This window comes from Annulohypoxylon truncatum, assembly GCF_022578515.1.
Source record: "Annulohypoxylon truncatum strain CBS 140777 unplaced genomic scaffold F4807scaffold_50, whole genome shotgun sequence".
Taxonomy (NCBI): domain Eukaryota; kingdom Fungi; phylum Ascomycota; class Sordariomycetes; order Xylariales; family Hypoxylaceae; genus Annulohypoxylon; species Annulohypoxylon truncatum.
Window position 1 is genome coordinate 1 of NW_025953836.1, and position 107,365 is coordinate 107,365.

A 107,365-nucleotide genomic window follows, 5' to 3' on the forward strand; every position below is an offset into this window, starting at 1 on the left:
GGACCTGACCTGACCTAAAAGTCAGGGACCTGACCTGACCTAAAAGTCAGGGACCTGACCTGACCTAAAAGTCAGGGCTGTTGTATTATATAATCAGTCAACATTGATTCAATTGACTAATCAACCCCTGGCACCGCAGACAACTGGCTATACCAACTGCAGTTCAATTAAGCTGTAGGTTTAATCGCACTTCAATTAGATTATAGGTCAACAGTTGATCAACGGTTGTTTAGTCAGACTGCAGGTCTAACTGTAGAACAACCTTTGTTCAATCAGGTCAATTGACTTTAGCTGGTCAAAGGCCGTTCTTACGTAAGCATGCCCCTTAGAGCGTCTACCCCACTAAAAGGAGATGCACCCAATCAACGGTCGTATAAAGTGATTTGCCAAGAATTCGTTGAATTTGGCCCACTAAAAGGAGCGATGCACCCAATCAACGGTTATATAAGGTGACTTGCCAAGAATTTGTCGATTCAGGCCCACTAGTCCACCCCCTACAGCCAATCAACGCTTGTACGAAAGGATTTGCCAAGACTTTGTCAAATTAGGTCAGCTGACTTACCAAGATTTTGCCAAAATCTGGATTACATAAGCCGGATTTGGACCGGATATACCAAAAGTCCCACTAAATCAAAGGTTTGAGCCAATCAGACCTCTCCGATAAGCCGCTATCTCAAAACTGCTTATTTGAGTAATTTTTCGAACCACTTCCCAAAGGAAAGAAAAAAATCAACGCCACAATAACCCTTCGTAAACTCAGGGCAAAAAAAGCCCACACCCGTTCGCTCAAACGTTAAACAATACAATAATAATAATAATAATAACAATAACAAATAAGCCACTGCCTGCTTAATTGCTAATGGGAGGTACCAAAACTCATTCACGAGCTCATTTGCTTCTGATTCATCGTAACGCGATGACTTATGATCAAACAACTTGTCAAAGAACCTAACAGCTTCCTGCTGATCCATTTCTGTTATCTCAATTATATTTTTCTCTGCGCACGATTGAGCTACCTTTCGAAAACGTGTGGTAAATAGGGTAACGACGTTGTCGCTTCTTGGGAGGTATTGATTGATTCCCGCTGATTTGCCAGGAGAGCCGAAAAGCAGCCCGGTGTCGTCCGCGTTATCTATGATCAGAAGCCATTTGCTGGATTGGTCTGAGCTGAGATGATCTCGTACTGCATCTCTAATGTCTTCGTTGTCAGATGTCTTTTGAATGCCAAGCTTCTTCGCTATTTCTCCGTAAGCCTGTTCGAAGCTTGCATCGCTCACTGCGGGCACCCAGAGGACGGAATACTCTGGCTTTTTCTCCTTCACCCAATATGCGAATTGCAGGGCGAATTGTGTTTGGCCGATGCCGCTCAGTCCGACGAGGGCTACTTTCGAACATTGCTCCTTAAATAACTTCTGCTTTATCTCATCGAGTTTTGAGCTTCGTCCGGTGAACCGTTCATTCTTAGGAAAAGGGACATGGAAGCAGGCCCGAACTATGAAGGGTTAGATTGAGTATAAGAACAGCGATGATCTTGTTATACTAACTATGGTAGCCCTCAATGGACCCCGATGGCACCTCTGACTGACTTTCATGGCTGGTAACAATACCCTTAACACATCGATCGACCAACTGATGGTTGTTGTGCCGGCCAAGCCGAATAGGCTTGAAAAACGTCGTAGCAGCGGAGGTCGCGTGCCGAACTCTCAGAGCGAAGCGAGGTCTGATCCATGCAGAAATGCTAGGTATTGATCTTAAAGTAGTCGCAGTTTGTTGCATGCCGAGAGCCTGTAATATGCTCAAAGCCAGTCTGATATCGAAGGCTTGCGTAGCACGGACAGATTTAGAGGTGCTCTTGATACTATTAAATTCTGATATAGCGTGTTCAGCTTGGCTAGGATCGGATACATGGGGATATCGACTGATCGGTAATGACGTAGATGTCGAGAGAGCTTCCCAAAGATATCCTATGCGTTTCAGCGTATCCGGGTCCTTCTCAAGAGTTAGTAATACGGATATATACCGTCAACCACGTGCCTAGGAATGTCGTTCTACATACCACTTCTTGACTGATTGGCTCCATTTCTTGAAAGAATTCCCTCGAGGCCGCCAAGAATCTCATGAACTCATTAGAAGCTAACCAAGACGTAGGAAAGTAATTATGTCCAATTCTGGACTGAGATTGGTCCTTCGGGTCGTCTGGAAACGTTTTCGTTTCGATAGCTCTGAGAGTTTGCATATAATGGTCGGCCGATTTAGCCAGTAGTGGCATTGGTTCTGGAAGTGAAACCTCAAGTTCTGGGAAGAAATTTTCGATCTGCTTCAACGTGAGAGATAAGGGGCTGACGTATATTTCCCCTAGCGGATTTGAGCCGATGACATGCCCGTAGATGGCATATGTATGTGCATCGACAACTAAAGAACCAGAGTTGCCGCGTACTAGCCCTATGCAATTATGAGTCTGGGAATAAAAGATGAACTTTCATCTATACACTTACCCTTCGAGTTTTCCAAGATAAGGCTTCCCAAACGGGAAGGTCTATCATCATTGATGCCTCCTAGTACGGACCATGATGGTTGAAGAACACCGGAATGAATTGTTCGAGGCGATGAAATAAGCAATACTTCAGTTTCGTGGTCGGGAAATCTGGCCGCTTCCGGTGACATGAAAGTCGGCTTCCCCATATTCGAAGGATTGAGAAATGCATTAGGTCGCCGGTGTATTGGTCTATCCAGCGGAATGAGTGCCCAATCCAGATCTAGCTCCTCGTGGAGCGTATCACTCTGTTCGGATGAAGGGCATAGAGCAATTTTTTTAATACTATGTTCTCCTTCATCTTCCGTCTTTGTCTCTTGCGGCTCGACGCGAGGATCCTGAGTGAATATGGAGTCACTATCTTGATACCAATATTCATCCCCTTGATTATTGGTCAACTCTTCGTATACTACATCATCATCAAACTCCAGCAAGTCATCTTCTTCTAGCTCGTCAGCTCCAAGCGGGTTTGTACCAATCTCTAATGTGTAGAGCTTCTCGGCGCTATATGGGAGTGATATAGGCTTCTCGGTATCAGGCTGATTAGGTATTCTCTCCAGTCCGCTTTTCCCGGCACCAGCGATCCTTATAAAAGACTTATGGCGGTCTCGGATGCTGTGACACGCCGTCAAACCGTAGTAACGCAGTCCCACTTGGATCACGCAACCCATTGTCGACGTTTGGGACTCTCCTGGGGACTGGTAGATTGGGAAGCCGCTCATCGTTAGCCAAGAATCATCTGTGGGATTTCTGGGCCAATTGATAGGATTTCCTCTCCCAAAATGAATGTCAGCTTCCTCGACTCCTAGTAGAACTCTAGGTATCAGAGCACGCCAGAAGTATAACTTGAAGTATGGTCTATATGTGTCTTGTCTGGACTCATAACTTGTTTGTGATTGCCAAAAATGCTCTCGGGTCGACTTGCTAACGCAATATTGAACCTTGAGAAACTTTCGGCTGAGTAAATGTTGAAGAGGCTGGTATGCGTCCGGACGACAAAAGACTAAGATAGATGGACAAGCCTGTCTCTCTGATGGGCCACAGAATCTTAAGCTGTAGTCTATATCCCTTACATGCCGGCGTAGTCTTGGGTCATCTCGGGTGTTCTGGCGGAATAAAGTGACTATTTCACCAAATCTATCGTTATAGTCTCGCGGAATTCTCGAGGTACTGTGAGGATAAACCATTATTGGTGGCGAGACGTTTGGAACCGACAGGGGGTCACGGAACGGATCGTCGCTATTACCATAAGTCCCTCTAGTATTTCCAGCATCCACATTATTCGAGGCAGTGGAATTTGATGCAACATCAATATTCAATTCCTCTGTGTTGTTTGGACGCTCTAGGCTCTTTGTGACTTTGGTGACTGAGCATGATTCGTCGAATGCCGCATTACGTTCGGATATCTGATCGTATTTTTCTTGAGTTTCAGTATATTTCGAATTAACAGCGTGATGTTGGCTTTCGTGTATCAAATTCGTGGAATCATTGCTAGCTTGCAAGAGTGTTATCGACAGTACCGATGACATCCTTTTGAGGCAGGAGTCAGCAAGGCTAGCAACTGCGACTAAAATCTGATGGTGAATCTGGTTATGCATTCTGCGTTGAAGTAGCTGGGATAGTTTTACTATACCTACCTAGTTACCAACCTGAAGATAGGCAGGTAACTAGAACCTAGCTAGAAACATAAGAATAAGAACAATCCAAACTAAACGCAGTTTGAACTATTGCCATAGCCGCATTATCTAGTAAGTATATTTCGATGGACAAGCGGGGTTCTTCCAGGACATTGATGTAACGATGCATATTGCCATCCATGGTGGTGGCTGAGCTTGTAACTACCTAGGTACCTAGGTAAACAGCTCTCCACTCAAAGGCTTTCGCGACAGCCACATCGAGTCGTACTTTTGTCAAGCAAGGCTCTACACTTAAGGAACAAATTGCGTTTTTACTCCGCTCCTCAATATTTGCGAAGCAGATCAAGGCCTTACACTTCCAATCCCGCTTATCATGTACATATTCTAATGAACCACTACTCAGAGTAGTAATACGTGAGTAATCGACATTTTACAATATCAACATACATTTCTATTGATTTTAAATCCATATACTTACCTAGGTAGGCACAATGTATTATCCAACCGAAAATGAGAAGAACGAGATAGTAAAGCAGCTCCTAGCTGCTCCGTCGGATTCCCATGCAGCCTATCCTTCCTTCGAAGCATATCTTAATCATTACATATCGATAGTGTGCGGCGGTGTTAAAGTTGACTTTCCGTCTCTCCAAAGTCACGATGATGTGTTACAATGTGTCAAATCACTATATGAACAATATTCCTTATCACGAAACGACATTACAAGAAGTTGGTTCCCTGGTCGTGGAAGCGTTCCGGCGGAAAGGGAACACATATTAAGAATTGTTGTCAATGTTGCGTTTATGATTGATATCAATGAGAAAGACTACTACCCGGAGCTATTCAACAGCGAAGGCCCGCATCGGGCAAAATGGGAAAAGGACCAGGCCTTTGTGGACTTTCTCGAGAAGTCATTTCTTCCGCTTCAACGGGGCGCTGCCACGAACGTAAATCTAGGCAACAAAAAATCTCTCAAGGCATGGAAACTGACTAGAAGATATGGCATTACGATAATGGCCACCGATAATCTCCTTGAGCATCTCCTATATAATCCAAAGGAACATACTCTTAGGATCTTCCACCATATATCATATCTACGCTCACATTTGAAGCACTCAAAAGATATGGATTTGGAGCTAGACTTTTCGCAAAGTTTAGGCCTGTATGTTAACCTTTTCCAAACTCTGATCAGCAGAACTGAAATTATTTAGAAAGACTTTACCTCCACGGCTCCTATTCGAAACGTTGCTTTCTTTGCAAATGATACTGTTCCCCATTGCTGTTTCTAGTTACAAACCGTCCAAGGTGCTATTGAAGAAATGCATCAAAGAGCAAAGATTTGATAAGGAGTTGCTGTTTTTCGAAACAGTTCGTGAAATTCCTCCCGATTTCACCTTCAAGTACTGGGCAGAGAGAATAGAAAGGCTCCAAGAAATTACAGAACGACCACCTCCAAGGGGCGCAGTATTATCTTGGCTAGAGAGACATACTTCAGAGAGAAATGCCTTGACTATTGCTATCGTGGGGCTTTTCCTTTCTGCCTTTTTTGGCTTTCTTGGGGTCATCATAGGAGCACTCCAACTAGCCTTAGCGTGGCTTGCATGGAAATACCCTACTAGTTAATGTGAACCATCTATTCGAATACTATCCCATGTGCGTTTTATTAATAAATCTCGTTGAAGCGTAAAGTTGCATTTTACATATGGTTTACCCTCCTTTGTCCACACACTCTTTTCTGTCAATCCGCTTAATTATTCATCGGATTCTAATCCCTGTGTTGGCCAACCACCTTATGGTAAATATTCATATGGCAATTTCCCATACTTTCGGCGACGCATCATGTTCTCTCGATTCCGCCCATGAGACATTCTTGCAGAGCCACCGCTACCGCATTGCCACTCGTTTGAAGTTGTGATAATCTAGTCTATTAAGAATGTGATTATGTATTAGTAAGTAATGACCTAATTTATTCGTTTTACCTTTAATCCAGGAACATTTATCTCTTTAACTGGCAGTTGTTAACATGCATGGATTAGGAGATAAAATACACCACGGCACCCACAAAAGCTCGGTTTAGGAACTGTTGGTACAAAAGATATAAGACAAAATGGGTGCGAAACCATGTACCGTTTATATTCTACCCTGGGTCTGATCACGTGAAGCTGTGGTGTATTTTGTCTCCTAATCCATGCATGTTAATAACTGCCAGTTAAAGAAATAGTGTGGAGTACGGCCTTTAATTCCTACTACGCGACTTATTATATTAATCGCGGGATTGTTTTCAAAGGATTAAATTTATTAACAAGAATTTAACTGTTTATACCTAAAGATAAATTGTTCTTTAAATACATTCTTGTTTTAGAGTGAGTAACAAAATTTGACAGACCACCTGGGCTTGGATTACTAGATTTGGTTGTGGACACGTGACGACAAAGCTTCTTGTTCACTTATTTGACACAGCTTTACTCTCCAAGTAAATACTCAGAGTACAGACCTGGATTCAAGTAGCTTATTAAGCTGTTAAATCTGGGTCTATACGGTAGGATAATAATTAATAGGTCAAGTGCCACCTGTTTTATTAATTAAAACATTACCTAATGTGTGATAGAACGTAAGTAGTTAATTCGTTCCTCTATATACTTCACACACTGTTGGGATATCGATTATTTAAAGTAGTCACGTGGATGGATTGGCCATAAAGTGGCCAATTGTGTAGGTAGGTAGCTAGCTTATTCGTACACACTTAACAAGAACAACACCAAGAATCATCGCGTATCTTATTGTTTTACCTTTGCTGGGCAGCAACCCACCCATGGCCATACCAACACACACACCTAGATTGAGGAGGCTTGGGTTTGGATGCAAACATATGATGAAGAGTAATTGCTTTGAATGCAAGTCCTATTATTTATTATAACCGATGCTGCTACCAGAATGTGTAAATATTTGGTTTGAAGGGTTCGAGAATGTGAACTGTTTTGAATAAACTCAGATTAAATATAAGATAAAAAGGTATCGTACGAGAATGTAGAGAAAAAGGATGATCAGAGACAAAAAAAAAGTTTGGTCATCCCACCTCCAGTATGGAAGACATTCCAAACGAATTCTAAGGCCGAACTGCGGACCGGTGGTCAGACGCCATTAGCCTACATGTCGCGGTCCATAGGCAACTCCCAAGTCGCATATGGGCCCCCAGTTGTAGAAGAGGCGACCTTAGAAGTCGAGAGAAAAGCCCCCAAAGGGATTCGAACCCTTAGCATTTTCGATATCAAGTTGCCCTGAAACCGAACAGTCGGTGTTATGACCATTACACCAACAACCCTTGAAGTGACAGGTGCCTAATTCTGATATATATACTTGACAACTCAGCTCAATTTCGTCCATCTCCATGGTAACCAATGACTTACTATTCACCATCAAAGGAGTACGGGCCAGGTATCTTGACATAAATTCTACGATATCGCCTTACCCAATACCCTAGGTAGGTAGACCTACAGCTTTCCATCAGTACCTACCTCTACATACCACTACACTATCACTACCTGCAGAACTAGCAAAACACCCATAAAAGTATTTCCCGTCTCAAATGCCTTGGACGGTACATTTCTCTAACACACATCTTATTCATGATTCTTTTACCGCTTGTTTTATTACACCCATAAGCATTATTAGTCGACATTATTCTCCCGAACCATCAGACCTTCTCTACAACATCATGCCACGCAAGCAACTATCTCTCCAGAAACTTTTTCATAGGGGTTTCCACGGCGGTCTTCGTTGGCAGACACAGGCTAAGGATGTTTACGATGAACGGTTGGGACGCGAAGTAAAGAAGCACCGCTTCCTCCTTCATCATCCGCACTCCATCCATCTCGCCAAGGTATTGGCGAGGGAGCTCAAGACGACCAACCCGACCGTCGTCAGCCTGGCTCTTTCGCATGTTTACGAATTTGCCGCCGAAAAAGTCGAATTCTGCGCCGAGTTGGAGCCGCAGGAATTCTTCGCTCGGGCGAAGAATTCCTTTCCCTGGTCGAGCAAGATCAACGACCTAGCATTTTGGGCGTTCACCTACAAGGCGTTCCACGCCCGCGCCATCTTCCTGAACGTGATTCTGCGCCCAGACGAAGAGCCCCCCGTCGGGCAGCCCCTGTCCCAGGCCCTCGACCGATTCCTGGACGCGTTCTTGCTGCGATACCCCATCGACCAAGCCGATGTACTCGAAGAGGGCGACAAGATCTGCCAAGAGAATATCGAGCTAGCAGAGGAAGTGGTTAACGTCAACAAGCCCCTATACAACAAGTACTTCCCATACCACCTAACCCATCACGAGGGTCAGGGTGACGGGACAGACAAACTCGTACTCGATACCGAAGAGATCCGGAGAGACGCGTGGGAAACTGGCGCCGCCATCGCGGACCGCTTCAAAGAAATAGCCCTGTCAAAGGTCCCGGACGAAGAGCTCTTTTTCTACGACACGGAATGCCGAAACAGCCACCGTGACGCTTTTCTGGACGAGATCGTTCGCGAGCGAAGCGGACATTCGAATAGCCGGGACTCTACAGAGGGGATGGGAGTCGTGCGAAAGTATGACTCCTTCAAGGAATACAGAGAGCCGGCCCCTGAGGAAGGAGAGGAGGAAGGAGAGAAGGATGTTGCCCTACCTGAAGGACAGCAGGGTGACGAGGATAATGACGATGTGATGAGAGAGGCAGACATGGATGACGAGCTGCCTGAGTCCAAGAGGCTCAAGAAGCTGAAATTGGAGTAAGAGAACTGAGGAGAGGGGGATAATTGTACCGAATTTGGTTTCGATTGGTTCATGCTACCCCCTTTCTCCCTTTTCTCTTCGTTTACCTTTTTCTCGGCTACGTATGTTGTTTGTAGCTATGTCATGAATATTGAATACTATGAATGCACCCTAGTAAGAAGAGTAATTACCTACTTTCCTAAATCAATCCGCCTCCTTTACCGAGTCAAGTGCTACGAAAAGAAGCGATTATAATTGCATGGATTTGGAAACCGTACCTAAAGGGCTGGCAGCGATCGTCGAATGACACCAATCATTACCTACGTTGTTATGGATTTCCTATCTAACGGTAAACTTCTCCGAACCATCGACCCTCTCGGAACCTCCTCTGCCATAAGGTATCCTCCCGGATACGGATTCACCCAACCCCTATTTCCACCTGATGGGACCCACTTGGAACGAAAAGGGGTTAAAACTCAAGCGGAACAGCTGGTGCCACCCGACTGTATCTAGCACCAGCTGGCAAAGTATCGGTGACGCCCAGTGAACAACACATCGCACAAATTTTATTTCCGCTCGCAATTCTTCACTACAACTTCATTAAACGAATAAACGAAAAATCTGATATTTCCACCATCCGCAGCACATCCATAATTAGTCATGTCGTTCTCAAATGCCAAAGTTCTGTCTGTAGAACCGCTTGTGAGTGTCCTGTTCCCGCCTAACCGAATTGGGCGTGTACCTATGTGATCTTCTAACAATCGGGGTAGAAGAACAGCGACGCTGAGTGGGCCAAACTGGTGAAGTAGGCAGCGATGAAACGTTCGCTAGTGAGCTTCAGTTCATTATACTGACAGCGTGCCCCTAGGCTGACTTACACTGATTCGAAGAGTCAGACGCGTACTTGGGAGTCGGCTGAGCGTACTACGAGGCCGAAGAACTGCGACATCGACGGCGTGGGAATTGTAGCCATCTTAGAGAAGCCCACTGGTCCTGAGATTGTGCTTCAGAAACAGGTCAGTAATAGGCACCAATTTACCTTCCTAGGTAGTTATGTCAATCTGTGCCAGATTTGCTTTAGGGCAGCGCGGTACTAGGCTTGCAAATCCAACCCCTATTTCTCCTGCTTTTCTGCGGCCTGTGAATGCCGTCCGAGCTACAGATACTGAATGCTTAATATATATATATTAGTACCGTGCGCCTATCGATAAAGTCACCATCGAGGTCCCGGCAGGCCTCATTGATGAAGGCGAAACTGTTGAGGAAGCTGCCATTCGAGAGCTGAAGGAAGAAACTGGCTATGTAGCCAAGCCTTCTGAGACATCACCCATGATGTTCAATGGTAAATAGTTCCCTCTTATTCCTTTCACCTAATTCACCAAAGCTTCGGGTAGCTACGGGCAGTCGAGAGAAAAACCATTCAGTCATCCCAGAGGGGCCCCAACAAGACACAGAAAGATATCATGTTTAGGCCCCCTCGGATTTTTTATACTTCCTATTCTCATCCAAATTTCCATTGATCTTGCTGACTAAGTCATAGACCCGGGCTTCTGCAACACCAATCTGCGAATGGTCCACGTTACCGTTGACATGAGCCTGCCTGAGAATCAAAATCTCCAGCCAGAGTTAGAAGAGGACGAGTTCATCGAGGTCTTCCTCGTCCCGCTTACCAAGCTATACGAAGAATGCAAGAGGTTCGAAGCAGAGGGTTACGCAATAGACGCGCGAGTGGGCACATTTGCAGAAGGGATAGAATGTGCTAAGCAGTTCAAGCTATGGGTTTAGTAAATCCTTGATTTATAAGCCTTTAGGTGGACCCAGTGCCGAAGGCAGAGGTGTGACGTCGGAACGTTTAACCATTACCGTATTGTTCACATAGATTTCCTGCTGTTCAATACCCATTTCGTAGATTGTACTTATTCGAGGACTATACCTCTAGAGCTAGAAGATGCGGTATCCTGTTTTAGATAGATCTCTTATGTTCACGATCATTGCCGTGGCGAACTAGATAGATTGATAACTAGTCCAATGCATATACTTGAGCCTCAATTATGTTGAATATGACTAATCTACAGTATGTTGATATCTATCTGGGTATGTCAGTAGTGAAAGTTTAGATCAAGAAAGCTTTTCTGAGGTTACATACCTAGGTACTTAGATACTATTCGTTTCGAGAGTATTGATCACTAAACTAATAGATAAAAAATAAATGAGTTCATATACAAGTATCATCAGTAGCTCCCTAGACAGTTATGAAAATAATATTGAAGAAATAAAATGGGTCAGAAACTCAAACGTAAAATATTCACATGTAGGTAGCAATTACATGACAGATCAATGTCGAGAGGCATCTCCAATCTTATTTGCCGCAGTTGATTGTAGCTACTAGGTACAATGAAAATGTTTAGTGATCAAGAAGCTCACCGCTGTTATAATGGTAACCCACCTGAGTATAAGTAATCAATTATCGAGTTAGGGTATAAGCGAACTAATCCTTCTAGCGTCACTAGGTACATGAAGCTGCACGATAAACGAAACTGACAATCCCCTTACACGGTAATTGCTAAGTAACTTAACTAGCTTCATCAATAGTAAGCCTTGTGAAATCAATTTTCCATCGGACGTTGGGAGATGTAATTACTGATGGTGGTGGCACATTGATAGAATAATCAGAAAATACTCCTGAGGCCACATCACAATTCGACTCAATCTCGATATATTCCGTTAGTAATGCAGGTATCCCACGTATCAAGGCATGATAATTCTAATTGAATGACGGTCTAAAAGATATAAGAATAACGACGGGTCAAGAACTAAGAGAAGAAATGGAAGCACTAAACAACATCAACCAATTTAGATCACATAGTCTTATAGCAACATTACATCTACACATTACCAAATAACCATGTCTGCACCTCGCCTTATTGCAGTAGTCGGTGCCACCGGAGCGCAGGGTATCCCGGTCGTACGAGACCTCGTCCAATCCGGGTCCTACAGAGTTCGGGCGCTTACACGGGATGCCTCTAGCGCCCGGTTCCGGGAATTGCAATCCTTCGGGCCCGTGGAGCCCGTCGTCGGCACCTTCGCTTCGGAGGCGGACCTGCGCGCCACCTTCCGCGGCGCCTGGGGCGCGTTCGTTAACATCGACGGCTTCAACTCTGGCGAGAAGGCCGAGATCTTCTGGACCATCCGCGCGTACGAGCTAGCGATCGAGGAGGGCGTGAAGTTTTTCGTACTAGGGAATCTTGATTATATCTACAAGAAGAGCGGTTACAGGCCTGAATTTCAGTAAGCTTTCCTAGGCGCACGAGAGCAATGATCTCTTATGCAATTCCCCCTATTCCCACCTTCAAGCTTCAATCATGCCTTCTTCCCCTCTTTTTCAACTACTTTCAAACGCGCACTAATCACCTACCTAACTCAAAACAGCGCCGGCCACTACGACGGCAAAGGCCGCATCGGGGAATGGATCCTGCAGCAGAACCGGGACAACCAAGCGCGCATGCAAGCGGCGCTCCTCACGACGGGGCCGTACATGGAGATGGCGATCTCGGCGCACACGCCGATGGCGGTCTCGGTCGAAGACGGCGTCGCGGCGACGTGGCGGCTGCCGCTGGGGCACGGCGCCGTGCCCTTCGTCGCCCTCGACGACTGCGGGTACTACGTCAAGTGGCTGTTCGACCACCCGTCGCGGGCCAACGGGCTCGACCTCGAGGTCGCGATCGCGCACGTCTCGCGCGCGGAGCTCGCGCGCGCCTTCGAGCAGGTCACGGGGCACCCGGCGCGCGCCCTGGACGTCGGCTTCGACGAGTATTTCGGCGAGGTGTGGAGCCAGGAGCCCGAGCGCGCCGCGGCGTATAATGCGGATTTGAGCGACCCGGCTACGATGACGGTGCGGGAGAACTTCTCTGCGTTTTGGACTGCGTTCCAGCACTCGGGAGGGAATCAGGGGGTTATAAAGAGGGATTACGGGTTGCTGGATGAGATCCATCCTAACCGTATCAAGAGCGCGGAGGAGTTCTTCAGACGCGAGGAGGAGAAGGGGGTTAAGAAGGGGTTGGGGACGCTTTGGGAGAGGGTACAGCCTGAGAAGATTGGGCACATTTTGAAGATAACGGAGGATAACAGGACGGGGAGATTGTGAGGGTGAATCATGATTACGATGATGTGAACAGGATACTTGAGATTGTTTCGTTAGTTACTAGGTCGCCTTGGAACGAATAGAATTTCTTTTGTAGTTGGAAGTGCTTCTGTCTTTCGACGAATAGGGGTAATTTGTCCTAATCCCTTAAATTTTCGATATTTTATGGGGTTTCGAATCCTAGCGCTGGAACTTGGCGAGATAAGCATAAGTTTTATTCATCAACGGTTTGAATTGATTTTATGGAGTCGATATAAAGTTCGCTTTGTTAAAGTCGGCTTGACGCCGCCTTGAACGAACCCTTTACCGTCGAGACTAGGCGTACGCTAGGATATCCACCAGATAGTAATACATTTCAACTTATTTCAATCTGATGATATCATCTCTCAAGAACTGTGCCTGCTCATATATGTCATATCTGCGATTAGGTGGAATCGTTTGGTATAACGTTACTGGTAACTACCCCTATTTGGCGGGCTAATGAAGGCCGAGAACATCATGAATCATATCATGTGGATGTTAGGCACAGGCCTCCGATAAGTATTGGCTTAGGAGGTGTAGATAGAAATAAACATATATGACCATCTATGCTAATCAATTTTGATTTCACTCTTATAAACAATTTTACAGATTATCATGATGATGGACAACAGAAGGCGTTCTCAAGGAAGCCGAAACCCACTCGAAGACACCGAGCACTTACAACGTCTAAGAGCTCGCAGATTAAGCATACACAAAAGAGAAGAACCGAAGCCTCCCCCTCCTCCCTCTCCCCGAAGGGTTCCTTACACTGCCGCCGAGATTGCAGTGAACCGACATGCGAACTTGGGTCCGGGAAGAAGGCCGCCAACCGCGACTAGGGTAGACAACAATATCCAGAACAATTCTGTTCCAACAAGAACAAGTAGAAAGTCCTTGCCGGAGAACATATATTCGAATCAAAACACGCACGGAACTGGTCAATTTAGGACGAATATTTTGCCCTTGCCCGAGAAGTCGGAGAGGAGGCTGTCGCAACCCTTGGACTTGAGTCAAACCATTCCGGAGCCATTGCGAGACCAGCCAGAAAATGTGGTTATTGGAAATTGGGCAATAACAACTTATGAGCCGACGTACATCTTACGGAGAAATGCCGAGTATTTTGATGTTGACCAAGACGGCACCATATGGCCCGAGGATACATATATGGGTTGTAGAAAACTAGGTTCGTCCCAAATGACTACCTAGTAGCATGAAAATAAAAGCTGAACAATACCCTAGGATGGGGCATCATGTCCTCCTCTCTTACCATGTTCGCACTCCATTTAATACTCTCCTATCCAACCTGTTCGGGGCCCATACCTGATCTACACTCCCGAATCCACCACGACAATACGCAACACCGTAGAAACGGTAGCTTAAAGGTGCTGTACGACGAAAAGGGACGTCCGAGGCGTAACCGAGCGTGTGAGAGTATCCTGGCAAAGTACGATAAAAGCAATAAAGGCGGTCTCACTTTCCGAGATCTCCTGCACTTCTTCAATGAGCAGAGAGCTGAGTATAACGTTTATGGCTGGAATATCGCTGTCTTCGAATGTGAGTTGAACGTTGCCGTTATTGGATCCCTAGTACTTAACACATGATACTGACTCCGATCAAGGGCTGGTTTTGTACATATTCCTCTGGCCCCGTAACGGTATCATGCGGAGCGAAGATATCCGCGCGGCCTTCAATGGCACTATTCTTTACATGAAAGCAGAAGAGCACCATCACAAGGTTGAAATACATCGCAAGAAACCTGGCAATGGGGACGGTTTTAGAACTAGGAGGCGATTTAACCCCGTGAAACTTGCTGTGGCAATCATAACCGGAATCGTCATTACGATTTGGGCTTTGCGAAATAGAAACCCGAATACATCGGATTGGACGATGCGTTGGTGGAAGAAATACAATATCTTAAAGGGGGCGAGTGCGACGGATCCCGGCCTATTCGATAGCTGGTGAATTGCCCGTTCTATCAAGGCCAAGGCGTGGTTATATATCTAATGATTAATAGAGAAAATGGTGTGTACTAGGATCCTTGGGTGGCGGGTTGGCCCATTGAGATATGATGATGTGCCTTGGTGGCATTCGCACCTCACAGGTTACGAGAAATCTAGAGATTCCCATTCGAAGAGCGCAGACGCTTGTTCTGAATAGTTCATCGTCTCATATGCAATGTTATTCATGAGGTATCATGTGCCTATCTACCTAGAATGCGTCGTAGTGACTGTTAGCAAAAAATACGATTGCACAACACACTAACGATCCAAGGAGCTCAGGGTATCGACCCAATCTCCGTGGTGGAACTAGGCATATAGTGTAGGCGTATGGTGTGTCAGCGATAGCCGTGGATCACCATAGATACCTGGCCATCAACTTCCCAAACACTCCTTCAGAGCGCCAAAGTAATGAAGTTTTCCTCAAACTACCAATACTAGGCGAAATGACCCTTAGAACCACCCTTCTTGCCCTTAACACCTCTCTGGCGGCTACTTTCCGCAACAAACATGGGTGGCAATGTCGCATCATCCGTCTGTGCGTGGTCGGCAAGCTTATAACCATCACCGTCCTTAAACATGGTAGCGTACAATCCAGCTAAGGCTCCAGCCCAAGATTCCATAGCCTGCACACGCTCGGCGTCACCATCCGATTCGATCTCGAGTATGCCAGTTTGCTGGTCAATCTTGCCTTTGATCTTGCCATCGACGATTAGGAATCCTAGAATATCCTGCACCTCCGTCTCGGATATCTTCAGCTGGCGTGCAATCCATTCAAGCTTCATGCGCGTGTATGGTGCGATTAGCTTCACTATAGCCTTCGTACGCATGTTGCGCGTCACCTCGTCAATATTCTCCGCGATGAAGGGGTCGGCCAAGATGTCTTGGTTTTTCTGGAGCACACTGACGTAGGTGTGCATGTCGTCTCGCTGGTAAGCATCCACCAGTTCGGTCATCGCGGCAATGCGAGGATCATTACGATACGGCTTTGTCTCTTGAGAGTCGAACGGGTTGATATCCGACTTCATGAGCATCGTGGTAAGGAGAAGGTATTTGAGAACCTGGATTCGCTGTAGAGATCCCGCCTCGTCGTAGTTACGGAACGATTCGAAGAAGTCGCTTTGCGCATCTTTCCAGTTCTCTTCACTCATGTGCATCTTGCCTCCACACTCGCGAATGATACCCATGATCTTCGGGTGTGGTACAGCAGAGCGTACCTTCAGCGCTCTTTGATACAGGACCTTTAGCTGTTTGTTGTTGCGCGTCTCGGCGTACATCTGAATCTCCAAGGCGTAAATTTCTAGGGAATAGGTACCCTTGCTGGGGTCATCGGTGCCGTCTTCCTTTTGACATGCCTTCTGTAACTCTCGCAATTTCTTAGTGACCGATAGGTATTCCTTTCGATCAAGTAGAAGCTTGGCTAGCTTGATGTTCGTCTTAAGCCATAGACGCTCGTTGTTCGTACTCTGAAAGCAGTTCAGTGTCAATGAGTAGAACTGTTCCATAGCCTTACGGGCTCCCTCGTTTTCCGACTCCTTCTCGATGTAGTCTAACATATTGTTGATGGATTTCTCGGAGTAGTTACGAGTGACGGCGGATTTGACGTAGGTCAGGAGTTCGGTGTAATGTTCTACGGCCTTCATTGATAGTTAGCGATACGTTGGAACAAACGGTTCCTGGATCGACTGGAATCTAACCTGTTCCCATCTTCCAAGTCGAAACTCCAACTTTATTGCTTGTTTTAATCCTTTGAATCCCCAATCTCCCTTCTCTTGTTCGAGGGCTGGAATTCCCAGGAACTCGTCTATGGCTTCTTCTGGGTCGCTAGACTTCATCTGCTTGGCATTATAATATTTGTTCTCGATATCGACATCACCAGAATCGTCGCCATCGTCATCTTCGTATTCGAAGTCATATCTGATAGAAATTAGTAACTAGAATGCCGTGAGAAAGTAGGGTTTGGATCATACTGCTCGTCATCCGACTCTTGCATGAAATCGTCGTCAGACATCTTGACGATATTCCGGGGAACTGATAGTGTGTCTGCGAAGTAGAATATGAAGTTGATGAAGGGTGGTAGGATGTGGTTAGAAAGAATGATAACGTGAGAAATGTGAGAAACGCGGAATATGTGAAAATTCAAATGGAATTATCACTTTCCTCTGCACTTCACGTGGTATTTGACCAGAAAGTTGTAGCTTCCGTCGTTTGTCGTAACGAGAGTTAAATATTACAAGGCTACGACTGCACCAGTGGGATGCAGCATTGTCGCGGCAGGTACCTGTATCCTTATCTTATCGGAGCTTTACTAGGTGAATTGATCGTGGGGCTGTACGGGTCTAAGAGGTACGTACCTTTTAAGCTCCCCGCAAGCGTGCCTACCGTGCATCCATACCCCTGCAATTTAGATGTGGCTGGTAATCCGGTGGCAACTAAAATATTTGGGTCTAAACATCCAACTAGAAGTTATCACATTTATCCATTTCAACTTCTCTATCCACAATTCCCATCAACCATACCTGCGACAATCCTTCGTCAATCAAGTCGCCAACATGTTACAACTGAAGAAGTCCTACCATCCCGCGCTGCTGAAGAATCAGCGGCGTGTTTACGAAGAGGAACAAAAGGCGTTGGAAGAGCGCAAGAAGACCGAGGCTCGCATCCAAGAAATCAAGGAAGAACGCGCCAAGGAAGAACTTCAAAAGCAACTTGCCATCTCCGGAGGCCGCAAAGTCGTTGACCGTGTCGAATGGATGTACCAGGGTCCCAGCGATGGCCAGACCGGCACCACAGAAGAGCTCGAGGGTTACTTACTGGGAAAGCGGCGTATCGATAATATTTTGACCAAAGGACCTGAGCAAGATAATCTCAAGAAGTCGGCCGGGCAAGAGAGTTTCATGGCCCTACAGAATGCCAACACGGAGAGAGATACGGCGATGAAGATTCGAGAAGACCCCCTTCTGGCTATCAAGAAGCAAGAGCAAGCCGCCTACGAAGCAATGATGAATGACCCTATCAAGAGAAGACAACTCCTTGCATCGATGGGCCAAGAAGACGATAAATCTTCGCGAAAGAGGGAGGAAAGACACTCGAGACGTCATAGACACAGGTCACAATCAAGAGAACACCGTCATCGCCGACATCGTCGAACCGATTCTAGGGAGAGAGATGGGTCAAGAGAACGTCGATACAGGCACCGCCGATCTGATTCGAGAGAGAGGTCTGAAAGCGCGGAACGGTATAGCTCTAGAAAGGAGCGTCGCTCCGAGCGCTCCGAGCGAAAACGTTCGATATCTAGAGATGACCCTAGAGACAACAATAGACTGCGCAGAGATCGATCGCAGAGTCCACGTCGTAACGATGCAAGAGACGAGGGATATCGTCAACGTCGTGATTATTCCAAAGAACCTCCACGAGGACGACGACGTTACCCAGATGACCAGGACGACAGACGAGATTATCGCGATCGACGCTCATACAAAGACAGGCCTAGTAACGGCCGTGACAACAAGGCTAGCGGTTCTGGCGATTCTGCCGAATCAGCCGCCGATGAGCGAGCGAGAAAACTCGCAGCTATGCAAGAGGCGGCCTCCGAACTCGACCAAGACCGAGAAAAGCGATTGGCCGCAATAGCCGAAAAGGAACGTGCGGAACGAGAGGCGGATGAGAAGGCTCGAGAGCGTTCAGGCAAGTACGGTGACCGGGAATTCGTGAATGGGTTAAGGAGGAAAGTCATTGGTTGAGAGTGAGAGTGAGTTACTGATGGAAGGAACGGCATCTTGAGACGGCACCCACAAATCATGTACTTAGGAGATTCTCGGGGCTTATGGTCCATCTATGGTCGTTAATGACTGGAACATTCTATTACGAAATCTTTCCGAATCGAACACAGAGCTGGGGACACGAGAGTCTATTATTGGTAAGAGTTGCTTGGTTATTAGCATGGGAATGCATGCTAATGAGGAAGGCGTTCGCAATACGTTGATCATAGGCTGGCGAGGGTTGAGCACAACGCTCTTTAAGCCGCCACGGAGTTCTGGCACAGGCATCTGATCAACGCATAAAATAGAACGATGGGTAACCCCAATAAAAGAAGCATTTACCTGCGATTTTTGGTATGATTTTCAGCCAGTTTCACTAGCTTTGTATACGTAAATGTCTCAAACACTAAGAAGCCCTTGGCCTAAACTAAGATAGATACCTATATGTAAAAGTCAGAATGTGATTCTATATCTAGCCTATCTATGAGTTCTATATTAGATGTCATTGGAGATTCAAAACTGGATAAAGACAACCGTATAGAAATATGTCAATCGACCGCTAGGACAACCTTAAGTTTATATCCATGGATGATTTCCGTTACAAACCTAATATCGCCGGTGACCCCCCTAACCTCTAATGTTGCGCGTATATACCGTCTATAGTATGGATATTCGTCCATCCCATTCTAATCCCAAATCAGGACTCCGCGTCGCGTTATCTTTACAGCCTACTCTTACTTAAGATCGCGGGGTCCAACGCCTAAATGCTCTACCCTCACCGAGCGTGAAACGCTTCACCGAAAGTCTTCCTCGGTCTAGCGAACACGCAACTAACCAACGTCGTCCACTCCAGCGAAACCTCGCATTTCGTCCGATCGACCTCGAGCCCAATCGCGCGCGCCCCTTTCCCCCGCGCCCTGCGCCCACCACTATCACCTCTCCCATCACTCCCCCACTCATCCGCGTCCTCGTCCTCGAACGTGATATTCCGGCTCTCCACGACGAACCCGTCGCTGCCGATGACATGGTGCTTCCAATGCGTCCACGCGCAATCCGGGCCGATGGTCAGCCGTAGCCGGCCCTCCGTCGGGCCGGCGCCGGGGGGCGGGACGCCGCGCGCGGAGCGCAGCCACTCGGCGACGACGGTGTTGTCGCTGCACTCGGCGAAGCGCGGGCTGATCTTGAGGGAGGGGTCGTTGCGGTGCAGCAGCGAGACGAAGTAGGCGCGGCGCCGGTCCGGCGAGAAGCGCGAGAGCACGAGCTGCAGCGGCACGATGCGCTTCGCTGTGCCCGCGCCCGCTTGGCTGCTGTTCCACGGCCGCCGCGCGTCCGTCTGCGGGTCCCCGACGTACAGCCACCCGCGCAGCCGCGTCAGGTGCTCGTCCACGAACGCCGTCTCGAGCGCCGCCTTGAGCGTGTGCGATAGGAGGCGCAGACCCATCCAGAGCTCGGGAAGGTCCTCGCTGTGCACGAGCGTTCGCATGATCTGCGTCCAGATCTCGAGGGGTAGCGGCGGGCACCGCGAGGGCGTCGTCGTCGTCGTCGCGCGAGGAGCCGCGGGGACGGCGGCGGCGGCGACGGGGATCGGGCGCCGCGGCGCGTTCATGCGCTTCAGCATGGTGGTGGTGGTGGCGAGGCTTCGTTTGCTTTGCTTCGGATGTTTAAATTAAAAAGCCCGGTGCTGGGTGCTACGTAAGGCCTGTTTGCGAAAACTGGTCTTGCTTGTCTGGCACGCACGCGATCACGGGTTTTGGGGCTGGGCGTTACCGACAGATAGGACAAAGACGTCAGGTTCCGGATTCCCCGAATTGGTTCAGCTGAGCTGAGGAGCTCGTTCGGGATGGCCCCTCTTTAATTGGGCTTTTTTTCTCTTTGATAATAATGGAATACCCTGTTTGCGATTTATTAGGGTTTGGTCGTGTATACTTCACATACGCATGGAGGTGAGCTTATGACGAGTGTATGATATGCGAGATCCGGCCGGCCGACGTGCTGTGAGCTGTGAGCTACTTTCCGGGAGCTTATCGCGCAATCAAGCAGTGCTAGGTATGATATCTATCTATGAGCTCCCTATCAATTCGAGAGTAACTTGGAAGTGGGGAGGATCCGTCCCGACTTTGCTTACATTATACCTACCTGCGTATGGACATATCGTATGTCCGAAACTTGGTGCTATGCGGAGAATCTCGCATGTAGTTCCAGTGGGATTCGACAGATGAACTGTGGCTTGCCTTGTCGAGTTCCAAGGTTCTAGACAGAACTACGCTGCTCCGTATCTTGAACAATGATGAATATCATATACATAAGTGTATGCCTAGGTGTTCATGCTGTACTTTTGCGACAATGCCACAATGACACAGCTGATGAATGAAATACGTGTCCTCGGCTATTCTCTTCAAAGCCTATTAAGACTTTCAGTGTTGTAGCTGACTGTGCTGGCGCAAGAATAGCTGACGATCCAATGAGGCATTAGTGGTGTCGTACCTAGTGGAGGATCTGCTCTGCAGACGTTCTAGCGGCTGCTTGCATGCGTTCAGTACCCCAGGTCCGTCATTTTCATTGGAGTGGATTCACAAACTTCCAAGTTTTCAGAAGTTATCGGTCTCCGAGTCTTAGATGACGCTTCATCTAAAGACTCCAGACGCATAGCGGTCAAGTAGTGTTCAGCCACAGTTTTTATTCGACAAGTTGTAAAGGAGTGAGGCGAGTTGACAGGTAATTAATTGAAATCTTAGGGGATGTAACTATAGACCCAGTTAGCCGCGAGCTTCTGTTGCGTTGCAGCCAATTAGCAGAAGTGCCGGGTGCCTTATGAAGATCCTCATGACAATCCGATTCCTCAGCTATCGCCACAAATTGGCCCGCGACCTCGGGGCTGCGCTGTAAAGGAGTTTCGCGACATGGGTCTCTGTTGTTAAGGCATAATAGAGCGATATGTTCGTTCGACAATGAATTTGCAAAGAATTATCCCATTGTTGAACTAGATTTGAAGCAATTAAGGTATTTCGAATTGGGCGACAAATACCCATTAGTGGAGTATCCCTCAGCCCTTAAGGTTAATTGCAGGCAGTTCCCTGTTAGAAGGACTGTGCTACCTTGTACGTAACACGTATGTAGTCAAGTACCTACTCATACCTCGGCCATGCCTTTAAAGCAATCCATACATTGTCGACCTTAAATAACAATAAACACTTTATGGAGTAAGAATATAAAGATCATAAAGCAGCTATGTAAGAATAAGACATTCATAAATACATCTTACGCGTTTATCAAACATGTGATTAACTCTTATGTAAGTCCATACCAAGGCGCGTTGTCCAAGTAGGCATTCAAGTTACACATACACAAAGTACACCTAAGTATCTACGTAGGTATCATGGGTATAAATCTCTAAATATAGCGCTAATATGGCGCCGAGGGACCTCTGGGTGGTCCGTGACCTCGGCTAATCCACAGACGCCACAGACTCTTATGGACCCATCGATTACCGCTAAACCCCCTTCGACAGTTGGTGAGGCTTGTGATTACTTGTAGATTAGGTAGTTACAATTGCTAGTTGCGATCATTGCCCTTTTCACGTTTCCTCTTCCGCATTCCATCTCCAAATACGCCATCTTAGACATAATACATTCTTCAACTTCAACCTACGAGGCCGTTTTGGCCTTTTTTTTACTTCTTTCGAGTTTCGTCGCTCCCCAATTAGTCTTTTCAGCGGGATTGAGCCGGCCCTCGAATCGACCGATATCACCCCTTGCCTGCACTGCAACGTTCCAGTCGCATCGCCGAGCCCATCTATTCGATCAGCCTTTGAATCCGCCCCCTTAGTGTTTGCCTAAAGTCTACAATTTTCCCCCACGCCTATACTCTGTTGACAGTCTAGCGGCGAAGAAAAAATGCCGTCGCTCTGTGGATTGGGAGGGTCCAAGACCGTTCAACGAAAGCTAGTACTTCTGTAAGTGCTACCAATTTCACGCTCAGTTGTCGCGTGTTGATTCGCGCCTAAATCATGTTACCATGCTAATCTGAGGCCATTGTGCAGAGGAGATGGTGCTTGCGGAAAGACATCGTTACTGAACGTCTTCACGAGAGGATACTTCCCGACAGTTTATGAGCCTACGGTCTTCGAAAACTACGTTCACGGTATGTACCAAGTTTGAGAGAATACGCGGTGATCAACGATGGATTTGACCTCACCTATGTGATACGATGGTGGAATCGAGATAACTTAATCGTGGATTTGAAACTTACTAGGTTTTAGATATCTTTGTGGACAGTGTGCACATCGAGCTGTCATTATGGGATACTGCAGGTCAAGAAGAGTTTGACCGTTTGCGAAGTCTTTCCTACGATAATACCGACGTCGTCGTACTCTGCTTCAGCGTAGACAGCAAAGATTCGCTAGAGAATGTGGAAAGCAAGTGGGTTGGTGAGATCCAGGAGAATTGCCCCGGCGTCAAGTTAGTTTTGGTGGCCCTGAAGTGCGATCTGCGGGAGAACGGTGAAGAAGATGAAGAAGGGGGTGCTAGCGGAACGGACGGTCCTCAACGAGAAAAGAAGCCGATGATCGACTACAACCAAGGCTTGGATGTCGCGCGACGTATCAAAGCAATGAGGTACCTCGAGTGTTCGGCGATGAGAAATCGCGGCGTGAACGAAGCCTTTACTGAAGCTGCCCGAGTAGCTCTCAGCGTCAAACCAAGCGGCGAGGGTGATTCCAAATGTATTGTCATGTAATATCGAGACGGATCCATACCCGCAAACTCGACACGAATTTCCTTCTTTACCGGCCGTGGACAAGCGCAGGAGTCTGGGACCATGAGAATATTCCCCCTTTCTTTTTTCAGCCGTACTCAAACACAGTATGCCAGATTGCGTTTGACGAATCCTATTTTGTACCATCTGAGGAGCCCCCTTTTTCATGTACATATATTTATTCCCTTCGCTTCTGCGCACATAAGTCGGTATTTGGACTTGTTATCTGTTTTTATAATTACAAGGGACGGTATACTGCTGATGAGAGAATAGGACTCGGACAAGAGCCTGTTTGTTATTTCACTAGTATGGGTAGACGAGTGAAGCTACAACGAGAATGGCCTTGCGATGGCGGTAGTTAAGCCGCTCCGTCGGCTCTCGTTTTTCCTTTGTCATGGACCGGGGAACGACCGGTCGAGTTGGTACGGACTAAGAGGAGTCAGAGACATAGTCAAAAAGAACTAATTGAATTCATTTTGTTCAGTTCAGGTGCTCCGGGTTTGACCGTTGCGTTAACCCCTTTTCGCCACGCATGACATAATACATCAGTACAGTACCTCTACCTACAGATAATGATTCAGACAGCACCTTATATCCACCAGGCATATCCCAAAAATTGTGACTTCATCCGTCATCGAACTCCACTGTCTTTTCCCCATTTTATATTTGACTATATCTTAGCGTTCCTTGCTAAATAGTCAGATCTTTCTCATCTATAACAGTCTAACCTTGGTTTTTAGTATTTAACGCACATTAACCCCTGCAGATCCTGGTGTCTAGCCTAGTCTTCGAATAAGTACCTCCTTGAGTCAGTAGTGTGATGAAACTACCAGATACCTAGTCGGTCAGGAGAAAGTTCGCAGGCGGTAATTCTCCACCCTATTCCAACTTGGCTCTTAGTCCCGGATGAAGATTATGAGGCTATCAATATACGTATCTATCTTTACATGTGCTTGGTCAAGAGTTTAACAACGGCCAAATAAAGATATCGGAGAAAGATTATGTAATCGAGAGAAAAGGGGTAAAAGATGAAGATACCTTGGATACTTCATGAAGAGAAATGGTACATATGTACCTCTTGACGTATAATTATACTCTACGATATATTCCACTCATGATTAATCGCGTCAAAATCAAACCTTAACTTCCAAGAATCGAGATCGAGCCCATCCATATCGTCAAAATTCATAGTTTCAAGACTCGCAGATCCAGGGGTACGAGTACCATTTACTACAGTTGGTTGGGTCGGTGTCGAATTCGGGCTCTCATTCGGACCCGATGCCCCATCTAGAGGCATCGCTGGAACCGGCACTACGGACCCTTCCAAGACTAGACCAAGCTTATGTGAAATACCTAATCTTCGCAGTTTGAATACAAAATTCTTATGTGGTTTCTGTCAGGGGATAATGTGACCCACTCCCGATTAGGTATAGTGTGGACCAGGATAGCTTATATATAGGGCGCGAAGCGCCTTCGAAGGTACTTCGAGGGGCAAGCGTTATTAGTTCTCTACTACAATACTACCTAGCATTCACTCTATGCGTGACTACCCCTAGGAGCACTATCCTCTCTGACAGTTTCCTTGGGACTAGCTATGCTATTGAGCTAAGATACCAACACTGAAAGATGTTGTATGAGACGAGAACGATTTACTTCAGGTGGTAAGCTAATTAGTGGACATCGATTTTATCCTGTAGCGCTGTAATAAGTACCATGGCGCTGGGCAAACCATAAGAAAGCACCTTATAACTAGTCGTCAGTAGAAGGGCCCAGAATAAGAATAGGCCGGGTTCCTACCTACCAATATGGGAAGATCCCAAGGAAAGAAATGGCCTTACTACGAGCTTTGGCCATCCGTATAAGTGTCTCGAGCATACTTGCGGAGATTTAAACCAGATCTGGTTGAGGAATTATGTCTCCCTGTCCGAGTAGCCGGTAAATCTGGAACTGGATGTGAAGTTACGAAAGATATATTCTCCTGAATATATGGCAAATTGCTGACGAAAGATTTGAGATCCAGCAATTCAGATCCTATCGAAGACGACGGGGAAGCGCCTTCCAAGCTCGCGGGATCTGGTCAATGAATACCTGGGGCATGTTTTTATACGCGTCTTACAGGTACCAAGAAGAGCAGTCTTACTTTAGCTCTTTAGGATCAATAGACTGCACTGATTGAAATGGATACTCGATGGCTTCTTCTCGAAACTCGACCAAGATATAGCGTGTTCGTGCCCATGTCGTGGTTCTGTAACCCCCATCTATACCTTAATCATCCGGTGATAGCTTATTTCGCGCCAGCTCTAGTATCTTAGGTGATGTTACGAAGAGATCACTTTCGGATAGGCCGAGAGGCAGTTTGCAGTCTACATATCAAGCTGGATTTTGCAAGGCTCAATTTAAGATGACTTCTCGTGATATGCTGTAGTAAGTGTTTAGTAAGTTGCAACTTATCGTGAGCTAGCCATATAATAAAGTCAGTCGTCTGTGCCAGAAGAACGCGAGCGAATTGTAAACTTGAGTTACTACACTGTGTCATATCCCGAATAAAGAATTCGCGTTTCCTTTCATCTTAGATCATGCCGCGTAGATAGGAGCGCGCAGCACAGGAGACCTAGTGTTTTGACACCAGATTCTATCCGGGGAACAATGCGCAGAGACCGTCGGCATCTAACGAAAACGTAATGACAACTTCGGATGAAGAGGAGCATACTACGTTCTTGGCAAGTTGCGAAGGAGTATGAACACCTTCTACCACCTCTTCGGGACTGTGACCCAGTTCAGGAGGCTATTACGAATCGTCCTTGATGAGCCTTCTCGTTGAGAGATTCGTATACCAGAATACGCGGTGCTGTGCCGTTAGAATGGTCCAAGGCGGTAGGCCACGTTAGGAAATTTGAGAGTGGCGTGGCTGTGTCATTCTCTATGATATCGTAGTCAATCTCACGCTGATCAATGCTCTTAGCTTGAGTGGGAGTTGATGGGGTTGGTTTCCGGGATCTTGCTGTTTGGTGAGGGGTGCTAGATGATACCAGCATTGAGACTCAAGACCCCGGCGCCGACACGGGCCACAAATAGGCTTTGAGTGATCTAGCGGATCATCACTTTCCGACAGCGTTCGCAAGAAACTTGAGAACCGTTATGGCGACGACTTGTAGTTGATATACCTGGATCAGTTGACGTAGCATAGTTTCGATAGATACATATGAAATGTAGAAAAGAACTCCGTCTGTCCAGCGTAGTCTGACATGATATGATGTTGGCGTCGAACAAGCCGGACTAATCGAACTGCTAAATTTATGTCTCAACGGAAGTACCATTACGGAGTTTTAACCCCACCTCCATGCAAGCCAAATTAATATAATGAGAACCTGTGTCATGATATTAGAAATTGGGAAGTGGTCCGCATATTTGGCGTCATCTATCTCAGGAAGCGAATGGTGTTCTAACTTGAAGTCATTGTGGGCTAACTGTCCTTGATACCTAGTGTAAATGGCTATCCAGTAATACGAAATGACGACCTTTTCATTTTTCCTATGGAAACAAGTTTGCATTCAAATATGTGTACTACAGCTATATACATATCGGCGAGACCTCCCAAATAGATCTTATCACAGGCAGGTGCACCCGAGACCCCGGAGCGGCTCAAGGTGGCAGGCCAATCAACGTAGACCAATCCTCCCAAAAGGGAAACCCCACTGAATTTTGCTAACGATAGAAACTTCGGAGAAGGCTCAACTGATCTTAGGTATGAACCTCCTTATCTAATCCAGTTTAAGTATAGACCTAGGTATTATGGCGATAATTTTAACCAAAACATTTTCAGTATAACGTTTATTCCGTGCGTAAAATAAGGCTCACGCTGAAGAAGTAGAAGGACGTTCTTGCCACGGGCTTCCGGTATTTAGTACATAGTATATATCAAGGCTCCGGCTGGAAAACGTCGTTCCTATACAAACATCTTATAGTAATACCCAGGCTATTAAAAATACGTAATAAGTTATTACTTGTTGGCTCTGCTTCTTATTATAGTTTTATGTAAAGTTGTCTCCAAAGGTCTTAGCCAGAAATTCGTTCGCGGGCGGAAACCGTGTCCTTTGTAACATCCGTGCACTGTGAGATCCTTTTTCCAGTGGCTAAGCGCCCTCAGCTACAGCGGCTATCAACCAGACATTAGCGGGGCAATCACTGCGAGCTTTAAGCTTTAGCTCAAGGCTAAATACAGTGTTCATGCGTGTCAATTTATTGACAGAACCTTCGTAAATAACCCCTTATATTAGACACTTTCAACAACAATATAATGGCGATAAGCTATCAATATGCATTACATAATCCTTCAGGTTACCCTCTTTTATGGTTACAGTTTCCTAAAGACGAGCACCGTCAAGGTATATGCGAATTGATAGTCTAAACTAGGTACCTTTGTGACAAACCAGAAATCGCGCGAATTTCTGTGAGAGGTATGATAACCCCTGAAATAATGCTTTCTTGACTTACGATGCGTATCGGATAATCATAAGATGCCTTTTCGACTTGGTGTGTACATCTCCACATCCTCAAGAGTCAGATGGTGTCCATTGGAACTTTGCGTGTGGAATTCGTGGAAATCAGCACCCGACCCACGCTTAGTTGTGCAAGATAATGCTATCATAATAGTTAGCCAACGCTTCTCCTTGTTCGGGAATCTTCTTTATATCAATGGGTAAGATGAAGGAATTTGTGAGAAACACAAGGTGTGCTCCGGAACAAAGACATATGAGATTTTTATTTACTACCAATATAAAAGAGTGCGGGTAGAGGACAAGAAATAAACTCTTATCATACGAGAGACAAATTGCCTTTACAATCTACATATTCTTATTGTAGACTTGTACTATTCTCCAGAGACAAGCTTCCAAGATGCCAGCTTTTGGGTGCGGCCACGAGCTGCGAAAATCACGCATCGGGGTGAATCTCTCTTATCTCCCTCAGGTAAACACCAGACGCTGTCCAGAATGCCAAACTAAAACAGCGGAAGGCATACTTGGACTACTTAAAAGTATGCAGAAATCTCATGATGCAGGCGAATCACGGGATCCCGGGATTAACCAACATCTCATAACCTACCTTTTCGACCGATTCACTACACAGCGAAAAGGTGCAGGTTTCCAGTTGGTTTTCAAAGAATTCTTCTGTGTATTTGGTGAAGTGTCTTACCACGTGCTTGACCGAAAGCAACTTTCAAGTTTCTTTACCACGGTGCGAGGTCGATGGGGTAGTGACATTGCCAAACAAGCCTTACGTGCTCTAGCTACAGCGGCACTGAGGTCTAACGGTATCTATGAACTTGTCGAGCCAGCGAGCGCTGACATTTTGAGTGCATTGAACCGTATGATTATCCTATCTAGGGAAAGAGCCGCAGCCGTCGAAACGTTCCAGCAACTTCAAATCATTTTAGATAGTACTGGAACATTGCGAATGTTACGAGACGACGTCACATTCGCGGTAACGCAACTAGATGAAGGTTATGCCAAGTGGGATATCTCTGCCCGTAAGTAGTTCGTCTCAATACCTGCTTCATACCTGACTTACTTTGATTTAGATATTTAATTAGGAATATTTTATATACCTAGACAGGGATAAAATTACAGAACGAAATTCTTTTCCATATTATAATTAGATATTGATGATATGTAAATTCAATGGTTTATTTTGTGCGAGTATGCTTCTTTTGAAACCTTTGATGGTCGGTCACCCAGGCATTTAAAACATGGGTATCCTCCTTGTTTGATATTGCCATACACAGAAGTGTTGCCAGACCTTTGTCTGTGGGTAGAGGTTAGGCCTTTGATGAGAATGTTTACACGAGATCATAAATATTGATAATCTAGTCAAAAAGTTTGATAAGGAAATTATGTACGAGTTATTTTGGTCTTTTCCATGTTTGCCCAATTAAACAGAATTCTACATGTGCCTAATCTAGAATTAAGTAAGGTGGATAGGCATTATCACGTACATGCTAAACTTAAGTGGGGTTTCGAATATTCGTATCTGGACATTACTTTCAATCCACTAGTGTGTAACAGTAATTCTTACTGTATCACCACAATAAGAGTATTAAGCGGTGAACTTTCGACTATCGCATGAGCATCTGCTTTATGTTAATAGCTTGTGTAACATATAGTTGGTAAGATACTGTGATACTCATGGTGTTAATAAATGTCTGATAAAATCTTTTATAATATACGTAAGTACCATTTGTGCCCTCAAGTTAAGCCCTAACGCTATATTTATAGGTATGTAAGGATTTAAAGTGATTATAGGAGCATCAGCGCTACAATACATAAAACTGGAACACAATTTAGGGGATTGGTTGCCTCGTACTACTCTATTAAGAGCTGTAAGAGACAGCATGCACTTATTCTTCCTAAGTACCTGCTTGTAAGAATTTAACGATTCTTCAATAATTAGGTATGTACTTAGGTACAATGAGATTTTATTTATCTTTAAATGTCGTATCATAGCCCATGTTTCCAAGTTATATCATTGCTTAAGTAGATATGGATGCCGGCTTACGACGACTCATTGTCCTTTCAACATTCCGTTGTGATTCAAAACGGGAATAATAGTACTTTGTGCCACATAATTATTCCTAGATAAACGTAAATAAATTTGACTTAAACATAGGTATATAATGTTAAAACTAGATTATTATTATTATTTCAACCAGTACTGTGCTGGTTAACATCTTGACGATTGTATCTTGATAGTATTTACCGTCCCAGCCCTTAGTCAAAGTATAGTACCGAAGGCACTAAAAGTCGTTACAAGTCAGCCATAACACCCTTGTGAAATGTAGAGGACCATCGAGGATCTGAATCCTCCCAATGAAGGAACGTTCTATTACTCTACAAGTAGACTTTTGTACAAATCATATTTTAGGGCTTGCATGATTAGAACTTGGAAGTGTTGGAGTGGAAACAAGTACGTGTGATGCTAAAGCAACATGGATATTCCTAGGGATTTACATTCCTAGATTGCACAAGATACGCTCATATTATGACGTGAGTGGCAGGGAGGGCAGGGATGCCTCCCACATGAGACCCGAGTATCCTCTTGTGTGAATATTTATATTTAAGAGCGTGGGATATCTTGGCTATTTTCCTGGGTGCTTCACGACAACTTCATGTTAATATCCTTTCGTCTGTCATTATGGATCCTAAATTCAAGGCTATCATCTTCGACCTTGGTGGTGTTCTGCTTGATTGGGACCGTCAAGCTGTCACCAATCTGCCAAGGAGCCAGATGCAAACGATGATGAATTCGACTCTCTGGTTTGACTTAGAAAGAGGGAGACTTACACTGCAAGAGGCATCTGAGGTAAATAGGAGTCCAATAACTTTTATTCCTTGAATCACCGCTGATTAAGTCAAGCATTTTGGCAAGACTATGGGTATTGATGCTCGAACTATTCAACATAGTTTTGAGGAAGCCCAGCAGTCCCTCAAAGTCAATACCCAACTGTCACAGGTAGTGAAGGAACTAAAAGCATCGGACGAAGACCTACAACTTATTGTCATGTCGAACATATCTCAGGTGTGTCACTATGGAAACATGCTATATTATAGTACAGAGCTTACAGATTGATAGGAACATTTTCGATCTATACAACGTTTGGATCTGCCTTGGTCACTATTTGACTTCACCTTTGCATCAGGAGCTGTTGGGATGAGGAAACCCGATCTGTGCTTCTTTCGACATGTAATCGATACCATTGGCATCCCTCCCAGCCAAGTAGTTATGGTCGATGATCGGGTCGAAAACATTTGTGCCGCTCGATCGGTCGGCATTCATGGCGTTTTGACTGGCGGTGGCTCCTCTATTGAAGTCGGCCAGATTCTCAGGAATATGTTTTTCGATCCCATATCTCGGGCTGACGTGTACATGAAGAAGAACGCCGGTAACCACCTTAGCGCCGTCGAAGGCAAAGACATTGTTATCAGGGAGAATTTCTCGCAACTCCTTATCTGGGAGCTGACCGGTGATGCTGAGATCATCTACCTAAAATGGCCGTCTGGAAAGGCCCACGCTGCTGACACTAACATGCGTATCCATCTCAACGGCAACGTTGAAGATGGCCTCTGGAATTTTTGGTATGATGAGCCAGTTCTCACAACTTCAGAATTCCCCCCTGATGCGGATACGACGTCCACGGCTTATCTGTCCATTCCCGCGAGTCATTTCTCTAAAATGGCTGACGTTCAACTAGTCATTGAAAAAATGGCTACAAACATTGACTCTGATGGGATCATGCAGACTTATTTTCAAAAGGACAGGCCAAGGACGAGCCTAGAAGTCTGTTGTAATATCCTACGGGTCTTCTACCGCTTCGGTCATGGGCAGGATTCTGATCCACGCATAACGCAGACCCAGGAATGGGTAGTCCAATGCCTAAGAAACAAATCATACGTCTATGGGACTAGGTATTATTCTGTACCCGAAGCCTTCCTCTATTTTGCGACCCGGCTCTACGTTGAGTGCAATCACGAGGCTCTCAAGAGAGAGTTGGGATCTATCAAGGAGGCATTGCTTGAGCGGATCAATGTCCCGACAAATGCATTGGCGCTAGCTCTACGTATTTCATCTTGCCAATTGCTTAGAATTGGCCGGCATTGTTATAAGAATGACCTTGACGTCCTTAGGTCCTTGCAGCAAGAAGATGGCGGTTGGCCGACAGGGCATATTTACCGCTATGGAAAAATAGGGGCCTATATCGGAAACCGAGGATTGGCTACGGTTTTAGCTGCTAAGGTCATCCGCTATGAAATTGAGCTAGACTCCAAGTAGTTAATCTACGACAGGCGATTAACTACTATAAGTCTACTACGCTCTTGCCTTCCGAATTTGGCCCTGACTAAGTATGATCGACAGATAGCACGTTTAAACAAGGTTATTCGAATTTTTCAAGCAAGCTTGCAGGGCTTGGTACCTACCTATTATTTGCGTACTTCCCCATTGGCTTGATTCCTACGAGATGAAGATTCCTTGAGGCGGATCCCTGTGCAAAATACCAATTTAGTGCGTGATAGCTTGGTGAGCAGAAAAATGCTACAAATCATGCATCTTATTATCTGCTTCCTAGGTAGTCTTGAGATTCATTCTCTTTCTACGAAATTTCGTATTAAGAGTTTTATGGAGTCCCTTGCCTAATGCGTGATTATACCTCAAGTGTGGAAGTCTTCCAGATGGAGTCAAAAAAGTGTCCCATATGCTAATGCTACTACTGTATTGTGCTATAACTTAAACTATCCTTTACTTTTCTAATATGAGTTACTTATGCATGTTATAATACCTAGGAAGCTTGTGATCAGTGCCGATTATGTAACCCAGGGGATAGATTGAGCTATAGTGTAATACAGTAGATCTGTCCACCAATTTTAGTGGATAACCGCTATGGTTTAGGGGGCTCGGTTGCTAAGGAAATGCGCCACATGGTGCTAGCATATGGATATGGACCAGGTCACGATTTTTTAGGAGGTACGTGGTCTTGACTTATGAGCAAATCAATCTCTGGCAGATAACCTAGTGCTTTATGTAATCAGCGTCTGGATCGGCCTGGATCCACTAGCATTTTGCTGGTTGGGTCACAGCTTGCTAAGTCATCCACTGTTTCCCTTTGACTTGCCCATATGACCCACTTTCCTAATTCCGTAATAACTATTTTTTTCAACCTTACTGGCTGAAACCTCTTGGATTATCTTATAGAAGTAATTAACCTATCCTGGGTCTATTCTGATTGGACCTCTCGTATTTTAGCACAGTTTATATACGAGCATAGCAGCATAGTAAACACCTCCTTTGCGGGATGAACGTCGGATTTTCGGACTTTACCTACGTACAAACTGCATCAGATGGAAATAGCTCTAATCTCCAGCAACGCATCTGGCACGTATTGAATAATGGAAAGCTGTACTATTGTTGCCGTGAAACAGGAATTGATGAATGCTACAAGCGTCATATCGGGAAAGATCGAAATACTTCTTTGGCCTTAGCTGTACCCTTTCGCTTCCAATAGACTCGTGACGATGAATATAAAACCAGGAGTGAGTCCCTTTGCTCCAGGAGACAAAATATGCCAGTAAAATACAACTTTCTTCCACATCAGCGGCCTCGATAAAAATGGATGCCTCAAACTCAAAGCCGTACAATCTTCCGTCAGATGCAGTGTGGTTCAGTAAGTACCCGTCTCATTTATAAATCAGTATAGGTGCTAAGTGCATATCTAGTCACTGGCTGTTCATCCGGCATTGGCAAATCATTGGCGGGGCTCATTGCGCAGTCTTCGAACCGTATCGTAGCTACAGCTCGAAACCCAGCGTCTCTGTCATATATCCCAGATGGACCCGGCACTCTCAAGCTTGCACTAGATGTTACATCGAAGCCAGCTATCGAGTCAGCCATCAGTAAGGCGCTCACCAAGTTCGGTCGTATCGATGTACTAGTGAATAATGCTGGATATGAGCTCTTTGGTGATACAGAAGCATCCACAGATGAAGAAGCCCATTTAGAAATGGACACCAATTTCTGGGGTACTATTAACGCCGCCAAGGCGGTATTGGGCATCATGAGGGACGAAAACCCTAAGAACGGTGGGCAGCAAGGTGGCGTTATCATCAATGTCACTTCTATGGGAGGTTTTATGGGCTTTCCCGGGGGCGCTTTTTACCACGCCAGCAAATTTGCGGTCGAAGGTTGGACGGAATCAGTAGCGAAGGAACTCCCTGTGGAGTGGAACAGTGAGTCTCGCTTTTCAATACCTTATTCCCTCTTCAATCATTAACTCCGTGTATTGACGGCTTGCTAATTTTGATAACCATTGGCACAGTCCATCTTTGCATCCTCGAACCTGGTGGTACGGAAACGAACTTTGCGACATCATCTCTGAGGGAGATATCGAAGAAACATCCAGCCTATGCTAATCCGAGCTATCCAACCAATGCCTTGCTTGCATTTATACGAAATGCGGAGAACCGTAAGCTTTGGGCCAGCCCTGATGCTATAGCAGCTGCTGCATATAAGCTTGTAAGCGGCGGAAAGCGGATTCCAATTCGAGTCCCCTTGGGCGCCGATGCATTTGGTATGGCGACACAGGAGTTGGAGAATATTAAGAAAGATATGGAGGAGTTCAAGGAGATAAGTCTCGGCGTGGGAGATCCGAAGCAGTTCGAATCAATCACATTCTTGAAGAAAGCATAGGCATCTACCAAGTAACCTTATCGTGTACTACCTATTATTAGTGTTCGGAAAAATTAGTATAATGTAGTAGCACTACTATCCCTTTGATTGGCACAAGACTATGGATTCTACACAAGCAGTAACTGTACATTGGCGAAGTAAGCATTGAGGCTCTTACAGCAATCTTCGAAGGAGTTTAACCAACCAGAAGTAAGCTTTCGTGGGTTCCAGTGGAGCCTAGGGAGCTGCTGGCTTAACTCTATACGGTTACGACGTGACTGTGTAGAGCTGTAGTCTTATGCCAGTTAAAGGGATACCTTATAGTTGCATTATCCCTTTAGTAAATGGCAGCTGGTTACAACCAGTGTTAAAAGAGAAGATATACCTAGTATCTACGCAAGCTAATTTCGGGTTCAGGGCGCTGTTAATACAAATGCCTGGGTTTTTTTTTCTAATTTTTACTCAGGCTGTCAGGTTTCAGTCAGTGACTATGCCTACCTAGGTAGGTATTTAAGGCTAGTCGCTCTTGGTGTGCTTCACGGTTTGTGCTTCCTTTCGTCACGACAACTTCAATATCACTCATTCTACTTGAAGTTCTAGGCGGCATACTGGGGCCGGAGGATCTCCAGTTCGGCCAAACTCAGGGTTATTGTACCACCAAGAGAGGCCTCCAGTATTCATTTAAGGTCCCAAAACTATAGCAATTACCGTGCGTCATCCCTATGACGTCCTCCCTGGCTATATTGCACTTCCCAGATATTCTCAACCTTTATAGAATTCGGAACTTGTGTTCTAACAGCTTCCAAGTTTGATAAAGGAATACCTACAAGTTTCCCGGCTTGCTGTAACTCCCGTGTGGAACCCTGACGAGAGGACTCTTCTATACAGACATTCATGGTTGAGAATGGACGGGTGTCTTCCTCATCTGTTCCGGATTTGAGGATAGATGTTCCCCACAGGTGTCGTATCCGCTTCTGCGGCTGACTTCTAATGATGGCTTGGCCCGATGATGGCTTTGATGTTATATCAATGAAGCGCTTCTGTCGGACGACTAGCCAGACAGGTCTCATGGTTGGAAGGCATGCTATGAATGGTAAGTATATCACTTTGTATATTAGAACGGTTTGGTGGTAGGTATTGTGAAGTCATACCGGAAATAATAGCAAAGTAGGCTTCAACACTAGCCCATATACTTTGGTTGATGATATTCCATGTTATATCCTCGTTAGACGGCTGAGTTACAACCGCAACGAGTCGCATAATTGAAGCAATACAAACGCTATATGGTCAGCACACTATATCTTGATGACACGCAAGGTTTAGGTAAAATTCATACAATCCACCCAAAAGAAAGAGTGAAATAATGATTCTTTTCTGACTCCGGGAGAGATTAAGTTTGGTCACATATGGAATGGGTAGTGCAAGAAGCGTGATATCGATGGCAATGTTTGGAATGGAGATAGCGAAGAGAAACTTTGCACTATCTACATCGCAAGATGCTTCTATAGACTTGTCCCAAAAGCCGCGAGTTGGGATGCATTGCAAAAGAGTTAAGAAAAACTGTTAATATCAGCATGAGTCTGCAGGCTATATCTTGGGATCTTACAACCGCAGTACCCCACATCAGAACTGCTGAGGCTATGATGCCAATAGGGACTTTTATGCTAGTATTTTGGAAGAGCCGCCAGTACAAGGCGAGAACCGAAAATTTGACAAAAATGATAGTACCAGTATAAGTCAATTCGGCTATGAATAGTCCGATATAGAAATATTCGACGACATTGGGACCAAAGGACCACACGTGTCTTCCGAGGCCACGGGGCATCCCTATCTCCTCTAAGTATTTAAACAATACTCTTACATCGTCATGAGTTGTCTTACACCATAATTCGTTGACCATCAAACCAAAACTGCAGCCCTATAATAGCAACTGGTTAGCTTAGAAGTATACATTAGAGGTCGATACGTACAAGGGCGACGAGAATAAGCCAGTCATCGAGCCAAAGGCCCGACCCCTTAACTCGGCGGCACCAGAACCGAAGCATCACGCAGACAAGTGCAAAGAAGAAACAAATAGTGATAGAAGCATAAATGTTAGGCTGACGGCTCTCTGAGAGATCCACCGAACGCAACAAAATTAATTCCATCTCCCTCCTGAAAAAAGGCACGACGATAAAAATGGTTGGACCAAAATTTTTGGAGGTCTGGAAGATCTGACAAGTGAATTATGGAGGTTAGATTGGGAAAAGTAGAAGGCAAGGAACTCTCGATCTCTCTACTCTCGCAAAGAGGAAATATTCTACGATGAGTCGGAATATCATTTTAATAATGTCCATCATAGATATTAAATTAGTAGTATGTATCGGTACATGGCAGTCGGGACCGCCTCTGTCTCATGCTGGTCCAAGTTTGACCAATTCAATGGATTAATCTGCAGGCAGAGCTATAGGAACTCCAAGTTCCGCAGAGACTGGTGAGACAATGCCGTCAAATATAAATTACTAGGATTCAGCCACCAGACTTTTGGGAGTGCTGATGGTTGAACAAAGATGGTTTACATGTGAGAAGCCATCGACAGAAAACGGGTTGACCGATTGCTGATCACAGCCTCGACATCCTCCTAGGACTAATACCCCGCTCCATGCGGGCGCCATCGCCAACATTCAAGTAAGAAGGCATACGTAAGTTACACGGGCTCTTTAGACGTTACCGATAGGTGATACATGTAGGCTGAGGCCAACGTCACCGAGCAAATAAGCAATTAATTAATCTGCCAGGGCCTTATTCCAACTCCGGGAAGAGTTCTATTTAAAAGTGTGCTCGTGAAGCCCTATAGTCCGCATGTTGTATTCATCTTATTCCGCCATCCGAAGATTTTCATTTTCTCGGCATGTCCTCTGCCAATTCACCAGTGATTGTCTTAGTTCCCGGGGCGTTCGGTACTCCCGCGGGTTTCGACAAACTTCTACCGTACCTGAAAGCAGCCGGCCTTTCAACCCACCCAGGACCATACCCTAGCTGTAATCCTTCTGATCCAACTACAGCCACCTGTTCGAATGACATCGTCGCACTTCGTGATGACGTCCTTCTCCCTCTCTTAAGACAAGGAAAAGATGTCATCATCCTCGCGCACTCATATGGTGGTGTCGTGGCTGGCGGTGCGGCCAAGGACCTTGACAAACAGACCCGAGGAGCCCAGGGCCAGACAAGTAGCGTCATTGGCCTTATTTACGTTGCTGGCAACATCACGCTGGAAAACGAGTCTCTGTTCGAAGCAGTGGGTGGATCGTATCCTCCGTTTATAAAAGTTGATAAGGTACGCATACTCCAATTCTAGCTCTTTGCAATATACCGTTGCTGAGTGATTGCTTCAGCCAAGCAAGGGCTTTGCCCTAATTGAGCCTGCAATGGATGTTCTATACAATGACTGCGATCGTGCACTTGCTCCGGAACTAGAGAAACATATGAATCCCCATGCGCTCATGGCCTTCGAGACCAAGGCTGGTGCGCCCGCTTGGGCGGACGCAGGCTTTGACGGAAGGAGGGCGTATGTGCGTACCATAGTCGACTGCTGCAATCCAGTAGGGATTCAGGATTCGTGGATTGGGAAAAGTAAGGTGAAGTGGGATGTTGTAGACTTCAAAACGGGACATATGCCGTTCATTAGCCAGCCTCAGACCCTAGCTACGCAGATTGTGAAATTTGTTGACAGCTTCACAGCAATTTAGTGTACTTAAATCACATTGACTTACCTAGGTAGCTAGTGGGCTTAGAAGAATCTACTTTATTTGTCGATTTGAAGATGGAACGGTTCAATTGACACGATTCTAGATCGAGTTGATGTGCTATGTTAGCTTTTAGGTATGCTTGTGATAACTAGGTAGACTACATAGCTGCATCACTACGTTGATCCAACAACCAAAGCCTCCCGTGTCTGACGCGTCGTATTGACGCAAAAGCTAACAGGATTAACTAGGAGATCGGGATATAAAAACTTGCAATACGTAAAATAGGTATGAAAATACCTAGTCAAGCCAACCGCCTACTCTTTCCTTGTAACCCACACCAATTTGGGCGTCATAATTGCTGCCCCGTTTCTTGCTTCCTCCATTCCTTTACGCTCTAGGTCTTCCGACATTCGAGGCGTCTTAAGAACATTGTTCGCAAACTCTTTCCATGTGCTGACGTAACTGTTGCGTGTTAACCACTTTCTGGAGTGCATGAAGATGCCATAAAACGGAAACGCGTAGGGTGGTAGGTATGCTCACATGTCATTCCAGAGCCGTGCCAGACCATGTCCATACTCGTATGTGTACAACAGCGATCCAGTAAACCCATTCTCGTCCAGGATTTCCGTTAGGCGATATTTCCAGCTAAAGTGGCAGTCAGTAGTATGTACTCTGGACTTTTCGATTAGAGTAACCCACGTATCATCCCGCGTATTATTCCCCTTGAGCTGAGAATAGAGTTTATTGAGACTGCTTCCTGATACACCCGGGACAGTCTTAATTGAGCTACTGATGGTATCTACCTCATCCCATTGGAGATATCCACCGGGCTCTGTGATAATAAGAGTTAGCTCTCTACTGGAACAAAAGTACAAGGCACTATGTAATTACTCAATAGCTTTGCCAGATTAGCAAGCACGGGCTGGGGGTCATTGTTCTTGACTACAACGGTGATGAGTCGGACATGAACAATGTCGAAGTATCCTATGAACTGTGGAGGCGGCTCATCGAAAATGTTCCAGATGTGCATCCGTATGTTCGCCGGCAACCAGGCCTTAGGTCCAACCTGGTCCAAGCTGATATCGAAACCATGGAGCTCCGCCGACGTTGACTTACTACGAGAGACATCGTGGAGCCAAATGCTGTAGATAGTCAATCAACCTGCTATCTCGGGAGGTCTCGACCACTATACCCATTGCCTGTAGCAACGTCGGCGATTTTCAAATCGTCAAATCCAGTGGGAATGTCAGGGTGGATAAGGTATCCAAGTAAGTCTTTCCAAAGGTAGTGCTGAGCTGTTAGTCTGCAGGGATGACATTAGGTATTATCCAAAATAATTCCAGAGTAGAACTCACCGAGTGCTCGCATTGCAATCTCGCATCAGTACGTAAGAATCTTTTTTGCTCGTGAGCTCAACGCTCCGACCATTCACGTCGTCTTCGTTCAGACGTAGTTCAACAGATTCGATTTTATCACCAGTAGCGTGTGTGTTCGCACACTTATCTTCTGGAACTATTCCAGTTGTACCTTTCATATCATCCATGGTGAAAGATTTGCGAAGAGTAGAAACAGGTTTCGTTAGGTACCTGGTAGTCATGTAACTCCTGACAAAATATCACTCGTTTTAAAAATGGCTGGGTTGGAATCCTGGATAAGTATATATATAATAGCACAACGCCAATTGTAAGAAGAGCATAGGTACTTGAAGCAGATACCCGGATTTCCATGGCTGCTAATGAAGACAGGACTATTACTATAAATAGGTGCCGTAACAGATTGACATGGGGTACTTGAATTATACCATCCATACGTAGGTATGTACGTAAGCCTTGGGCGAGACTGAAGTCGTTGAATGGTTCAGATACAGAAAATTGTCTGCACCAGCGGTTGCTTGCCGATGCGTACTGATGGTTGAAGCCCCATTCGCTATACGATATTTCTTGGCTGCATAACTGTTGCAGTATCTAGGTAGGTTACCTTAGACATTTCTCGTACCTTGTAGATATACTTCTCTACAGAGATAAATGATCCACATCTGAGCAAAGCAGGTTGACTTATTTCTTTACTCCTTTTTATTATATTGAACCACTGCACAATGTCCCGTGTCTTTTATTCCCACATATACCAGCACTGGCTTGTAACGCCTCCCCATGCCTTCGGCACCACGCTTTAATGAGGGAAACGAGCAGCAATTAAGACATACCGATGGTTAGCCAATATAATGATTTTTAATGGAATATTTATCTTTTGAAGATTATTACTTTTTTTTAGGTATACTTATCAAGGAGATACGTAGTAATATATGAGGTTTTTTTTACATAAAAGAAGTATTGTCTTAATCCCTGCTCGTTTCCCTAATTAAAGCGCAGTTCCGAAGGCACTCGGAGGCGTCACAAGCCAGTGCCAGTATTATTACCTAGGTAGGTATCTATAACTCATGTTGATTTCTTCGCAACACAACCAACTTTCCTGACTTTTGATCTCGTTGATCAAAGTCAGATATCCTTTCGCTTATATCCCAGACATCGGTTTTCAAAACCATCAAGATCCTCAGCTGGTTTGTTGCCCCTTTCACTATGGCAAACATCTCCTTTACAAGTAACCACATATCACCGCGGTTCCCGCGCCGACAGGTCTCCGGTCGGTCAATTATAATGTAAACTGGAGAGTGGCACCGATTGACCACTGTCAACAGAGCTTTAGCAGCCCCTTTGATCAGACCATGACCAACATTCTCTTTGATGTTCTGCACGTCACTTCCCCTGCGAAGAATTTGTCGGTCTAGATCAGTAATTTCCGAGATGATATCCTTCAGGACGTCTTCTAGAGTGAGTTCTGGGACACACTTCGGATATGCGACTATGTAGCCATTGCCTGACGCCCGAAGATGGTCAACCAGGTCGAGAGCACAGGGTGAAAGCCATGATTGTGAGTATTTCTGCTCAAGGCCGACCCCGTTTCGGCCGTGAAGAATAAACAAAGAAGATTCAGTTTGCTGCCATAGCTGATACTTCACCGTCTGCATGATATCCTGGAGGGTCATCGTCGAGAAGTCCTCTTTCACCTCGTCAAATAGGTTGGAGAGGAAGTTGCGGTTGTTGATTAGGCGAGTTGCGCGAACACTTTTACTGTCAGAGACTTCTCGCCCTAGAAACCTGTTCAATGCTTTCGCTGAATCATCATCCTTTCTCGCATGGAGGCCTATATAGTATGAGAATTAGAAGACGAAAAGGCAAGAGGAAAAGACCTTACGAGGTTACTTACCTTGGATCTCTACCTTTGCCTCCTTTAGCTCGCTTTTCACCTCGTTCAACTCATTGAGGAGATCTATCCTGTATCAGCGCTATCCTGAGAAAACCACCGGCTCAGTTGGTTTACCAGCATTCGTTTCGGCCAGAGAAGCTACTCGCTGTGCCAGTAGAGTATCACACTTGACTCTAATTCTCCTAAAGTTTACCAACATCTGATCTTGCAGTCCCTGGAATCTTAGAGGTTTGGCTAAACTAACAATAACTCTCACTACAAAGTAGTTCAGAATAGTTAGCAAGTCAGTTAATTTAAGGACTTAGGGGACACTCACTAGCTCCGTGAGATTGTAAATAGATAGTCGCTTCTCGAGCGAATACAATGACATCCGTAAATGCGGTGGCAAGCATGACTGCCAGCTCGTTGTCGGCGTAGATTCGTTGGTATATATTGAAATCGGGAAGGCGGTCTGCAATTTGCCCCATGGCAGATTGGATGGATTGATCATTCGCGGATTTCAGTTTTGCAGTCTAGGCATAGGTTAATATCAAGGCTCGACCCGTGTTCTCTATGGAAACATACTGCAAACAGTATCGTCAGTGCCGCGGTAGCAGCGCCCCCATAAACATTGTCTGCTAATTGCGCAACTTCCACCACCCCAGAATACCCCTTCAGAAACCTCTCGAAGGTCTCCGCAAAAGACTGAAACTCGGTAGTGATACGTTTCAAGCCTTTCCGCCTCTTTTCCTTCCATGCTGCCTCTTCTTGTTCGAGATTTGCTTTCTCCTGGGCGACATATGCTTGAAGTTCTGTTAAGCTCAACTGTTCCAATCCTTGGCGAAGCTCTTTCTCGTTCGCAGCGATATTGCACTTAGTTATGCGAATTAGTTCCCGAGTGACATCTTTGTCAACAACGGGAATATCAATTTGCTCGCTTTCTTTAAATTTTCTTTTTGCTTCTTGAGATGAGTCACCCTTGAACCACTCATCCCAGTCGTGCCATCCAACTTTCGTAACACCCAATACAGCCATAATGAAAAGAGACGAGAGTTCACTGGTCCTCCAGTGCGAGTATTTGAGAGTCGCCTATCAGGTTAAATATGGATGAGTTACGACCCAGATCTTTCATATACTTGGGTACCTAGGTAGGCAAAGTACCTTCCCAGGCAAGTTTCAAATGTAATATAATAGGGTCTATTCATGGGAAATTCTATTCACACAATACCTAGAGACACATGTAATTTCGGCCCCCAAGGCCGACCCTTGCCACGCCGCTTTTAAGGGGTGTCATATTTGGCCCCCAAACCAGAAATATATCTGCTCACAATTATCTTCACCCTTGAACTTACAAGCAGGCATCTAACCAATCATAGTCCATGTTAACGATATGGGAATATTGTCACCTTGAAAATGGCGTGAATATTCTTCTGACAGCCTGCATGTTCGAGCTGAACTGAACCTTTTAGGTTTCAGCTGATAATTATTGAGCTTACGCATGGATTTGTCACAGGGGGGTCTCCTCGGAATGTAGTAATATTGTCATGCACCTTGAATGCTTATAGCAGCGATGAGAAGCGGTCACATTGCTATCTGTGGTGCCCCAGAGCCTCATCGCACATATGATTTAGAGGGATTTTATCTAAATAATGTGAAACCCGGACTTTTATACATACTATGAATATTTTCCATCCTCAAGTTCTACGCATACTTCGTCAAACTTGCTGAATACTATAATAGAAGTCTCAGGCACTTCTCCCAGTCGTAAAATTCAACATCCATAATTCATGCCATTATGGCACCAGATGTGAAACTCCCATTCAAACGACGAAAGAATAACTGGCTGATAATGTAATAGAAAGACTTACAGGCGCAGCTTTCGTCTCTCGAGAGAAAGTATGTTCAGCTACTCGAGCGGCGTGTTGCTGAACTAGAAGGCCGGAGTGTTTCCTCTGTATCTCCTGATCTAAAGTCCCAAATAAAGGTATCTCCCCTCCGAGACCTACTAGCTTCCTATAACCGGTCAACATAGGTCAATAACTAAAGTGCTGAAGGCATCTACCGACGACACAGAAACAGAAAAGAATGCAAATGTCTGTAAGATACTAAATCCTGAGTAGACGCCTTTGAGTTAGTTCCTTTGGGGTATATGCTAAATGAAGTATTGTGAGAAAAGGATAAGAAATCACCTACGAAGGCTCCCGAGGATGATGATTCCAAGGAATCAGCCGAAGGAGACGGCGACGAAAAGACGCGATACCGAGTTGTTCTTAACCAGCTCAATCCCGAGACCGGAGAGTACGAAGACAAACCTAGTATAATCACGCCGAAGAGCCAGACCGATAACTCGGAGAAGACCCGTGCATTTACATTTCGGAAATTCCTGAAAGACCAGACGGTTAGGGGCGATACCGTTATGAAGGCGAAGGGATCTGAGATCGACATCGACTTCCAGCCACTACAGTCTCTCGTGGGGGAGATAACTTTCAAGTTTTGGGGAAGTAAGAAAGTCACAACCATGGGGTCTCCCTACTCTGCCCTGATCCACTGTTGGACAAAAGCAGAGGAGGAAGCAGAGAAATATGCGAATGACAGTGACCCTACAAAGAAGCAGACTGGAGAAGATCTGAAAGAGATTCTCAGACTGCTCTCAAGCGGATCTGGTGATGAAACCTTGGATCGGTATTTCAAATCAAGAGATAAGCTCAAGGAGGGCGAGATGATAACATTTGATTGTCTATGGGTGCTCTTCCCAAAGGGAACTGAGATACTTGCCAAGCCCTTCCTCAACGAACACCAAATATTCTTCATCCAATCTGTTACTATGCCTGACCTCGATGATGCCGAGCCGGTATTTTCCGTGGTCGCGTACAGCTACGACTGGGATGGCTCGCGCTTCAATAGGGTGCCATATTCAATGGAGATCCCTTACTTCCAGGACATGAAGAAGATCAGTGAGCTCACATTTTATCCTCTGAAATATCATGTCGACACTGAGCCCAATGGTCGGAATGGTACGAAAAGCCTGAGAGAAAGGCTAATCGCAAGAGGGAAGCGATACTTCGAGTATTGCACGGCGACCCAGGGCAAGCAGACATTCCAGTACGACGGTTATGCGTACTACCACCGGAACAGTGGTCTTTTCCGCTCATCTGACAAAGTCGACGATGAATCAGACTCGTTCACGACTGATATTTATTCGAGTAAAGAGTCAGCGAACGGAAACTCGCCTTCTAAGTCACACGTAAGACCCACAACTTGGACTCTCGCTATCCCATCGTTACTAACGTGTAATATAGATCAAAGGTGTCGTTGTGGTTGATTTTAAATCGTACTTCCAATACCAGTCTCCCTCTGCAGCCACGTTAGGTGACCTCTCTCGAGGGGTACAGCTCGAATGTTCATGCAGCGAGTGCAAGAAGAAGTACGAAGAAATTTATCGATATTCTTGGGATAAACGCGAACCTAAGAAAGAACTTTTCAAGGACGAGCACTACATGCTTTTCCCTCCTAGGGTGCTTGGATATTCATTAGACCAGAAGCAATGGGTGCAAGTGCAGGTCAACAGTCTCCGATCTCCTGGAAAAGCTAATCAGGTGAACTTCCATGAGAAGCTCCAGCTCAAACAGGAATATAAGGACATCATATCTAAATCGGTCATCGCCCACGGCGAAAACAATATCATGGATCACATCCCCGGCAAGGGGAAGGGCCTGGTCATTTTACTGTGGGGCGTTCCTGGAGTTGGCAAGACGCTCACGGCTGAGAGTGTAGCCTCATTGGCCGGGAAACCTTTGTTCAGCGTGGGAGTGTCGGACATTGGCCTGGAGGGCAGTAAAGTCGAAACTAATCTCCAAAAGGTCTTTGACCTGGCTGGATTATGGAAGGCTGTACTTCTCTTGTGTGTTTCTCCCAAGTTTATTGCCGAGTGGGCTATTCTAATATTGGGAATTATAGCGACGAAGCCGATGTGTTCCTAGAAGCTCGAGATACCCACCGCGCTGACATCCAACGCAATACCATCGTTTCGGGTAGGGCTAGCAAGACTTCTTCTTGTAGCTATTGCTAATCATGAATTCCAGTTCTCCTTAGATCCCTCGAGTACTATGACGGGATCTTGATCCTGACGACTAATCGCCTAAAGTCGTTTGACTTGGCCGTCCAAAGTCGCATCCGTAAGTTTCTATACACCTAACTCGACAGTCAAAACCCGATAGCAAGCCTAACCAGACAACTATAGATATCGCTGTCGAGTATAACGACCTTAACCAGGATCAGAAACAACAAATATTCATGGAGTTCCTAAATCAGCTCAAAGTCAAGGATTTGATCGATCCAACTAAGTGGGACAGCATCCAGACTTGGGTTGAGGAAGAAGGTCGCAGTAAGGCGTTTAACGGTAGACAGATTCGCAACATTGTGTCTACAGCCATGGGCCTTGCGCACGCGGATGGGAGAAAATTGGAAAGAAAATACCTCTCCTTGGTTGCTATGAACACGTCGGCGTTCAAAGACGCGCTGGCGGCGCAGGAAGCGGTGTACAGGAACAACCAGATCAGAACCTACAACAATTAGATATTTCCGAGTCATAGTGAAGAAGTCATCTGCGCAGCAGCCCATTCACCTGAAAGCCCCTCCATTTCAGGATCGGCTACCCCTGAAGGTGGAGAAACAGGGATTTTTAGGCAGATGGATTTAGCGCTGAAAAGGCCGATTTAAGGAGATTAGACATTTCCCTTTAGGGCATATCAGCCCCTGTTAAGTCCGAGGCTTTGCTTATTTGCGGGATGGCGCACTGAAAGGCAGTTATCTGATCCTTATATATTCTCGCGATTAAGTATTCTATTCCGGACGCGAAGATGGGATTCTCCCCCATGATTCAAGTTATCAGATCCAAGATCTGTCCAATACTACCTAGGTGTGTAAGCATCCAGGTTAAAATGAGGTGGCCGAACCATGTTCGAACATCCGTCTGCTGGAGCTCGCCTTCGTACTTGTCTTAATTCCGTTACCATGACGTATCGGTTCTTAGAATTTGTTAGCCTATACTTTGATCGCTCTCACTTAGGGTTGCATCGTATACCGAGGTGAATAATCATGGAATAATGCTGCTTCCTCGATTGGCGGTTGCGATGCTGGTGAATAGTAGGAAAGGGACCTGAGTGAAGAGATATATATGTCGCGACTGCCCCGGATCCCATGTCAGACAATCACAACAGCACATATCTCGTCTTCTCTAATCACTTGACGGACCATGCCTTCTACTACTGTTCTGATTAGCGGTGCCAACAGGGGCCTGGGTAAAGGACTCCTCGAACGCTATGCTGCCAAAGAGAACCATACCATCATCGCCGCCAACCGTGATCCAAAACACCCAACATCTAAATGCCTTCATAACATATCAACCGGTCCGGGAAGTCGTATTATCGTCGTCAAGCTTGATGCGTCGATTGAGTCAGATGCCGACGCAGCTGTTGAGGAACTCTCTTCTACCCACGGGATCGATCACCTAGACCTCGTTATTGCCAATGCCGGAATTGCCAACGTATATCCCACTGTCTCGCAGCTCAAGGCTTCTGACTTACTAAGCCACATGACCACAAATGTGTTGGGGCTCGTTTGGCTGTTCCAGGCTACCACGCCATTGTTGCGAAAATCTACGAACCCTAAGTGGGTGACTATGGGTTCCGGCGCGGCATTGCTCGAGGTAAGTTGTCGGTATACCATTTATAATTCAGCTCTAACTAACTTCGCCTTCCTAGTAAGGAGACTCCTACCCCTAATGCTGCCATGGAGCCATGAAACACCCTACAGCGACACTAACACCTTTCACAGGAACATGGTTCCCATTTCGAACGCTGCGTACGCGCCGACTAAAACCATGGCACATTGGATGACCAAAAAGATAGATCAAGAAGAGGAATGGCTGTTGGCATTGATCGCCCTTCCCGGGTGAGTATTCCCTCTTGTCATTTCCGACGCCGTCTTGTCTAACTTTCGAGCGTAGCTGGGTGCAGACCGACTTGGGCAACGCCAGCGCCCGCTTCCAAGGCATTGACCAGGCTCCCGTCACAGTCGACCAGTCCTGCGATGGTGTCGTACAGGTGATCGACATTGCCACAAAGAAGACTCATGGAGGGAGGATGTGGAACTATGATGGAAAGCAGCAGTCTTGGTAGGAGCGTTGAGGCCATCGTGTTCCCATGGCTTCCACTCTGTGTATCATTAGTTATGCCCCTTTTGCTGACTCCACCCCAGCACCAAAGTATATGGAAGTAAATACAATGAAGGACATTCATTATGCTGACGCCAACCGTCTGCAAGTCCGATTCGTTCAGTGGGGGCTGCGCCACCCCCTTTCTGACCCAACGCCACTTTTTATGCAATATGTGAACGAAACAAATGAACAGTCCATCCTCCATGTATCCGACATTAGACGTAACCAACCCATTCCTAATCCGATTATCATTCCGTGGAGCTGTAGATAACGCCAATTCCTCATTATTATGTACCTAGAAATCTCCCCTTCCTCTTTTCATTCTCTCCACTGGGTAGGTAGGTACGCTAGCCCACCTCACAAACCACTATCGATCTGATCTAGCGCGACGTTCTTCGTGAACCTAGCCCAGTCCTTGCACGTCTCGCGGACGTCGTGCGGGATATTGAACGCCGGCTTCTGCAAGAGGTCGGGCCGGAACAACATCTGCGAGAAGAAGCCGGCGGAGGCGTGCCAAGTAACGTGGCAGTGGAAGGGCCAGGCGCCCGGGTTGCGCGACGCGTCGAGCTGCACGACGATGAAGCCGTTGGCGACGACCATCTGGACGTCGCGCCGCATGGGGTTGTGCGTGTTGAGGACGGTCGTCTCGGCCGAGTAGTTGCCGGTCCCGGCGGCGAGGACGAACATGTTCATGCCGTGGATGTGCATGGGGTGGGGTCTGTAGATGGGTGGTTAGTGGAATGACTCGATTAAACGTTCGACGTGATACCGAGAGAAAACTTACGAAGGCCCGGGGTTGTTGACTATGATCCGGATGGACGAGTTGGTGCCGTAGTTGACCACATTATACTTCGGATCGAATTGGGCGTGGGCTTTGCCGGCTCGCAGGAGAGGGGGGTCGTTGTAATCGACGTGTGCGGCGACGCCCTATGGTTTATTTTGTGAGAATACTGTATTATACGTGTAGATCCATCGGGTTTTACTTACACCGAACTCCCAGAGAAAATTACCGCTGGCATTGGTCGTGGTGCTAATGTCCATATGTTGAGTAAATGATGGTTCGGGAAGCGCCATGGAATAGTACGGCTTAGTGAGAGATAGGTCGTCATTTGCACAATTACCTGGATCCGGCACATCCCACGGCGTACTCGCCGGCATGGAATTTTCGTCGGCACCATCGTAATAAATCGCAGCAAGGGCTAACGGCTGGTTGGTGTTAGAGCAAGACGTCATATTAGCACGCAGCCAAAAAGCAGATCCTGATTCGGCATGGGCGTGGACGAGGACGTCGACTCGTTGGCCTACACCAAGGGTGAGGACTTGAGTGTCATAGGGTTCGATGGTGACGAAGTCGTTTGCGATGATCGTCATGTTGTGCTGGTCAATGGAGATACGTTGTGTGCCTTCCGCGCCTGAGTTGATGAAGCGGAGACGATGAGTCTTGCCCGCCTGAAAGTTGAACTTAGACAGGCCGGCATCGTTCGTGCACGGAGTTTCATCACCTGCTTTGACAGTTGAGCAGTCAAAGTTCATCTTCCCATTGATTAGGTTGTTGTCCGAGAGGGTCTGGTCGTTACTTCCAGGGGTCATGACTTGCTTCACAACGGCGTAATAGTCAGTATGCCACCAGTCTATAACAGTATTAGCTAACAATCTATACCATTCGTATAGTTAATGCATACCACCGACCATTATCGGGCCAAGATCGACGTCGTAGTCCACGTTTCTCGGGCCATGTACGACGATGGGGCCTTGAAGACCACCAGCATACTGGGCCGAGTAGTGAGAGTGATACCACGACGATCCATACAGCTCCGCTCGAAACCTATACGTAAAGCTGCTCCCCGGGGGAATTGGACATTGGGATACTCCGGGCACACCGTCCATCCATGGGTTCCCAGTCTGCAAAAAACCGTGCCAGTGGATCGCGGTACCTTCCGGTGGATCGTCACTAATCGAGTTGGTGACTTTCACTTCGATCCAATCACCCCAGTTGGCTTCTATCAGCGGCCCGGGGAACTGGTCGTTAACGAGAAGCACCCGCTTTTCATATCCATCCGGTGCAATAACACCTCGACTAACGTTGAAGTCATATCTTCGGGTTATTCCCGTCTGGGGTGCATCAGTGTAAGGGTTGTTCGTCTTGGCCATCTTGCTGCCCCACGGGCAATCCTTATGTCCATCACCTCGGCCGCCATTGTTGAGTATCCACAGTGGGAGTGTTGGAGCTAAGAAAGTGCCCCAGAATGACTTTCTGGAGATAGTTGGTTAGATACAGTTACGGAACTTGGGCATGAACGCCGGCTGGATGGGAGCTTGTCTTACCCGTTCTGCGCGCTTGACGAGAGCTCTCCGGCTAGGCTACAACAAGACTTGAGGAACCCCATTAGAAAATTAACGATCGGACGGCTTCAAAGAAGCCAAGAGTATTAGGGGGCAGTACAAGGCTGAACGAAAGGGTTACATCAAACAACAGGAGACTATATGAGCAGGTTCCTGCAAGATGAGAGGAGATCTATACCATTATATGATCTGAAGTGAGCCAAGAATCAGTCGTTTTGCAATGGCATGCCGTTCCGGGGGCGCTCATACGGAAGGTTGAGACACAGGCGCAATACCACAGGATGTATCCCTGACTAATGTTTACAACGTCTCTTAGCCCTTGGAGCATCGTGTTCATGTAGTCGTCATCATTATCCCAGATACCATCTACGCGGTGTACGTGAATTCCATCCTAGACATGTCAACGAAGGCTTCCGAGCGTCTAAAATGAAGGATACCTACATACATGGTGGTTATTATTAGCCAAATTCTACTGGAGAAAATGAATCCGCTAATCGAATGTCGAGCGACTGACAATGCAAGGTGGACCGATGCTGTACATTGCAGCTTGGCCGAGTACTTGATGGTCATTGGCCAATCTTGAAAAGCCATCGGCCGCCCCCCGCGAGCTGGATGAGGACTGGTAATTGCCATGCCAGAGGCTGCCGATTACCTTGACGGTGATTTTTCGTAAACTATCGGGAAATTTTATCGATAGTCGCTCAGGGATGTCTTGGGCCTCGGTCCGTAATACATTTTAGACAGACTGTGTTTGAGACACACGCGCAGGTACACTGCATGTCGTTCCCCCAAGACTCGTGTTCATTTATTAAGGCGTGTTTCTAGGCCGTGATAATATAAATATTTTCAAGTAAACAGACCTGGCTTCAGGCCAAACAATATATATTCGGGCAACTTACTCGTCAGGTGAGGCCGAAATATTTGTAGAACCATGCAGGCTTGAGGTTGACTACATAAGCCACTCGTGCCATGAAGTAAACAGAGGACTATAATAAAGACAAGTGGGAGGAATAAAAAAAGCGGTAATCTGCGTAGAGGTTGAATAGGAGAGCTGCAGGGCTGTCTGTTCCTGATCATCTAGCCCTTCGAGAAGCCCCTTAACTTAATTCAGCTTCAAAGGTCTCACGCGTCCCTGACTAAACCTGAACGGGTGGCTCGATGTGGCGGCCCTTCGGAGATTCGATGGGGTAGACCATACTCAATTCATGATGAATGTCGCACCAAAGAAAAAACAAATTCGGTGAAATAGGGGAACATAAGGGGAGGGCGTTAATCGTGAGCCGCTTTCAGTACGATTTCCAGAAAAACGGTCGCCTTCTTAATACGACTCAGTTCCCTTGGTTCCCCTTGATAAGCCGATCGAAATTTCTATCCTCCTGAACTTCGATCAAGACCTCAACGCAGCGCCTAATTGCCGGTTCATCCTCAGGTTAAGTTGACACTTCACGTTGTCAGAATTGATTTATGATTCTCTTTTTTTATTTCTTTCTGAATATGCGGTGTAGTTGACAGCTGTGTGCTTCGGCGCCGCAGTGATTAGCTCATGTACAGATGGTCAGTATAGTACAACCTCCTAGTCAGTACAACACGTGTCGGCTGGTGCTGGATGCCCGATATAAGACAAGACCCATAGCACGCTCATCGAATCTGCCGTTGCTAACGGCGGAGATTCCCCATACGATATGTTAGCTGAATCTCAGCTACGAACGTCTGTCCAACGGACCATGAGGCACGATAAAAAGTTGAGATGGTCTCGATCATTGGTTACTTTCGTCTTCAATCCAATTCACCGCCTTTAAGGGGTGGGGAGATAGAAATTTATTGATTCCGTGATCGATAGGTGTACGGCCTTGGGGGCATAATGAAAGGCCGCCGTTGAGCTCGCGCAAACGCTTCAACGGCTATAGGCGATGCGTCTGTTCTTATAACGCTTCCGATGGACATGAAAAAGCTGTCCAGAATGATCAGCTCAAATATAGGTTAATAGTGACACTGCCATAGAACAACACATACCCGAATGTAGCGCCAGATCCTAGCATATACTGACCAAGGGTTCGGAATATACCATTCGGACCAGGGCCGTATCTGAAGATGTTGACAGTCCCTACCAACCAATCGTCAGTCACGATATCATGAAGAACACTAGATGAGGATAAAACCAACCGAAGATGAAGCCAATAATAACACCAACGGCTACAGTGAGGATCAGTAAGGATATGTCCCCAAAGTTGCTAGAATCACATACTGCCGCCCATCATGGCTCCCATCTTTACTGTTGTAATAACAATGTTAGAGACATCCACCCTTAGACCATCCAAGATATGGGGAAGACGAACGCTTGTCGACGGTAGAGGGGCCCTGGGGACCACGGTTCGCTGGCATAGGCGGCATCTTGCGCTGGCTTGAATCTTTCGACGCTGCAACCGAAGTTTCTGAAGTTGCGTAGTAGCCTCGTAGCCTCGTAGCCTTGAATACCTGGACTGGAGGTATAGTGTCGCAACGAGTTGAGAAGAGAAATTCCGACCGGATAGTGGGACCACTCTGCTTCTAGATTTTTGCGATAGTCGTCTGGTCTGGCCTGGTATCGTCTCGTCTTGTTCCGAGGCTTTCTAAGAAATGATTTCATAAATCAGCCGTTGTAAAGCCGGGATCTATGGATGTTTACCTAAGAGTGGGGTATCAGAAATTGTTTTATCGATAACAAAAAGAATACGTAGCTTGAATGTGACATCCATGATCTTAGGAAGAAACTAGGGAGGTCCGAGCGTTTAAGCGTCCTGTTGGTTTGAAGATCAATCACGTGATATGGGGTAGTACTGTAACTTCACCCTCGTTGAAAGTACATCGCGTCGCATGTGCATTCCTCTGCAGCAAAAGTACCTACCTATTTGGGTACAAAATGAACCCTCAGTAATCCAGTGGTGTCGGTATGTACTTGCCTAGCCTTGAAGTAGATACCTTACTAGGCATGTAGGTATGTAAGCGTTGTCAACGGAACCATCCAATGATGTAGAAAAAAATAAAGATGGATAAAGTTGGATCTCCAGGATAATGTATATATATGTATGTACGATGAGTTTATGTATTACTATAATACGATATCTTATATCAAGGAAGGTGCGAAATAAGAAATAACATTAGGTTGCGGCTGGCGGCTCTCTTCGGTGTTCTACCTAGTAGTAGTACCTTAGTAGGCCTTCAATACGTTCATTGTTGCCACATTAAAAATCTGAACTAAGGACGTAAAGCGCTTAGCGAAGTAACTTTGTAGTCGTACATACCTGTAACGTTAGCCAGCACAACGACCCGTCCTAACCTCGAACCTCCAAATCTTTACCTTTCCTCATATCGCCCAAAAGTCCAAAAGGATTCACCGTTATTTTCCACCACACGTCGACGTTGTTGTTGCCGGATGCTTCTTCTTACGTTTTGATGAATCGCATGGTATGTTGTCCAAATTTCTTTTTCTTTTATCGCGCACAAATCAGATTTCGACTCAGCTTTTCGCCCCGGTGTACCCGTAAAAACATCAATCAGCAATCAGCTTTACCCGTCTCGTCTTCCTTCAGCTTTGCCATCCCCTTAAACTAACCAATTTTTATTCTTATCTGGGCCACAGACAACAATATCAATCTATCCCTTCCTTTCGCCAGTACGTCTGAATATTTTCGATCGCTTTTTTCCGACCGTGGGCATATTCTGTACGTGAGGTGATTCGAGTCGCGTGCATGATCAACAGAAGGGGTCCGCTAAACCCCCCGACTCGACTCCTTCACCCTCCGCTTCCTCATCCACACACTTCTATTCCATCTCGCAATCTTCTGCCATAGTCTTCCTCATGACGGCTGTCGCGAGCCCGCCAACTTTTACTCAGCATAATCGGCCGGCATGGAGTATTAACGGCGGACACGCCGGTCAGATCAATCCCATGAATCCCGACGAGTTGAATCGAATGTTTATGCCCCGAAAGAATTTGCAGCGGAATAATTCGTCATCCTCTATTTCCTCCACATCATCAGTCTCTTCGACCTCGACTCTCGCCACCACCGGCTCCCAAACTAATGGAAACTCGTTGCCAACTTCAGGTGATATGGGCGCATGGAGTAATGGTGCCGGAACTCGAAAACGCCCCCAACCAAAGGCCCCTTGGCCGTCTCCTAAACCAGACGCCCAGTCAGATTTTGTGAGGATGTCCGCCGGGCGTCCGCAGTTAGTTGCTGGCATTAACGGTTCAGCACCCATGCATTCGCCTTCGCCGGTATTACCCTCTCAGGGCCTTATCGGAGCGCAACAGGCCATGCCGAGACCTATCACCGATTCCATGCCCGCTGGGAACCAGCCCGTACTTTATCTTTTGTCGCTAAACGGAACCTTCGAGCGCAAGACAATTTCTGTGCCCTTCTCCCCTGAGACCCTTAGGATCGGTCGTCAGACGAATGCCAAAACAGTTCCCACGCCGGTGAATGGCTTTTTCGATTCCAAGGTTCTCTCGCGTCAACATGCGGAAATTTGGGCTGATCGCCAGGGAAAGATCTGGATTCGCGATGTCAAGTCCTCAAACGGTACTTTTGTCAATGGCACGCGACTATCGCAGGAGAATCGGGAATCCGAACCGCACGAGTTGCAGACTTCGGACCATTTAGAGTTGGGTATCGATATTGTGAGCGAGGATCAAAAGACGGTCGTTCACCACAAGGTGGCAGCAAAGGTTGAGCATGCGGGTTTCCTAAACCCTTCGAATAGTCTGCTTGATATGAACTTTGGCGATCTTGATCCTGCTAATGGCTCGATGATGATGATGGGACAGCAAGGCGGTGTTCCTGTTCGACCACGAAATGGGAGTCAAGCGTCTATGGCGAGCAATGGACGGATTGTTCAGAACGGGGGCATGATGGGATCACAGACAAACGTCATGAGTCATCAGCGAGGTCTCTTCTTTTCGCCGATCAGCACCGAGCAGATCGTAAAGCGACTTCAGGTAAGTCACGAGCGCTCTATCCGTAGGAGCCATATCTGACCTCTCTTCTAGCATGAAATGCGAACACAGCGGCTTCAGTCGCAAGACCTAGGCCGAACAAACCAATTTCTCCAGGGGCTCCTAAGTAAAGACGACATTAAAGATAGCGAAAAACCTGAATCGATTGAGCAACCAAAATCTCAAATAATTAATGGCAATGGGATCAATGGTAACGGAATATCGTTCAGATCGGACAACAAAACTAGGTTCTCTGATCCGCCTGCACCTCCGCCACAGCAGCCATTACCTGAAAAGCCAGATGTTCCGTCCCTAAAACGGGGCATCACCGAACGCCCTAAACAATCTAACAACCAGAATATGTCACCAATCCGCCAAGACGGCAACACAAGCCAAATCCTACAGTTGACGGAGGCTTTAAACAGTGCGAAGCGAGAGATAGAATCTCAGAGTTCCCGTATGCGGGACCTCGAGGAAACTCTACAGAAAGAACGCCAGGCTCGGGAACTTGCCGAAGAGTTGGCCAGGAGACTAGAGGAATCTGCCGCAGCGAAAACGAACGGTGTTCCCATAAAGCCAGAAACCCAGGAGACTGCTCTTGAAGCAGCTTTTGAGCCACCTGTAGATGAAACATCGACACCGACTACCAACGGCACGACAGGCGAAAATATGAAGGCAGCACCTCAGGCAGAGGCTATTGAAGCTTCCGCAACACACCTACATGCTCAGATCGAATCGATGGTGTTGGAAATGAAAGATCTACGACATCAGCTAGAAACCTTCAAACAGCGAGCGGAGACGGCTGAAGCAGAGAGAGATGCGGACCGCAAGAGCCTTGCTGAAATGGCGTTGCAAATCAGAAGAGACGCTGAAGCCAGAGAAACCGTCGCAAGAGAGAAGGCTCTAATAGATTCCCGAGCTATCGAGGATTCCGAGAAACCGAATACGACGTCGAAGAAATCGCCCACCGCAGTTAGAAAGTCCTCTACGGACTCGGCGCCGGACCAAGCAAGCCCTGGTGAACTTACTGACCAGCCAACGCTTTCGAGAGCCAATACAATAACACCACAATCAGCGGCACCTGGCCTTCTATCACAGAACCAGGCACTGACAGACAGCATACCTTATGCGTCCATGATGGGGGTGGTCATTATCGGTATGGGCTTGATGGCCTATATTAATGGCTGGCAACCACAACCAAGACTTGAACGATAGGCCGACTATGCGCCATGGATCCGTAGAGAACTGCACCTTAGTGTCACTATCAGGATTGGCAAGATAATACGACTCACCCTCTACACCTCAACGAATCCCAATTCCCTTTGTACCTACTCTATAATAAGTTCTTTTGACGACATATCTTTAGATATTCGTCCTCTTGTAACATGGCATTGGTTTCGGAACAGGCGTTGGGGTAGCGGCAAGCGGTTACGTCAAGAAAGTCAAGAGTCTATGGGATCTTGCTTCTGATTTTTCTTCTTCTTTCTTTCCTGTGTCTACGGTACAAAGCATCAGGCGATTATTACGTGGTCGACCCCTTGGCCTCCCAAAGTTTTTAAGGGTTCATTTGTGATAGGATAGGGGGGAAAACGAAATATGTCTATTCGAGATTGCCCTATTACAACATAGCGGCTAGCAAAAAATGCAGTCTTTGCGCATTTCGAAACTGTAAACTTGTTTCTACTATTAGGTAACCGGGTCCAGTGAAAGTAAAGAAACGGGAGGTAATGGGGGGGCATATCATCACCATAAAACCCCCCCTTTAGAGGTAGCATATGCGGCTTGTATATTGTATGGACAATGAAATACTTTTTTTATCCCAGGACACGTCTTTAATGTGATACGTGAGACGATGTGCGGTCCATTTATTGAGAATTGCATCTAGGATGGTTCTTCAATCCATTTATCACTATACATGCTACTTGGAGAACTTAAAGTGGGGAAAGGGGTGAGAAACAATGCACGTCATGATCACTGAAAGAATAAAGCTCCGTCTTAGCAGGAATTCAGTGGAGCATTGCTTATGAAGTCTACCTAGAGTGTGGCCTAGAGTCTTGCTCCTGCCTTCGGCATTTTTGCAAATGACCCCTGTTCCTTCCCGCCGTTAATTAGGCCTGCTGCCATTTCCACCGCCCCTTCCTGGTCGAGAACATCCACGAATTGGGAAGTTCTTGCCTCCCATCCTCGGGCAGGAGCACCGTTCCTCACCTGGAAAGAACTGTCTCCTTATCCTTTAAAGCAACGTCTCCCGTCTCCCGCCTCCGTCCATGGAAACCGCAATCTTGTTCTTATAACATACACAGTCGGCGATAGCTTAGATAACCACCGACCTAGGGTCAAATATCTCATATGTGAGCTCTCGTGATATTTTCCTTCATAGCTACGTTTTAATTCCGCCGATGCGCAACTATTGCGACTCTCGTGTGAATAAATCTTTGATGACTCGGGTCCTTGATGACTGACTATCGCCGACAGTTAGCATCTGATGTGAATCGTAAAGAGGTCCATGTTCTTTGATTAGAACGGCGGTGGTGAAGTACTTACCTCAGAGAGTCCGGCGTCATCTTCATGACTCGTACATATCAAGTAGGCCCGTCCTGTGGAGCAGAAGCGCGTCTAGCCTCTTCCGTTAAAAACTTCTTTAGGAACGTTGCTGTATGCTTGAGCTGCTCGCCAATGGGCGATAACTTGGCACCGCCGTCCTCCGAGTCATCCTTCTTTTTAGCCTTACGACTGGCCATGTCGTAGAAAATTGAGGCCGCATGATTCTCGAGTACTATCATAAGGGCCATTTCGGCAGGAACAAAGGACTTCCGTGGTGTGTCAGAGTCGGATACCTCATAGTCAATCCCTAGATGGGCAATAAGCTCTAGTCTTAACGATGCCAGAAGTCGGTTGCAGGTACGCGTGAGGTTAAGATAGTCGAATTGAATGTCGGGAAGTACGGCGTCAAGATAATCTTCGACGCGTTGTAGAGCCTTTGTCAACGTTACTTGCCGTTGGTCCTTTTTTGTGGAGCCTGGTGTCGGCGATGACCCTTGTGATGCTCGGCTAGATTGTTTGTGGCCCTTACTCGCTTCATATTCAGCGGCCTTCTCCTGGAGTTGATGGACCATCCTTGGAAGAGTACTTTTGCCATTGAAATACTCTCGTAGTATGGCTGATGTAGGTGTAGGCTGTAGGTTCCACGGTCGAGGTCCAGATCCTAGTAGGGTGCGATGGATTTTCTTCAGAGCGGACAGCCCTGTTCGGTACAGAAACCGTCTTGACACCTCTTTTGATGTCGTTGGGATGTCGTTCGCGAAAATAGAATCCTTCTGGAGTTCTATTACTCGGTCCATCTCAGGCCAGGATATATCCAGCCCAGCAAGTTGTCTAGCGGCATTGTAGATATGGGCCACAGAGAAGATAGAAAAGTTGTAGTCTGCGATTCTAATTTCAGCCATCTCTGATATTGTGATCATGTCCAATACCGCAGTCCCGCCATACAACACATTTCTGTCCAGTAGAAACGTGCTAGAACTGTGAAGCCAGACCCCATAACGAACTTCTGCGCACTCCTTATCGCACTCTGCCATTTCTTGCCGTTTTGACATCAAACTTTCTCCCATTTTTCGTCGTGCTAATAGCCAGAGGGCATTGCCGTTCAAATCGTGGTCTATTCTCCTACGGACTTGAGTCACAAGGATCCGAACCTCTTCCTCATCAGGTATCTCGAGATCCCGTACCCACAAGTCCACAGCAACACCGGCCTTTTTAGGAAACCCATATCTGTCTGCATAAATTGTGACATCCTTCGGTGGTGTGTATGAATTATGTAGCGATGTGTCACAAATCTCGTGCATGTCAAGCATCACCCTGGCGGCGAAGGCGGCTTCGAAGCTGACCGTACCATGTTTCCATGTTGAGCGAAGGACGCTGTGGAAAAGGTCATAGAAGGGCAGGGCCGATTTTCTCATCCTTCTTTGAGATTCAGGCTTATCGAGGTCGCCATGGATAAAACCGTCGAAGAGACCTTCCTTAAGATCCTCTATGAATCTCATCTCGTAATAGAAGTGTTTGAGAAGACGATCTTCCGCTACGCCTCTTTGGATCCGACTATCATTAAGCATCTCCGGTACATCCTTATAGAACGTAGATATGGACATGAAAGGGTGGAAAAGGTCTGATAATCCTGCTGCAAGGGCTTCCGAACGCTCATTCATCTCTCTCAATGTCGCCCCAAGCGGCAGAAGAATGAATTCTTCATACGCGCTCCAAGATTCTAACGGAGCCGTTATCTCGCCCTCTTTTTGAAACAGCCGATCGTTTGTCAATTTGGCAGAAAAGGCAGGATAAGCGCCGCGCGAGAACCATCTTTCCTTGAACTCGGAAAACTCGTTGGACAGACCCATATCGACCAATTTCAGGGCTTCTTCCTCGGCTTTTCTAATCATGTCGAATGCCACAGCGATAGATAATGTTGCGTTCACAAGACTAATATTACCATCCATAAGTCTGTGGAATATGCGCTGCGCCTCTGCCCGCATACGATGTACGTCTTCGAAGAGTGAGAAGATGGCAAAGTCGAGTTCAGCATCCAGAGGTTCAATATCGAAAATATCGAGTTTCACTGATTCATCTGCTCCGGAAGATTCTGGCGAAACATCTCCATCTTCTAGAATATCTGGTTCATCCGGTTCAGATACGTCCTCTAGTTCAAGACACTCGAATATATTTCTATATCAAGTTAGTCATAAATAGTCATGAAAACAGAATCCCCAGTGTTACTCACGTGAACGTATCTTTCTGACTCATCTCGCTGGGTTGAGGCTTTTGCGGTTGGTTAAAACCATATTCTCCTTGGAATAAACACGTCGCTTTCTTCAAGATATTGATGAAATGATCGTGAGATTCTAGTTTGCTGCTAGAACAGGAGTTGGAGCTTTTGTACCAGCGAGCGAACCGCTCTCTTGCCTTGATGCAACGCTGGAGGGCCCTCCGTACACTGAACGGCATTGGTTCTGCCGTTCTTCTCGTGACTGCGCGACTAAGAATCTCGATCTGTTCAACGAGTTCGACCGTTGACACTGTACTCTTGGAAGAAACCTGTTCAAGGGTATCCGATGATTTCTTGGCCTCAGCTGCTGCTTCTGCTTGCTTCGCCTTTTTCCGTTCCTTGCCTTTGAGTCGTGGGGCCGGCTTCACAGTGGTCTTAATTCCAGGTATGATCTCTTTCTGTGCTCGTCGTGGTTTCCAGCCACACTTTTGAGACGATTGGTTCATCCAAGAGAGGAATACATTCGTATCGTGTTTGTACGCGAGGTACGCAGTTGCTGAAATATCGGCCATGTTTATGTTGTATCGTGAGCGGTAGGAAAAGGTAAGACGTGGTATATGATGTTGAGTAGAAAGTATTGATCAATAGATAAGGACTTTAGTTATTATCTGATGATTCTTTGAATTTCTGTAGTTGAGGAGATGATAAAAATGTTTCTAGAGAAGAGAAGGTGTGAGAGGGGAGTCCTATGGATATAAATACCATTACGGAACGAAATCGAGATATCCGTCACTGTATGACTGATCCTGCACCTACACATTCTGCGGACCAATCGCAAGTATTGCACTGTGATACTGTGATGACTAAAGAGACAGTATGTGGCTTAAGCTTTGAAGGTTTTTATCGAATTAAATTTTATATAGTCCTATTCGTGGAAGGAGCGCTTCTCTCGAAGCAACCTTCCATCTCAACTTAAAGTCACACAAGTATTATATAAGCAATATAGTTTAGTATAACCCCCTTTTATTAGTTTTCACTGTGGAACGATCACCTAGGTATCTTCCTAAAACGATGTGTACTGTATTACACTGTCTTATAGATAAAATCCCGAACAATGGCAAGTAATGATATTATCCTTCGTTTCTAAATTTCGGATGATTTATCAAGCATTATAAGGGTTGTTGGTTTCTGCGGTTCATATGGCATTGCTATAGGGAAACAGTCTTCATAGCATATCAAACTTACCTAGGTATATAATCGGGTTCGTAATGTCCTTCTTTCTTCGTCTCATTCACGAACAATTTCCTTGTAGAGGTATGAAGAGCAAGTAGCCATCATGATATGCTTGAGTGTATTCATCCGCAGTTTAAACTAGGTACCTAAGAATTTTACATAGTAGAAAACCAGTCGGATATGTATTCCGCGAATGGAAATATTTACTGGGCTTTCTGGGGTTAGTAAGGATGTGGATGGTACTCTACGGATATGGATTTGCTACTTGTGCTAAAATACCTAGGCACGCAAGGATAGAAAACTTGTACTTTACATTTCGCAATCATATGCACATCGTATTGGTTATACCTAATCTTGCACAAGTAGATCAGTAAATAATCTTGTTTCCCCAGTGAGCCATCCATGGTATGCTATTCCTATCAGTAACTCTTCAAGGAATGGGGGTGGTCGGTACTGTAAACCCCCACTTATTCGCGATTACACCGATATAAATCTTGCAAGATTCTCTACTCCCAGATATCTCATCCCGGCAGCAACTGATAAAGACTGACTAAACACTGTATTTAACTTGTGCCGTCCCGTCGCCGTATGCTAGGCTCACTTTCTGGTGCGAAAATTCGTACATTGAGTCACAGTCAGACACCTGTCGATACTTGCCGAAACACTGTGCGCGGATGTAAACGGTCATTTATCGTCCAAAGCTTCCCTTAACACTTTGTTCAATCATAAGACTAGAAATATCTCATTTTCCAAAATGAGGTCCTCCGCGTTGTTGACTGGCCTAGCCGTGGTCTCGGGAGCACTGGGTGGCAAGAAACGGCTCATTATCGACACGGACATGTTAAATTTTGACGATGACCCACTGGCAATCGGACTAGCGAATATACTGCAAAACTGGGGTGAAGTAGAGTTAATCGGTGTTATGTCAAGTGTGCAAATTCGGCAACCGCAACATTTCCATAATCGCTAACAGTATTATGAAGGTATTAATAGTCGTTACGCTTGTCCGGGCTTTGATGCTATAAACACCTACTTTGGGCATCCAGGTACCCTAACCCTCATCCATACTCAGTGACAATGGTTGAGCATGAGCTAAATGTGTGAAGATGTGCCAACAGCAATCCAGAAGCCTGTTGACAACTTAGTATGTTCTATGCGACATTGGATTCAGAACATGTGACCAGATTATGCTCATCGTACATCGCAGACACAATGGCCAGAATACCCTGAGTATGGAGACTACCTTACCGGTTTGACATACAATTTCACCGAAGACATCCGAGACGGGAGTAAAACCCCGGATCCGGGTATGTTGTTTTTATTTTCTTGCGAATTATTAATATTGTTTGGTGCTAGATAAGCGTTCAATCTAATATTCGGCTTCGCCGTTTTAGTGTCCTCATATCGATATCTCCTCTCAACATCGGCTGACAACTCCATCACGATCGCTGTGATCGGATTCTTCGACAATATGTTCCATCTCATGAACTCCGGCCCTGACCAAATATCACCATATACCGGCGCGGAGCTGCTCACCTCCAAGGTTCGCGAACTAGTCGTGCAAGCCAACGATGCAGGGTATTCATACAACACGGATACCCATAATGCGACGTTCGCCGAAGCTGTGCTGAACTGGTGGCCGGGAAAGTTAACATTCGCCTCGGACGACGTCGGTGAAAATACTATCATCGGCACCCGCATCACCACTGAATTAGACGTGACGAAGAATCCTATCGGCTACGCCTTGCGGACCAACATTGGGTACGGTCAGAAGCACTACGTCTGGGACGCCGTGGCTGTGTACTATGCGGTTTGCGGCCTGGACGATGTATTCAAATGGAAGTATCAGTCCGGACGAGTGAGTTTGAATGCCTCGGCCTACGCGACGTGGGAGGCCAATGCGACAAGCCAGCAAAATTCTATCGAGTTTAAGATATCCAACGCAACATTCGGAGCAAGGTTAGAGGACATATTATTATGGGAGCCAAACCACCCTGTGCCACGGAGGACGTATTGTAAAAATTAATCGCTGTTGACCTGAGTCTCATTATTACCTAGACAATGAACTGTTTTGAGACTTGAAGTTATTTTAGCGTATTGCGGGGTCCGTATTCTCGATCGATGAGGGGAATTATGCTGCTTTTCAAAGTAGGTCTTTTATCTATCAAGTTGTGTTGAGATACATACCTAGGTAGGTATATAACTAGAATGTTTCATTCATAGATCTCCAAGTAAGCCGATGAACTCAGCTACTAGCTGTTGTTGAGCTTGGGGGCCATATTTACGGCAGTGGTTCCATATCAGCTCCAGATACAGCGGGGCCCCGCTCTCTCTTGGCCTTCAATTTCTTTCGTATTGCTTTCGTTAATCCAAGACAGCCCAACTGGCTCAGCACATTTTCGATGAGCAAGTCGAGCGGTTGGGAGGCTTGGGAACAAGCACTCAAGGTGAAAGGGTGCCCTCCGTCTTGTTGGGTCCGGAACCTCTCGATACCCGATGAACCAGGGCATATCTTGCCCAATATTCAGGGAACCTTACCTTCAGTCGAGGAGAGGGTTCGAGAGGCGGCCGCTGCAAAGTTATACCGAAATATCAGACCATGGCAAACTCGAATTCTTCGTATCGATCCCGCGACTCATTTTGATGCGCCGGTCCTCTGCACCCTCTTAGTTGCAGATGTCATCGCCTATGAGGGTTTAGGCATAGTCGAGGAAGACGGCCCTAACGAGATTCCATATGAAGCACTTTCGTACACGTGGGGTGCGCCGGTTTTTTCGCTTCCGATTCAAATAAATGGTATCGAGTTCTTCATTACTGAAAATCTCGACTCTGCTCTGCGTCACCTACGTTTACCTGACTCTAGACGTTATCTGTGGGTCGATGCGCTATGTATCAATCAGTTTGACAATAGGGAGAAATCTGTACAAGTTGGACGGATGTTTTCAATCTACAAAAAGGCTGGAAGGGTAGTTGCATGGAATTCTGGATGGTCAGCAAATAAGAGTACCGTCTTGTCTACGGTTCTCGCAAACTTGTCGCACAGCCAAAAGCACAGCGACGACTGCCTCGCCCGTTTTAAGAGATTATATCTGTTCCTCTCTAAGGCGTGCGAGCCTCCTTTATTCAAGCGAACCTGGGTGAGACAGGAGGCCTTCGCCGCTAGAAATATCGTGATGCAATTTAGCGGTCTCCAGATATCGTGGGGAGATTATGAACGCATCAGGGACTTCATTGCGCTACTTAAACAGACGGCGGGCGTGAAACCTGAATCTTCCTTCCTGGATTTCACCGATGCCATCTATTTGAAATCCCCTTTCAACGCGATTATGACGTTGGTTCAACCAGACTACGAGAACGATCGCAAACAACGCAAGGAACATTACCGAGCTGCGGTGAATGCTCCCGTCTCACTTCTGGACGCGTTGGTATTTTCGTCGTCTTTCGGTGTGACCGACCCCCGTGATTTGGTCTATGGCATACTCGGTTTCACAACGGTCCCTGTATCGCACATAGGTATGGATATGAATCAACCCACACTAGAGGTTGACTATAACCGTTCTGTGTCCGAGGTATATCAAGACGTTGCCAAATATGAGATCACCCGAACGGAGTCATTGGACATCCTTGACTTCTCGGCGTCCCGTCCGGCTCCAACCGATATCCCTTCCTGGACTCCTGATTGGAGGGTCTATGATCCTAAACTTGCGCAGCATCGTGTATTGAATAAGACGAACTCCTGGAAGTACGGATTTATCGACGTTGATAGAATTGGTGCATCATGGAAACCAATACAACAGCCACCTGATGCTAATGGGATCTTATCGACGAAAGGCATTGTTCTCGGCATACTCCACGAGAACATTGACGAAGCTACAGCTTGGAAGCCATATATATCCCCAAGTTTTGATTCTGGATTTAAGGAGAGATTTGGAGGTAGAAGCTTCGACGACACGACACTCTTCCCAGGAGTAAGCCGAGATTATAAGGCAACGTTTGACGAAATGTTCAAAGATGGGAATCTACCCCTTTATGAAGGGAAAGTCGCTGGAGTGAGCATGACCAAAGCCGGGAAACGGCTTATGACTCTGGTTCAAAATGCAATGCTCGACAAAATCGAACATGACCTTCGAGATAGAGTGATCACGCCACCGGAACCTATTCGAGGGAACCATACTATAGGGTGTGCGTCATCAGATATCTCTCTAGCACCCAAGGGGTTTCAAGGAAACGACATCGTCGTCCTATTCCAGGGATCTCAGTGTCCCTTTGTCTTGAGGCGGTCCAGCCAGGGGAGACACACCTTAATAGGAAGAGCAATATTTCCTTTTTGGTTTGAGCATAAGTCGTCGTCTTTTGATGATCTTCGTTTTGAGGAATTGGCCTGGAGTAGCCCCAAGGACATCTTTACACAGACGTCTAACATATTGAAAAGCAGACTCAAATGGCCGGAGAAGATGAGTTCCGTTTGGAAACCCGTGCTGCAAGATGCCAAGTTCCTCAATTCGCTGGAGGACTTCCAGTTAGTTTGAACCTAGAATAACCGAGACTTCTTGACGGACACCTATTGGCTCCAGCGGGATAAGTCGAAGGCTAAGTGAATTGCATTAGTGTCAAGAGAAGTAACTAGTCCGGTATCGGTAATGTTTTGCTTCCAAGACTTTGGAGATCGGAGATCCTGCTGCGCTATTGCATAAAGAAGCGATAATAGGGAAGCTCGGGACTCGTCTCCACATTGATACGTAGCATACCTACGATATCACAACTGACTCAGACAACAGCGTACCTTCGCCTCTATCGGGAAACGAAGCCTAGAAATTGCTTAGTACGTCATGTTTAATTCAATGTAACTTCGGCTTCGGGCTCAGTTATTCAACACATGAAACTGTAGCCTTCATCGATTGATCCAGGAGACTCACATGCTGATATAGTTCGTTTTCCTAGCTAACAAAGCTAGATAATCTAGCAGCTGTCCATATCCACATATTGTAATATATCGGGTTCCTATTTCATCTCAGTATGGGTGCCTTCTTCGAAACTATCCCAACGTATGTAATATACCGAGAGTTCTTCTGTTTCCTTGGCTTTTGAAGGGGTCGGAACTTCTCAATTGAACGGGTGGAAAAACCACCACTCCTGTGACATAAATCACTAACTCCAATTGCTAGCTCTCTCATCAAGTGGATTCTTGATCAGAAGATCTTCTGGGTATCAACAGCACCGTTATCGGGGAAAGGTCACGTTAATGTCTCGCCAAAGGGCGGACAAGCCTTCGGTGTCCCCGACGAGAAGACGTTTTGGTATCTCGATATGACGGGCTCCGGAAACGAGACTATCTCGCATCTTCTGGAGCCGGGCAACGGCCGCGTCACTATTCTCTTTAACGCCTTCGAGGGCCCGCCGCGCATATTGAGGCTCTGGGGTAAAGGGCGGGTACTGGAAAGCGGGTCTCCCGAATTCGACGACATCGTGCAGCGGGAGGACATCGAGATAATCCCGGGCATACGCTCCGTCATCGTGGTCGATATCCACCAGGTTGGTACCTCCTGCGGATATAGCGTGCCCCTGTACGACTTCAAGGAGTTCCGCACGACGCTCTACGACTTCTTTAGGCGCAAGGAGGAGAAATATCTCGCCGGAAACGAGAAGGAGAGCATGGACCGTTACTGGGCCCAGAAGAACGCGTGGAGCATGGATGGCCTGCCGGGCATGCAGAGAGGGCTCGAAGCCGGGCGTCTTTACGCCATTAAACCGGTGAAGAAGATGGTTGGACCGCTAGCCCCTAAGAATGGGGCTAATTTAAGCCTTTGGCGGAGCGGCTTTCATGTGGAACATTTCGTTATCATCGTTCTAGCTCTCTTGCTTGCTATCGCGCTGGCTACACATCCTGCTCTTCAGCATCAGGCTCAGACACGAATATTCAAGGCGGTGCCAGGAGCACTTCCAAGTTCTGTCCGATTCCGAGATTGATACTGCTCACAGGTCTATCCCCCCATCGTTAGTAAGAATACTTGAGGGTTTATAGCGCAAGACAAGTGGCTTGTGTGATACCAGATTGGCCGCATAGACATATTCTAGGAATTCTGTTGGTCATTGAGATATTGGTATTGGTTGCGGTGAAGCTGATGCCCTATGACAGTCTTCAAAATGAGTCATTGGTTGTCTTACCTCTGAAGTACAGTCTAGTTAGTGGAAGAAATCCGATCAGCAGAGTATTGGTTAGGTACATCTCCCTATTCGTTTACCGACAATTCGGAAACTAAACATTCATTATTTCATGCTTTCTCATCAGGCTAGCTCAGGATATTTTGAAAAGACTAGGGTTTCTAATAAAAAGAAAAGTTTTATCATGATACGATATAATACGCAGTAACCGTAACCACACCTCAAAAATTCCGTAGAGACACCTCAAAATCCCATTTAGGTTTAGTGGATTATTGGTTTTTAAATTAGCTCAACACCACTTTGGACCAATTAGCTTACAAGCTTCAAACAGCTTTCTTGCAATATCAAAAGTTTTATATTTGAAAAATAAAGTATATACCATTAGATAGAGATTAGCGAGAGGATTCGATTGATCCAGGTTGCACTTGTATCAGACATATAATGGCAGAGATATCATGAAGAATCCAGTGGATGAGTAAGCAAGTGCGCTGGGGTTGAGGGGTGTCACGTGCCACCTAAATGTACCGCTCACTTACTTTAAAGAATATTGACACATGACAGAGGTGATGCAACTGAGTAAAATATATATCATTGGACTCCTTGAATTGAGGGCTTTGAAATGATATATTATTTATTCCTTGAGACCCTTTGAAGCAAGACCCAGTTCAGTTTCATTAAAATGTCAGTGACTTAGGCGCGGGGCGGTTATCTAGCTTATGTAATTTTGCTTAGGTAATTCGGGATTTGCGTTTTTCAGCCAATGAATGGTGAGTTAATGATGGGATAGCCAATAAAATCAATGTCATAGCTTTAAGCTAGTCTAAAAATGGATTTCTCTGTTTGTGGGATAAAAGCACTGTTAAATTAGTGTAGGTGGTGGAGTGGCGCTAAGCCCAATTAGGATTTTGAGGTGTCTCTACGGAATTTTTGAGGTGTGGTTACGGTTACTGATAATACGCGTATTATATGCGCAGAAAAGATAATGACTTACAATAGCTAGTTTTTCATGATAACTGTCCGTGCACACAGATATCGCTACCCCTATTAGTAGTACATAGGTACTGCGCTTATCGTAAGTTAGGGAGTCGGTTTGAATGAGATTCGACCAGACGAGGAGCAAATCCTTTGGAAGAGACCGATTAATAGTCAGATAATTTTTCAATTTGTCTTGAACTTAACCGAGCCTGCGTGAGTAAGACTTCAAGATGACAAGACCTTGTGTTCACATAACGGAGCCAAGAAAAAGACACGGACCCTTTTAATCACCTAACCCACTATTCTATCGGGCATGATCCGCAAAAACGTGGCGTCTCAATAATGACAAGATTGGTCAATGAAAAGGGAGTACGGCATCGTCAATGGCGCTTCTCGTGCGACTGCAACGGCGTCGAACTTTTCCCCGAGAGTAGGTTCCTAGTAAACATAATAATTTTGCTGTTCATGTTTGCTGAGAGGCATTTTACTGCGACCTCATGATGTTACAAACCTGCATGCTCGACACTATGCGGACATGTGTAGTGCAGCCGGAATCTATGCTAGGAAATTATTCCCGAAACCCGGCCTCTAGCTAGCCCCTAGCCGTAGATCCTCTACTAACTGCGCACCTCGTAAGGCCGTGCCTCGGTATTGAATCGCTTTGTCACTTCAGCTCCGGACTATTAGAACTTTTATAAACCGAGCAGTAGAAGAAATGTGTTGTACTTAACAACTTTTTAAACATCAACAAAGCCATGAGAGCAGGTATCAATGATAAATAAACCGCATTTCTAGCGCTAGATGGGCTATACTATGATTTAGTAAACTCCACCGAAGCTTGAAACATAGGTACCTGATAGGAGGATCGCATCCCATTCCCGAAATGGCATGTAAGTGGCGTATTTCCTTCATTTCATTCGCCCGCAGGGGAAACGCTGACCGAAAACCTCAGTAACGATAGCGGGAGCCGCCGCAGGCAGCGCCGCGCTTGCGGCATACCTGGACGCCCGGTTCCACATCCGCAACGACATCAAGGCGGGCAGCAACAAGCGGCGAGCGGCGCGGTGGCAAGCCGACATCGCGCGGCAGATCCGCGACGGCAAGACGCACGTCTACCACATCCTCGAGGAGCAGGCGCGGCGGGACCCGGGCCTCGTCTTCATCGTCTTCGAGGGCCGCGAGTACACGTACGCCGAGTTCTTCCAGGCCATCCAGCCCGTCGGCAACTGGCTCATGAAGGACCTGGGTATCAAGAAGGGCGAGATGGTCGCCCTGGACGGCGGCAACAGCCCCGAGTACGTGATGCTCTGGTTCGCGCTCGAGGCCATCGGCGCCTCCATCGCCTTCATAAACTGCAACCTGACGGCGCACCCGCTCGTGCACTCCGTCAAGGTCGCCGGCGCGCGGTACCTGCTCGCCGACTCCGACGTGCGGCACCTCGTGTCCCCCGTCGAGGAAGAGCTCAGTTCGGGCGGCACGCAGACGCTGTACTACGACCCAGCCTCGCTCGGCGCGCACGCGGACGCGGAGCCGCTGCCGGACGAGCGCCGTGCCGGCGCCAAGCCCACGGACGTCGCGTCGCTAATCTACACGTCGGGAACGACGGGCAAGCCTAAAGGCACGATCGTGACGCGCGCGCGCACGATGCTTTTGCGGGCGTCGAGCAACAAGATCGGCCTGCGGCGCGACGACAAGATGTACACGTGCCTACCGCTGTACCACGCCTCGGCGCAAGGGGTCTGCTGCCTGCCGATCCTCGCCACAGGCGCAACCATGGTTCTCGGGCGGAAATTCTCGCACCAGACCTTCTGGCCGGAGATCCACCGATCCGGAGCGACCATCATCCAATACGTCGGCGAGCTATGCCGGTACGTGCTGAACGCGCCCGCGTCGCCGCTAGACCGGGGCCACAAGGTGCGCATGGCGTGGGGCAACGGGATGCGGGCGGACGTGTGGGAGGCGTTCCGGCAGCGCTTCGGGATCGACGAGATCTACGAGTTCTACAGCAGCACGGACGGGATGGGCATCATCGCGAACGTGAACCGGGGGGACTTCTCGCGGGGCGCGATCGCCGTGCGCGGGCCCATCTGGCACCTGCTCAACGGCGCCGCCGAGGCCCGCGTCCGCGTCGACCCGGATACCGAGGACATGGTGCGCGGGCGCGACGGGTTCGCCGTGCGGTGCGGCGCCGACGAGCCGGGGGAGCTGGTGTACCGGCTCGACCCCAAAAGCACGCTCGGCGTGCCGAGGTACTACGGCGACGCCGCGGCGTCGGAGAAGCGGATGGTGCGCGACGTGTTCGCGAAGGGGGATTTGTGGCTGAGGATCGGGGACGTGATGAGGCTGGATAAGGACGGGCGGCTGTTCTTCGTGGATCGGCTGGGCGACACGTTCCGCTGGCACTCGGAGAACGTGTCGACGACGGAGGTGGGCGATGTGGTGGGTTTGCACCCGCAGATCGCGGAGGCGAACGTGTACGGTGTTGCGGTGCCTAATTCCGAGGGTCGGGCTGGATGCGCTGCTGTAGTTGCCGCGGAAGGGATTTCTAGTAATCCTGAAGACATAGCGAATGGGCGAGGTCTGGACCTAAAGGGGTTGGCGGAGCATTGTCTAGCAGAACTGCCACGATACGCAGTGCCCATATTCATCAGAGTTGTTAAGCAGCTCGAACACACGGGGACGATGAAGCTACAAAAGGGACCGTTGAGAGCTGAAGGAATCGACTTGGACGCTATCGAGAAGGCGGCGAAGGAAAAGGGGGGAGATCCAGATGCGATATACTGGCTGCCCCCCGGTGAGAAGAGATATGTTCCTTTTTCGAAAAAGGATCTCCAAGAACTTAAAGGGGGCAGGGTCCGTCTTTAATAATACGTGTGCATACATACCTGGGTCCTTAAATAACCACCTATTATATTGTAATGAAACCATACAATTCGGTTACCGTATTTTCCATACTATTTATCTTTCATGTATACCTATGTAGTCGGTCCTATAAAAACCCAAGTCGTTGACTTAATATTGCGGATTCAATATTCCCCTTGGAGAGGCTAGACTACCATCTACACTCGGTAGTGCACGTATTGGCCTAATAACATCTCTAATTATGATTCATCAACCATCTCAATTGGGTATAAAATCGCAAAGGATGAATTCGTTATACTAGGTATCCGTTGTGAACCGCAGAGGCTGCGGATGCCGACGAACGACTCTTTAAAAAGACCTACAACCGTACGCTGAGGCCTCCCACCATACGTACTCAGTAGACGCAATTAGAACGCCCAGTAAACCTTGACCTCAACCTTTTGGACGTTGTTCGTCCATCCTGGAAATCTGGCATGCCCCCAGACAGTAATCATGTCGCCAAGCTTCAAGTTCTTAAGGAATGCACCATTTCCAGTACCTGTGCCTCGACCAGCATCTTCCAACGTTTGCGCTGCTGCCGATTCTGGTTCTACATCGTCGTCCCAAGACCACTCGACATGATAATGCTGAAAGTTTCCTTCGGCGTGCTTGTTCAGTTGTATCAGGCGACCTTGGTTGGGTAATAATTCATGATGGTATCGCATAAGAGCACCACCAGCGTCGACTTCTTCTAGTGGAGGCCAAATTGGACGGATTGCACAAGTTGGAATGCTTGGAGTTTTCTCTGCGTCTTCCGACCCTAAATGATCTGGACATTCTGATACGCCTAAAGCACGGTCAGTACATCAACTATTCATAGGGATTCGCGTCGGGCTTCTTACAGTCGTTTTCTTGGTCGAAACGCTCCAACCCGACGTCAAACCAAGTCCACGAACCGGTGTACCGTCCGTGGTTTTCCCTATCGCCGCTCCAGCCTTGGTCGCAACTCACGATGTCAAAAACCACCTTGCGGAATGGATGCTCTAGCGAGGAGAAAGAACCATCTACGAGCTCTTGCAAGTCAGACTCTGCATATTCTTTCTTGAGCCGTTTAGGCGCAGACTCGACTCTCCAGAGATCTCGGTTAGACCGTGACCATTTGGTCAGTCCCAGAGGTTCAGTACGAAGCTATCGATTAATGTAAGTAATGTTGAAAGTATAGAACTAGATTTAAAACGAAGTTCTACTAACCAAGAATTGATCCTCAGCTGGGTATGCCCCAAGAATTGTGATCTTCCGTTGAGGATTGTTGCTGTAGTCGATGACGGTGGCAGCACAAGCCCAATACTCAGCGCGATCGAGTATCATATCGACCAGCTCCGGAGGCATGTTGCTAACTTTGGACAAAATGTCCTTCACCTCAATGATATCTTCAGGTCTAGGTTCGTAGAGGCTGCTAGGGGTAGACGGCTCTTGTTCGTCGTGTCGGCCCGGAGCCGGGGCTATAGGACCCCGTCTACGGGGGATGGTGACTCCTCCTCTGCGGTTGATCATGATGGGAATAGTTGAAGTGTTTGTAGTTCTCTCGTTAGTGCTAAAAATTCGAGGTATAAGTATTATTGCGACCAGAAAGAATAGGGCGATGTCGAAGAGATCGATCATGTTTTGGCGAAAGGTAAGTGGAACTACAGTCAGTTGATTAATTAGTTGGTGACTTTAATAGGCCAAGGTTAGGAGAAAATGTGTAGGCAGGCAAGGAATGTGCAGGATATGCGGGGGCAATTATGATGCTCTGGAAACTGTAAACATGGAAGTTACACAATTACTGGAGAATACCCAGATAGTACCTACTTCGTACGTCAGTTATTCTCAATGGGACGTTTCAGAGGCCAATAAACGCGGCTAAAGATGGCTGTGTCACCTATCAACGTCAGCTCCTCGTTTCCGCCTGCCGGCAACTACGTATGTAAAGGTGTGGCTAAGATGGCGGGATTGGCATAACCAGACGCCGATATATTATGCCGTTGGTCGTTTTTCAAATTCGGATGACTTTCTGCGCCGTACACGTCGAGCATTTTAGTTGTGACATCATCTGTTACCTTGGCAGCTTGGAACTTTGTACATTGGCACCAAACAAGTACCTACGTAGCTTGTTATCGATTGCATTTATGAACTGGCCCGGGATTTTGGGAACCGACAGCTTAAAATGCGGATCATATGGGGCGAAAAGGGTAGGTGGGGCGCTAGTGGGGTTATTCTCACTGGGAGCTAAAGAGCTAGCACGTGAGGTCGCACCATGCAAATCGCGCAAGTTCGCCTCTGTGCTACCCAGCTAAGTTAGAACCTTTCAAGGTTTAGTCTCACTAAATTTCTATCATGGGAATTACAAATCCAATATATCGAGGTTGGCATAGCTGTCCATTGAGGACTCCTACACCATCCAGCCAAAGAAAGTGTCACGATGAAGGTTAGGGGATATAGCGCAGCCGCTCTGCGACGCGTTTCTGCTTCTTTACAGCCAACTCACAATGCGCCGTCACCTACTTCACGACTCCGAACCCGGCCTGTAACATCCTCTCTGAAAACTCCTAATCAGCAATATGGAGTTCGACTGTTCCAATCCCAGCCTTCCAAGTGTAGCAGCGCCAGTCAAGGAGAGGCGTCAAACCCTGCTATGGCATTTCCCTGCCTCGATGCGATAGAAACCCGGTCCGCGAAGCTTGAAGCAAAGTCATTATCTACGGGACCCGAGCCCGCATATACCACCGGCGCCACAGAGACCTTTCGTTGTAAAGATCCTCTCTCGTTAGATTGGGGTGGCGTGCTACCAGAATTCGACATCGCGTACGAAACGTGGGGCAAGATGAACTCGGACAAATCCAATGTGATACTGTTGTATACGGGTCTTTCTGCTTCGTCACATGCCCATTCGACGGAGAGTAACCCGCAACCTGGATGGTGGGAGAAGTTTATCGGTCCAGGGGCCTGTCTGGACACTGACAAATATTTTGTGATATGTACAAACGTCATCGGGGGTTGCTTTGGATCGACTGGACCGAGCAGCATTGATCCGGCCGATGGTCAGAGATATGCCACCCGATTCCCAATACTTACGATGGAGGATATGGTACGAGCGCAATTCCGGCTTTTGGACCATCTAGGTGTTGAGAAAATCTATGCAAGCGTTGGGTCTAGTATGGGAGGAATGCAATCTCTGGCAGCTGGTGTGCTATTTCCTTCGAGGGTTGGTCGCATAGTGTCCATCAGTGGCTGCGCTCGCAGTCACCCCTACAGTGTCGCAATGCGACACACGCAACGGCAAGTGCTTATGATGGACCCCAATTGGAACCGTGGGTTCTACTATGGCAAAGTGCCACCGCATGCTGGAATGAAGCTTGCAAGAGAAATCGCCACGGTAACGTATCGATCCGGGCCCGAGTGGGAGCAACGATTTGGCCGTAGGAGGGCGGATCCGACGAAACCCCCCGCTTTATGTCCTGACTTTCTCATTGAAACATATCTAGACCACGCGGGCGAGAAGTTTTGTTTAACATATGACCCAAACAGTCTCTTATACGTTAGCAAAGCTATGGACCTTTTTGATCTAGGTCTTGAAAATCAACAAGCAGCTGCGCAGCGACGAGCTGAGCGGGAGAAGCGAATCCAGTCTGGGTCCCCTCCGACGCCAAATGATCCGTCCTGCAGTCTAACATTACCGGAGTCGCCATATTCTGAACAGCCTGGAATCAGTGTCGATGATTCAAGCCCATCTGGACATGGGGATCTTGGTCCTCCCAAAGATTTGATTGCGGGGTTGTCATCTTTGAGGGATATCCCCACTCTTGTCATGGGCGTTGCGAGTGACATCTTGTTTCCTGCTTGGCAACAGCGAGAGGTCGCCAACGCAATACGACTCACAGGGAACAAAAATGTGACTCATGTTGAGTTGAGCGAAGAACAGAGCATGTTTGGCCATGACACATTCTTATTAGACCTGAAAAATGTTGGGGGAAATGTTAAGAACTTCCTAGGATAGGCCTTCAAACCTCTTCAACGACAATCATATTTATATTTGGCATTCATGGATGAACTGGTGTTGGGATCAGTCCCAGGCATATCATACGGAGGCGTATAGGTTTCCAAAACAATAGGATCAGTTCAACAATTAAAATTTTACTATTATATGTTGCGCGATGTCTTCTAGGACGTGTCTTTCACTTGAAGCTATCATAATGTGTAGGTATATATACATATATAAACTAAGATACCATTCCACACCATAATTTCAATGTTTTCATGGAAAGCTGAGAAGTCCTGCCTACCTGCCAACCTGCCAATACATATCGAAAGAGTCGCCCGGTGACCTATACTTGAGCAAGGAAACTTGAACTAAGAGGTGCCTAGTTCAGTCAGATAAAAAGCACCAACACTTAACGATTATTGGCTTGCTCACTCATATTAACCAGGTTAAGAAGGCACGAGCTCAGCACGTTCACACGCCGATTCCATCTATATGAGCATGTTACCACGCTCCTTCGATTTCCTTTCTCAAACTACGTCACTTTTATGAGTTTATATCGAAAATTTCAACTTTCGTAAACGTCTAATACCAAACTAGCAGTCGCGATGAACAGACATGGCAGCTCATTGGTTTCTATCGTCTCATGTTGACTATCGTTCCTACCTACTTGCCCACTCACCTACCTGTCTACATCTCAAGTTACTTATTCTAAAATAAGACTTACTTATCTCATAATCAACTCACCCTGCTTGCTCTGGAGACGCTTTTGTACTTTACCACCTACCTCTATTTCAACTCGAATAAACGATACCCTTAGTCGAACAAATCTTAACAAGTTCAACTTATGAAAACATTTACTCCGAAGCTTGAAGAGTAGGAAGATAATTATACTGCCAAGGCATATATCATTTGAAGGTAGTACTAGGCATTTATTCAGTGCTGAAAGATTCATCATGTCTCCGCAGTTTGAACTGAATGCAGACATTCGGCGAATGACTAGTATGCCCTTCGTTTTACACTGGAGATCTCAGCAAGTCCCCAATGCTCCTGGTGCAATTGAGCCATTAATGAATGGCTATGAAGGTGAGTTAGATGACCGAGGAACCAATAATATCACCGACGGAGCTAACACCCACGAAGCCAATGCTGATGAAGCTGTCGCCGATGCGACTGTCGCTAATGTCAGAAATCTACCAGAGGCAGTGGTAGATTCTACGTCCAACGAGGTACCAGTTGCTCAGGATGAGGCCATCTCGCCCATATTTAGAGAGGGCGGAATCCTGCATGGGATTATGGTCCTCCGTGGCGCCACAGGGCGCAAAACTTACCGCTTGGACCCTAACGTCCCTAAGAAACCATCAAAAATACATGGGCACAACAACATCGCAGTGGGCACCTGGTTCGCCAATAGACTGGTTGCACTTCAACGTGGCGCTCACGGATCAAGTATGGCGGGCATATGCGGCAACGTTGGTGCCGGTGCCTATTCTATCGTGGTCTCAGACAACTATGCAGACCTCGATGAGGATCAAGGAGACGTCCTCTTCTATTCCGGCTCAAATAGCCATAGCAACCTGGATCCAACGCGACCAGCACCATCCACCGCAAACACCAAAGCTCTGAAGGCATCGCTGAACACAAGACGTCCTGTGCGTGTGTTACGATCAGGTAAAGCGCGCTCGGGAAATCATTGGGCACCCGAGTGTGGTCTCCGGTATGATGGATTATACCGAATTGTCGCGTTGAGAGAACGCGTCAATAGTAAAGGTGAGTACCCCCTTTATCTACCGAAACCTTCCACATAAGAGACCTAGTCTTTAACGTAGTTATATATTGCGAAAGCAATATAACAGTTATGTTCCAATACTAATCCTTTGTATAGGTGGATTGTACGAACAGTTCGTCCTTCATCGAGAGCCGAATCAGACTCCCTTAGAGACACTACGCCGTACTTCACCAACGGCACAAGAGAAGCGGGACCTAGCGGAGTTCCAACGAGGATAGTGAAGTGAAGATGGGTCAATCGACTTTGTAGCGGAATTGTCGAGGCCGTCTATTTGTGAGAGCATGTCGCACGCGCTGCACACGTCGAGCTGAGGGCTAAATTCGCAAAAGCTTCAGGGTCAGAAAGGTCATACCTATATACCTACATTCATCTGAGAGAGGGCTTCCTGCGATGTATTAGCTCACTTCTAACCTGGGCCACTACAGATTTGTCAATGTAACAGATAGCTGTTAGTGTAGCATTCAAGGTCGCCGCAACGGCGGACCAAATTCATGATTAATAACCCAACCCGTTGATTTCCAATGCACTGTGCCACATTGGTAGTTCGAGTTTAGACCGGAATGCGAATCATACATCACCATAAAAGCTCAAAAAGGCAACTCCAGACCTCATCCCGGTTCTTATCACCGTTTCCGACAAGGCCCGTTAAGCCCGCCAACTCCGCGATCAGTGAAACCTTGATTATACTAAGAACACCACTATATCCAGGGTCTAGCCCGCGGGGTCGGGTGAACAGTATTGCACCTTCTAGTCACTGGTCGAAGACTTGCTCCAGTGAAGCACATAGTTCGTTTATTCCCTGCTGAATAATCATGTTTTGAGACTGTTGCTGCGTGATATGACAGAAAATTCGACCGTGTTGGAGGAGTTATCCGGACTTTGACGGGCAGAACAACTTTAAGCTTACATGAGATTTTGTGATGCATCTTGAGCTTAATCACATTGTTGTAGTTGGAGGGGAGGGGAGGAAACACGACCGTGTCTGGTGGCGGTAGATAGATAGAGCGCCTATCGGCAAGACGACATTAACGAGTGAACAGTGTCTTAGACAAGTCGATACTCACTGAAAACTCAATATCTTAGAAAATCCAAACTAAGTATTCCTATACTTACCAAAGCAACCACATTAACACCACTACGATGGCCAAGTTCAACAAGCTCGCTGGCAAGCACGTGCTCGTCATCGGAGGTTCGCAGGGCATCGGTCGCGGGGTCGCTGAAGGCGCGATCGAGTCTCAAGCCGTCGTGACCATCGTCGGTTCTTGTAAGTACTTACCTCTCAAGAATCCACCATACTCACCTACATACTCATACCTACTGTAAATCACGTAATAACCAATTCCAAACAGACAGACCCAACCTCCCACCCAAAATGCAAAGCGCCGACAAAACCGTCGCGCAGCTCAAAGCCTTGTACCCCTCCGCCTCCGTCATCGGTCTATCGTGCAACCTCGCCACGGACAACGTAGAAGCAGACCTCGACAACATCTTCACGCAAGCGAAAGCAGCGCACGGCAAGGCCGTCGACCACGTCGTGCTGACGGCAGGCGACCCGGTGCTCGCGCTCGCGCCTCAAGACATCACGCTCGAGAAGATCCGACACGCGGCGCGCATGCGGCTCGAGCTGCCCGCGCTCCTGGGGAAGGTGGCGCAGCGGCACCTGGCGCGGACGACGGCGTCGAGCGTGACGCTGAGCACGGGCGGGGTGGCGGAGAAGCCGAACCCGGGGTGGAGCGTGACGGCGTTCATGGCGGCGGGCCTCAATGGGCTCGCGCGAAACCTCGCCCTTGACCTCAAGCCCATCCGCGTTAATTCCGTCGAGCCGGGGCCTGTGGACACCGGGTTCTGGGAGACGGGCGGCATGACGGCGGAGCAGAAGGCTGCTGCTTTTAAGGCGTGGGATGAGAAGCTGCCGACGGGTGCGGTGGGAGCCGTGGAGGATGTTGCGGAGGCGTATTTGTACTTGATGCGGGACCGCAATGCGACGGGAGAGGTGGTGAAGACTAGGAGTGGTGCGAATTTGCTTTGAGGGGGCTATGCAGTGCTACGTACCTACGTATATGTTCTTGAAGGTTGGGAATAAATAGTGAGATAGGGGATGATAGGAATGATTATCTTGTCAAAAAAGTAACTATCACGAAAGGGGTTTTCCGACGTATAGGAATTGTTCAAATGCGTACCTGTAATACGCGCATATTTCTAGATAGTCCTTACATGTAGAGTCTTGAATAAGGGGTAGTTCAGAGTAGGAAGTTTGAGAACGAAATGGCAAGAGCTCTCAAGTAAAAGAACGAAACCTTAACTTGAAATTGTCAAAATAACAGAACTAAATCAGAGAAAAAGAGTAATACAATGAGAGGAAACCGTTAGATGGGCCAAAAAATGCAAAAGATAACTCCGATACGGGGAATCGAACCCCGAGCTCCTCGGTGAAAACGAGGTATGTTAGCCGTTACACTATATCGGATCACTGATGTATTTTGACTCGGAAATATGTCTTATATAGTGGGTTTGTGGCAGAGTAAACGGGCCAAGAAAAATCAATCCCTTGGTTGGCTTATTTAGGAAGCTTACACGCGTGTTGACCTCGGATTAGGTAATGAAGGGATAGCTAAGTCGGCGAAATTACGGTAGAATTCGGGAAGAATTTAGTACGTGATCATTCCTTTGGATTGAAGTCTTTTAGGCAAAGATGAATCCTCATTGACGTAACAAACTCCAGATTATCAGCGCCAGAGAAAAGGAAAGAAGATTGCCGATTTCCATTGAAACCCCGTATGTATTAAGAAGTAGAAGATGCACATGAGTTTTTTTTCTCTTCCGTGCATGTACGTTAGTAGATCTAGCATAATCATTTGAGTGCTGGGAGAATACGCTGAGAATATATCCAAAACAAACGTCGTTGCACTTATAAGTATGGGAGATGTTATTTTCAAGGTTGCTATTTTGGGTCTCTAGATGTCTTATTAGACACGTAAAGATACACAGATTGTTCAATTCGTAATCTCATTTCTTAGCAAGAAAGAGGGCGCGCTGCGAAGTGTCTTGCTACGCTAGCGCTGTAGGTAGACCGAGACTTGGCTATGAGGAATATATTACCAGTAGTTCCAGGAGTAACCTCGGGGACCCATTTAATTCCTTAAGTGTTATACTTTAGAAGTTGGAATTGAAACCAACAGAGATTTTGAGGATACGCAGTAGCAGAATCGAATTATCTGTATTTCTCGTACTTCGCAGTATCTTTAAGCAGCTCCTCGACCTTCTCTACTGTAGCCAAGTCGTACACTTCTTCTGGTGTCTTGTCTCCTCGGAGTATCTCTTTATCATGTCGTATAGCCTCTTCCTTGGTTATACAGACGAGATCCGAAAGTCTAATGTTAGACGACTTCTGCTCATCGGAGCCCTCTCCGATCCTTACTAGAATGGAACTCGTCGGCTTCCGCCATCTTACCAGAGTCAATCGCGTGGTGAGTCCGGTGATGGCGCTGCGACCTTTGAAGATATCTTCGACAAGGAATGCAGTATCCGCACTCGTGATAGGCACTTTCAGACCCAGTGTAACGCTTGCGTCGCCACCTGTCATGTGTCGGAGTACCTTCTCCTCTCCTCCCTGAACCGCGGCGAGGAGGCTTTCATACATCTTCTCCCGGCCCTTCGCCGGGAGGTAGTCGTGAGGATATCCTATATTAGAATTAGTCAATAGCTAAAAATACGGAAGTAAAAGGGGCCTCTACCAGTGACAGAGAGTATGACGTGGTTTGCTACGGTATATCCAAATACTGCCGGCATTGTTCCCAAGACCGGTAGTATCCGCACTCGGAAATCTGGCAGGACTCCTAGATCACCCACTTTACCCTTCTGGAATTCGTCCTCTGGAAGTGGAAGCAATTCGGCTTTGCCCTCGCCGGTCTTCTCCGTCGAGTATACGGTCGGTATTCCCTTGGTAACTCCCAGAAGCTTCAGACGTCGACGAGTAGATCTTGACAGTCCATCATCGGTACTAGATCCTATGTCGCCGACCATAATTCGAGTAGGATCACTCTTACATCCTGCGCCCATGGATGATATTACCGGCAAGTTGTGGTCGTGGCAGTATTTCAGCAACGCGACTTTAGTGTCGATATTGTCGATAGCGTCCACGACGTAATCAGGTCTCTGTCCGTTCTCGCCCCACGACTCTAATAGCCTACCCGCTGCTTGGTCCCAAAACTTCTCCTGTCGCAGATCAAAACGTACCCATGGAGTGATAGCCAACAACCGTCGCTGAAGGCATTGCACCTTCGGACTACCCACATCGGCCAACGTAGCGACTGCATGTCGATTGAGGGAGCTCAGCGTGACCTGGTCAAAGTCTATCAAGCGGATTTTGGAGACTCCCGATCGTGCTAATGCGGCCGTGCAATGCGATCCCACGCCTCCACATCCGACGACGATCACGAACGCATTGCGCAATTTGTCGAGTCCGTCCGGTGTCAGAAAGACGCGGTTACGTGCGAGCTGTTCGAGTATCAATTCGTCATCGTAATCGCCAGCCTGCGCGCGCCGTGCCAGTAACTCGTTTCGGAGGTCTTCCTTATCGGCCTTTGCACCACCAAAGCTGTTAAGCTGCCTCTAATCAGCAATTGTTCCAGAGACCAATCGAGTAGTAGTATACCATAAGGTTACTCACCCTTCGTATAGCTTCGCCTTCGTCTAGTAATGAAGGTATCGAGCCTTTCAGCTGATTGGCCCGCTCTTCCCTCTGCAGGCGTTGGTATCCTAAAATTGCGCCTGCGACGACAGCGCCGGATGCGAGAGCAGTAGCGGCAAGCTGTATTTTTGAGTTCGATAATGAAGCCATTGCTATGCGTATCCTAGCATTATATAGCTATTTGGAAAGGTTAAGAGAAAGAAATACCTGGTTTATATATGGGCAGACAGGTGCCTCCCTAGGAAACTAAGAAACACCTGCCGGCAGTCTACACAATAATCTACAATTTTTAACAAGAACAGCACGTCATATGCAAATTATTTTGCCAGGCACGATGGGAATCCCCCCTCGCTAACGAAATTTTAGTGGGGTATACGCCGCACTAATCGCAATTATGGTTCAATAGTGGACCTCAGTGTGCACAGGCTCGAGCTGAGAAGCAGCCAAGCGCTACCAAGACAGTTTATCCGCAGAATATCGAGGCAAGATATCTTGGTTTGAGCTTAACATAACATCAAATCAACTTACCGGTAACATTATCTCTCATCTCGTTCCGTTTCTCTTAGAGAAGGAGGAATCCATTTTCATATTTATGAACCATACGAAAATACTTATTAAAATACAAGAATAGTTATCCAAACCAAGGAAGATGACTAGCATTCTCCGTCTCTTCTCATCTCTCATTCAATTAAATTCCTCATATTCCCATATGCGCATATTTCGGAACCAACAGCGCTATTAATGGGAAGGGAAGCTTATCTAACATGCGTGGGCTTCAAACTGAGAGACTCTTAAGTAGAGACCAGTCCAAGTCCAGTTCACGTCTCGGTTGTCTAGTCTCAGTCTCAGTTTCGCCGGACCTAATGGTAGTTGACAACGTCTGCTTTATTGGGTTCTCGTACGTCGTGCCACCCGTCGTCTATGTGCAGCGGTAGTATTTGCTGCTTGCCCTGTTGCTGGAGCTCCTGCAGCCGCTCCGCTAAAGGCGAGTGCAAGGACGTTCTCGTCACCAAGGGCGTTTTGAGGGAAACGAGAGTTAAACCCAATGACATCTCGCGCCGCCTGGAATGTAGCTCGGGATAACATAAGCTTTTCGGTTGACACAGACCATGCGACACCCTCAGAGCAGGGAGGTGTCGTGAGAGAGCCGGCGTATCTCTGAAAGCTTCCCGTCTTCAATGTATCGACCAATTCTGACATAACCAATGGCTTGGTCGTTGTGCTAGTACCGGGAGTGGCGATTTCCCCAACGGAACCAAAAATCGTTTCGAGTAAGGTCGACGGCGTTTGTCGACGTGTTAGGCGGGCCTCAGACACATTCTGGGGGCTGTCTACCAAATCAACATAGACGCCGATGACCGCTATGTTGCCGGTTTCCGAGCTGAATACTAGATGCATTTCCACTAAGCATGTTAGCGGTGGCGTGGATGAAACAAGACAACGTTCACTTACTCGGAAGGCTGACGCCATTGTCGATGTGCTCGCTAGGGTGATGGACTATATCATCTGGAGTTAGCATTTTCTCCTATTGATACGTCCGGCGAATACTTAGGGGCTTGAGCTTGGATCTTGAGAGTTAAACTCTTTTCGACCAAAGATAAGGCTTTCGATGACACTCACAGTGAAATTGTTGCAACGTGAAGTTATTATTTTCCAAAACGAAAGTCCCACCCAAGCCTTTCATAACTACCTCGACTGTGGAACCGAGATTTTCGAACGTGGCGCCCTCAGGAACATCTGGAATAGTCAACTCGGTGTCAGATGCCGGGATAAGTTGGAATTGCCCCTCCACCATGTCAATAGGCGATTGGTTGGAGCCGGTGGAGCAAAGCCCATTGGCGGTGGTGTTTAACTGAGTCCATAGAACGGGACCTATTGCGCCAGTATAACCAAACGTGGAGATCGGTACCTCTTCTCCTTCAGCTCTTGGAAAGAGGTGCGTTAATGAACCGCAAGATGCCATCGCCGACGTCACAGACGTGGCTAGGAGAAAGAGGCGAGAAAAGGCCGAAGACATCTTTACTAAACACAACAGATAGAGACATCAACAAGCACGCAAATGTCGAGAACGTGAAGCGAAGGAGAAAATGAAAGAATTTAAATATAGCGATGGGGTAGCCGGCTCCCAGGAGCGTACGACGAGGATCTATACCAAAGAAACGAAAGAAAACAAGTATTATAAAGAGCACCAAGACACAAATTCCTAGCTCAGCCACTTGTCTAAGACAGATGATGAGCAGCGCCGGCATTATATACGATTCCTGTGCCAGATGTCGTGGAACCAAGATTGCGTAGCTCTTCTTGGCCAAAACTTCAAGCCTCGAAGGGGTAAGCAGTATTGGCATTGCGACCTCATAAGCTACGGGCGCAAAATAACACACGTGGGCATCGAAGTCACGGAGATCTATCCAATCTCCTAGTTTAAGGCGCTTTGGGGTTACCTACCACGTGAAGTTAGGTTTCTTCAGGCCAAGGAAAACACTATCAAGATCCCAGTAGGAAAAAACGAGGTTTCTTGGTGATATCGACCCTAGAGTACTCGCCTGCATCAACGACGACATGAAGTAGCCAAGTAGGCCAATGTGTCAATGAAGGATTAGGCGGTTTTACTTCAGCAAATCTGTCACACGGGTAATAAGGAGATGTCGCCAAGTGAAGCTTCTCGATACTTATTCCTCTTGGAGAGGAGAAGCGAAAGTGATGGTTGGTGCCCGTCTCTCTTGGCCGATGTTTCGATACAGGTTATCGAATGACTGCAGAGCAAGAGATACGTACATTGACACAGGCAAATTCTTCGGGGGTCCCAGTCACGTAAGCACTGGCGCATGAAGGTCCTCGGATGCGTACCTGGCTAAATTTGAAGGGAACACCCGGTATTAGGTACCTACTGCTAAAAATTAGCGTCGAAAAAGTCCGTTTCCTGGGAGTGCCTAGCAAAGAGGCTATCGGGGCATTAAATCTTAGAATGCTCGGAGCATCCCGGAATTGTGACTGGAACACATCGAGCAGAAAGAGCAGTAGCCGTTGCTCCCCGTATTTTCTCTATTGGAAGAGTTAGAGCCAACTGCAACAGATAGCTACGCTCGAATTATCAATCCAACATTAGCATTGTCCTCATTCCAAATAAGAAGGGTCAGATGCATTGTCCGACGCTTGACTACTACTACCATATAGTAAGTTGCAGCCGAACAGGAAGCTTGATTCGCAATACCTTTTCTGGCAGACTTGTCAGCCCATTCTGCCCCCTTGGAGATGCTTGGTGTTCTTGGCTCATTAGTACGTCGTTTAGTTGGAGCATTAACGTCCAGGTATTTAGGTAAGTTAGGTGCCTGTATGTATATACATACCTACCTAAGTAAATTCCATCAAACAAAATGTATACAATATGGATCTCCGAAATTTCCCATAAAGCCGGAACATTTGAAGACTATGTCGAACTAACGCACTTATCACCAGCATCAATATCGACGACGGCTTTCTTTTCTTTCGTCTTTCATCATCAAATACCCATCAAAGTGGTTCGGCAGCACCCGTCCTTGGGAGCCAATGAAATATCCGCATTCTCTCCAGATTCGAGAAGCTGCCTGGTTCTAGACCCTTACAAGAACCCTCCCCCGGAGTGCTACAGGGATGCCCTAAGCAGGGTATCATTTGTTTAGCACGATCCAGGGCGCTTTTTTCGTCTCAACTCACGAACATCAAACGAACCGATAATTTTTACAGCATCTACACAACCCAGTATCAATCCAACTGACAATCCTTAAATTGAGGGATCAACGGCGGGATCAACGTTGGTAAACTCCAGCGCATTCGTCTGATGTATCAGTTTTGAACTCCGGCGGGCTCCATCAAAAAACTGCTAGATCGATGTTCTAGTAAACGTTACGACTCGTTAGCGAGATCTCGATGATCTGATCGATATTTATTACCTTCTTACTTACTGAGCTCGATATCATACGGACTTGCTTATCAAAATCGGCATGGCAGACTACCTAGTAGGTAAAGATCAATTCTGTATTCTGTGACTTAATCTTTCTTCTTTTCGTTTAGTTGTTCCTTCTTTCGTGTAGATTCATAACGGGGCCTTGGTACGTCCCCCCTTGACTCGATTCTATCACCGAAACGTCGGGACTAATTTAGATTGCCCATGTGTTGATCTTCGACTTCATCGTATTGCATACTCCCTTCTATTAGCGCCTATTCACACCGATACTAAGCCTTCTTATTGCTCAGCCTCGCTGTCAGCCAGCCAAGACCTTCGGCTTCAACTTAGCAGCTTAGCCTTAGGGGCTTTGAAGGATCACCAAGACCGTCACCGATGAATTCCAATGTGAAAATATATATTACACATTGTAATGTCAAGGTTTCTCCAACTCCGTATCACTATCTCGCTACCATAAGCAAGGAGCGTACCGATTGCATGGTATCTCAAGTGCAATACTGACACCGCGAAACTTCGATATGCTGCCCGGTTGTCATCGGAAAATCCCGTTTAGGAGTTTGCATCTCTTGGACTTATCTCGTTATAATAACAGATAAGGTGCGGCAACGTCGGGGTAGAAACCTATTGACCCATGACACTGGAATTTGCTCATGACAAGACAGACCGTTATCCACACCATTCGGCCGAGACAGTGCTAACGGACCCGCAAATACGGAGTTCTCCAACAGGCACGGAGTGACAGATACAGAGGCAGTCAGCCCGCCCAACTCGTTATTCTACGGAACTGTTCCAGTTTCAACTCTGTCGCTCGCTACCTAGGCCAATGGCAGATTGCAATCTAAGGTTATCCAGGTACATAGGTTCCTATGTTCTAAACTTGAAGTCAGCATACCATGTACCACGAAGAGCTCGTTGATTGTAAAGGGACTCGGCTAACCCGAGCAGTGAAACACGCTTCGCGTGAGGCCCCAGGGACATTCATTATCACACTATGGCTCTGAGATATTGTTGATACATGAACTCCGCTATTATACTAACGATGCCTCTTATTTCAACTTTTAAATCTGCAAGCAGGCATCCCTCCGATTCCCAGCGGCAAAAGTTCAACGCAACAGCCTAACGGCTCCAACAGCGGTTACTTCTTCAACCGCACCCAATCAATACCCTCTCGCAATCGATAATCACGCTCTCGGGTGGTTCTTGTTAAAGGTAATCATCGTTCCATTCGCCGTGGCTGCGATATCTCGATCAGCCAAAAACACGCAGTACTTTGCGACGTCTTTGAGTTGGACGGCTTGTCTCTCGGGCTCGAAGTTGGCCGAGATGCTCAGTGCGTATGCCTCCGTATTGAATCCGCCTAGCACCTTGAACCCGTCCTGTATGTTGGTGTCGATCATAGCACCGATACTAAGCCCTATGGAGTAGATGCCCTTTCCCTCGTAGAATCCTGCTGTGTTTTTTACGAGGGCGGCTACGCCATGCTTGCTAGCCTGGAAGATAGCTGTTGGTAACATGACTCGCTGGTTTCAAGGGTGAGGAGTATAACAACTCACTGTGTATGCTGCTCCTGCTGCCGTTCCGTGCCAACTGGCCGTCGACCCGATCTGGATAATGGTACCTCCGGACGGCGATTGTTTCTGCATGGCGTTCACGGCAGCCTTAAAGATCAGAAACGAACCCGTCAAGTTGAGATTGATAATCCTGTCCCAGTGTTCCTTGCTCAACGAACCCACGGGGTCGAATTTATCCGTCATGCCAGCATTGCTGACGACAATATCCAGGCGACCGAACTTAGTTACGGTGGTATCCACGAGTTTATTTACTGCAAATTCGTCCGTGATATCAGTGTTCACGGCAAGGAAGCGTCCTATCGATTCCAACTCCCCCCGAACCTGTTGCAATCTCTCTTCGTTGATATCACAGACGACTACGTTGGCGCCCTCGTTTAAATAAGCTAGCACCACGTAAGCCCTGTATTTTACGGCGCTTATGGTGCGTCCAGCACATACCTGTCGCTATCACCTTACCCAAACCGCCCGCTCCGCCGGTGACGAGGACGGTTGTTCCTTGCAGTTTGTCTGCCATGTTTCGTTCGAGCGTCTGGGTAAAGGCTGTAAGCTCACGTACAGTTTTTCGTGCTCGAGATAAGAATTAATAGTCGCCCCACAAACACTCGCTCAATTTTGAACTTGCAGATACTAAGAGACGAGATATAGGTAAGCTCTTCGACAGACTTTATATGCTAGTTATGTAGGTTGGGACGTTCGAGGCCAATTACGTATTCGTATTGCAATCCCTAGTTTTTTACCCACCCTTCCACCAACTCCTCCCTAGAATCGCATAACAAGCCCCAATACACTTTCGTATTCGTATTGAAACTGCGAGAGCTGCAATTGACCGCATACGCGTCCCATCACATCCCGACCCAGAGACCTGGTAACAAGGAAACGAAAGCAAGTTTCTAGACTCTTTGTTGCATCGCGAAACGTCACTGACGTTGGACTTCCACCAATTGTCGGTGACTCTGTAGAGTGAAGTTAACGGACAGATATATTGTCTACCTATATTCATGTTAGCAGATCATAGTCACCCTTGTCTAGAGCGATGCGGGCTAACAACACCTCTTTACCTGCGTGTCAATGATCATCATATTCGGCTCGGTCCGCATGAGGACTACGCTAAGCTTCCCTGAGAAGTTAACTGTGACAAGAGCTCTCGGGGTTTCGGGTTCACGTTCCCACTCGAATCAAGCCTCGACTTCGAAAGTGACGGACTGAATATGTGGTGATAGAGTCGGAAAAGTGAGACATTCGGATGACAGAGAGATATGGTCATACTCCACAATAGACATCATATATCACGGCAGCTTGAGAGTCCAGTAGGTCCTTCCACCATGGAACAATTATCATATTCCGTAGTTACGGCTCGTAACGTTCATCGTCATTGCCGAATCAGGTGTCTACTTACTTACCTACCTACCTACTCCATCACCTACTTCCAATCTCATTTGTATACAAAGCTAAGGGTCTTTGATAGGGGTTATGTCATGGATGAAAGCAATGACAAGCCTCCACACCAAATGGAACAAGCGAACGAGGTGGAACTGAGTCGGCCAGGCGTCCGGATGAGAGAGGATATCTCACGGGTCACCCAACTGTGAATCCAGTGACTCCTTCTCACCTTGAAGGGGAAAAGAGTTATCACAGTCCTTTATGTCCCATGACAGACATCGTCGCTGCTGATTCAAGTCTCTCGTACTGACCGCCTTTCGTCTTCCATCCCATACATAAGCCGAGATGATGCCTTCGTGATAGGAAGCATGTCATGGAAGTAGCGAGGGGGAATAAGTCGCACTATGAGATAGAAAATCGAGTCAGGAGTGAATCGATTCATCACGACAGTAAGATGTAGAAGGACAAAGAGCCGACTATGTCCGACCGCCATCGCAAATAGTCATGGTTTGGAGCTGTATACGGCAATGGTAAGGATTCCAAGCAAATGACACGCAAACCACATCCCGACATAACCACATATACATGACGATAGGTCGGTATGGAATCAGTGACTCTTCCTCTTCAGATCTTCTCTAGGAATTATTATAACACTGGAGGGCTGGAGGCCTCAATCTTTTTCCTTTTCTTCTTCTATCCTACAAACCACAAATGTGATAATTTCACTTTCAATTCTATTCAGAGGAACACATTCTACTTTATAAATTACACTATTTTTATTGATATATTTAAACTGAACATGAGATTCTCAGTCCTTATTTTAGGTCTATTACCTCTGCTGGCCTTTGCCGCAGATGATGGCGATGGCAAGGCACCTAGCAAGCCTGACACGCTGCCAGCGATTCAGCCTCCTTTCGATTTCAATGGTATCATCGAGAAGGGGTTGATGGATAACCTTCATCCTACCCCAAGTCATATAAAATATTTAACTGGGAACAAGATGCCTACAGATTGCATGGCTCATGCAAAAGAGAAAAATCACGGACCAGACGAATTTGAGGTCTTTGAGGTCTATTACGAAGATTGCCATGTTCCGTGGGTGATGTGCCGTCTCAAAGACACACATGTCAACGCTACCACCATGGCCGACGTAAGTAACCTATGCTCCTTTACATATCCAGAAATATGTAGCGACTGATGACACTCATAACACAGACATTCGGAAGGATGCCGCTTGGAATGCGAGAATTCGTCAAGCATGTAATTCTCTTCAAGCCAAAAGACCTTCCAGGAGCAGCTGCCTGGGACGCCGGAGACGTCATCGCGATCAGTGAAGATTCCTTTCGTCTTTACGTCCTCGCCCATGAGATGTCTCATTCGATAGACGCGCATATTGAAGTACCCGGAGTCACGCCCTCCGGAAAAGGCGGCCTTAGCTCGAGCAAGAGATGGGCGGAGCAATACGCTCTCGACAACGCGACGGTCAGCGACTATGCGCGGACCCTATGGGCGGAGAACTTGGCAGAGACGGGTATCATCGCCCTCTACAACATCGTCGTTCCTAACGGCGTGGCCAACCTCCAGCATAACTCACCTCGCCAAGTAAGTACCCAGCGAAGTGTTTCCCCTATCGACATACCATATACCATAACGCCATTACTAACGTCTTACCTCTTCTTACTCAACAGGTCTTCCACCAGTACGCCACATATACGACGTACTACCGCGATATCATCACCCCGGGAAAGAATCAAACCTGCAAACAGAGGGTGCCAGATTCCAAGATGGTGTACTGGCCTGATATCGCGTCGGACGGCGTACCGACGGAAACTCGCACGAAGAAGGTGGGCATCACACTGATGGAGCCAGGTGCATTCGACGAGAACGTGACGTTCGTACAGCCACCCGCACGTTGATATGCTTTAGAGGGTTCCTTATAGCCAATGAGGCCTACGACGGGTAGAGCTCAGGCAGAGATAAGTTGTTCGGGTACTGAGGAGGCTAGATGTGCTGAGTATCTGTCCCGTGGTGATTCACGGAGTATGGTCTACTCTAGAACCGACGCATTATGGGGAAATGATGTTATCTCTATTTGAGAAGTGGCCTGACTCCTAATTGTTCTTTTATTATGCATGAATCTACGGACCATACACTATGGTGGAGAGCTCCTGGAGAGCCGAAGTTACCTACTAGGGATATATTACGGGGTCTTGTCTGGTACATAGGATGCTACGTAAACGGGAGTGGGGGATATATTCTCTAAGTCAAGCGATACCCTACTTTGTTTCATTACCTGCGGGTACTCTATTCTACATATATGTAGGTATGAGATACAAAGTTAACACATTCATCATCTACATAGGTGCGTAGAAATGGTTTGGCTTAGTCATCAAGGCAGCCCCTGAAATAGGAATAACATCCTTTTCAACTACGAGTCAGTAAGCTTCCATGGAACTTCGAGATGTTCGATGTACTTAATAAAAGTAAATTTCATGTCTATCCAGTTAGTAACTGCTGGATATAAACTCATTATACTTCGAGTTTCCACTTTCTATTTCGGGAAAACGGTTATCCAGCAGTATAATGTTTGTCTCTTAAATTATAGGTGCGTCCCTGATGTGATTGGGGCAACTAATCGTTGCTTTGATGGAGGCCTTACAGTTGTCAGAATAACTGAAGAAGATATCGGGGAATAGGAGGCTTTCAGCAAGAGCAGTAATAGTAACCCCTTATAGCACCTCGGCCCCCTTTTTAGTCAAAAAATAGCATTCTACTCAACCATCCCTATATGCCTCCAATGAATTACCCGAGGTAGGCGTAGATAGGTAATTACAAAGCCCCTGTTCAATTAATTCAATATGGCTGATGTCATGCGGTTTAGGTAGGTAGGTAGCTGCAACGGAGTTTACTCGGAACAACTCCATCCATCACGACCCTCTCTAGCGGCATGTAGAGATCCACAAACCCAATTCATGTCAGGATTTGAAGTGAGCAACACACGTTATCCACAAGAAACGGCCCCGTAGCTTCAGAGTCAGGCACTTCGCAGATCAATTGTGGAATTAAGAAGAATTCCACTTCATTCACATCTCTTAGCAAGTAGGTACATTGCCCCGCATACAAATTTAGCTGCATACGAATGTACCACTCATGTGCGTACACATATTATACGCATCTTATACGCATGGGGTTTTCTACATTCCGGATCTCTTGGTAATATCTTGCGATCATATCTCCTAAAGCCTAAATGAATCCATTTGAGGGTGGGCTAGTAGCTACGGAGGGGCTCTGATGCTTGGCAGGTGGCATGTTCGTAGATATCGTAGATGTTGTCTTGAATAAGAGAACTCTGCGTATCATACCTATACAACATGTTTACCTAGGTTATTGATGTTAATGCCATTAATGGGGATTAGTCGCCATCGTGCCTCGAACTTCGCTTTGAGGGAATAGACTACAATCCATGTAGACTGGCCATCTACCGCCTTTTTTTGAAAATTTGAGATATTGTTGGGCCCATTTTTATTCCAAGCTAAGCCCATTATGGCACGCCTTACCGCTTATAGTTTAAGGCTCTACTATTCTAGTATCAAAATGATTTTTGAAATTATCCCTTACTTTACTTCTTTAAGTAACTTCCACATATTATAGCTAAAATTATAGAACACAAGGGATAACTCTGCCAGCAAAACAATATAATAACATTTATATATAAACTTTCTAAAAAGTTAATAATAGTTGTTTAAAAGTTATTATTAATATATTAAAGTTACAATTAAATAAATATTTTTTTAGATTTATTTTAAGTAAAGTTTAAGGAATTATCGTGGAAAATATCCTTAATATAGATCTTCTAAAATGGTTTAGCTTGGGAAAAAGTGGACCCAACAATATCTCAAATTTTCAAAAAAGGCGGTAGTTGTAAAACAGGGATGATACTAGAGCAAGGGTCTCATTCACACCAGGCTCGATACTACGAAAACAGGCTAGGTTTATGGTAGGCAGCATATTCACAGATCACGAGTACTATTAGAAACAAAAACAATAAAATTGCGAACACAACACCGTACGTGGGCATTCAAAAGGCTATGCTAAAACTCCTATGTACAAGAAACATATCACCAATCAGCTTAGCGCGCTCAAACATCCCCGGAGTATTGGGCACCGCGCAAACATGCAACGGACTCCTCCCCGCAAATTTTCCTTGTAAGTCGGTTTTTTCCCTAGCGTCTCCGACTCGTGCGAAGAGGAATCCCTTGATATGCTATGCGTTGCTCTCGTCTTGGAGACCCGAGTATCCCACGTGATGAGGTGGTGACTGCTTAGTTGGTAGGGTAGCCGCCGGTAGCGGGGGTAGAGCTGCCAGGGGTGGAGCTACCGGGGGTAGAGCCGTGAGGGCTGGAGCCACCGTTGTTGGGGCCGGCAGGGCTGGCAGGCGCAGCCGGGGCGGACGGGTAGCCACCAGCAGCGGGCTGAGTAGGGCCAGCAGGGGCCGGGTGAGACTCAACCGGGGCGGCAGGAGCCTGAGGGGTAACGGCGGGCACGCCGACTGAGGGAGCTGAGGGAGCAGATCCGCCAGGGGCAGTGGGGAAGGGGTGCGCCGACGAGGAGGCGGAAGGCGCAGAGCCACCGTTGTGGGGGACGGCAGGGACGGTCACATCACCACCGGTGGGGTAGCCACCAGCCGGCTGGGGAGCAGGCTTGGGGGTGGTCTCGGGGAGGGAGACGGAAGTCGTAACGGGAGACGGAGCAACCGGCTTAGAGATATGGGTCTCAACCGAGGGCTTAGACGGGGCGGTAGCTGAAGGGCTAGTCGCGTAGCCAGTCGGCACGACAGTCGGCCCGCCAGCCGGTGCGGTGCCTGCGTTTCCTGGAGTGCCCGGAGAGTTGTTGCCAGGGGCGCCGGGAGCGCTGCCTGGGCCAGCTGGGGAGCCCGGGACGCTGGCACCTGGGTAAGAGCCAGGAGCGGGAGCATTGCCACCGGGGCCGCTGGGGGAGCTGCCAGAGTTGCCAGGAGTGCCAGGGGCCGCACTGGGAACAGAGGGGACGGGCGAGAAGTTGGCAGTGCCGTAGTCCCTACGGTTCATGAAGGGGACCGCAGAGGCGGTAGTAGCAATGGTGAGGACTGCGAGGAAATGCATGTTGACGTTGTCTTGAGATTTGTATTAAACGAGTGAAATTTGTGCGATAGAACCTCAATGGTATAGAGCGACCGGACCGACTGGCAAGGAGTGACTTAAGTGAGAGTTAAACGATAGTGGTTGTGTTTGTGTTGGTATTTTTTCTCTCTCTGAAAGGGCGAGATGTCGATGTCTAATATAGTCTTCGAAGCACCCCTAATCCCCCTTGCCACGTGTTTCCCGCCTCGAATATTGCAGAAGCCTTTACCGCCATCGAAGCAATAATGTTGCTATTCTGGGCAATTTCGCATGCGTGTCGATCAACTACCGGAAGGTTGGAAGTTGATATGGGACCCTGGTCCCACCCTAGATTTAGTCCCTTGCCCCAAAATGCAGATCGACGTTAGTCCTGCTTAAGAGTTGAGGCTCACCAGGTTCTAGTAAATTGACTGCCGAACATGTGACGTCGTGCATTTATCCCTTAATCTTTAATGCTCGTATGAAATTTACAATTATCAGGAGTTCTCCTATGACTCCCTCGCTGCCCAGGTGGTTTGCCAATGATCGCATAGCGATGGCAAAATGGAAGGCGTTTAGTGATCGACGCGGAAATACACCAACAGAGCCTCTCCGCAGTAGAGAAGAAGACCTGCTATGCAGGAATGTTGGAACGAGCCCGGATTAAGGGCGAATTACTGTAAGCATAAACTCCACTGGGTTGGGGACGAACCGAGTTACAATTTTGGCTTTCTTGTTTAATAGGATATAAAGGCCAATCTAATTGCCTAAAGATTCTAGAAAAGGACGGGTTCGTCGGGTGCGCCACTGAGGATACGCGACTAGGAAGAGAGCCGGTGTGTTGGCTGGACCATCTCCATGAATTCCATGGTACCATAGAGGTTTGACGGGGCCACCCGTGCCAAGGCAAAACGGAGCCGGACCCCTTATTGGGGCTCAAAAAGAACTTGACCGCTGTCCACTGTAGACTTGACTTCAAGAACAATACTCTCGATGCATTTCAAAGCTACCTAGCTAGCTGTTGAAATACTGAGTCTCTAGCCGGTCTTTGATTTATTACCTGAGCGACCGGAAGTTAGACTCGAACTTGCTCGTTCCTCGCGGGACAGTTATGGTTTGGAAGGGCACACAAACAAGCGTGAGTAATCTTCAAGAACTTTGAGATCCCGTTATGAACGGGGATTTTCCATAATATTACCATTAGATTAGGTTCGTAATTTTAAGTAGCCAAGATGCTTAGATCAATCTCGGCGAATGGAGCCGCAAACATTTCTAAAGAGTTATGTGAGTAAAGACGGAGTGGAATTCTAGAGATCTCAACTCGTTCCACTCCATGTGAAACGGAGACTGTTTTGCAGATGGATGTACGCGAAGTAGGGGGCATGGAGATGTTTTCGTTCGTAGTTGTCGATGCATCAATCCAGGCGTCAGGGTTAGATTCCCGAGTCGAGGTCTTGATGGACAACTATCTCTTCCTAGACTGTCGACATCGAGAACGTTGTGTTTGTCGTTGGAAGTTGGAGCCATGTGATAGCTGTAGTCCAATAGAATTTACTCGCACTTCCCCGCCGGGATTAACGCGGGGATTGAGATGGGTATGTATCTGTACAGTAGGCAAGTGTTGGTTGCCAAATGCCTCCTGAGTCACTCGCCGCTACCCTTTTCCAAGGTTGCACAAAGTGGATTATGTAAGGTGCTTATATAAGCATTGCATCCTGATCAGTAGGTAGGTACCTATGTACCTACCTATATTCACCATGAGTTATGAGTTTTCATACCTATCGTAAATACATCAACTCGAATGCAAACACCATGAAGCCGGTTGAATCTGTCGACAATGCTCTGGGTCTCCAGACGCTTCCCAGGGAGATCTTATTGATGCTTCCCAAATTTCTAGATAACCTTGAGGACTACGTGAATTTATCCTCCACCAGGTGAGTTTCGACTCTAGCATATAGAATCTGTTCATTAATAAGTAATCCCCTATAGTCGCCTCCTTAGGTGCTGTATGGCCGCGGCAGATCCGCACACAATCCTGCACCTCGCCTGGGCATCAAGCCGAATTTTCTTCCGTCCCTCGCCGTTCTTCCTCTGCAGTGCCGTAGCGGCACAAATAGGTGTTTGGGCCCGGGAATCCGACGCCAATGAAGTAGAACTCGTGGCCGGGATGCCGCGTGGCCTAGATCACTTAATGGACTTGGCCCTGCGTCATAGACAGATCGGCCTGACTATGGAACGTATCCGTGAGCTGTATGCAATGCGATTCTCCGTGATAAACCCAATATCAGATCTCATCGACAAATGCGTCGGTAAGCAATGGTACAGTATCCCCAATTTCTGGTCTGGCGGCGCTTCCGATGCGGCCACGATCAGAACTAACGAAGAAATATTAATCTACGTCCTGGCCGCCTACGGGGAGCTGTTCGGGCCCGATTTTGAGCCCTTGTTTGATCCTGCTCTTTCCTCCAGGAAAAGGCTGAGAATCGAGACACGACTGGAGTTTGTCAAGTATTGCATTCCTGATATCCATACGGAGAGGTACCAACATGATCTCCAGCTCCCCGACGGATCCTACGATCCGCGTCGAACCATAGTCGTCGTCGAAGGCGGCCCCTATGACGATGGTAAAGACCAACCCCAGTACTATGCCGACGATCATGCTGTAGCATTACTCTGGGTAATGAGAAGTTCACGTTGGAGGCCGCATTGGATAAAGGCACGCCAAGATGCCGGGGCAAAGCCCGACTTTGCGAATAAGCTCGAGGAGCGTGACAACCCGGACAGAGATTGGAGGCAGGACTTGCTAGAAAATGTGATGCAGTGTCAGGGGATGGAAGCCTTGGGGATGATCAGGCCCGGTACCGAGATTGCGGAACGGTATAAACCGAAGATTAGGGAGTGGAGGGAGAAGATCGAACGTCTCGAGGTAGAACCTCCAAAGATCGAAGTATCTGGCTATGAGACGCACGAATATCCGGATCTCTATGGAGATTTGTCAGTATGCACTAGCGATTGGTGGTAATCTTAAAGATACAACGCCTACACAGACCTAAATTATCTTTGCGACCTATTGCTACTGAAGTCTCCTATCGTCAGCATTGCTGTCCGCTCCTCCTTTGACGGCCTTTCTCGACTTAGTTTTTGCTGGTGCCGTAAAAGGGTACACCACTTGTTTAAGGCTCTTTCCCTACATGCATAATAGCAATTTTAGTAGCTTCAACAGCATTCGGAAGGTTGCGAATAGCCTTATTTATCTAATGCCTGGGTACATAGCTATTCAATCCACTTAAGGTGACTGCCACATATTATGATATGGGATCTCTTTCTTTTGAATTCGTTGAAAGGTGGTCCCGACTAATTAGAAGCTACATACGTGATTGAATATGAATGGTCGATTCATCAGGTTCCCGGTTTTATGATTAAGGCAAGCCTTGAAGAAGACCGATGCTATATTTGAAGATGAAATATCTCAGCCAAGGATGGAAACCTGCTTGCCGAAGTGTGACATTAATACTTCCAACTACTCCGCGTGGAGACCAACACGCCTCACATCCCTAAATAGGGAGCTCGGTGATAGCTTCTTTGGCTACATTTCAGGCGTTACTACTACAACTAAGGTTAGCATAAGGGTATAAGAGCTCGTCTGAAAGTCTGTGACCTCTATGTCAACCTAGGTCGCTAAAATTGCTTTACCAGTACTAAAGACATGAGGCCTGCCGCCTCTAGTTTTTATACATACAGCCGCAACATCCACCAAGGAGACCTAACATAATCTCACAAATACGTTCGTAAGAGTATTCCTAGATAAACTACGTAAGACATCTAGGTTACCGAGTGCTGATATACTCTAAAAGGTACCTACCTACCTATTAAGCGTAATTCAGCCACCATCAGTTACGACCTCAACACTCGAGAGATCTTTACAAGTCTCCTATCCCCTATTTAACCCACCATCGATTCGTCTTTACATCTACATCTACGCCTACGCTCACGACTACCTCAACTTCTCGATTAGTTTTTACTTTGTCTTTATTTATTCTTTTTTTCATGCTTACTTCCGTTACCGTCTATTTGTGGGGTATGCCTGTCTTCGTTTGAGTCTTTGAGTACCTTACCCCTGGGACATAAATGAAAATTCCTCTGCCTTGCTCACTCGCCCGCAATCACTTGATTGGGCGGTTTTTGATCTGTAGATGTCCCCTAATCCCTAGCCTATTTCCATGTCTTTTCTGGATATCGAGGCGCCCCCACACACCTTGCAATGCTCTAGTATATATGACCTAGACTCCCATTGTTGACCCTTTGCTATCCGGCCCCTCCTGTGCAAATGTACAACCGAAGGAAATTGGTCCCAGAACTAGACTCCAGTCAATTCACTCCCTTTGTTCTACCCTACCGATGGTATCTCTGAAAGCGCGCCATGCTAGGCAGGATAGCCAAATGATAGCGCCACCTAGCCTAGCATCGCGTAATGGCATAAGCATCATCTCCTCCCACCTTCGTCCAGAGACATCCAATCCCAGTTCTCAGCCCGATACGAAACTCCAGTGACGATGATATCTCGTGTCAAATATGATATGACCTAATTAATTTGCGTATTAATGAGCTTATCCATCCTTGGCGAGTAGGCAGGTTACCGAAGGTTGAGAGGCCGTGCGACCTGACTGAAATGGTATCCACATGAGATAACCTGGACTGAGATCATGTCCAATTCAACGCCAGGCATCTCAAATCAGAGATTGACACCGAGACAAAATATGTCCACCGGCTCACTGCTCGGGTAGTATCCAAAGTGATACTCGCGATTCAGCCTCCTTTTCTGTCCGAGTCATTCTTAGGCAACTGCTCGCTCTGCGGGTAGACCTCGCTTCGTGGCTTCGCGTCGTTGCCCTTCTTCCTGCCCCTCGTCATCTTCTGCCATCCGTTACCGGTGTTGTCACTCTCGCTTTTCGCACCTCGAACGTGCCCGTTTTCTCTTGCCAAGCCATTAACTCTGGGGTTCGGAAGCGGGACGCCCTCCAACCTGGATGGCGGGGGCTCGATTGGTGACTTCTGTTTGCCCTTAGCTGACTCGGGTTTAAAATCCGGTGGGTTGTGTGCTGCAGCGTTTGGAAACACTGGTACCTGGTCGAAAGGTGGTTCTAATCTCCTACTAAAACTTGGAGATGGACTGTTGGTTTCGTACACCGGGGAAAGGTGCGAGTGTTCGGATGATTGCAAACGATGCTCCGTCGCAAGGTCTAATTGGGCAATGAGTGGGCTTGGCGTCGACCGAATGGGAAAACGCGGTAGGGCATTCGGGGCAACTGCGTTGCTATCAGACCCAGCCGGCAGCGGGGACATGTTCATAGCATGGAAATGATTGCCTGCCGGGTTCATAGTCATGTCATGAGGAAATTGGGATCCGGGCAGCGGACTAGTCGTCGACGTAGTGGCATTTGACGAGCCATTGACAACAACTGGTCGGTCTGATGGCGGAGAAGTTCCTTTTCGAGGTGCGGGAGGGACGGCAGGGTAGTTGAAAGGTGTTTCGGCGGCAAAGTTATTGACGTCAAGCCGCTGATTGATATGAAGGGGATTATCATAGCCAGCGTACTGAGCCGGGGTGAATTCACTCTGCGAAGGCTGTCGAGGTGAGCTACCGTTCGACAGCTTGGACATAGAGCCGTTGACAACTAAGGGGGTCGTGTCGCGGGATTGCGACCCTGCCGCCGCTGCAAATGGGACAGAAGCAAGAGGAGCCGAGTTTCGACCAACGGAGTAAGCTCTGTTATGACCAAGTGGCGAAGGGGAACGAGAGTTCTGCTTAATCCTGTCCAGGATCGACTGGGGAAGCTGATCCGAGGACAAGCGTCCTCGACTCTGATTAGGATTGGGGGCTTGTGTCCCAATATCTCCAAACGCAGGTATACTATTAGTCGCGGCGCTTGTTCGTTGTGGCGAGCTGGACGGGCCTAGGTGATGGCTTTGGCCTCTCTCATCCTCAGGTGGAGTGGCTGCTACCGATCCATCATGCTCATTGTCATGGCTCTCATCCGGGATAAAACTCGGCATTGGAATTCCGTTAATATGCCTAGCAGGAACGTTGGTAGCTCCGTTAGACAATTGACTAGGACCGGCCAAGTTCTGAGCAGTCGGAATTCCTGTCCGCGATGCGGGTTGTGATTGTGACCTCATCGCGCTCCCAGCTACCCCGTGGCTAGCCTCGCTAGCAACCGTTGATCTATGTGAACTTCGCCTAAATTCAGTACCATGACTAGCCGACGGTGAAGGCGGGTATGTCGGGTAGGCCTGTTGTGCGTAAAACGCTTGAGGGAATTGCATTGGATAGTAATACATCTCCGGGCGCAAAGGAGCACTTAGGGGTGGAGTATCAAAAGAATTGGTTCTAGACCGTTCCGTTGATGAAGGTTGTGTCTGGGACGCATTGCCCTGCATTTGGCCCATATGAAATGCGTGCGACTGCGCATACTGGAGGAACCTAAGGTTGTTCTCCTGCAACGTTAAAGCAGATATCGTTTGCGCCATCAAATCCGATGTAGGTTGCATGTACATCACGGCCTCCTGAGGCGTCATGGCTACCTGATATCCGGCCGGAATGAACATCGGACTTCCGTTGGTATCATAAGGGACACTTGAGGATGCCCTCCGACTATTGTTATTGTTGTTATTCCGATGCTGGCCTTGCTGTCGATTTCCACGAAACCCTCCCCCACGACCTCCACGGTTGGATTGTTGCTGAGAGGCGCTTCGCAACATCACAGGCCGTGAAACTGAAGGTGGTTTTTGGAAGATTTTCTCCTCTTCCTTCGGGTACACGTACTGCTCACAGCATTCGTCAAGTTTGCCGTCGGCGATAAGGTCAAAGGCGCGACGAAGTTCGAGATGTAGACCTCGAAATGCAGTATCGTCGGCTGTGTTTCCAAGATTACGGCCGATGTTGAATGGCTCCTCAACGCAGAGTTGGTTATTCTGGGCAAAGTGCCAGTTCTTCTCCTTCTTGCTTATCACCTTGCCCAGCCTCACGGATAGCACATCTGTGCTGTAATCAAACTCGTGGGCGTAGAATCGGAAGAACTCGAACAATAACTCTCCTAATGTAGACTTATTCTTGCTTCCAAATCCTTTTAGCTTATCGATATCATCGGCAAACGTTGCTATGTTATCGTCCTTCCGAGGAAGCTTTTGCTGAGGCCGTTGATGTAATGTAGGTAAAACGGGAGGTTGTCGCAGCTGCAAAAATGCAATGATCATGCATATCCATGTATATGAACTTAGAGTCCCGCCATAAGCTGCTACTGTTAGCGGACCATCCAAATACCTGGCAATGGGCCTCATATACTTACCAGCATCATTCACAATCCTCCGCCTTGTCCAGTACTTGATTATCATTGCCAAAGGCCTTACCCGATCGTCGATCTGGACGTAGGTCTTGATCATACGCGTATTCTCCAAAGCCAGCGTGTTGTTGACGTTCATGTCACAGGCCAATTCTAGCTCGGGATCCCAAATCTTCACAATTGGGACCTTGGCAGAAGACACACAGACGACTTTCTGCATTCCGCCTATAACATATATGTCAGCAAACATGGTACAAATCTAATAGGTCACTGATCCTTACGTTTAGCCAGCAAATCTGCGAGCATGCAGACCTCTTCAAGTTCCCTCCATGGAGTTACTATGCAAATGTCCACTATAAGGAAAGGGTCAGTTAATTGGGCTACAAACATTCCGGGGCGATGGATTACGAACCGTCAGAGTCATCTGAGCATAGCAGATTTCCTGAAGAGCCGAAAAGATGTACACGAATGTCATGACCTGGCCAAGCATCATTCAGAAGATTTTCCAGCTTCGTTACCAGCATGCCTCGTTTCACCTCAACTTTCTCGGTAGGTCGTAACCGGTCGTAGAGCTCGCGCATATCTGTGGTGAGCTTCCGCTCATCGTCTTCGGACAGCTTGCTCTTGACAGTCTGCAGGTCTACCCTCTCCAGCGTATCACTTCCAATACTGTAAGGTATTCTTCGGCGGAAGAATTTCAGGCCAGATTCGTACTTGCAGCCACCCTGCCGCGGCGGGAGAGGGCGCAAGGACGGAAGGGCTCCATTAGTCTCGGAATAAGCGGATCGAGGGGAGTGCGACTGGTTAGCATTTGGTGAGTGATCTCTAGACTCGAAGGAAAATTTGCGCGCATGTTGCTGAGGGGTCGAGGGAACGGAATTCGAAAGCGGAGGTAAATTCGAAGGGGAGGTAGACGGCTTGGGCCTCGCAGCAAGAGGATGTGAGAGATCTGAATTTTTGGGCGGCATCTTAGGCGGCGTGTCTCTGCCTGTTATAAGCGCGCGATCGGCTTTGTTGCTAGTACCGTGATTGCCTCTAGTAGCATGGCAATTCTGGGAGCTCTGCCTAGCGCGAGAATCCTTGTTCGACACTTTGGATGAGGAACGAGACCTGGGTCCGACGTGGACGCTATGAGTCGATAATAATGGAGGCAAGGGAGCAGTCTGAAGACCACCGCCTCGTCCCGGCGCAATGAGTTTGTTGTATTGAAGAAGTTGAGCCTGGTAAAGTGAGGACTGTTGCGGGAAAAATATTGGAATCCAGTCAACCTGGGTTGTAAGGTACTGGGAAGCAAGAACTTGGTCGGTATTTCCGTGGGCCAGTGTACTAAGCTTAGGGATCGATGGACTCGAGGTCGACCTAGTCCAAAGAGGTTGAGATGGATAATTATGTTTCGAGTCTGCCGTTATAGGCCGGCCTTCCATTAAAGATGGGCCCCGCACAAACAACCGAGAGGAACTTGGCTATGGATTGGTCAAACGAATGGCTAGTAACGCGACGACAACACAAGCGTATTCTCTCCTCCGTCGATCTTGAAAATCCGCGACAGCAACTTGTCGACGATCGTGAACGGTAAAGACTACAGGCTGTAGGACGTTGTTGACTTCTTTGTGGCTAGCCTACCGAGAGAGGCGGATTAGGACGGAAAGGATGGGAAATCGGAGGATCGGCAAGGCGAGGCCAAAAAAAGGAGCGAGAGTTGGATCGGCTTTTGAGATGACAGCTCACTAGTGTGTGCGCTCAAGTCAGGGCAAGGCCGAGCCCGTCTATCAATATCGAGGATTATGGAATGTCTTTACCGCTTAAAGGCTGTTGACGGAGGGTTCATGAGGCAGTTCTCGGAAGACGTCGAAAAAACATCAATAGATCGATTACCGGGCAGACTCGCATAAACTGGGAAGCATTTACGGGTTGACTTTTGGGATAGACCAGACGCGCTAAAAAAGAAAGGGACAATAGATTCAATTGAAGGAACGAGTGAAATAAGCAACACACGCACACGAATCGACGTGTGGGTTTATAAAAGGGGTATCTCCAGAAGTAGAAGAGGAAGAAAAAAAAGAAGTTTTGAGCTTGCAAGAGACAAAAAGAGTCAAAGTAGTAGTTTCAATGTTGTAATCGCCGCCGATGTACCCTTTTCCACTTCCACTTCTACGTCCACTTCCGCTTCTATTTTGATGTTGAAGGTAAAGGGGGGAAGAGAGGCGTATGGGGTATGTAGAACAGAGATCACAGAAGTTGTGACGAGCGTCGACTAACGTATATCATACAGTTGGAAGTAATGGTCGTGATCGTGGCCGTGGCAGTAGTAGTTGTAGTTGTAAAGTGCAGTGGTGTGGTGTGTGATATGATGGTGGTAGAAAGTGGTAAGGCAGTTCCAATGGCCAAGCACAAAAAAAGGGACTACAATGTTGTATGTAGAAGAGGTAGCAATGGGTAGGTGCAGTGGAGGCAGGCGTAGGTAAAGAGGTAAGTAAAGGCAAAGTTAATTAGACTGAGGCACCGGGGTGATGAAAGTGCAAGTGCATTGCAGAATGCATTACCCGTCTTCGTTATGCAGTTACCAGCTAGAAACTGTTAGAGGAAACCCTAGAGAGACCCTAGTGACCCAGAACAGGGCGATGGAAAGGGTTATCGGAGGTATATTGCGGGTCGTCCCAGAGTCTACAACCCCTGTCGGAGAGTGCCTGGTACCTTACCTTGCTCCTTACCCTCCTTTGCCCATTGCCCACTGCCCACTGCCCACCTACGCCTGTGCGTAATACGGTAAATAAGCCCTGTGTCGCTGCTGAGCCTGACTGGAGCGACTGGAGCGAGCAAGAAGCGCGAGCGCGTACTCTTTCCATGATCCACTCTCTAAACACCAACTATAGGAGGTTTAGCGTGCGGAGTGTGGCGCGTGCTCTGCCTTTACAGTGGCCTGGCGTTACCGAATTACCTGAAGCACGGGATTACGCTAGCACCTTCTACATTGTACTCCCATATGGTCTCCCCGTACATGTGTATGTAACTAACGGTATTGTGGCAATAACTGAAGGGCAGAGACGTACGTACCAACAATGAAGAAAGGGGGGGTCAACAGGGTGCTCGAGAAGAGATAGACGAAATGCACTTTCTGCAACGGCGTTAAAAACGCTGTAGCAGTCATGGTAAAATAATTTCATTTCATATTTGACCAGTCAGAACAGATGTAGGAAGCTGAGTTATTACAGTTATTAGAGTGACCCAGCCTGCCAACGCGTATATCCTTGAGATTAACTTGGAAGAGTCACAGAAGCATTAAATCGTTAGGTAAATGAATATGCATTTATGCGGATAAAAAGTAGGCTATTACCAACATATTTGACACTTATGAGGTAATCTTTTGAAGGAGATGTAGTAAGGGGAAAGAGGTGTAGGTACTCAAGTACTCTAGGTAAATTAATATTAGAGACATAAACTTAAGGTTCTTTCCTTCCTTTCGTTGGCATAGGGTCATAACACGAATAGGACTTTCTAGGTTTGTCCTTCCATATTTTATCAAGTCGAATGATTTTTTTGGTTTCTCCAACTGTGAAAATTTGACTCTGTTCTCTGGATAGGTAGTTGCTCTTAACCCTTTTATCACCTCTTATATCGCCCAACATCGTCTACATCTTACAAAGAATTGCTATTTTAGGTAGGTAGGTGAGGCGCCGAGTCCTCAATTATTGGTGCGAATGGGTCTAAGTATTTAAACCGACCACAATGAGCAATTCCTCGAGTCTACCTACCTACCTAGCTATCCTTGCCACCAACATACATGTCTGGATATTTCAATGTTATCAGAATGAGGTCTTTCTCGATCCTTCGTCATAAGGCTGTCTTTCCTCAGACTTTCCCAGACTTCGTCGGTACACCCATTGGCCACCTAATCAATGCCATTGGGACCACCTACAACCCGAGCATCTGGTGAGGTTCCCAATTCGACTAATGTCTTTGTAAACCGGCAAACCAACCACACGGGACGGCCCTGTCCCTGTCGATCAATTACAACAATATATTTGGCCTGATTGCCTCTTAAATCGCAAGGGCTAACATCCCGTATCCGACAAGCTATCACGAGTCTTTTAGTCTTCTAGCTCGCCGTTGGTCCCACGATATAAGGTCGTAAACGCCTCACCCATTCGATTCTCATAACATCCGATTGTACGGATAGCCGAGCAAAGACTTCTCACTATAAGAATATTTGAGATACCTAGAGACCCCGCCGCTAACGTGAATGGTTGTACAACGTGAGAAGTCGCGAAGTACGAGTGATGTAATCGCCCTCGTCAGCCTATCACGTCTGACCGGTGAGCCATCAATTCCCTGTCTTCACCTGGGAAAAGCCTGAAGCAAGGCACCTCGCTGATTATGGAAGAATACATATGCCAATTCCGTACAAGGATCCGCAGGAAACAATTAACCGTTAATTAACGGTTAATTTATGGTTCGAAAAAATAAACGTTTGGGAATGAAGAAACCACTGAGAAACCATCTTTTTAAATAAACGTTTATATGTGTTTTTATATTTGAACCAAACCTAAACGTTTGAAGATTCAATCGTTTATTTGAAGCTCGAGATGTACCTACACGGGAAGGCCACGGGAGCTAACGGGAGTAGGTGTAACGTTGGGACCAACAAGTAAACAGGTCAGGTCAGGTCAGGTTGAATCTATTCAGATCAGGCCAAGCAGGCCTTCTACGATATCTACGATTACAGACTTACCTCAGTTGCAGTATATCAACTGCAATACCTACCTGGCCACGCAGTTGAGCCTCACGAGTAAGTGAGCACTGCTAGCAAGTCAGTCTTGGAGTTCCTGGAGTTCCTGGAGACGATCCTGGTGGGTCCTGGATAGGTAGGTAGGTTTTTGAAGACTTCTTCAAAGACTGGACCTTGGAGCACTTGAAGTTTTGGAGAAGAAGAAGGCGTGTAAGTAGGTGGGTGGGAGCAAAGTCTTATATAGAGCTTGAAGGCAAGTAACACAACAAGATCAAAACAGTTAGACTAGAACGATTGGAATGGCTACACACACCTTAGGATCAAAGGTTCAAAGTATCAAAATGGCTACACACACCTAGATCAGGAGGTAGACCAGGATAGACCAGGATAGCTAGAATACCAGGACAGTTACACACACCTATTGAAGCTATTCCCAACTAGAAACGGTTGTTCAAAGTCAAACGTTTCAAGATATTTAACAATAAAATGCAAGTAATCGTTTAAATTTATAATCGTTCGGATAAGTAAACGTCAAAGTAAAATAAACCATATATTTATGGTTTAAATAAATAAACCGTTAATTAACGGTTAATTGTTTCCTGCAGGTCCTTGCTAAGTTCCGTCTCTACACATGTCTCAAGCCTCTTTGACGTCATACGCTAACTCGTACCAATAGGACTATTTTGTTACCTAGGATATGTGAATTCTTCTCTTTACCTCTCGTCCTATATTTATATCCAGGCAATTAAAATAATTCGATTCATTAGGATAGTAATAACACAGATAGTCGGGCTGTTCCAACTAGGTGTGGATGCCACGCCTTAGCAGTCAGCGAATCTGACATAAGTTCACGAATGTGGTTCTATGAACACTTAGTCGAGTTTCGCCGTTGTGAGCACCCAGCGGTTAGCACGGATAAGGCTCTAGCAGATCTCTATTCTCGCCCAAGACCATGCCATCAATAGGGCTCAGAAAGCGAACTTGGGACACATTCTTTTATCGTTCCCTTCACTAGTGCCTAGTACTAAGTAGAGCGACCGGTTCCGAGTATGTCAAGATGAGCTAAGCGGACAGCGACACGGTACACACATCGAATTCTCGGCACACTCGAGTCGGTCGTACCATCTTCCTAGGTATTTCCTATTATGACGATAGGATGCGTCGCTGGGCTATTTGCCTTGATCCGCCGGGGTGGCCAACATTTCCTACTTTTGGCAACTTTGGGATATGGAAGAATTGACATGCAGGTACCATATCTCCGATCCCACCGTTAACAGGACAACTAAGCGGTCTAGACAACGCTTCTGTTTTGGAGCTCATATGAATTTATTGACAAGTAACGTAACCCTCCACAATCGACTAAAAGAAATGGGCTGCGGAACGATTGATTTAAACACAGTCGTCTCGTCTCTCGAAATATGTATCGCCTTTGCGGAATGGAAGCTCCGAGAACTTGTCGCGACTCCTCTTCCGCCAGCAAGATTAACCCTCAAATTC

General features: G+C 47.0%; 38 protein-coding genes and 1 non-coding gene across 39 annotated transcripts; 23 read left to right on the forward strand and 16 right to left on the reverse strand.

Annotated features, from left to right (window-relative positions):
• Positions 1-124: 124 nt before the first annotated feature.
• F4807DRAFT_445236 (uncharacterized protein) lies at positions 125-4,328 on the reverse strand. The gene is made up of 5 exons (XM_047999719.1): positions 2,496-4,328; positions 2,057-2,442; positions 1,545-1,989; positions 563-1,492; positions 125-494 (listed from the first exon to the last, which is right to left on the reverse strand). The coding sequence occupies exons 1-4, from the start codon at positions 4,129-4,131 to the stop codon at positions 684-686; spliced, it is 3,276 nt and encodes a 1,091-aa protein (XP_047849356.1). The 5' UTR covers positions 4,132-4,328; the 3' UTR covers positions 125-494; positions 563-683.
• A 59-nt stretch (positions 4,329-4,387) lies between these two features.
• Positions 4,388-5,823, forward strand: F4807DRAFT_445239 (uncharacterized protein). Its single transcript, XM_047999720.1, has 3 exons — positions 4,388-4,584; positions 4,657-5,329; positions 5,379-5,823. Exons 2-3 carry the CDS (start codon positions 4,662-4,664, stop codon positions 5,788-5,790), a joined length of 1,080 nt encoding a protein of 359 aa, XP_047849357.1. The 5' UTR covers positions 4,388-4,584; positions 4,657-4,661; the 3' UTR covers positions 5,791-5,823.
• Positions 5,824-7,882: 2,059 nt separating this feature from the next.
• Positions 7,883-8,935, forward strand: F4807DRAFT_471669 (uncharacterized protein; the record flags this gene model as incomplete). Its single annotated transcript, XM_048002944.1, has 1 exon — positions 7,883-8,935. The coding sequence occupies one exon, from the start codon at positions 7,883-7,885 to the stop codon at positions 8,933-8,935; it is 1,053 nt and encodes a 350-aa protein (XP_047849358.1).
• Positions 8,936-9,505: 570 nt separating this feature from the next.
• Positions 9,506-10,963, forward strand: F4807DRAFT_445241 (MutT/nudix family protein). Its single transcript, XM_047999721.1, has 5 exons — positions 9,506-9,616; positions 9,685-9,719; positions 9,783-9,930; positions 10,106-10,256; positions 10,455-10,963. Exons 1-5 carry the CDS (start codon positions 9,575-9,577, stop codon positions 10,697-10,699), a joined length of 621 nt encoding a protein of 206 aa, XP_047849359.1. The 5' UTR covers positions 9,506-9,574; the 3' UTR covers positions 10,700-10,963.
• Positions 10,964-11,819: 856 nt separating this feature from the next.
• F4807DRAFT_454330 (NAD(P)-binding protein) lies at positions 11,820-13,058 on the forward strand (the record flags this gene model as incomplete). The annotated part of the gene is made up of 2 exons (XM_048000562.1): positions 11,820-12,202; positions 12,344-13,058. The coding sequence occupies 2 exons, from the start codon at positions 11,820-11,822 to the stop codon at positions 13,056-13,058; spliced, it is 1,098 nt and encodes a 365-aa protein (XP_047849360.1).
• A 917-nt stretch (positions 13,059-13,975) lies between these two features.
• F4807DRAFT_445244 (uncharacterized protein) lies at positions 13,976-15,040 on the forward strand. The gene has a single exon (XM_047999722.1). It carries the CDS (start codon positions 14,327-14,329, stop codon positions 14,675-14,677), a length of 351 nt encoding a protein of 116 aa, XP_047849361.1. The 5' UTR covers positions 13,976-14,326; the 3' UTR covers positions 14,678-15,040.
• F4807DRAFT_445245 (PCI-domain-containing protein) lies at positions 15,022-17,306 on the reverse strand. Its single transcript, XM_047999723.1, has 3 exons — positions 17,044-17,306; positions 16,771-16,990; positions 15,022-16,710 (listed from the first exon to the last, which is right to left on the reverse strand). Exons 1-3 carry the CDS (start codon positions 17,082-17,084, stop codon positions 15,511-15,513), a joined length of 1,461 nt encoding a protein of 486 aa, XP_047849362.1. The 5' UTR covers positions 17,085-17,306; the 3' UTR covers positions 15,022-15,510.
• Positions 17,307-17,505: 199 nt separating this feature from the next.
• Positions 17,506-19,182, forward strand: F4807DRAFT_445247 (Pre-mRNA splicing factor-domain-containing protein). Its single transcript, XM_047999724.1, has one exon. The coding sequence runs from the start codon at positions 17,626-17,628 to the stop codon at positions 18,814-18,816; it is 1,191 nt and encodes a 396-aa protein (XP_047849363.1). The 5' UTR covers positions 17,506-17,625; the 3' UTR covers positions 18,817-19,182.
• Positions 19,183-19,579: 397 nt separating this feature from the next.
• Positions 19,580-21,067, reverse strand: F4807DRAFT_314212 (uncharacterized protein). The gene is made up of 2 exons (XM_047995103.1): positions 20,971-21,067; positions 19,580-20,826 (listed from the first exon to the last, which is right to left on the reverse strand). The coding sequence occupies exon 2, from the start codon at positions 20,450-20,452 to the stop codon at positions 19,610-19,612; it is 843 nt and encodes a 280-aa protein (XP_047849364.1). The 5' UTR covers positions 20,453-20,826; positions 20,971-21,067; the 3' UTR covers positions 19,580-19,609.
• A 1,216-nt stretch (positions 21,068-22,283) lies between these two features.
• On the forward strand, positions 22,284-24,309 carry F4807DRAFT_445253 (putative RHO3 protein). Its single transcript, XM_047999725.1, has 3 exons — positions 22,284-22,786; positions 22,874-22,974; positions 23,093-24,309. The coding sequence occupies exons 1-3, from the start codon at positions 22,728-22,730 to the stop codon at positions 23,566-23,568; spliced, it is 636 nt and encodes a 211-aa protein (XP_047849365.1). The 5' UTR covers positions 22,284-22,727; the 3' UTR covers positions 23,569-24,309.
• A 4,173-nt stretch (positions 24,310-28,482) lies between these two features.
• Positions 28,483-29,121, forward strand: F4807DRAFT_465212 (uncharacterized protein; the record flags this gene model as incomplete). Its single annotated transcript, XM_048002247.1, has 1 exon — positions 28,483-29,121. The coding sequence occupies one exon, from the start codon at positions 28,483-28,485 to the stop codon at positions 29,119-29,121; it is 639 nt and encodes a 212-aa protein (XP_047849366.1).
• Positions 29,122-30,774: 1,653 nt separating this feature from the next.
• F4807DRAFT_454335 (HAD-like domain-containing protein) lies at positions 30,775-32,409 on the forward strand (the record flags this gene model as incomplete). Its single annotated transcript, XM_048000563.1, has 3 exons — positions 30,775-30,942; positions 30,997-31,158; positions 31,213-32,409. The coding sequence occupies 3 exons, from the start codon at positions 30,775-30,777 to the stop codon at positions 32,407-32,409; spliced, it is 1,527 nt and encodes a 508-aa protein (XP_047849367.1).
• A 1,332-nt stretch (positions 32,410-33,741) lies between these two features.
• Positions 33,742-34,818, forward strand: F4807DRAFT_471671 (NAD(P)-binding protein; the record flags this gene model as incomplete). Its single annotated transcript, XM_048002945.1, has 3 exons — positions 33,742-33,796; positions 33,849-34,358; positions 34,448-34,818. 3 exons carry the CDS (start codon positions 33,742-33,744, stop codon positions 34,816-34,818), a joined length of 936 nt encoding a protein of 311 aa, XP_047849368.1.
• Positions 34,819-35,501: 683 nt separating this feature from the next.
• On the reverse strand, positions 35,502-36,944 carry F4807DRAFT_454337 (uncharacterized protein; the record flags this gene model as incomplete). Its single annotated transcript, XM_048000564.1, has 6 exons — positions 35,502-35,881; positions 35,949-36,076; positions 36,134-36,357; positions 36,404-36,624; positions 36,679-36,715; positions 36,768-36,944. The coding sequence occupies 6 exons, from the start codon at positions 36,942-36,944 to the stop codon at positions 35,502-35,504; spliced, it is 1,167 nt and encodes a 388-aa protein (XP_047849369.1).
• Positions 36,945-37,515: 571 nt separating this feature from the next.
• F4807DRAFT_471674 (alpha/beta-hydrolase) lies at positions 37,516-38,537 on the forward strand. The gene is made up of 2 exons (XM_048002946.1): positions 37,516-38,113; positions 38,172-38,537. Exons 1-2 carry the CDS (start codon positions 37,688-37,690, stop codon positions 38,523-38,525), a joined length of 780 nt encoding a protein of 259 aa, XP_047849370.1. The 5' UTR covers positions 37,516-37,687; the 3' UTR covers positions 38,526-38,537.
• A 110-nt stretch (positions 38,538-38,647) lies between these two features.
• F4807DRAFT_445257 (uncharacterized protein) lies at positions 38,648-40,374 on the reverse strand. The gene is made up of 5 exons (XM_047999726.1): positions 39,881-40,374; positions 39,718-39,828; positions 39,417-39,667; positions 39,066-39,357; positions 38,648-38,987 (listed from the first exon to the last, which is right to left on the reverse strand). The coding sequence occupies exons 1-5, from the start codon at positions 40,120-40,122 to the stop codon at positions 38,840-38,842; spliced, it is 1,044 nt and encodes a 347-aa protein (XP_047849371.1). The 5' UTR covers positions 40,123-40,374; the 3' UTR covers positions 38,648-38,839.
• Positions 40,375-40,732: 358 nt separating this feature from the next.
• F4807DRAFT_445262 (uncharacterized protein) lies at positions 40,733-42,930 on the reverse strand. The gene is made up of 5 exons (XM_047999727.1): positions 42,354-42,930; positions 42,106-42,301; positions 41,904-42,044; positions 41,790-41,852; positions 40,733-41,726 (listed from the first exon to the last, which is right to left on the reverse strand). The coding sequence occupies exons 1-5, from the start codon at positions 42,801-42,803 to the stop codon at positions 40,954-40,956; spliced, it is 1,623 nt and encodes a 540-aa protein (XP_047849372.1). The 5' UTR covers positions 42,804-42,930; the 3' UTR covers positions 40,733-40,953.
• Positions 42,931-43,390: 460 nt separating this feature from the next.
• F4807DRAFT_314289 (uncharacterized protein) lies at positions 43,391-46,716 on the forward strand. Its single transcript, XM_047995104.1, has 8 exons — positions 43,391-43,575; positions 43,627-43,752; positions 43,823-43,861; positions 43,945-45,012; positions 45,068-45,669; positions 45,726-45,799; positions 45,851-45,943; positions 46,009-46,716. Exons 1-8 carry the CDS (start codon positions 43,564-43,566, stop codon positions 46,341-46,343), a joined length of 2,349 nt encoding a protein of 782 aa, XP_047849373.1. The 5' UTR covers positions 43,391-43,563; the 3' UTR covers positions 46,344-46,716.
• A 306-nt stretch (positions 46,717-47,022) lies between these two features.
• F4807DRAFT_454340 (NAD(P)-binding protein) lies at positions 47,023-47,947 on the forward strand (the record flags this gene model as incomplete). The annotated part of the gene is made up of 3 exons (XM_048000565.1): positions 47,023-47,486; positions 47,604-47,720; positions 47,776-47,947. 3 exons carry the CDS (start codon positions 47,023-47,025, stop codon positions 47,945-47,947), a joined length of 753 nt encoding a protein of 250 aa, XP_047849374.1.
• Positions 47,948-48,342: 395 nt separating this feature from the next.
• On the reverse strand, positions 48,343-50,136 carry F4807DRAFT_454341 (putative multicopper oxidase; the record flags this gene model as incomplete). Its single annotated transcript, XM_048000566.1, has 4 exons — positions 48,343-48,703; positions 48,770-48,912; positions 48,973-49,616; positions 49,668-50,136. The coding sequence occupies 4 exons, from the start codon at positions 50,134-50,136 to the stop codon at positions 48,343-48,345; spliced, it is 1,617 nt and encodes a 538-aa protein (XP_047849375.1).
• A 2,010-nt stretch (positions 50,137-52,146) lies between these two features.
• On the reverse strand, positions 52,147-52,719 carry F4807DRAFT_465222 (reactive mitochondrial oxygen species modulator 1-domain-containing protein; the record flags this gene model as incomplete). Its single annotated transcript, XM_048002248.1, has 5 exons — positions 52,147-52,279; positions 52,342-52,432; positions 52,492-52,521; positions 52,574-52,600; positions 52,665-52,719. 5 exons carry the CDS (start codon positions 52,717-52,719, stop codon positions 52,147-52,149), a joined length of 336 nt encoding a protein of 111 aa, XP_047849376.1.
• Positions 52,720-53,524: 805 nt separating this feature from the next.
• Positions 53,525-57,125, forward strand: F4807DRAFT_445309 (uncharacterized protein). Its single transcript, XM_047999728.1, has 2 exons — positions 53,525-55,306; positions 55,358-57,125. The coding sequence occupies exons 1-2, from the start codon at positions 54,167-54,169 to the stop codon at positions 56,516-56,518; spliced, it is 2,301 nt and encodes a 766-aa protein (XP_047849377.1). The 5' UTR covers positions 53,525-54,166; the 3' UTR covers positions 56,519-57,125.
• Positions 57,126-57,337: 212 nt separating this feature from the next.
• Positions 57,338-60,634, reverse strand: F4807DRAFT_471684 (uncharacterized protein; the record flags this gene model as incomplete). The annotated part of the gene is made up of 2 exons (XM_048002947.1): positions 57,338-60,022; positions 60,078-60,634. 2 exons carry the CDS (start codon positions 60,632-60,634, stop codon positions 57,886-57,888), a joined length of 2,694 nt encoding a protein of 897 aa, XP_047849378.1. The 3' UTR covers positions 57,338-57,885.
• Positions 60,635-61,828: 1,194 nt separating this feature from the next.
• Positions 61,829-63,509, forward strand: F4807DRAFT_314563 (uncharacterized protein). Its single transcript, XM_047995105.1, has 5 exons — positions 61,829-62,224; positions 62,279-62,341; positions 62,402-62,439; positions 62,503-62,602; positions 62,690-63,509. Exons 1-5 carry the CDS (start codon positions 62,050-62,052, stop codon positions 63,319-63,321), a joined length of 1,008 nt encoding a protein of 335 aa, XP_047849379.1. The 5' UTR covers positions 61,829-62,049; the 3' UTR covers positions 63,322-63,509.
• F4807DRAFT_314564 (heterokaryon incompatibility protein-domain-containing protein) lies at positions 63,510-66,433 on the forward strand. Its single transcript, XM_047995106.1, has one exon. The coding sequence runs from the start codon at positions 63,698-63,700 to the stop codon at positions 65,822-65,824; it is 2,127 nt and encodes a 708-aa protein (XP_047849380.1). The 5' UTR covers positions 63,510-63,697; the 3' UTR covers positions 65,825-66,433.
• F4807DRAFT_314586 (uncharacterized protein) lies at positions 66,003-67,421 on the forward strand. Its single transcript, XM_047995107.1, has 3 exons — positions 66,003-66,117; positions 66,250-66,340; positions 66,461-67,421. Exons 2-3 carry the CDS (start codon positions 66,312-66,314, stop codon positions 67,260-67,262), a joined length of 831 nt encoding a protein of 276 aa, XP_047849381.1. The 5' UTR covers positions 66,003-66,117; positions 66,250-66,311; the 3' UTR covers positions 67,263-67,421.
• A 1,703-nt stretch (positions 67,422-69,124) lies between these two features.
• On the forward strand, positions 69,125-71,419 carry F4807DRAFT_314653 (fatty acid transporter). Its single transcript, XM_047995108.1, has 2 exons — positions 69,125-69,322; positions 69,385-71,419. Exons 1-2 carry the CDS (start codon positions 69,316-69,318, stop codon positions 71,295-71,297), a joined length of 1,920 nt encoding a protein of 639 aa, XP_047849382.1. The 5' UTR covers positions 69,125-69,315; the 3' UTR covers positions 71,298-71,419.
• A 95-nt stretch (positions 71,420-71,514) lies between these two features.
• Positions 71,515-73,215, reverse strand: F4807DRAFT_445338 (uncharacterized protein). The gene is made up of 4 exons (XM_047999729.1): positions 73,195-73,215; positions 72,525-73,120; positions 72,176-72,461; positions 71,515-72,120 (listed from the first exon to the last, which is right to left on the reverse strand). Exons 2-4 carry the CDS (start codon positions 72,933-72,935, stop codon positions 71,702-71,704), a joined length of 1,116 nt encoding a protein of 371 aa, XP_047849383.1. The 5' UTR covers positions 72,936-73,120; positions 73,195-73,215; the 3' UTR covers positions 71,515-71,701.
• Positions 73,216-73,556: 341 nt separating this feature from the next.
• F4807DRAFT_445340 (homoserine O-acetyltransferase) lies at positions 73,557-75,547 on the forward strand. The gene has a single exon (XM_047999730.1). It carries the CDS (start codon positions 73,735-73,737, stop codon positions 75,307-75,309), a length of 1,575 nt encoding a protein of 524 aa, XP_047849384.1. The 5' UTR covers positions 73,557-73,734; the 3' UTR covers positions 75,310-75,547.
• Positions 75,548-76,247: 700 nt separating this feature from the next.
• On the forward strand, positions 76,248-77,469 carry F4807DRAFT_471686 (PUA-like domain-containing protein; the record flags this gene model as incomplete). Its single annotated transcript, XM_048002948.1, has 3 exons — positions 76,248-76,377; positions 76,435-77,061; positions 77,177-77,469. The coding sequence occupies 3 exons, from the start codon at positions 76,248-76,250 to the stop codon at positions 77,296-77,298; spliced, it is 879 nt and encodes a 292-aa protein (XP_047849385.1). The 3' UTR covers positions 77,299-77,469.
• Positions 77,470-78,053: 584 nt separating this feature from the next.
• On the forward strand, positions 78,054-79,435 carry F4807DRAFT_314684 (NAD(P)-binding protein). Its single transcript, XM_047995109.1, has 2 exons — positions 78,054-78,344; positions 78,430-79,435. The coding sequence occupies exons 1-2, from the start codon at positions 78,221-78,223 to the stop codon at positions 79,107-79,109; spliced, it is 804 nt and encodes a 267-aa protein (XP_047849386.1). The 5' UTR covers positions 78,054-78,220; the 3' UTR covers positions 79,110-79,435.
• Positions 79,436-79,475: 40 nt separating this feature from the next.
• On the reverse strand, positions 79,476-79,547 carry F4807DRAFT_t150. Its single transcript has one exon. It is a non-coding gene; the product is annotated as a tRNA-Glu (tRNA).
• A 531-nt stretch (positions 79,548-80,078) lies between these two features.
• F4807DRAFT_471690 (ubiquitin-protein ligase molybdopterin-converting factor) lies at positions 80,079-81,920 on the reverse strand (the record flags this gene model as incomplete). The annotated part of the gene is made up of 3 exons (XM_048002949.1): positions 80,079-80,761; positions 80,815-81,685; positions 81,750-81,920. The coding sequence occupies 3 exons, from the start codon at positions 81,918-81,920 to the stop codon at positions 80,292-80,294; spliced, it is 1,512 nt and encodes a 503-aa protein (XP_047849387.1). The 3' UTR covers positions 80,079-80,291.
• Positions 81,921-82,528: 608 nt separating this feature from the next.
• On the reverse strand, positions 82,529-84,198 carry F4807DRAFT_314734 (carbonic anhydrase). Its single transcript, XM_047995110.1, has 3 exons — positions 83,391-84,198; positions 83,223-83,267; positions 82,529-83,173 (listed from the first exon to the last, which is right to left on the reverse strand). The coding sequence occupies exons 1-3, from the start codon at positions 83,785-83,787 to the stop codon at positions 82,656-82,658; spliced, it is 960 nt and encodes a 319-aa protein (XP_047849388.1). The 5' UTR covers positions 83,788-84,198; the 3' UTR covers positions 82,529-82,655.
• A 2,696-nt stretch (positions 84,199-86,894) lies between these two features.
• Positions 86,895-87,798, reverse strand: F4807DRAFT_465235 (NAD(P)-binding protein; the record flags this gene model as incomplete). Its single annotated transcript, XM_048002249.1, has 3 exons — positions 86,895-87,203; positions 87,267-87,667; positions 87,723-87,798. The coding sequence occupies 3 exons, from the start codon at positions 87,796-87,798 to the stop codon at positions 86,895-86,897; spliced, it is 786 nt and encodes a 261-aa protein (XP_047849389.1).
• Positions 87,799-89,463: 1,665 nt separating this feature from the next.
• On the forward strand, positions 89,464-90,580 carry F4807DRAFT_454352 (uncharacterized protein; the record flags this gene model as incomplete). The annotated part of the gene is made up of 3 exons (XM_048000567.1): positions 89,464-89,814; positions 89,880-90,266; positions 90,353-90,580. 3 exons carry the CDS (start codon positions 89,464-89,466, stop codon positions 90,578-90,580), a joined length of 966 nt encoding a protein of 321 aa, XP_047849390.1.
• A 2,398-nt stretch (positions 90,581-92,978) lies between these two features.
• On the reverse strand, positions 92,979-94,120 carry F4807DRAFT_314823 (uncharacterized protein). The gene has a single exon (XM_047995111.1). The coding sequence runs from the start codon at positions 93,803-93,805 to the stop codon at positions 92,987-92,989; it is 819 nt and encodes a 272-aa protein (XP_047849391.1). The 5' UTR covers positions 93,806-94,120; the 3' UTR covers positions 92,979-92,986.
• A 1,494-nt stretch (positions 94,121-95,614) lies between these two features.
• Positions 95,615-96,824, forward strand: F4807DRAFT_454353 (uncharacterized protein; the record flags this gene model as incomplete). The annotated part of the gene is made up of 2 exons (XM_048000568.1): positions 95,615-95,736; positions 95,792-96,824. The coding sequence occupies 2 exons, from the start codon at positions 95,615-95,617 to the stop codon at positions 96,822-96,824; spliced, it is 1,155 nt and encodes a 384-aa protein (XP_047849392.1).
• A 1,784-nt stretch (positions 96,825-98,608) lies between these two features.
• Positions 98,609-102,566, reverse strand: F4807DRAFT_465239 (uncharacterized protein; the record flags this gene model as incomplete). Its single annotated transcript, XM_048002250.1, has 4 exons — positions 98,609-101,094; positions 101,149-101,367; positions 101,424-101,495; positions 101,555-102,566. The coding sequence occupies 4 exons, from the start codon at positions 102,564-102,566 to the stop codon at positions 98,609-98,611; spliced, it is 3,789 nt and encodes a 1,262-aa protein (XP_047849393.1).
• Positions 102,567-107,365: the final 4,799 nt, after the last annotated feature.

What these genes read in the sequence shown, in the direction of transcription:
- F4807DRAFT_445236 (XM_047999719.1), bottom strand. Translation starts at nt 4,131, where the DNA reads ATGCATAACCAGATTCACCATCAGATTTTAGTCGCAGTTGCTAGCCTT. An exon ending in TATCTTGGAAAACTCGAAGG is followed by an intron (nt 2,443 to 2,495) that starts GTAAGTGTATAG and finishes ATAATTGCATAG; the next exon opens with GGCTAGTACGCGGCAACTCT. An exon ending in GTCCATTGAGGGCTACCATA is followed by an intron (nt 1,493 to 1,544) that starts GTTAGTATAACA and finishes AACCCTTCATAG; the next exon opens with TTCGGGCCTGCTTCCATGTC.
- F4807DRAFT_445239 (XM_047999720.1), top strand. Translation starts at nt 4,662, where the DNA reads ATGTATTATCCAACCGAAAATGAGAAGAACGAGATAGTAAAGCAGCTC. An exon ending in TTTTCGCAAAGTTTAGGCCT is followed by an intron (nt 5,330 to 5,378) that starts GTATGTTAACCT and finishes GAAATTATTTAG; the next exon opens with AAAGACTTTACCTCCACGGC.
- F4807DRAFT_445241 (XM_047999721.1), top strand. Translation starts at nt 9,575, where the DNA reads ATGTCGTTCTCAAATGCCAAAGTTCTGTCTGTAGAACCGCTT. An exon ending in TTCTGTCTGTAGAACCGCTT is followed by an intron (nt 9,617 to 9,684) that starts GTGAGTGTCCTG and finishes CAATCGGGGTAG; the next exon opens with AAGAACAGCGACGCTGAGTG. An exon ending in GAGTGGGCCAAACTGGTGAA is followed by an intron (nt 9,720 to 9,782) that starts GTAGGCAGCGAT and finishes GCGTGCCCCTAG; the next exon opens with GCTGACTTACACTGATTCGA.
- F4807DRAFT_445244 (XM_047999722.1), top strand. Translation starts at nt 14,327, where the DNA reads ATGTCCTCCTCTCTTACCATGTTCGCACTCCATTTAATACTCTCCTAT.
- F4807DRAFT_445245 (XM_047999723.1), bottom strand. Translation starts at nt 17,084, where the DNA reads ATGTCTGACGACGATTTCATGCAAGAGTCGGATGACGAGCA. An exon ending in CAAGAGTCGGATGACGAGCA is followed by an intron (nt 16,991 to 17,043) that starts GTATGATCCAAA and finishes AATTTCTATCAG; the next exon opens with ATATGACTTCGAATACGAAG. An exon ending in GACTTGGAAGATGGGAACAG is followed by an intron (nt 16,711 to 16,770) that starts GTTAGATTCCAG and finishes CTATCAATGAAG; the next exon opens with GCCGTAGAACATTACACCGA.
- F4807DRAFT_445247 (XM_047999724.1), top strand. Translation starts at nt 17,626, where the DNA reads ATGTTACAACTGAAGAAGTCCTACCATCCCGCGCTGCTGAAGAATCAG.
- F4807DRAFT_314212 (XM_047995103.1), bottom strand. Translation starts at nt 20,452, where the DNA reads ATGCTGAAGCGCATGAACGCGCCGCGGCGCCCGATCCCCGTCGCCGCC.
- F4807DRAFT_445253 (XM_047999725.1), top strand. Translation starts at nt 22,728, where the DNA reads ATGCCGTCGCTCTGTGGATTGGGAGGGTCCAAGACCGTTCAACGAAAG. An exon ending in CAACGAAAGCTAGTACTTCT is followed by an intron (nt 22,787 to 22,873) that starts GTAAGTGCTACC and finishes GCCATTGTGCAG; the next exon opens with AGGAGATGGTGCTTGCGGAA. An exon ending in CTTCGAAAACTACGTTCACG is followed by an intron (nt 22,975 to 23,092) that starts GTATGTACCAAG and finishes ACTAGGTTTTAG; the next exon opens with ATATCTTTGTGGACAGTGTG.
- F4807DRAFT_471674 (XM_048002946.1), top strand. Translation starts at nt 37,688, where the DNA reads ATGTCCTCTGCCAATTCACCAGTGATTGTCTTAGTTCCCGGGGCGTTC. An exon ending in CGTTTATAAAAGTTGATAAG is followed by an intron (nt 38,114 to 38,171) that starts GTACGCATACTC and finishes TGATTGCTTCAG; the next exon opens with CCAAGCAAGGGCTTTGCCCT.
- F4807DRAFT_445257 (XM_047999726.1), bottom strand. Translation starts at nt 40,122, where the DNA reads ATGACTACCAGGTACCTAACGAAACCTGTTTCTACTCTTCGCAAATCT. An exon ending in GACGTTGCTACAGGCAATGG is followed by an intron (nt 39,668 to 39,717) that starts GTATAGTGGTCG and finishes GACTATCTACAG; the next exon opens with CATTTGGCTCCACGATGTCT. An exon ending in TAATCTGGCAAAGCTATTGA is followed by an intron (nt 39,358 to 39,416) that starts GTAATTACATAG and finishes TTATTATCACAG; the next exon opens with AGCCCGGTGGATATCTCCAA.
- F4807DRAFT_445262 (XM_047999727.1), bottom strand. Translation starts at nt 42,803, where the DNA reads ATGGCTGTATTGGGTGTTACGAAAGTTGGATGGCACGACTGGGATGAG. An exon ending in TTTACAATCTCACGGAGCTA is followed by an intron (nt 42,045 to 42,105) that starts GTGAGTGTCCCC and finishes ACTACTTTGTAG; the next exon opens with TGAGAGTTATTGTTAGTTTA. An exon ending in GGCAAAGGTAGAGATCCAAG is followed by an intron (nt 41,727 to 41,789) that starts GTAAGTAACCTC and finishes CATACTATATAG; the next exon opens with GCCTCCATGCGAGAAAGGAT.
- F4807DRAFT_314289 (XM_047995104.1), top strand. An exon ending in AAACAGAAAAGAATGCAAAT is followed by an intron (nt 43,862 to 43,944) that starts GTCTGTAAGATA and finishes TTGTGAGAAAAG; the next exon opens with GATAAGAAATCACCTACGAA. An exon ending in ACTCGCCTTCTAAGTCACAC is followed by an intron (nt 45,013 to 45,067) that starts GTAAGACCCACA and finishes CGTGTAATATAG; the next exon opens with ATCAAAGGTGTCGTTGTGGT.
- F4807DRAFT_445309 (XM_047999728.1), top strand. Translation starts at nt 54,167, where the DNA reads ATGACGGCTGTCGCGAGCCCGCCAACTTTTACTCAGCATAATCGGCCG. An exon ending in AGATCGTAAAGCGACTTCAG is followed by an intron (nt 55,307 to 55,357) that starts GTAAGTCACGAG and finishes CCTCTCTTCTAG; the next exon opens with CATGAAATGCGAACACAGCG.
- F4807DRAFT_314563 (XM_047995105.1), top strand. Translation starts at nt 62,050, where the DNA reads ATGAGGTCCTCCGCGTTGTTGACTGGCCTAGCCGTGGTCTCGGGAGCA. An exon ending in AGAAGCCTGTTGACAACTTA is followed by an intron (nt 62,440 to 62,502) that starts GTATGTTCTATG and finishes CGTACATCGCAG; the next exon opens with ACACAATGGCCAGAATACCC. An exon ending in GAGTAAAACCCCGGATCCGG is followed by an intron (nt 62,603 to 62,689) that starts GTATGTTGTTTT and finishes TCGCCGTTTTAG; the next exon opens with TGTCCTCATATCGATATCTC.
- F4807DRAFT_314564 (XM_047995106.1), top strand. Translation starts at nt 63,698, where the DNA reads ATGAGCAAGTCGAGCGGTTGGGAGGCTTGGGAACAAGCACTCAAGGTG.
- F4807DRAFT_314586 (XM_047995107.1), top strand. Translation starts at nt 66,312, where the DNA reads ATGGGTGCCTTCTTCGAAACTATCCCAAC. An exon ending in TTCTTCGAAACTATCCCAAC is followed by an intron (nt 66,341 to 66,460) that starts GTATGTAATATA and finishes TCCAATTGCTAG; the next exon opens with CTCTCTCATCAAGTGGATTC.
- F4807DRAFT_445338 (XM_047999729.1), bottom strand. Translation starts at nt 72,935, where the DNA reads ATGATCGATCTCTTCGACATCGCCCTATTCTTTCTGGTCGCAATAATA. An exon ending in CAGCTGAGGATCAATTCTTG is followed by an intron (nt 72,462 to 72,524) that starts GTTAGTAGAACT and finishes ATTAATCGATAG; the next exon opens with CTTCGTACTGAACCTCTGGG. An exon ending in TTTCGACCAAGAAAACGACT is followed by an intron (nt 72,121 to 72,175) that starts GTAAGAAGCCCG and finishes ACCGTGCTTTAG; the next exon opens with GCGTATCAGAATGTCCAGAT.
- F4807DRAFT_445340 (XM_047999730.1), top strand. Translation starts at nt 73,735, where the DNA reads ATGAAGGTTAGGGGATATAGCGCAGCCGCTCTGCGACGCGTTTCTGCT.
- F4807DRAFT_314684 (XM_047995109.1), top strand. Translation starts at nt 78,221, where the DNA reads ATGGCCAAGTTCAACAAGCTCGCTGGCAAGCACGTGCTCGTCATCGGA. An exon ending in CGTGACCATCGTCGGTTCTT is followed by an intron (nt 78,345 to 78,429) that starts GTAAGTACTTAC and finishes AATTCCAAACAG; the next exon opens with ACAGACCCAACCTCCCACCC.
- F4807DRAFT_314734 (XM_047995110.1), bottom strand. Translation starts at nt 83,787, where the DNA reads ATGTCTTCGGCCTTTTCTCGCCTCTTTCTCCTAGCCACGTCTGTGACG. An exon ending in CACGTTGCAACAATTTCACT is followed by an intron (nt 83,268 to 83,390) that starts GTGAGTGTCATC and finishes CAGATGATATAG; the next exon opens with TCCATCACCCTAGCGAGCAC. An exon ending in CAATGGCGTCAGCCTTCCGA is followed by an intron (nt 83,174 to 83,222) that starts GTAAGTGAACGT and finishes TAACATGCTTAG; the next exon opens with TGGAAATGCATCTAGTATTC.
- F4807DRAFT_314823 (XM_047995111.1), bottom strand. Translation starts at nt 93,805, where the DNA reads ATGCATTTCCTCGCAGTCCTCACCATTGCTACTACCGCCTCTGCGGTC.